Below are 127,000 nucleotides of genomic sequence, written 5' to 3'. Positions count from 1 at the left end.
TTTGGGAATTTATGTACATTTTTTTTATTTTGTTTTTAATAAATGCCGATCGATCACCAAAATCGCCCAAAACCGAAACCGGCCACTGGCCGATTCCGATCTAACTGGGCGGTTAGCAGTTAGATTGCTCGGTTTTTCTAACAATGGTATGGACACTCTGGGCCCAACTAACACTGAAGGACTTTCTAAAGACTGCTCTGAGGCTATTTGTTTGACCTTATCAGAACCCATGGCTTGTGGGGCTTTACAATGCCCCTATTGTTGAAGCCACCACCATCTTGACCAATTAAGCTGTTTTACATAATCTATCTCTAGACCTGCCTTTTTGGAGGAGGACTCATTGTGTGTTGAGGTAAGGCACATGCTTGAAGACTAGTGAATCTCATTGAAGATATTCTCCATCTTAGCCACTCTGCAATGGTTAGCACTTGTTGTGTTATTAGAGACACTAATGATGTAGCAAATAGATTAGGGGAATGTGTAGTATCCTCAATGCCTTGGTGGTATTTAGCACCTCGAATGCCTATGGCATGAATCAGTTTTATGTTGTTCTATCAATTTACAGCACCACTTTTCTTCTGTTTTTGCATCATACTACGCAAACCATTTCCTAAGCCAAATTAGAGAGGGATTTTCAAGTCGATTGGTTTCTTCCAGATCATGGAAATATGTTAGGCATCCTCTCCCCCCACCTGTCACCTCTCTCTCTCTCAATACACGTGGATATTTTTGAAAATGAAAGCTCACTCCAGTATTCTGATTCATTTGTAAGTTTCTCCATTGTAAGTTAAAACTTGGACTTGGGTCTCCTTCACTATCGAAGTATTCATTTGTACGTATACGATATTGGAAATTATTTTCCCTTTGTATAATGGCATTACCTAGATAAGAGGTAGGTGGGAAGGTGCATGACTGTATTGGCCTTTTGGAATATGCAATACAAGAACTTCCTGCCTCCACTAACCTCTAATGCCACTAAAACCACTTGCCACTTCTCTAATGCCAATGGACTATTGTGCCTTTAGTGGCAACCTCTAATGGTTTTACACTAGGTTGTTCTCTGAAGTCCCACCAAACCTTTAAAAATTTATTCAGAATCGTTACCCCACTGCATATTGTGGACAAGAAGCTTGTAGTTGCACACGATAAAGATGAGGTGCTATGTATTAAGGAGGAGATTGGGAATTGCCTGATATACTATTTTCTCAGGCCTATGCCTTGTTGGGCCTTGTGGCCTTTGAAGGCCATGAGAGCATGTAAATATAAAACATTATAGTGATTGTGTACTTCAGTGGAATTGTGCTATGGTTGATTTACCTAGGGTTGGGCGGTTTATGACCCAGGTCATGTCCAAAACCCTTTTTTCTTAGGTATAAGCACCACCGTTGAGGGTTTATAGATGGTCATCTCTTGCTAAGGTCGGAGAGATGCCTAAGGATATTGTTTGTAGGTCTAGAGAGCTTCATAGTCTCCTATAGAGGGATACGTTTATATGTGCATAGAGATATCCTCTTGCATTATAGTGATATGTGCATTTGACTTTTTCTTAATGGGGGTACCTGTAATCCACATACACGAGACTATGTTTTCATTATTTATTGGCTAAATTTGGCGGGCGAATCTTGAGCCTCAGCACAGGTAATGGGTTTCGCTTGGTTGGTTTAAGAAGGCCGTTGTAGATCATGGATTTTGGCATTGGTGGAGTGCTTTGATAGTCACTTTTGACCTATTGATATCGATCCACTTCTAGAGGTATTTTTATGTATTTTTAATTTTTATTTAACCCTAAAAATATTGTTTTCAACCGCATTTATGCTTATGTGATTTTTGGATTTTTTAGAACTTTAAAATTCATTTTCAATGAATAAATGCTCCCTAAAGGTTATTTCTGAATTTTTATTTTCTAAAGATTGGTGGTTTTCAAAATAATGGTCTTATGTGGTGGGACCCACTTGGGGGGGCTAAGGTCCCAGCCCCTACACATGTGGGGTCCACATTGTCCCATTTTTCTCACTAATTTGGGGTATCTTGTGGGTGTCATTTTTATTACAGAAAATATCTTTTTTGGTTAGGTAAAAATATTAATAGATATTTTTTAAGTAAATATTTTGTGATATTTTTATTGGATCTAGATTATTTGGACCATATTTGTTTTGTTTTGAAATTCTTAAATATCCCTTGATGAGATTAAAAAGGAATTTTTTAAATAAATCAAGAGATATATTTTGATTAATTATAATCTACATAGATTAGAAGTGGATATGGGTCAAATCTTATGGGATAAGGTTCCTAAATATCTTCTCTAAATCATAATGGCTGGTCTTAGATATCAATGATTCAGACCCGCAGCTAACAAAGCATGGTCACTGCAAACTCCACATAGAACAAAAGCTTTAACTTGGCTTGCCGTAAGAAATTGAACTTTTTACTATTGGTTACCTGAGAAAGAGGGATATTATCTTAACAGATATATTCTTGTGGTATAAATCAGAGGAAGAATCGAATGCCCTTATCTTTTATTCACTACCCATTCTCTGGCGCTCTTTGGTTTTGGCTTTTGAGAGCTTTTGATTTTCTTTGGATTACACTAGGATTAATCAAACAACTTTATGCTAATGAATTTGAACAGTAGCCCCTTAAACAAAGAGATAAAGCAAGCCTTGACACACAGAGAAGAACTATTTCAATGTATAAACAGAGAGAGGAACCTAAAGCATATTGTTTGACTAAATAAGGTAACAGAGGCAAGCCTTATTGATTCACATACTGGGAGTAGAGAATTGACTATGGAAAGAAAAGGACCTTAGAGAGAGCAATACTAATTTCAAGCATATACTATGGTGGTGGGTTTTTTTTTTGGATATATATTTGCCTTGTTCTCTAGCTTTTGTTTTGTTTTCCTTTACAATTATTTTCCTTTTGGAAAACATACAGTAAAATAACTAGTAGTCGATCACTGGGTCATGGGGCTGGTGGCCCAATTGGAATCACAATGAGCTATTAACTGGAGCGAGGAATTGAATGGTAAAAGGAGTCCAAATGAAGGCCTGCCTTTGAGATATCGAAGTACACGAAGAGCAGCAATGTAATGGGGTTGCCGAGGACTATGCATAAATTGGCTAAGGATATGAATCAGATATAATATATTAGGCTTGTGATAGTGAGATAAATTAACTGTCCCACTAGACATCGATATTGACCAGGATGATGAAGCAGATCGCCATCAGTGGCAGTAAGACGAATGTGTTGGTCCATGGGAAAAGCAACGGATTTTGTACCTGTGAGTCCAGCTTCAACCAAAATATCAAGAACATATTTTCTTTGATTAATAAAGATTCTTCTTTGGGAACGAGCGACTTTTATGCCCACAAAAATTTCAAGACTCCCAAATCCGTGATATGGAATTTGGAGTGAAGAAACTGTTTTAACAGCAAAATGAATCTGTTGTTGTTGCCAGTGACGATAATATCATCAACATAAACCATGAGAACAATGAAAGTCTTTCCAACAATTAAGGTGAATAGTTAATAATTCGCAACAGATTGAATAAAACCAACAGATTGCAAAGTGGAAGAAAATTTGTCAAACCATTGCCGAGAGGTTTGCTTGAGCCTACATAATGATTTGTTTAGTTGATAAACTCGAGTCTCTCCCTTTCAAGCAAACCCTGGTGGAATTTGCAAGTAAACCTCCTCACACAAATCGCCATGCAAGAAAGCATTGTGCACATCGAGCTAATAGAGGAGCCATCCTCTGATAGATGTGAGAGTAAGTACACATTGCATAGTGACCAGCTTTACAACTGGTGCAAATGCCTTATGACAGTCAAGCCCTTCGACATGTGTATATCCTTTGGTTACAAGGCGAGCTTTATACAGTTTAACGGTTCCATCGGCCTTGTATTTGATTTTATATACCTGCTTGCATCCAATGGGTTTCTTGCCTGGAGGCAGAGGCTGCAATGTACAAGTATTGTTTTGTTGTAATGCATCAATTTCAGCTTCCATTGCTGCTTTCAAATGGGGAAATTTAACCGCCTGGGTAAAGGACTTAGGTTCTTCCTGAGAAGATATAGCTTAAACAAAGGCAAAATATGGTGGCGAGAATTTGACATATGAAACAAAATTGAAAAGAGGGTAACGTGTACTTGCCGAAGAGCCTTGTGTCGTAGGTGAAGTTTTCATGACTTTTGGATGGACCATAGAGCAAATGAAATCCTTATACCATGTGGGCATGTTATGAACATGTGTGGGTCGTCTAGGTTCATTTATTGACTGTTCTTGTTGTAGTTGTGGTGCGGGTACATGAGGAGATGTGATAGGAGTAGGATTAGGAACAAATTCAGGTTCGAAGTTAAAAGTACCATTGTCTACTATGGGTAGAGCTAATATTGTAGTTGCTTCAGGTTCTTGTTGTGATATTTCACGAAAGGGGAATCAGTCTTCTACAAAAGATACATCTCTTGATGTGAATATTTTATGGGTTTCAAGATCAAGAACGCGATACCCACATTGTCCAAAAGGATAGCCTATGAAAACACAACGAGATGCTCTGAGGGCAAATTTGTGTCTATCAGATGCATGATTGTGGCCATAACAAAGATAACCAAATACCTGTAAATGAGCATATGATGGTTTGGAATCGAAAAGGACCCGATGAGGGGTTCGACCAAACAATATAGGTGTAGGCAAGATATTTATGAGATATGTAGCAGTGACCACACATTCTCCCTAGAATTGCAACGGTAAGTTGTCTTGGAAACGCAAGGCATGGGCAACTTCCAACAAGTGATGGCGCTTGCGTTCAGCCACCCCATTTTATTGAGGGGTGTCGACACACATCTATTGATGATGGATGCCCTGCGTTCAAAAAACATTATGGATATCTTGAGACAAGAACTCAGTCCCATTGTCAATTCAATGGAATTGAGTTTTTACCATGGCACACATCACAATTATTCAAACAATAATGTAAATTAGCAAAATCAGGAGACCAATGAGAAAGTCGGTGCATAGATCGGTGACTTAACCACTGGTGCCATAGGACTGAGCTTTCTTTTCGAACAATTGACAAGGCTGACGGTGATGAGGGTTGGACATACTGATAAAGTCCATCACGAACGTGCCAATTAGCTTCTTCATAGCAAGGTCTTGAAATACATTGAAGGTTGGGGAACAAATAGCAGTACAATTCATCAATTGTATCAAGTTGCTAAAGGAAAGCAAGACAATATTAAATGATGGAACGCGTAAAACCTTGGATAATCTCAAGCCAGAATTCAGGTAAACAATTCCTTCGTGTGTGATGGGTTGTGTGTGTCCAGTTGGCAATTTCACATGTGACATATTTGATACTGTTGTGGTGTCAAGAAGGGACGATAGTTGAGGCATCATGTGATCTAATGCCCCACTGTCAATAATCCAAGTATCAGGTGGTAATGTACAATGTGCAGGACGAGAAATAGTACCTGCGAGGTTGACAGAGGTGGACGAAGAATCAACTGAAAGTAGGCTCAACAGTTGTTTACATTGTTCGGCAATAAGTCAATGGAAAGGGGAACAAGTTGTTGCGACAATACTAGGCAGTGCGCTAAATGCATTTCCATGGACTTGTGTGGCTCGTGACCTAGCATAAATTCTCGTTCCTCGCTTCTGCATGAATTGTTATGCTTGGTCCAATTGGGTGGGTATATGATGAGTTCAAAACAACGTGCCTTATTGTGGCCAATCACTCTACAATGTTCACATTTTTCTTTGCTTTTTCCTTTGGCTCCTCTTGTATCTCGTGAACCAGAGGGGTGGCCAACTGCAAGAGCTGCCGCATCTGGGGGTGGTGAGCACCATTTTTAAAACCCATCTCTTCACTTCTTAACTAAGAATAAAGTAGCCTCTTCCTCATCTACTTTCTTGGGATCAATGGCATAGGATGCGAGTTCATCCCAATACGTTTTAAGTGTGGAGTAATATTCGACAAATGGATATTGCTCCTGTTGCAATGTAGCTCTGCATCTTTTGAGTTCAAACTTTCGAGGTGCATGGCTTTGAGAAAGCCTTTACTCTAGGTCTAGCGACACGCCCCTTACCATCTCAATGTAAATCATACTGTTCGAAAGAGGTTTTGAAAATGTGCTCACGATCCAAGAATGAACTATGTCATTGCAGTGTTGCCATAGTCTATACTTGGCGAAGCCAATGTCAGGTGCATAGATCATTCCATCAATGAAACCTAATTTATTTTTTCATTTAAGGCTTTCCAAATAGCTCGTCTCCAAGTAAAATAATTATCACCAACTAAATGATTTGTAAACAAACTGATACCTGGATTGTTTGAATGGCATAAATAGAATGGTGAAAAAACTGTGACAATCTCGTTCGATGTATCAATTACGTATTTGTGTCTATTGTTTGCCATTTGAAGGAGCTAAAACTTACTTGTGTACAAAACCAACAATCAAAATCTTGCTCGTGCACCAAGAACTCGCACAGAAACTTGTGCATGAAGGCAGCATTCGAACTTGCACAAACTCATCCACAAACCTACAATCACCGACTGCACACAAAACTTGCACAAACTCATGTAAGATGTGTAAAAAGAAAAGAAACAACAACAAGATACGGAATATTCTAGAGAGAGAAACAAAAAAAGAGGACTCAGTAGATAGAGAAAGAGTTTGCAACCTATCCGTAAGCAAAAAGGCACTGTTGTTGCTAGATGTCAAAGGTGCTAACGATTTCAGCACCTAAAGAGAGAGAGCGAGATAATATCAACGAAAACCAAATAAAGCAACTTGGTAGAAGAAAGCTGGAGAAAGAAAAACAAACTATGTATCAATGGGCATGCAAATTTTGGAAGGCAAGTGTTCATAGTGGATCTTGCTAAGCAAATTTCTATCTTGGGGCAAATCTTACCAAGCAAATTGCTCTGTTGGGGCAAACAAGCAAACAAGAGACCAAGTTGGACGTTTGGAATAGTTAGTCAATGCCCTAGGGAAACTGCTTGCAAATAACGAAGACTCAACTCCATGGCTCGCAACAAGCAAACTACTGCTTCCTTGGCACATGACCACCAGCTTACGGATGGCAACTCTCTCTCTACGACAAGCTCAGATCTGATGCTCAAGAGAAGCGCAACAACCACTCTCTATGAAGCAGCAGCCTCAGAAGCAATTGCAAATTTGATACAATGCAGGGTAAGAATGGCAAGGCAAACTTCTTGATGAGATCGTCCTCTGTTAGGTTAGAACCTCGGTGCTAAGGTCCGAGCCATTCTTAGATAGAGAGGACCGCGAGCCCATATGACAAGGCTCTGATCTCATGTTACGAATTGGAAAATCCTATATTACATTCAATTGAGTATTACAATATGATATATACAACTTGGTCTTAGCCAACTCCAAGATTGTAGGTATCCTAATTTTGGAATGTACAACAAACTATCCAAATCTATAGACAATACAATTTTTTATGTCAATCATAATCTACAACTATATAGAAAATACAACATATAATATCAATCCCAATTCACAGTTCTTGACACTATTATCGATAAAATAAAAGCTTCAAAAATGACAAAAAATAAAGCAAAACAATGAAGAAACATGAGAGGTGGGAGGGGTAAGATAGAGAGAGAGAAAATTGTTGTTTCTTTGTAGGTTGAGAAAAACTTCTAGTCCCACATCAAAAGATTTAGAGAGGTAACATGAGGGGGCTTGCTATAAAATGAATGATAGGTTTCAAACGGGGTGGGACATTTTGGGTCCCAGATCAGGTATGGGGCAGGTCCACTAGTACCTAGACCTATACTCGAGAATCTTTGGGTATCATTTATTAGACATGGAGCCTACCCACTAGTCCAAGGTTTGGACCCATACCCGGTGGGTCCCGGGTCAGGACTGGGTCCATTGCCAGCCCTAGTTTGGAGAAAGTATCAACCTCCATGCTATTCTCCCAATAACAATACTCAAACTCTTTGCTGAAATTTCTCATGATAACTATAATCTTGTCCGAAACTGGGAGTAGCTTATATAGAATTTCTAGCACCCCCTTACATTAACTTGATCACAAACAAGTATAATAATTTTTGGGGGTATTTTGTCTTGATAAAATCACTAAGGCCTTCTTTTCAAGAAATGATATTAAATAAAAAGGCACCAGGGTGCGAAGACATCAATTAAATTAATGAGAAAAACCTTTTGAAAATAAAAAATAAGGAGCATCCAACTTAAATCAATGATTAGATTGCACAATATGATCAAACTTCGGTCAAATTTTTCTAAAACCATTCTAGTATTTCAAATTTCAATCTAAAGTTCCATAAAGCCATCCCCCGAATTTTAGCTCAAACCAACCTCGAATGATAAAGATATGGATATGGCTGGTCAGAAACCCAAACGAAATGTTGTAAAATGATACAATTACAAATAAACCCTATGGAAGTTGCATTATAATGGTCCAATATTTTTATAAAAGGCAGGAACCATGCTGAAAAGCTCAAATATTAAATTTGTAGCCGATCTGATTCGCGTCATCGAGATACGAATATGACCAATTTAAAATTTCAAGCGAGACCGAGACATTTTACAAAGGGGACCCACCAAATATAGATTCCAATTCCCTTCAATTCTTATAGAAGGAAGCATATGTTATGAAAGAGCTTGGTTCGAAATTTGAACTCGATCCAAGGTCAAATTAATGAGATATGACCATGACAACGATATAAAACTCATTGATGGTGCACACTAATCCGCTAGCTTTACAATGAATCCATAAGAATCCAAAGTGGCTTGAAATTTTATGGGAACAAAATATAAATAATAAAACCACATCCCCAGCTAAATCTGGTATCTAGAAGTACCGGTTTAAAGTCTCTTTTCGGTTTGACCACAAATGAACCATCAAACGTTTCCTGAAAGGACCATAGTATGCTATATGGTCCATCTGGCCATGGGAGTTGCAGCCGCCACGAAAAATTTTTGGGCAAATTGACAAGGAAATATCTCACAGATGAGGTGGTCAAATGGGTTCAAATTTCAATATGTTGTTACTTGTTCCACGGGCTTTTAAGTGGTATGCATATCAAGTAGATTTTTTGACTCAATTATGGCCGCTATTTTAAAGGAAAAAGAAGAGGGGTTGAAGTCATTGAAATAGTTGCAGCCCCTATAACCTCCTATTATTCTTAGAACAATATCTCATAATACGAGAAGTATTTTGGATCGAAATTTGGCAGGGAGATTCGTGACTCAACACTGTTCGTATCCATATACAAAAATGATCTTGTTGCTTGAAGGCCAACGGTATAGGAAAGTCTTAAGTTCTATGGTTTCTATGGGTCTCTGATTTCTACAATAATATGTTAATGTCCCTAAAACAAGAATGAAAGAAGGTGACATTGGAGCTAGTGGGCTACCCCGGATTTTTCCTATATATATATATATATATATATATATATATATATATATATATATATATATATATATATATATATATATATATATATATATATATATATATATGTTATGTTAGGGTGCTCATACATTGTACTCTAATCTATAGAATATGTTATAAAGTTATGAATACATTGAGCCCGAATGTCCTTCAAATGGATACAAAGGGACAGACAATATTTTTTCAGACAAATATGGAAAAATTAAACACCGTTATTCCTAAATCAATAAATTGGTCCCAAGTAATACTCCCAAGTAATTGGTCTATCCATAATGAAAACCAACGGTATAGAACCCCTATTAATAATGAGCCGGACCAAATAATTTAATATCCTGATGGAAATATTGAAATTCAATTCAGTTCTAGCCGTTGGGCAATATTGAATTTTTTTGAAGATATAATAAGACCTCCAAAAAGAATGCTTGCACCTTCTAGACATTCTACTTCATCAATACAAGATAAGCCCTTAATACAAGGGCTAACAAGAACAAATAGTAACATACATATACCCGTATACAAACCTTATGATCCTAGTCCATCACGGAGTCAACCAACATTCTCTGACCTTGACTTTAATATCCTGACTCTCCAGAAAGAAAAGAGGCTCAAGTTAGACCTAGAATTATTAAAAAATGATTATCTTTCTGAAACTCAGAATTCCCAAAAGAATTATTAGATGCTCTTCACAAAAGATACAATAAATTTATAAAAAAGAATAAACAAAATATAGGATTCTTTATCTGGTTAAAATCGACTCTTAAAGAAAAAGATATTCCTATTCCTAATTTCCGATTAAATACATTAGAAAATCAATATCAAACCTTCTATACAATAGAAGGAAAATAAATACAGAGTATACATCCTCCGGAAAGAAGCCTTCAAATAAAAGGAGTATTAAAAGATAAACCAGAAACAAAAGCATCGCCTTATAAGTTAGTCCCTAACGAGCATAGCCATAAAATAGAAATGATCCCACACATAATAGAACAAAACAATTATACTAACCTCTTTTTACAATCTATAGGTAAACACACTACTAGAATTGAAAATATAATAGGAAAACCTCCAGGTGAAGATAGTAAAAAGAAAGCAGTATTATTCAAACTCCCACCTGATATAAATGAAGAAAGATTCAGCCTAAAAGGAATAAAAAAAAAGGAAGAAAATAGAGAACTAGTTGATGAACTAGTAAAGAAACTATCCCAGTTAAGTATAAAAGATAGAAAGGGGAAATGAGTAATAGTTGAATCAGAAGCCATGGTGCTTCAAGAAAACTCAGTAGATGGCGAAGGAATAATCAAAATAGAGGAAGCCTTTAAGGAAGGTAACTTAAAGAGAATAGATTATGGAAGAAAATGGAGGCCTATTGCCCAATCAAGGATGTACCATACTAGGTCAACCCCAGTAGATATACAGTTTGAAGAAGATTTAATTTCAAGCACTGTATCCTACTCGGGAAGAACAATTGTCAATTGGAATATTGATGGTATGTCTGACCATCAGATACTTGATACCATGAAGCATATGACTATGTATGCCACTGCTTGTAAAGTAGCAGGAAATGATGACCAAGAAGTAGCAAAAGCTTGTCTGTGGTTTCACTGGATGGTTGAGATGATGGTGGGATTTTCACATGAGTGCAGCTGCTAAACAACAAATATTGAATGCTACAAGACAGTGGACTGTTAAAAATGAGTTCAATCAAGACATACCTCATAGTGAAAGTGATGCAGTTAGTACACTCATCTATACAATAACCCTCCACTTTGTAGGGAGTACTTCTTTACTAGATGCTAGATTAGAAGATCTACTATCTAATCTAAGATGTCCGACATTATCCCATTATAAATGGTATAAAGATGTATTCGTTTCTCGTCTCCTGTCTCGAGAAGACAGCAGTGCAGATCATTGGAAGGAAAAATTTATAGCAAGATTACCCTACCTTTTTGTTGAAAAGGTGAAAAATAGATTGAAGAATAAGAATCGTGGAATAATCCTATATTCCCTTTATACACTAGGAGAACTATCCGCAGAAATCTGTGCAGAAGGTATTGCCCTGTGTACTGATTTAAAGTTAAAAAGACAACTTGATAAGCAAAGAATGATGAGCAAGAAAGAGTTAGGAGATTTTTGTGAACAGTTCAGCCATAATACTGTACCCGCATCAGATAAATCTTGTAAAAATAAGAGTAAAAATAAAAAACATAAATCTACTCAAAAGGGAAATATCAAGGACAAATTTACTAAAAAGTTTGCCCCAATATCCAATTTCAAAAAGGGGGAAAAAAAAATTTCAGTATGCTGCAATTGCGGAAAAGTAGGACATTATAAAAATAAATGTCAAATTAAAAGAAAAATTATTGCCCTACAACTTGGAGAGGAGATTAGAAATCAAATATATGATATACTTCAAATAGATGAAGAAACAAATAGTAGTACATCGAGTTCTAATTCTCAACCTCTCGCTGGAGAAACACATGATGAAGATTTAATACTAAGTAGCTCAGATCCTGATGAACAGATGGAAGATTGTTTCTGTAAAACTCTTAATACTCTTACAGATGAAGAAAATTTAATCATAGAATTAATAGACAAGATAGCTAATCCAAAAGCCAAAAAAGAAACCCTAACACAATATATTCAAATGGCTAAGACAAAAAAGAAGCCAGCTCCTCTGGTTAAGACACAAGAGGATTATAGTCTAGCGGAAACACTTAAAAGGATTAATAGAAAAGATACTGCTCAGAAAGAACCATCCAATGCTGAATTAAAATAAGAAATAAATGAGGTAAAATTTGAAGTTCAGCATCTTAAAAATAGAATAAGAATATTAGAAATGACTGCTGACTTTTCTGAAAATGATACAAATGAAGAATTAGAATTTGATCGTATTTTAAGAAACCATAAAAATCCAGTACCCCCAATATTTGAAACCCCAGAATCATCTAATTCAACGGAGAAGCCTATACAAGAAAATAATTATGTAAGCCTATTAGACAAAGTCATTTCTTAGAAATGGTTTACCTTAATTACAATAATAGTAAATAAAGAATATAGCTTTTAGTCCCTTGCACTAATAGATTCGGGAGCAGATCTTAATTGCATAAATGAAGGATTAGTTCTTACTAAATATTTAAGTAAGACAACTCAAATACTCAATACAGTAGATGGTAATAGATTAATAATCAAATATAAACTATCCAATGCTGCAATATGTAATAATGGTAATTGTTTTGAAATGCCCTTTATTATGGTGAAAGGATTAAGTCAAGTTGTTATACTTGGAACACCTTTCCTAAATCTACTATATCCTTTGAAAATAGATAGCACAGGAATTGAAGCAAATCTAGAAGGTCATAATATAAAATTTGAGTTTATAGACAAACCAAAAATTAGAGAGGTTAATAACATCAAGCAAATCATTAAAAATAAACAAAGATTTTTATGTCATCTTAAAGAGGAAGTAAAATATAAGACAATAAATGAAAAACTTTCTTTGACCGAAAATAGAAAGAATATTGAAAATATCAGAATAAAAATAGAAAAAGAAATTTGCACAGAACTACAAAATGCCTTTTGGAATAGGAAAAGACATATAGTAAGTTTACCTTATGAAGAAGGTTTTAGTGAAAATAAAATACCGACTAAGGCCAGGCCTATCCAGATGAATCCAAGATTGCTTGAAATATGTAAAAAAGAGATTGACGAATTACTCCAGAAAAAGTTAATCAGAAAAAACTCATCCCCTTGGAGTTGTTCAGCCTTTTATGTAGAAAACCTCAGAAAAGGAGCGAGGGGCACCAAGGTTGGTAATAAATTATAAGCCGTTGAACCAGGTACTTAAATGGATTAGATATCCCATACCTAATAAAAAGGATTTACTTGATAGACTTGTAAATGCTTGCATATTCTACACATTTGATTTAAAATCAGGCTACTGGCAAATACAGATTTCTGAAAAGGATAGATATCAAACTGCTTTCAATGTCCCTTTCGGACAATATGAATGGAACGTAATGCCTTTTGGGCTAAAAAACGCTCCTGCAGAATTCTAGAATATAATGAATGATATTTTTAATCCTTATATGAAATTTATGATTGTCTACATTGATGACATTTTGATATTTTCAGAAAGGATAGAACAACACTTTAAACATATTAATGTATTTATAAATGCCATCAAAGCATCAGGTTTGGTAGTTTCAACAAAGAAAATTAATCTTTGCCAAACCAAAATTAGATTCCTAGGTCACAATATTTTCCAATGAAGTATTAACCCAATCGATAGAGTAATAGATTTTGCAAACAAATTTCCTGATATTATCCTAAATAAAACAGAACTTCAAAGATTCCTAGGATGTCTAAACTATAGTTCAGACTTTTATAAAAATCTAGCCATTGATACTAAGCCTTTATTCGAAAGATTAAAAAAGAATCCCCCCAAGTGGACTGATGAGCATACTATGGCAGTAAAAAAAATGAAAAATAAGGCCAAGGAATTACTTTGCCTAAACTGCCTAATTCTACTGCCTTTAAAATAATAGAATGTGATGCCTCTGAAATTGGATTAGGAGGAATTTTGAAACAAAGGATACATGAAAAAGAACAACTAGTCCTCTTTACATCAAAAGCATGGAATCAAACTCAACAAAATTATTCAACGGTTAAGAAATAAATCTTAGCCATTGTTCATTGTGTTACAAAGTTCCAGAGTGATATTCTTAATCAGAAATTTTTAATACGAACTGATTGTAAAGCAGCAAAAGACATTTTAGTCAAAGATGTGAAAAACCTTGTGTCGAAACAAATTTTTGCTAGATGGAAAGCAATCCTTTCATCTTTTGATTTCGATATTGAGCATTTAAAAGGAAATATTAACTTCTTTCCTGATTTCTTAACTCGTGAATTTTTGCAGGGGGGATTGGGATAGGGCCAGCAGAGAAAGACGGATAATAATGCATACTAATACTGATAAAGGAAAAGAGAAAATGGATATTGTCCAATCATCATCTCTAGGTAAACCTATAGTAAATTACCCAGAGACTCCAAACCAACTTATAAAAAGACAAGCTCAAGAACTTATCTCTTCTCCTAGTCCGGTAAAAGTACCTACTTCAGAAAAATCATTATTTATAGAAACTACCTTTTTAACCGATATAATAATGGAAGATGAACACTGGGCTTTAGATCCAGTAATTGTGGCCAATCAATATTTGATCAATAATCTGAATCCCTCAAATGGTAATAAGACAAGGGCATGGTATGAAGCAATTCTCCTAGAGATAGAATCTATTACTTTGGTAAAGAAATACAAATATAGTTGCTTATTCAAAATTCCAGATAAGAAAAATAATATCATATAAAGAATGGGGCTTAGATCCCATAAGAAGTAGAAAATTACAGGCACCAGAATTTAATAACAAGTACTATAGATATTCTGAATATATAGATGTCTGGCATAAGGTTTTTGCCCTCCAAAATAGTAATAATTCACACACCTGGTTCATACAGATGAAATGACAATCGTTAAAAAATTTCCTAATTGGTTTAGGAATTGGTTCCAGATCTGGGAATCCGGAACAGAGATTCTTCCTCCTAAGATACAAACCTCTCAATACAAGTTTGCAGAATTTAACAATAATGACCCCCAAATAGATCACCATCTATATTTTATGGCATTATATCAAATTCTTTGGATTATGAAATGGATTTTTGCAATATCCGATAATCTCACCAATGATTGGGAATACATCCCAAAACTATGAAAGAAAATATACATTAAGTGGTGGGATGTCTATGAGAACAAACTTATTGATCCAGAAAATATTAAATTGAGAAAGGTTCCAAATCAGACACTAGAAGACAACCCGAATAGTTTTGCTGAATATATTAACAAAATGAAGAAGCAAAACCCTAAAGCAACAAAAAAAGAGTTGAAAAATCAGTTGCTTCAGATGTTCGAAGAAGAAGGATAAGCTATGTTAACCTCGTCACAAAATGATGAAGATTATGCTGCGGAAAATGAAGATTGTGAATTAGTGCAACCAGCTATTGATTTTTCTCATTAAAGCCCAGTGGAAGTCTAATAATTATTCAGCCCGAACCAATAATACTAATATTTAGCCCGAAGACCTAACAAGACTAGATTGACTGCCATTAGCGAAAGATGTTCCCCACTTACTGAAGCCACTTGTCAAAAGTATATCTGCCAGCACTATTACCAAATTCCCACTAGCAAATAAGATAAAACCACCGACTACTTTATAAGCCAACGACGGTTACTGTGTACCTTTTACTGTTTGTCCTTTCTTGCCGACGGTTACTGTGTACCTTTTACTGTTTGTCCTTTCCTGCCGACGGTTACTGTGTGCCCTTTACGGTTTGTCCCTTCCTGCCGACACCTTTCGGCTTGGACAAGACAGTGGACTTCCAAGATTTTCACGTCCGCCATCTATAAAAGGAGAAGGAGAAGATCAGTTGAGCAGGTCGAATACCAAGTGTTCTCCCAGTCTTAGCTCTCTCATCTCTCCGAAACTCTCTGTTCTTTCTAAGCTCTCTCATCTCTCCTAAGCTTTCTTAACTCTCTCAGCTCTCCCGGACTCTCTCTGATAGTTTCTCTATTGCCTCCGCAACATTCTTTTCTCTCTCTACAACTGCAACTTCTTGTCTCTGTAACTCTGCTACTTCTCTATTTCTCTGTAACTTCTCTCTAAAAGTCTGTCGAGCTCTCTATAGTTTTACTATTTACTGTATATCGGGTGGTGTACCATTGCCAACCTGATTGAAAAGACTATTTATGTGTGATTGTAATCTAACCACTCTACCAAGCTACTGCCCTGACGAGTGGAAGTTATTTTCAAGTTTTTGCAAGTGCCATATGCGAGTCTTTCTGTTCTTTTAATTTATGCAAGTTCTTATAAATCTGCTAGTACCTCTTTGATATGCAAATAAAGTTTGTACTCAGTGTTAACATTAGAGATATTACTTATACTAGATGGATTGTGCTTGATATTTCTCCTTTCTCTTTATTCATTATGATAGCTGTACTGATTTATCTTGGATATGTTAGGTTTTTCATTTAATAACTGTTCAAAAATAGATCTTCGTTGTTGTTGGTATATATATATATATATATATATATATATATATATATAGGCGAAAATGAACAGTGATTTTGCCTACCCTCATTACTGTCCTCATTTTGTAATATACTTTTAATATTTTTTTTACAAATCCAAATCATATAAAATTTTAGGCATCAATTCTTTTTATCAAGATGCACCTAATAAAAATATTTAAAAAATAATTCAAAAAATAAAAATTGATCAAAACATCTCTGAAAAGTTTCAGAAGTATTTTGGTCAATTTATTTTGTGAATTATTTTTTTGATATTTTTATTAGATCATCTTATTTTAAAAAAATAAAATAAAATATCAAGTGATTTAGATTTGTATAAAAAAAAATTAAAATTAAAATACAAAATACTATTGTAACTATTGAATTGACTCAGATTCAATCACATAGAGATATAGAAAGAGGGGAGAGCAGTAGAAATGTTGAGTCACCTAAAAAAAGTTATACCAAAGGTCCGCCAACCTAACTTACTTCTTTACGACGAAATAAATGGGAACTTTAGGAGGTTGTTTACGTCCATCCGTAAAGTCCTTGAAGCTTATTGAGCTTCCTGATAGGGAGCACCTTTTGGAACACTTTTGTGCTAATTAAACCCAAATCCAAGAAGACAATTATTAACTACATTAACGCCCTGGGACATGGTTGAGCGACATCATTGACGAAGCATTGAATATAAAATACCCAATTTGCTTGAAGAAACAAACTCAAATGTTTATCTGTTGTATTTCAAAATGGTAACCTACATATTTATAAATATGTACAACGAATTACCTAATACCACTTATACAATCTTAAAGTCGTTTACAATAGAGTGGGCCAAAACCATGTCTAAAACCATACTTTATTGAAACCACGATTTTTGACGCGATTTGAAGTTGCGTTTTAATTTGATTGTTTAGAGACTAAGCTCTATATAGAGCTTAGTCTCTAAACAATCAAATTAAAACCTATCTTCAAATAGTATTGGGAAATGTGGTTTCAATACTGGAAATCTTTTGGAAATAGTGCATCATGTGACATATTTTTCGATTGTCAATTTTCAAGATTTTCAAGTTTTTATATATCTGCTTGATTTATACTATTTTTTATGCTTTAAATTTTATAACTAAAAATGAAAATATAATTTAATGCATCACAAAACTTTCCAATATTGAAACTATATTTCTCAATACTATTCGAATGTGGGCTCTAATTTGATTGTTTAAAGCATCGGCTCTATACAAACGACACCCTTTTCAAAGTCATCAATATTTTACTGGGGCGGTTTGTACATAGCCCAAGCTCTAAACAAACAAATTAGAGCCTACCATCAAATAGTGTCGAGAAATGTGCTTTCAATACTGGAAATCTTTATGATTGCCTTAAAATATATTTTCATCTTTATTTATAAAGTTTAAAGCTTCAAAAATAGTGGAGATCACCAGATCTATGAAAACTTGAAAATTTTGAAAATTGATGGTCAAAAAATGCGTTACAAAATACACTATTTCCAAAACTTGAAATCCAATTTTTTCTCATGGTAATGCATCTTGATGTAGAGATGATTAATATGAGGATATTTGAGCATCAAAACAACATTTTTTAGTGAAATTTTTGAGGTAGGCTCGAATTTGATGGTTTAGAGCCTCAGCTCTATAGAAACCTTTGCCATATTTTACAAGTTTTCTCTTATACAAAATACCATAGCTATTGGGTTGTACTTTCTACATTGGATTATGAGCCCAATGGGATAAGTCAATTTTTGCAGTCATTGTTTGTTCTGAATTTGACCAATGTTCCCACCACCATCTCGCTTTTAGGTGCAATGATCTTGTTGCTTGATTTACTACATCATTACTATATAAGGGCATTATATGTCTATGGAATAATTTATGGACCCGGTTTTATACAGCTAAGCTTGGATATGTAAGAATGTAGGCTTCTTACTAAATCTATTTTTGAGATGAATTTTAGGACTTAATTTTTAAAGATATGTAATATCTAACATGGAAATCATGAATATAAAAAAATAAATAAATTTAAAAAACTAAAAATATTAATTCTAGTAAGAAATCATTTGAATTGTTAATTTACCTTGTTTTTAGATGAAATACCTATTTGATGATTTACACTTTTCGAACTACAAATGTAGAAATGTGGTCCAGCCGACATGAAACAATTTCCATAATTTATTGGTTTTTTTTGTTTGGTTGTAAAACGTCAACACTCGGCATAGAAATATCTTGCCAATCACAGTTTTGGGGCTTGGCAGCTAGTCCTCACATTAAGTGTGTTGGTTGCACTCAATACCCACGTCTTCATTTCATTGGTCCATAGCTTCACTTAATCTGCATTTTGGGTCCACTTCATAATTGTGAAATGAACATTTCCATAATTAAATATTTGTGTGTGGGGTGGGGTGGGGTTTAAAGTTTTTTGTAGAGAAATTTACATTGAGACAATATTTGGTCAATTATAAAATAGGATAATGTTTGCCTTAAATTAAGGGCCGCACTCGCTCCCCTCATCCTCATCCTCCCCCTCCCCCTCCCCCTCCCCTCACCTCAGGGCATTTTTTTTTCTTCAAACTTTCTCCTGCCTGGTAATGCCAATATATAAAAAAGTGAGATTTATACGTTGCAAAGCAAAATAACTATATGATGTTTGAGATACAGACAACTATAGGTTATCCTCAAAACTAAGAAACGTTATCTCTCTTTTTACAAAGTAACAGTAAATGTTTAAACGCCATCTTTTTCTCTCTCTACAAATACAAGTCCACCTCATAGAAATAAAGAAACCCTAAATGTTCACTTGGTATCATTGTTCATCCGCTGGTCATGGAAAGAATTATGCAATTCAACCACGGTTTACAGCTTGATTGAATAGGATTTGAACTCCGAATAAACAAAGCTTTTCATGTTCACTGCAGAGAGCGATACTTAAATCCTCGGTCCTTTCACAATGAATCGAACCCATCGATTGAGTTGCAATGCAGCAACTTCGGCAACGTTGAAATTCCTAAATCACCTCGATTTTCCACTTCAAGGATCTGATTTCACCCCCGAATTTCCTAATTCTCTACCTAGGGATTTCACCTACAAAAAATGCCCAATCCAAAAACCACACCAGCAAACACATTCCAATCTCTAAAAAAGTTAAAGCTTCAAACTCAAAGCAAAAAGATAATGCTCCAAAAAAGAAAACCTTAAGCGTGTTGTTTGCAAAGTAAAAACTAAAGGGTGTGGTTTGTATAGATCCTAGGCTCTAAACAATCAAATTGGAGCCTACTTTCAAATAGTATCGAGAAATATGGTTTCACTCCCAAAAATCTTTGTAATAGCTTTAAAATATATTTTTATATTTATTTATAAAGTTTAAAGCTTCAAAAATAGTGTAGATCAACAGATCTATGAAAATTTGAAAATCTTGAAAATTGATGGTCAAAAAATACGTTACAAAATCACTATTTCCAAAACTCGAAATCCAATTTTTTCTCATGTCCAAGCATCTTGATATCGAGATGATCAATTTGAAGATATTTGGGCATCAAAACAACATCTTCTAGTGAAATTTTTGAGGTAGGCTCAATTTTGATTGTTTAGAGCCTCGGCTCTATATAAACTTTTCCCTACAACCAAAATAAATTTCAAAGTTAAATCGCCGGGAAAAACAACAAGAAGAGTGATGACCAAGCTGCAATGTTGTCCTAATTTTGGCCAAAAAATCTCACCCTATGGCCTGAAGTACACCGAACGGTGACTGGAGCCCTTCAAACTTCATCTAAATTTTACCTACATCACCTAGAAGTATCGGTTAAATCAATCGATTCCAGCTTAGCTAAAATGTCTAGAATTTGCCAGAAAATGATTAGGAATCCTGAAAATTCATCAAAAATTTAACCGTTGTCTCTGTTTTATTGACCAGCGGATTTCAAACCCTTCACTCAACCCATTGTGAGAGAAATTTCTCGAAATTTGGCAAAAAAATTGTTGATCATCACACGTTTTTGTTGCCATTTTTGTATCTACAAGATCAGCAACATAGTTGATTGAATGGACCTTCGATTTTGGAGAGAGAGAGAGAGAGAGGGGGGGGGGGACTTTCTAGTTTTGGGGGTAGCAGATAGTTGTCCGGTATTTCAAACACTGGATAGATGTTTTGCTTTGCACGGTATAAACTCCACATGTCTGATGTTCACATTACCGGACATGGGGGTAACTTGGAAAAAAAAACGCCACAAGGAGAGCGATGCCGCTCGTAATTTAGGACAAACATGATCCCATTTTGCAAATTGACAACAACCCCCCCCCCCAACTCCCCCCCTTCCCCAATCTCACACTATGGCCAGAAATACACTGGAAGGTGACTGGAAACCTTCAAACTTCATCTAAATTTTACCTACATCACCTAGAAATATCGGTTAAATCAACCAATTCCAGCTTTATGCTTAGCTAAAATGGCCGGAATTGGCCAAAAAACGATTAGGAATCCTGAAAAGTCATCAAAATTTTGCCCCATTTTCTTTGTTTTATTGACCAGCGGATTTCAAACTCTTCACTCAACCCGTTGTGAGAGAAATTTGTTGAAATTTGGCAGAAAAATTTGTTGATCATCACACTTTTGTGTTGCCATTTTTGTATTTACAAGATCAGCAACATAGTTGATTGAGTGGACCTCCGGTTTTGGAGAGTGAGAGAGAGGGGGCTTCTTAGTTTTGGGGATAGCAGATAACTGTCAAGTATTTCAAACACTGGATAAATATTTTGCTTTGCATGGTATAAACTCCACATGTCTGGTGTTCGCATTATCGAACATGGGGTAACTTGGGAAAAAAAATGCTACAGGGAGAGGGATGCCGAGTTCAGGCAAACCCTCCTAGTGCCTCCATTGCCTAGATCAAGCAAAATCTAGCTTAGGATAGAATCAAGTTGAAAATGGGGTTGGGTTTCTAGGACAAGAAAATTGAAGTCCAAATGAAAAGAAGGGAGATTCCTCACCTTGATTTACAGCTATTCCTCATATTAAGAGCCTTGTTCGCACTCAATACCCACATGTCTTCTATTTGTTGGTCCAAAGCCTCATCTAATCCAAGATCTTGTATAGCATGCTCCCTACTCCCTTAAGCAAAAGAGCTATTTAGGAGAATTTTATCAGTCATTTTGGGATCTACTTTGAGAATTGTTAAATGATTATTTTTTAGAAAAAAAAGAAAATTGATTCTGAGTTTCTAAAGCTTAAATCTGACTGTGCAAAAATTAGATAGTTTCTGTTTAATTTATGTAATATTATTTTCTCAAACAGAGTGCATCTTTATTTGTTCTCTTTTACTTTGGGAGGTTGGTCATAAGGTTAAATGGATTACATAGCCAAAATTTGGGCCCTAAAAGTGCTTCTAGTTTGGGTTTTTATAGGAGTGCACAAAAAAACTGCTCCCAAGGGTGCATAGTCTTCTAACATAATAAAAAATAAGATTGTATATAAGGGCAATGATTTCATGCAACCGTTCTATAGTAATATGATGCAACAGTCTTAAAAAACCATTGTATGGCCATTTGTTTGATCCAAATTTTGAAATACACACTCTAGATTCGTTTTTGGAGGGGACTCATTTTGATCATATCTAGAGTTCAAATTGAACTTTTTTTTTTTTTTTTTGGGATTGATTATTGAGATGAAGAGATTGTGTGTGCAAAATTTGGGGTCATACAAATACCACAAACATGGTTTCTTAGAAGTGTCATTGCATTATACTATGATACAACCGTTGCATTGGATCATTGCTCTGTATTATATAATGGTAACACTTAAGAGAAATCTAATAGTTTGGGTGTGTTGCAAAAGTTGAGAAAATATATTATCAACTTTGAGCTTCGTCAATGGAATAAATACAGCCAACTAATTTCGCATCCAATGGCCAAGAATAATTGTGACTATATTGTATGGTTTCAAAGATAAATGATTATACTTCTTCATAAAAATAGATATGTATATAATCTTTTGACACAATAGGAAGCCAGGGTCACAGATATATTTGGTATATTATTACGATTGGTAGGATTTTAGGTATCCCATGCTAACGTCCCCACTAAAATTCACAAAACCCTTGTTTGGATCTCAAATTTCCTGCGAGTAAATTATGAGAGCCCACATTTAGGTGGTGGTTGTGGTCCCAGTTAGATGGGATAACCAGGCAGAGGTCAGTGGATGGCCTTTATGACGGCTGTAGGCTCAAAGTTCAGCGCCCATATTCAATTCCTAACCAACAGCCAGGCTCCATAACTCCCAAGTCCCAAATGGTTTAAGAACCAGAGGTACTGCTCCACAAAGTAAACAGAATGGCGGAGGAGGAGAGAGGCTTGAGCATCGACCCCTACAAACACCTAAACATCATCCCCAACAAAGATGGCTCGCTCACCCGCGCCACCACCACGCCCGATGTGCCACCCATTTGCAACGCCCAAGGCCGAGGAGAGCCCCGCGATGGCGTCCTGTCCAAGGATGTGCCCCTCAACCCTGCGCAAGCCACCTGGATCCGAATCTTCGCCCCCCATCGACCAGAACAGCATCATGACCTCAAGCTCCCGGTAATAATATACATGCATGGTGGGGGCTTCATCTTATGCAGCGCGGCTACTGCCCCATTCGATGCATTCAACGCCACCATGGCGCGGGAGGTGCCTGCAATTGTCGTGTCAGTCAATTACCGCCTAGCCCCCGAGCACCCACTCCCTGCTGCTTACGACGATGCCCTTGATGCCCTCCGGTTCGTGGCCGCCCAGGCCGATCCCTGGCTCGCGGAATTTGCCGATCTCTCCCGATGCTTTCTGATGGGCAGCAGTGCAGGGGGCAACATGGTGTACCATGTGGCCTTGCGCGCATTGAATGAGGATCTGGGTCAGGCTAAGGTGGTGGGCCTCATAATGAACCAGCCTTACTTCGGAGGTGCCGAGAGGACGGAGTCAGAGCTGCGACTGGCCAATGATCCGATTGTGCCCTTGGCATCAAATGACCTTATGTGGGAGCTGGCGCTGCCCAAGGGAGCCGACCGAGAACACGAGTTCTGCAATCCAATGAAGCCATCATCCGCGGTGGGGCGGCTGCCGAGGTGCATGGTGTGGGGGCACGAGGGCGACCCTCTCAGCGATCGCCAAAAGAGCTTTGCAGAGTTTCTAGAAGGAGAAAGGGTGGTGGTGGTGGCCAGGTTTTTGGAGGGCGGTTCCCACGCCGTGGAGCTGTTCGACCCGAGAAAGGCCCGGTATCTTTTGTCCCAGGTTAAACACTTTGTGGAATCAACCGGTGTGACTGCCAACGCCAATATCTAAAGGGTGCGGTTTGTATAGAGCCTAGGCTCTAAACAATCACAATCAAATCAGAGCCTACCTTCAAATGTTGTTGTTGTTGAGAAATGTGGTTTCAATATTGAAAATATTTGTGATAGCCTTAAAATATATGTTCATCTTTATTTATAGAGTTTAAAGCTTCAAAATAATATATATCGACAGATCTATGAAAACTTGACAAACTTGAAAATTGATGGTCTAAAAATGAGTTACAAAATACACTATTTCCAAAACTTGAAATCCATTTTTTTCTCATGTCCATGCATCTTGATATCGAGATGATCAATTTGAGGATATTTGGGCATCGAAACGACCTCTTCTAATGTAATTGTTTTAGGTAGGCTCAAATTTGATTGTTTAGAGCCCCGGCTCTATATAAACTTTTCCCATATCTAAATATTTTATTCTAAGTATTTATTTTTGGGGTAAACTACCTAAGGAAAAAAAGATTTTTGCTTATTAGGGTCTTGGGGTTTACTGCTTTTCATGTGATGAAAATAAAATTAGAATAGGAAATTTATACAATAAGACTCTTCATTTTTATTTAAAGAGGTCGTTATTATTATTCATTGTTAGATTTATAATTGGGTGGTTGAGGATGTAACAATATTTGGATATAAACTGCAAAACAAAATGATTATAACCTCCTTGTACCAAAAACTAAATGGTCTATTGATTTCATAGTCGAAAGAGCGCTCGCTTTTACCTGGCCAATTGGGATTTGTCACCGCCCGATCTGTTGTAAAGTTCAATGGTTGGGGAGCTACCTGTGAATGGTTTGAAACCCAGATGGTAGCATGATATGTTTTCCCTAGATTTGATGGAATGCTTCCTCCCTTCGCTGATGTTCTTTTCGGTTAAGCATGTGACGGTTAATGAAAATAAAGATCATTTGATGTATTTTGGATTTTGCCTTGGTGAAATCAATTATTCATGTACACTATATTTTGATTTCAGGTGAAACTCTATTTAGGAGTATTTTTAGGATCCCGAATTTTCGATATGTCACCGCTTCAACTGAGCAAACTGAAAAGAAAAATTCATAATTCATGTGCTCTCTGCATGTACCTAAAATTTATAAGGGATTGTATACAATGAGACCATTTATCATTGGAACATGGATTTCTAGCCATCCGATTTGTCATCTAGTAGCATGGGTGTGTCATAAAGTTTGATTATTTTTTTTTTAGTAAAACTTTGAGCTTGGCTAATGCAATTATTGTAGCCACCCAATTTTACATCCAATAGTCAAGATTAATTGTGACCACCTTGTACAAAAGGTAAATCGGGAGAGCGGATTTAGAAGGGAAGATCGGTGAGGTTTTTTTACCAATGTTTGGATAGATGTATATATCTTGTACTCAAAATTGTAATCTTCATTATGATAGTAGATTTTTGTTTGCCAAGGCTGTGGAAATAGCCCTACAGGGTGAAAGATGTAAATCGTGTGCTATTGTGATGTAATTTTAGGTTTTTCTCTTTATTTAATGTACTCAATTTATAGTTTCATCGATCTATTTTGCAATTAGTCAATGGTGTACATGATCTTGGGTGGTACCCCCATATTTGAGATTCCATGTTCTGCAAGCAAGGGGTTCCCAAGAACGCTACAAGGGGACCCATTGAACAGTCAAAGGAAAAAAAAAAAATGGAGATACAAATTTTGGAAAACTGTATCCAAGTGATTTAAAAAACATTTATTTTTATTTTTTATTTAGAGTCTCCTCATATTATGATTTCAAATTAAATCCCAAAATTTCAAATGAAAACATTTCCTCTCAAGTAGCTCTTTTCTTCCAAGAAGTGCATAGAATGTTTCAACCAGAGGACCCTATAAACAATTGTGATTTATTTAAAGAATTATGTTAGGGTGCTCATACAAGAGTAATTTAGAATTGTACTTAATTAAATTTGGATATTTATATACTTTTGTTTTATATATAGATCATTTTTAATAAGGGTATTTTTTGTTATTATGAGGGGAGTGACATCATCCACATAAGACGTTACATCATCCACATGTAGGATTAAATGTCACTAGTATACTCCATATATGGATGATGTCACACCTCTCTTAATGACAAAAAATATCCTTACTAAAATAATGATCCATGTACAAAACAAGTATATATAAGTGTCTAAAATTTGTTGAGTATAAGTTTAAAATGCTATATAGTGAGAGCACCTTAATATACCCTTATTTAAAAAAAGGTGTTGTTTGTAAGAGCCAAGGCTCTAAACAATCAAACTAAAGCACACCTTCAAATAGTATCGAGAAATGTGGTTTCGATATTAGAAATCTTTGTGATAGCCTTAAAATATATTTTCATCTCTAATTATAAAATCTAAAGCCTAAAAAATAGTGCAGATCTATGAAAATCTTGAAAATTGATGGTCAAAAAATGTGTTACAAGATGTACTATTTTCAAAATTTGAAATCCATTTTTTTATCATATCCCTGCAACTTGATGCCAATATATTTCGCAGGACACTAGCAAGAGAGAGAGATAGAGAGAGAGAGAGAGAAAGAGAGAGACAGAGAGAGAGAGAGAGTCCACTAATCTAGAAGCATGTAGGTGAACTTCATAATATGGTTATTGATCACGTAATGCGTCACGCCAATTGATGGGTGTAGGAATGTCTGTGGTTGATGTCATTGAGTGGATGTATCATATGTTTAAATGGATTTATTGTTTGAGGATGTAAACTCAAGCAAATTATTTATAACTACTAAAAGTTTTGTATAATGGTTTTACAAATATTTTGAAACAAGTGGGGAAATGTTAAAAAAAATTTGTTTCTAAAATATTTACAAAAATAAGGGCCCAATTTCTAATTTCTTGTTTTCTTTAACCCCATTTAAAATGTAGTTTAAACGAGCTAATACTTTTAGAAAGGAAAATGAAAGAGTCACGTGAAGAGATGGACAAGTGGTCATTGAGAGGCAACACTTGGTCATTCTCTCTCTACGAGTGTCTCTTGCAATTCTTTTTAAATGGCTATATATGAGAAGAGTTTTGGGGAAGAAAGTTCAACTTACATGAGCTTCTTCTCTCTCTCTCTCTCTAAAACCTATTTATCTATCTTAAGCTTCTTTGTGAGCTGGGTACAAAAGATACGTCTCTTATCCTTGTGAGAGTCCTCCAGTGTCATGTAATAAATTACATCATCTTGTTGCTTCTCACAATAGTTTCTCTCTCTATATTATTTTCTAACTCTTGATTTGCAACAAGCATCTCTTTTATCTCCTACAATATACTCATGCGAAGCACACTCCCAGTGATTTTCTCTCTCTCCATAAAAGTAATAGACCTGGCTCTACAAGTCTCTACAAATTTGTTGAGTTTGTTCCATGATTTATTTATATTTGTATCCAAAACAGTACTTGAAGTTTGGGAGAGTTGTATGAGTAAGGAAAAAATTATAAGGCATTGTTTTTAGTTTGCTAGAGTGATTTATATTTGGTTTTAATGAGTACATGCCTGTTAAAATTACATTAGGGTTGATTGGTCGATGTTTTACAATAATTACAATCAATTTTGGGTTTTTATTCTTTTGCCTTGTGCATCCTTTTTTTAGTCCTAAAGAAATTGTAGCAAATTTTTATGATTGTTTTTTATACAGTGAGAGAGTGTTGCCTGCCATGTGTTTGTTGATTTTTATGGTTAAGTTCAAAATCTAATTTACATGTTGTTGTAGCTTTATTTTAAAAAAAAAACAAAAAAAAATCCATTGTATTTGAGCCAATAGATTATGAGTTAAAATAATATCCCGGTGAAAATTCTCGCATGAAACGTCAAAATATTTCTACAAAAGTTCTTTCATGTCGGATTATTGCTTTGCCATGTTTGTGTCATGGAAAAGTAATAAATTCTATAATTGCTAGGACAACGTGTATACCCCTTATGTTTTTCGTTCTACCCTTCATGATACTGGATCTCGGTGTGCAATTGTGTTCCTCGGATCCTCGTGACCGTATCACAAGTGTAGTCTTTAATATTATCACTGTCCAATCAATAAGCGGACGCCGACGACAGAATTGGACCCATTGAAAAGATATTAAAAGCCGTTTCACTTTCAGGTTGGCCCCACCCTTTATCGATTAATGACCGAAGCAGCCACTACCGAAGATGACGATTCTCATTAGGGCGGACATCGGGCCTGGACGGCCTAAGTTGACCCGAAACGTAATAACAAAAAATACCAGGTTAGCCCAATCTTAACCAATGTTGTCATATTTGTTTGAGAGTTTTTTTCGGTTTGGTGAAAAAAATGAAACAATTATGTGTTTCGTTTAGAAAAAATTCAGACTTAAAAAATAAATAAATAAATAAATTATGTATTTATATATAAAAATATATACAAATAATGAAAATTTTAAAATAAAAATTTTAAAAAAATAAAAATAAATAAAAAAATACTTTTATATATGAATTGTCTATAAATAAACTATTTATCTTTTGTACGTGGAGGTCACAATCACTCGTCCCTTAATTTTCAAAATGGGTGGTTGTAAGAGTCACATTGAATACACACAAAGTCCAAAAAACAAAATCTCGGACTTTGTGACTCACCCCTACTCCCCAAGCCATCCAATTTGAAATTTAATGAATGAGAATGATTGTGACTCTATGTACAAAAGATAAATGCTCCCTTTGTAGACAATTACTTTTTATAGATATTTCTTTACTTAGACTGAAGAGGCCGAATCTTCGGCCGAAGAGGCCTAAAGAATAGACTCGAATATGATTGAAGCGGCCCGAATCTAACCGGCAAGACTTCACTTCGTTCTAGCCCTAAAAGCAAAGCGAATTTGATGTTGATTTTAAGCCGGATCCTGACCACCCTTCATCATCATTGAAAATCTATTGAAAGTTTTGGTAAAATTTTACATTAGTGGTCTGCCTAATACAACCACCTCCTCCACTCATACTTAAAACAGTTTAAATTCCTTTTTTTAGACCAAATTGGCATACCATCGCTAGTGACCATAACTGTATCTAGTGTTCAGGATTCTCCCTAGATGAGAAAAAAGGATTGTCTACAAAGAGACCATTAATCTTTTGTACATAGAGGTCACAATCATTCTTGTCCTTAAAATTTTAAAATGAGTGATTGTAAGAGTGTCATTGAATAGAAATAAAGTTTAAAAAAAAAAAAACCAACTATCCTTCTCTTTTAAATTCCAAATGGGCAGTAATAGTGTTATTGAATAGACATAAAGCTCCCGAACAAAAAATTTCTCAGATTTATATGACTCAACCCAATGCATCCAATTTAATATATATGAGCTAGCGACATCCCTAAAAAAAATATAAAATAAACACGGGAAACAAACGATTCTCCATCCGACAACTCCCTCTCCAACTACCATTATCTCAGTTTCCGCAACTGAGAATTCCATTTAAAAATCATGCTTCTGTGTCGTCTTGAGTCAATCTTTTCTCCTCATCAAACTCAAACCGCCGTTTTCCCCGCCTTCTTTCATGGAAAGCAAAAGTTACAGCCCCGGCTAACTGTTGTTATGAATGCACAGCAGAATAGGCACTTGGACTCAGCCTCGGGCTCAGGCTCAACCCATGGTTTCCCGAACTCGAATGCGATGAGCCCCAATCCAACTCCTCCGGACAAATGAGCTCTTCTTGTGGTGGAATCCACTGAATTCTCACTGGGAAAGAGCAGATGCCATGAACTCACAGGAGAGAGTGCAATTGGAAACGGGGGACCTTCTGTCTCCTTTGAAAGGAAGCATTGGCATGGGTTACTGATGGCGAGCTTTGAGGAAATGGGTCACCTTATGTTTGGTTCCAGAGTCTATGCATGTGCAGAGAAAAGGGGTTTGGCTAGGTTGTTTCTTTACTTTGAAGCTCTTGGAAAGCCCTGGCATAAAAGGTTCCTCACTTTGCAAGGTTTGCCTGCAATTCACCGATTTCTTTTGACTTTCACAGAAATTCTGTGACCGCAGAACTTCATGATGACAACATTTTTTTTCTTAAGAATTTATTATTTTTCATTGCAACTAATCTTTCTAATTGTATCTTTTGAAGCTCAAACCGATGGTTTTAGGTGCTTCAAAATGGGTGCGTTATTAGTATCAGATACTTCAAAATCATATGTGAAATCAATCAAACTAATTTTGTAGCCATATCGGCAGCTGTATCTGTTCATCATAACAGCATATATGTGTCTGTTCCTCTCAGTTTGAGTGCTATGCTTACATTGCTCATGCTATTTTGGTCTCATGATATTTGATCATTTGTTTATTTACAGGCTTGTTACTTGGCATCCTCAGTTGCTTACATTAAGTGTGGAGAAGGATTTAGAACCTACTGTCAATTATCTCCTTGAGCTGGGATTCACAAAGTGCGTGAAATGCTTTCATGCCTCCTTTAAAATTTAAACTATCTGTCATCTGAAAAAAATAAACAAGAGGTGAAGAAATTAGAACATACTGTCAGTTATCTTCTTGAGATGGGATTCACCAAGTGCTTGAAATGCTCGTCACACCTCCTTTTAAATTCAAACTATCTGTTATCTGAAAGAAATAAACATGGAAACAAGAAAACAGTTGTGGAATTCCTCTTCTTCAGTAATTTAATGTTTGTGTGTATATGTTACCAAGTATATGCTTCATATTAAACAATTAGGGACACAAAGCGTAAATAGGACTGGCACCAATGGTGGCATAAAGTCCCAGGACCCTTAATCCTTAAGTCTTCATTATTTGTAGCTATATTTCCTAAACTATTTGCCGGAGTTAGCTTCATCGGTACATAAGGTTTCCAGTTCTGACAAGGAAAACTGGTTAACTCCTTGGGATCAGGTGACGTATAATTCCAAATGATACATCTTATTAGAATGTTGAAAAACACAAGGAATATTATTTTAATGAGTGTTTGGAAACTCAGTGTGGCAACTCTGGACTTGTCCGAGTCGATTCGCCTCGGAGCCCTAGTGAGTATCGTGTTGAAACACGAGACCTGCCCGAGTCTATCATTTTTACCTGATTTTTACGTAGATTCAACTGAATCTTTTCAAGACTTCCAATCGAGTCTTTAATACTTGGGCTTGGGACCTGAATGTGTCCTGACTGACCTGAGTCTTAGTTCTAAAAGCTGATTTTAGATATTGGAGTAATTGGATGGAATGCAAGAAACTGAATTCATTTATCGGCTTGTATTTAAAATTTAGGAAACCAGATAAAGAATGCAAAGGATACTTGCCTGATTATAGTATTCGGTATGTTTATCCTCTTATTTTGAAAAGTGATACAATCTTCTTTCTCCCTTTATTGGTCACTCACATAAATAGTTAGCATGTTAAATCAAATCAACAGTCAAGATTGACAAGTTGTATCAGTTGACTAGATGATCCTGTGACTTGGTGGAAGACTCTGCATATTGTTATGAACTTTTAATAGTGTAAGATGATTCAAGTGAAATGGATGGCGAATGTAGCAGTAGGGGATGTGAAGGTTGTGGTGCTTGTGGACATTGTCAGAGGAAACTCGCATGGGGTGAAGATACGGATCACAAGAGAATATTTATGGGGTTGCGTTGGATTCACATTGGGTGCGTTGGATTCACATTGGGTCTTTTAGCATAGTCATTTTCAAGTTCATGATTTACATCCTTTGCCATAGGAAGATTTTAAACCCAGGCCAATATTTTGGATGATAAATAGGGAAAATTCACATTGACAACATTATGATCATTACAGATCCTTGTATCATACACTCGATTGGATTTTCCATTAATTATGTCACCCGGTTGTTCATTATAAATAACTCTAAATTGATTTTTTCAAATTCATGAGGTACTACTAATCCTCGTGCCACATGATCCTTTCTCTTTCAACATATCTCGTCTTGCTCTGTATCCACCTTCTTCCAGCTGTTTGCAGGTCTGGCATTATACCTTCCCAAAACTTTCTGGAGACTTTTAGCATGATGGTGACCCTCTCTCAGGACTCTGAACGAGCAGTTTTATGCCTTTCTGTTCACAGGCAAAGATTTCGATTCAGAGGTGTCTGGCATGGATACGAAACCCCTAGCATACATCTTTTCACTGTTGTTTGAGATGATATGCGTAGTGTTGGTCTTATTGATGGCTTCTCTATGGAGGTGTTATACATTAGGCTTTCCAGTTGCATTTTTATAACAATCAGAATTCCTTAGTTTTATATGACTTTGGTGTTCATGTTTGTGCTTGGGTGCTTTCTAAAGGTGCTGGACGAAAAAAATAAATTGGTGAATAATAGGTTATTTATCTTTACTGGAGTTGAACTATCTTAGACTAGAGATGAGGTTGCCCGAGTTTGCTCAAGATGACTGATCACCAACTCCTTATTTGGGCTTGCCTTTATTTGCAGCAGTTGTGAAGCAGCCTTTGGAATTAGTTCTAGAGATCTCTAAAGGATATTTGCTAGGATTCGACGGTAATATAATGTTATTGGTGGAAGATCACTCATATCAATTCTCTTTTGCCTAATCTTCCTCTTATTTGATCCCCCTACCATTTGCCATTAATTGTAATTAAATGATTTCTCATGAGATTTGATGCCAAGCAGAAGGGCTTGATTTGGCTTAATGCAATTAGGTTTCTTGGTCTAAAGAATGAAAAAGACGGTTAGAATGTCAATAATCCTACCTGTATAGCTAGGAGCTGGGATTGTTTTGGATCCTAGAAGGGTATTTGACTATAAGCATTATTAATAATCATCAAATCATAAGAAGAAGAAAAGAGAAGAAAAGGAAGAAGTGAAACAAGAGAGAGGAGAAACAAGAGGAGATAGGAAGAGAAAGAGTGGCGTGATAGAGAGAGAGAAAAGAGAGGTGCATGGGGCAGATCTAATTCCTCTTAGGTTAGTTATTAACCATGCACAGCTTAATCTTTTACTTACAATTGATTATGTAATACATATTACAAAAATGCCCTTGTAAGTAATTTAATGAAACCCATTGTCCAAGAGTTTATTAAAAAAACAAAGATACCCTATCCTGCAATGAGCACTAATGATCACAAAAAAAATTAATCTTTAACATTCCCCCACAAGCTGAAGCATAGATATTACCCATGCCCATCGTGGAAGAAATCTACAGTCTGGTAACATCCAGAGTCTTGGTGAAATATCGGCCAATTGATCCTTTGACTTCATGTATGGAGTTGCTATCTGATTACTTGGGACTTTCTCCTGAATAAAGTATGAATCTAAATGTAAACACTCCATTTTAAATCTGGTAAATTCTATGATTTTTAAACCTTTAGGACCACATTATCCTAGTATACCCAATTTAATTACCCCAAAACTACCCAAATCGTATGTCAATTTGAAGTAATCACAATAGCTTTCCAACGGTCTAAGAATCGCTTGAATCGGACCTATAGATAAAAAGATATAACAAATGACAATTTAGTCTTTGTGAGAACCAACTATCGAGCCCCTGGCCGGGCTGTAACCGGCCCGAAAGGTCCAAAAGGGGCTGCTGACACAGTCAACACATATGATGATGCAATAAACGTGTTTTTTTATTAGATAAGGCTAAAACATTAAGATAAATCAAAAAATTCTAAAAATACTCCAAACAATTTAGAAAAAATCACCAATTAAATCTTATAAATACCCTCTCTCCCTAATCCAAAAGAAGAAAAAAAAAAAAGAGACCAAAAAAACCTTAGAAATTCTCGAAATTAAAAAATTACTCAAAAATACTAAAAATAAGAAAAACCTTTAGAAAATTCCTAAAAATTTAGGTAAAATCCCCAAAAATCCAAAAGAATTAAAGAAAATATTAGAATTCATATTCAACCTCTAGAGATAACAAAACCCTTCCTCCAAACCCCGAGAAAGACCGACAGCTTTAAAAAAAGCTCATAATTCATATTCAACCTCTGGAGATTACAAAACCCTTAGAAAACTAAAGAAATTCTCCACCAAATCCTGAGAAAGACCGACAGTTCAATTTGAGCTTTTCTGTTTTACTTTATTTTAATTTATTTCATCATAAATATTTTTATTTCCTACTTCTTCCAAGTTTAAAGTAGTCTTATTTCATCAAGATTAACAAGATGAAAATATATAAAAAAAAAAACAAAAAAAATGATTTGGGCGACATGGCTCTACAAGGGCGACACGACCTGTGTCGCCCAACTGCAAGTGTCCCAAAAAATTTCTGGGACCCCACATGACCATTCCAGGGACTTTTGGCACCCTGTTGACCAGTTTTTTACCTAAAAAAAAATTTTTAAAATATAAAAAAATATTTATCTTCACATAGATTTGTTCTGTTTCTGCCATTTTGATTTTATTTTAGTTTTTTAATTTTGACTGCAATCATATTTTCTTTGCTTTCACCATGTTTAGTTTAACTGTGTTTCATCAAAATTAAAAAGATAAATAAATAAAAATAATACATTAGTGTTTCTTACCCCTCCAAACCTAGACCCACTCTTGGTTCGAGTCAAGACTCGTGCACCATCTAGTCTAGATCTTAGTCTAGGTTCTAGCATAGGTCTAAGCTTACGAGTTCCCTCTAGAGCTAAACTAGGCTTACCCTAGTTCAGGATCTTAACCAAAATCCATCGAGTCTAGTAAGTCTAGGTTCCAAACAAGTCTTAGCCTAGTTCTTAGCTAAGGTTTTTGCCCCTAGTGTCAGGTTAGGTTTGCCCTATGTCACCCAGCCAAAAGTAATCACCATGTCAGTCACTCAAGGCAACCATGATGACTGCTCTACGGCCGACTCTAAGCTTAACCTGCCCAAACCTAGAGACCAGTATGCTGCAATCCCTTGGAGTTATCGACAAACCTCAAGACAATCCATTATCCAACGCCCAAGTCTTCAATTAGAGGCAGAGTCCCAAGTATCCACTCCTAATCCTGAGATCTGTGTAGCTCGAAAAGCCGGCTCTGCCTGAAAAACCTTGAATAGTCAGGGAGTCCAACCAGGCGTTGTCCTACAGGGGATTTTAGGCAACTAAAGTAGAAGTCGAGTGAGGGAAGAAATTCATGCAACATCTAAAGCCAATTCTCGTAACTCGAACCAAGATAACTTTGAGGTTCAGTGACCAAGACTTCTTTCATAACGTAATGGGGAACTTACTACTACAAAGTCACGCCCTTCAGCCTCAAAAATGCAGGGGCAACTTATCAACGGGCAATGACTAGCGTCTTCCACGACTTAATGCACAAGACTATGTTGACGACATTCTGGTCAAGTCGAAGACCAGGCCTGATCATCTCACCAACTTGAGAACCATTTTCGAAAGACTCCAAAAACATCAACTCAAACTCAATCCGCAAAAATGTGCCTATGGGATTGAATCCAGTAAATTATTAGGCTTTATAGTAAGCTAAAGAGGCATTGAGGTGGACCCGTCCAAAATACGAGCCATCACTGAAATGCATGTTAGTGAGAGACAAGACCATGGGGGCAATGTTAGGACAATATGATGACTATGGAAATTAACAAACGATATACTACATCAGCAAGACTATGGTGGACACTGAGACAAGATACACGAATATGGAGAAGCATTGCTTGACGCTTGTGTGGGCCATGTAGAGGTTAAGACATTGTGTTTTATCTCATTCAGTCAAGCTCATCTCAAAAATAGACCCACTCAAGTACCTATTGGAGAGACCAATCCTGAATAGATGTTTGGCGAAGTGGAGAATGTTATGAACGAGTTTGAGATCGAATATGTATCAAATGACAAATCATTGCTGACCACTTAGATGAATACGCACTGCCAGATAACACTCCCATCAACACGGATCTCCCTTATGAGAACCACTTCATAATTGAGGAATAAATTTGGGAGCTATACTTCGATGGTGCAAGGAATGAATACGGGTCAGGTATAGGAGTCATATTATGCTCACCCAAGAAGATTTTAATGTCAACAGCCATCAGATTGAATTTTCAATGTACCAATAATGTTGTTGAATACGAAGCCTTGATAGCCGGGCTCGAGAATGCCATGGGAATGAAAATCCAACAAATACGAGTGATTGGTGACTCCTTACTCATCATAAACCAAGTTCAAGGGATTTGGAAGGTGAAAGAAGAAAAGCTCAAGCCCTATCAAGAAAAGGTGGAAAGGATGATCCCATATTTCAATAAAATCACCTTTCAGCATGTAACTAAGGAAAATAATCGGTTCACCGATGCCCTTGGGACCCTTGCTTCAATTGTTGATATTCCTCTAGAAATCACCACGTTATCATTCTATATTATGAACAAACATGATCCTTCTCCACCAAAGATCGAAGAAGAAATAGAACAAGAAAATGAGAATAATGGGAAAGTGTCTCTCGTGGCTTCAAATGCGCTAGTTAAGACAAAACCATGGTTTCACGATGTTATGTCCTTACTGAAAGATAAATTATACTTTAAAGGAGCCACCAAAAAGGATAAAGAAGCCCTTCGAAGGTTTTCTATGGGATTCTTAGTAAGAGGTGATCTCCTATTCAAAAATTCCTATGATGGCATCATTCTACGGTGTCTTGATCAACCGAAAATCAACCAAAGTAATGATAGAGTTACACAATGAAGGAGGTCATTCTGGCGCAACAGCCTTAGCTCAGAAAATCAGGTGCCAAGCCTATTATTGGACCACCATGGCTAAAGATTGTTGGAAGTTCGTAAAGAGGTGTCTCAAATGTCAGCTTTATGGAGACCTCATCCATGCACCGTCCGTGCCACTCAACTCAACACCGCTTGTATGGCCTTTTGCCATGTGGGGCCTTGATATCATCGGAATGATCTCACCTAAAGCCTCAAATGGCCATCATTTTATATGAACGACTAAATAGTACTTTACCAAATGGGTAGAAGCCGCATCATTTGTCAAAATTGAGGGACAACAGGTAAAAAAAAAAAAAAAAAATATTCTCCAAGAAGGAGCTTCTGATTCAAAAACACTCGAGTACAAACAAATACTTGAAAGTTCCAACAATACGGCATAAGCAGACCCTAAGGACGAAGACTCCTCCTAAACCCTATAGGTTCCCAACATAACCAACTTAGAAAGATGTGGGAGCATGATATGAATGGAAAACCGAAGTGACTTCAACGAATCCTGAAAGAACATCGGGACCTCTCTAAGACGGAAGCTCGGCAAGAATTCATAAAACTCTTCATGGACCCGTGAAACACAAGATGAAGTTCCAAAGGTAAAAAGACAACTTCGAGACTTTTGAGTTCTCACAATCCCACAAGATAATCCTTTCATCACCTTTGGGTAAAATATAATAAAGAAAATGACCACCAAAGGAGCCACAAGTGGCCAAACTATAAGGCCTGTCCCTTTTAAAAACGCTTTTTCAATCTGATTGTTAAAACCCTCTATGTCTCAAACCCTTTTAGAAATGACTTCCTCCATCACTATAAGAGGTTAAACTGTTAGTCGATCTGGCCTCGTTCTCGAAGCCAACTTCCTACGCCTGTTATGAAGGTCTGAAGCTAGCCAGGCACTCCATTATTGTATGAATATAACTACCAACTACCACATATCAGAGATGGGTGAACCTCGCCAATGACAATATTGGCTAGTCTGGGAACGTTTTTCTCTCGACTTGATCCTCTGAGGTGAAATGAGGCAAGCTCATCCCCGTGTGTGCATATGATGTCCCAAAGTCCACTTCAAAAAACGTCAAACTCGTGCGACGTAAAGAGCCGAGACAGGATAAACGTCAAACTCGTGCAACGTAAAAGAGCTGAGACAGAATAAACGTAAAACTCGTGCAACATTAAAGAGCCAAGACAGGTAAAAGAGCCGAGACAGGATAAGCATCAAACTCGTGCAACGTTAAAGAGCCATGACAAAAAAAAAATGTCAAACTCGTGCGACGTTAAAGAGTCGAGACAGGAAAAATGTCAAACTTGTGGGATGTTAAAGAGCTGAGATAGGAAAAACATCAAACTCGTGCGACGTTAAAGAGCCAAGATAGGAAATACGTCAAATTCGTGTAACGTAAAAGAGCCGAGGCAGATATCGTCTACCCCCGTATGATGTGAAAGGTCGGGTGTATTCAGGGTACAACCACTCTGTTTAATGGAAAGACATCAAACTCGTGCGATGTAAAAAAATCGAGACAGGTACCGTCTATTCCCGTATGACATAAAAGGTCGGGTGTATTCAAGATACCACCCTGTTTCAATGGAAAAACATCAAATTCGTGTAACGTAAAAGAGCCAAGGCAGGTACCGTCTATCGTCGTATGACGTGAAAGGTCAGGTGTATCCAGGGCACAACCACCTTGTTCGATGGAAAAACATCAAACTCATGCGGCGTAAAAGAGCCGAGGCAGATACCGTCTATCCTCGTATGACGTGAAAGGTCGAGTGTATCCAGGACACAACTACCCTATCCGATGAAAAAACATCAAACTCGTGCAACGTAAAAGAGCCGAGGTAGGTACCATCTAGCCCCATATGATGCAAAAGGTTAGGTGTATTCAGGGCACAACCGCCTTGTTCGATGGATTACGTCTATCCTCGTATTAACGTAAAAGGGTCGGGTGTATGGTCCATCACTGCATGGCATTAAACTGCTTAGAGGGCTCTATGGTTGTAGCAGTTAAAACTGCTAACCAACCTTGTTTTTCGAAATATCTTTCTCTTTTCAAAATTTTCACTATGTCTTGTGTTTTCCAAAAACTTTAATTTCTTTATTAAAATCGTAACATGTCCTTGCTCCGGGTTCTATTTCAAATCTTCCCCTACTTTAAAAAAAAAGTCTTAAAAAAACGAAGGAGCTTGGACACCCATATATGTTGATTACCGCGTTGCCGCGTTGCTGCTTCGTCTCTCACTTCAGATAAGTCTCTTCTTATATAAAGCCTTTTCTTATAAACAGCTTTAGGAAACCCTAAGGAGATAAAAAAAAATGCCAGGGTTAAAAAATCAAACTACAAAAATCCCTGAAGTTAAGTGGCGTGGCTAGAAAATCCAATTCGATTTTCAAGCTTGTGTAACTCACCAACATCTCATGCCGAAAACCCTAGGAGGAAAAATTCCCTAGGTGGGTGAGCTCAGTGAGCGCAATGACTTGAAGGAGTTAGTATTCCCCCTGACCACGTGACCTCAAGAAGAAATTTAAAATGTCTGTTTTTTCTTTGACGTTCACCTGCCTCTCGAATGACAGGGAACGCCAAAGTGTCTACTTCTTTGCCACTCACTTATCCCTTGAAGGACAGGGAGTGCCAAAGAGGGACAATTGTAGACACCACATTTTAAATCTGGCAAATTCTATGGTTTTCTAAACCCTTAGGACCACATTATCCTAGTACACCCAATTTAATTACCCCAAAACTACCCAAATCCTATCCCAATTTGAAGTAGAGCTCAATAGTTTTCTAACAGTCCAAGAATCGCGGGAATCGAACTTACTGATAAAAAGATATAACAAATGACAATTTAATCCCTTTGAGACCCAACTGTCGAACCGCAGGCGGGGCTGTAACAGGCCTGACAGGCCCAGACGCAGGCTGATGATGCAATCAACACATCTAATGATGCAGTAAACGTGTTTTCTTTAATTATATAAGGCTAAAACTTCAAGATAAATCCAAAACAATTCAAAAAAATTTCAAAAAATTTAAGAAAATCACCAATTAAATATTATAAATAACCCCTCTCCCTAACCTAAAAGGAGAGAATAAAAGAGACCAAGAAAACCTTAGAAATTTTTGAAATTAGGAAAATTACCAAAAAATACCAAAAATAGGAAAAACCCTTATAAAAATCCTAAAAATTTAGGAAAAATCCCAAAAAATTAGAGAAAATATTAGAATTCATATTCAACCTCTGGAGATCAGAAAACCCTTAGAAAACTAAGGAAATTCTCCTTCAAATCTTAAGAAAGATCGACATCTTTAGAAAAATCTCTAGATTAAAAACCCTAGAGAAGATAAAAACCCTAGCCTCCTGAAGTCCTAACCCCCAAGACTGAGAAAACCTAGACCTAAGGCACAAAAACCCTAGATCAAAACTAGAATTAGGGCACAACAACCTTATATCTAACCCTTTACACCAAATATCTGCTGGTCAACATTCGAATCAAAGAGGCAAAGAGGATTGATTCTTATACAGGCAAGCCCTCGAAGGCTTGGGAATCTCGGACCATCCGACTCAGTTTGGTATTATTTTTTCATCTTTCTTTCTTTTTCTTTTTACTGTTTTTCTTCTTTTATTTATTTTTTATCTACTAACTTGTTCTAAAAATTATATTTTAATGTTCTGGATCATGCTGGCTCTGCCACAGATCTGAGAGTAGATCTGCTCGTTTTTCGGGCAAATCTGGCCTCAGATCTGAATTCGATCTGTCACACTTGCTCTACCACTTTATTTACATCTTTTTAATTAGTTTAAGGTGTTACAATTCGAGGGATCTTCATCGGAAGATCTGTCATATTTTCATCATAAACACTACCACAATACATTATTTTCTCTCATGAAAAATTGGATTGCTAGTGATATGTGTATGGCTACCTAATTGTCACATAATATCTGTATCAGCTCAACAAATGAGAATCTCATTTCCTGCATCAAGGTGTTTTAACCACATTAGTTCACATGCAGTGCGAGCCATTGATCTATACTCATCCTTTGCACTAAACCTTGTTTCCACAACCCCTTCTTGTTTTTTCATGTCATCAAATTTCCTTCAACAAATGTTCAATGGCCGGTATTAGATCTTTTATCTTATTGAGACCCTGCCCAGTCAACATCAGAATAGATGTCGATGCTAAAATGGTCATTCCTCCTATAGATGAGTCCTCGACTTGGAGCCCCTTTCAGATATCTCAAAATCCTCCTCACTGCTTCTCAATGTGGTGTATTGGGAGAATGCATAAATTTACTCACCAAACTCATAGCAAAAGCTATATCTGGCTGAGTGATTGTCAAGTTGATAAGTCTACTTACAAGCCTTTTGTATTTACCAGGGTCTCCCAATAAATCTCCATGATCCTTTCATAGTTTAGTACTTGGATCTATAGGTTTATTAACTTGGCTTAGCACCAAACATCCCAATTTCTATCAAAAAACTTGTTTCATATTTCCTTTGAAATTGACAAATACCAAATTGGGACTGAGCTACCTCAATTCTAAGAAATACCTCAGTTGTACCAAATATCTTATCTAAACATACTGTTATAGATAACCCTCCAACTTATTAATTCTTTCTTGATCACTCCCTGTACTGATGATATCATCAACATAAACCACTAACACAATAATTCCAATGTATAGTATCTGGATAAAAGCTAAATGCTCCACATGGCTCTGTTGAAATGCCTATGCTATAACAATTTCACTGTACTTCTTAAACCATACGTGTGGGGACTACTTCAGTCCATAAATTGCTTTCTTCAACTTACATACTTTTTCTAACTCCCTTTGAGCCACAAACCTTGGTGGTTGCTCCATATACATCTCTTCTTGTAAATCACCATGAAGGAAGGCATTCTTAACATCAAGTTACTACAATAGCCACTCTCTTTTTTTTTGGAGAGATATGATCACTTGAACATAGTTAAGCTCATAACTGGAGCAAATGTCTCAAAATAATCAATAAGAAAGGTTTTTGTATATTCCTTTGCCACTAGCCTGGCGTTTAACCTCTCTATAAATCCATATGGCTGATATTTAATTGTACACACCGAACAACATCCAACCAATCTCTTTCTTGCTGGTAGAACATTAAGCTCCCACATGCCATTTGAATGAAGTGCAGCCATTTCCTTATCCATTGCTCTTTCCTGTTTGGTATGTGGAAGAACATTTGAATAGGAGTTAGGTTCAGAAGGCAAAATTCCTATAGGGAGAAGACAAATTCTCAAATGTAACAAAATGAGCAATTGGATATTTAGTACAAGATTGCTAACCTTTACGAAGTGCCATCAAAAGATCAACATTGTCACGCCCATGAGTGGGCTCTAGAACAAGGAGTGGATCAGTAGACAAAGATGAAGATTGATCGGTTGATTAAGCTAGTGGTGACGACACTTCCTTCACTTTCTTTCGCGTATATGTTTTGAGGCGCTGCACCTGTGAAGCATTAATAATAGCATACTTTGGAGGAATAGACACTTAAGATGATGACAAAGAGTTATCTATAAGAATGCCAATAGTAATAGGAATAGGAAAGGAAGAGGAAGAAGAAATGGGCTTTCCATCATTCAAATTCTCTCTTTGAGTGGGATCTTATACCTCATCAGAAAAATATGGGGTATTTTCATAGAAGGTAATGTCAATACAAAAAGGTTTTTCCTCAAACCAGGATGATGGCATCGATAACCTTTTTATGTATGAGAATATCACAAAAGCACACACTTAACAGATCAAGGGTCTAATTTGTCCATACTAGGCCCAGAATATGAACAAAACAAACGCACCCAAACATTCGATGAGGAATTGGTCTATCAAGAAAGAGTAGAGAGTGTGATGATTTTCCATCTAAAACAGATGAAGGCAAGTGATTTATCAAATAACAATCAATACAACATCCCCCTAATAAATTTTTAGCACATGCAATATTAACAATAAAGCATGAGTTATTTCTATTATATGACGAATTTTCCCCTCTGTCACCCCATCCTATTTAGGGTTGTGTGTAGACGATGCTTGATGCAAAATACCATGTGTGGTAGTGGTTTTCCATCTAAAACAGATGAAGGCATGTGATTTATCAAATAACTACCAATCAATACAACATCCCTTAGCACATGCAATATTAACAATAAAGCATGAGTTATTTCTATTATATGACGAATTTTCCTCTCTGTCACCCCATCCTAGTTGTGTGTACACGATGCTTGATGCAAAAGACCATGTGTGGCTGAATATTTTTGAAAAACTTGGGATAAATATTCTCTAGTATTATTTGAATGCAAATTCTTTCCAAATGAGTATGAATTCCTTTATGAAATAACTGAAACATAGTTACTTGAATATCACACCGAAGGTCACTAATCCGATTCGAAACCCTGATTCAGTGATTCTAACAAGGAATCCTCACAGAGATCTCGAATCCAACATTTATAGAATATCGTTTTCAAATATTTATTGATTTTCTATTCCACAATTAGTGAATCTCAATTCTACACTTGTTGAAATTGGTTTCCATATTTATTGAAATTCTACCACTTCCTTTTTCTTTTTACTTTTTCTGAGAGTGATGTTTAGAAGTTTTCAAGACATCAAACTACTAGCTTGCACCTGATCTCAAGTTACAAGGTGCATTAATCCTTTTTGTATAAAATGACCAATAGAAACCAAAGTAGTGACCAATGTTCTCTACTTAATTCTTTAAATTTGCAATGTATTGATCCAATGGAGAGATTGCGACTCCAAGATGTTAGAAATAATGTAATAAAAATAATGTAAATGTACGTGTATAGCATGTCGATCAATGAATGGCATTGAGACATGTATTGTTTCCCTCTTAGTTCCCTCTCGATTCCAAAGATGACATAATATCAATTCTATAAATGAAAGAATCTCAATTTCATATTGGTCGATTCCAACTTGGTTGGAAACTCCATTCCAAAGAATTAGGAATCTAGGTTCCATCTATGTAGGGTTTTATTCCATTTTGGTCAAATCTCGATTCTTAAAACTAGGAATCATGTCCCCAATGATTTCCCTTGTACAGATGTCGATTCCAAAGACATGAATCTTTCAGCTAGTGGTGATTCCTCGATTCCATTTCCTAAATCAATTTGGTTTCGGATTCGCTTCCGGTAAACTATGAGCTGAAAAATCAATGCCTCATATATGTTTTTAATTAAATATATCCACATCATCCGAGAGAAATCATCCACAAAAATTAGAATGTATCTGGACAGACTCTGAACTCTAAAAGGACCCTAAATATCTGAATGAACAATTGCCAAAAGAATACATCTTCATTTACCGACTCTTGGGAGTAAAGGAATCCTACGATGCCTGCCTAACTCACAAGCCTCACATTTTAGGGTGAATACTCACTCTAATGAAGGAACTAACAATTTCAAATTATTGGTTGATGAATTACCAAGCCTACAATGCCATTGAAGAGGAAAAACACTAGAATGAAGAGCAAAACTAACAAAACTATGACCGAGAGAGTAGTTCACCAGACTCACAACCATTACCAAGTCACTGAACACCGAGGGATCGGTTAGTTTACTGATTGACAACAAGCTAGAACAAGTGACAATGAAACTAGTAGGACAGACAATGCCTTTACAAGATGTCTAGACACTAGGTAAAGAATCATCAGCTAATGTAACAGAAGTAGTGGAATCTGATTGAATAAATAAACCCAGGGAGATGGCCTTTGAGACACAAGAAATGCAGAATTGCCTACATTTGCCAGAGTGGCAGTAGAAAAGGAGGCATTAGGAGGTTGTTGGTCACTATTCTTGATTAGCTTATTGTATTCTTCGAGAAAAATTGAGTCACTGGCAAAATTAAGAGCATGATTCATATCATTGGAGCCAATTGGATGCATTTCATCACTCTTAGAAACATACGCCGCTTGATTAGACTAAGTAGGCTTACCAAACTAATCTCAACATTTCTCAGCCATGTGATTGGTCCATCAACAATGGGTGTACTTCCTGGTGCCTTGGCCTCTAGCATGACATCCCCCTGAATCACGGCCACATCCTCTATTTCCAACAACATAGACTCTACCATCACCTTTGCCCATGGAGGAAGTCAAGGCATATCCATCACTAGTATTGGCAGCTGATGGAGGAGTAGATATAGTAACTTGTTGAAGACACGAGTACACGTTGTTGAGAGAAGGAAGTTCACTAATAGCTAAGATCTGCACACGAACAAAATGGTACTCAAAACTTAGACCGGACAAGAATTTTGCAACTCTAAATTCTTCTCTTTGCTTCTTTAGGAGCTCCATTTCATTTGATAGGGGTTAACACATGTTTAACTCTTCCGACATACTTTGAAGAAATCTAGAGTAATCACTAATACTCTTTTAACCTTGCTATTAAAAAAAAAGAAAAATGCTCTCATACAGTTGAGAAATTAGAGAAATATTTTTGTTGGAAGATCACATCTCATGAACAGCCTCCCACACTTCCTTGGTAGTATCCAATAACATAACATTAGCACTCTCATGATGTTCCATATTATTCCATAACAAGTTCATAGTTTGATAGTTTTCCTTGAACCTCTGGTCATACCCATTTCTGACTCTTTAGTCAAAAACTTCATTTTACCCCTTGCACCTAGAAGTATGTTTATAGACTCGGCCCATAAGACGTAATTAGGGCATTTAATTTTACAGCAGTTGCTAGAATTCCTATCATGTCTAGTTGTGGAAATTCTAGGCTTAATTTCTTCAGCCACATGGGCAAGAAAATCATAGGAAAAAAAGGTATGCAAGGATATATCAAGCCGAGAACTATTTAGAAGCCCTATAAAATTAAATTGAGTTGTATAAGATTCAATGAATCACCAAAAAAATGGCAGTTTGTAAGGGAAAGGAATGCACAAACAACAACTTTTCAATCACTTATGGAAAGAATACTTATCATTCAAGCATTGATGTTCAAAGATCTCTATGCTAAAACTCATGGATGAACCCCAACAAGCATTTTATTGCTTCAGCTACACACTTTGAGACATTTCAGCAACCATTCCTCCTTACTTTCCACATCCAAGAGAGGAAACTTCAGTAACACAAACATTTACAACACCTGCAGGGCACCATACTGGCCCTACATTCAGAAAAATGGACAACTCGGTACTACTTTTACAAGATCAGCACCAACGGGGTTAGGCTTCCTGTTTTTTCCCCTTCTTTCACCTCTTTTTTTTTTTTTAGAGGGTTCAAGGAAAGGGAATGATGAAAATATAAGATCTATTCTGATACCATGTTAGGAAACATCAAATAACACGATGAAGACAAGAGAAGAAAAAAGGAAGAAGTGAGACGAGGAGAAAGGAAGAGAGTGGTATGATAGAGAGAGAAAGAAATGGGAGGTGTGTGCTGTCGATCTAATTCCCCTTAGGTTAGATATTAACCACGTACCACTTAATCTCTTATTTATAATAGATGATGTGTGTAGACACCCCATTTTGAATTTAGCTACTTTTTTTATTTTTTTTATTTTAAAAAAAAATTTAATACCTAAAAATACCCAAGAAATGCCTAGTAGACCATCTTACCCAAATTCACCATAGTCTACTTTTTTTTCTGTGGTCCATTGTCCCTCAGACCATGGTCCCAACCTTCTAGAATATCTTAGAGAATCTCCAAGATAATCCTAAAACCCTAGGAAACCATCTTAAAATCTAGAAAGTTATCCTAAACACTAGAAAATAGGAAAACCAATGTAGATAGAAGTTTTTGGAATAAGTAAGAATCAAGAAAATACAAAATTTGGATAAAAAACAAGTAGATCAGCGAAATCTCGGGGCAACTTTATCTTAAAAGACCACATTTTGCGATGTTTAGGCCAAAAGTCTACAAACATCGTGTTTTGTGGCGTTTAGACCTCTTGACCCGATAAGCTCAAATTTTCTGTAAAAATCTATTGTGAATCATTCCCAGTCAACTTAGAATCGATTTTTGAAGCCTATATAATGGTTCTATTCGGGTCATTCAAGGGGAGAGCCATAACTTTAGATCTAGAGACCTGATTCCTAGAGAAAACCTAGAATTAAAAAGCCTAACCCTTGAGATACCAAAACCTTAGTTTTCTAAAACCAAACTCCAGAGAAAAATGCCCTAGCCTAGATCCTCTTAACTTAGTCTAGAGCTTTAATTTTCAAACCCTACATATTTCAAACCCTATATCCTAGAAGCCATGACCTTAGATCTAAGCCACGAAACCCTAGATTGAATTTTAACCTCTCTCAATCATCCATAGCCAATATTTCCAACAGATTTCAGAGTGAAAAGCCAACCAATTTCAAAGAGAAAAGTGAAGGCAAGAAAAGGATGCATAAATACCCTGCGATCCTGATACGGGCAGCACCACCAACTTCAAGCATCCCAGGCCACCTGGCCTGGCAAGTAAACTTTTATGTCCTTCTCTTCTTTAATTTTAGTTATTTTGATTCTTTTTAGGTAGATTTAATTTTGCAGTAGATTTTCTGTATTTTGGCGAAAATATCATACTGGCACTGCTAATGATTTGAAGAGAAATTGGCCTATTGATGTTAATTAGTCTTTAAATCATAATTCGACCATTCCCACTTCTCTATCAAAAATTTAATTAATTAGTTTTCATAGTGATAGATCAGGGGATCTCACATTTGAGATCTCGATTTCACGCTGTAAACAATGTGATACATCATCATCAGAGCATTTTCCTAACTATTTGGGATCGGCTAATAATAGATGATGGGATACATATTACAAAAATGCCCTTATAAGTAATTTTAATGAAACCTAAATTGCTAAAGTTTATAAAAAAGGTATAACTGGATCTTTAACAAGATAAACAGTAGAAGAGATTCAGAGGCATGTATTTGTGTGGTCATTTCTTTAATGAAACACTGCAGATTCAATATGGTTTGGTGAGTCGTGAATTCTGTTTTCGTGCTCCTACATGGTCATAAATCAATGAGCTGAGAAAAAGGGGCTTGACTTAGAATCTTAAACTCTCTTTGTGATGAATGGTGAGATATGAGAAACGGTTGTATAATTGTGACACCTCCTATATTTCCTCTACGAAGTTATGAATGGAAACGAGGGGTAAGAATTAATAATGGTAAATCATGAATCGGCTTTTTTATTGGTTACAAAGTCTTGGTTGTAGGTGACCTTTTCCATGGTGTTTGGTCTTTTGCAGATGCGATCAATGTAAGGATGGGGTATTTTGAGTCTTCTTTTATTCCCTTGCCTTTTTGCTTGATACATTTGGGACGATCTCTAGCGATGCTTTCAGGTTACTTTGGATATGCAATTAGATACTAATGTTTTGTTCAAGTTTGATTGATATCATATCGCCAGAGAGTATTATAGGTGCTTGATATGCCAACTGCGCTAGATGTTGGATTTGTTGATTTTAAGAGATTGGTTGAGCTTGACAAGGGATTCCCATCCCAAATTTTTACATGTTTAGGTTTGAATCCTAGGCTGGTGATCACCTTTTATTCTCGTTCGTTTTTCATAGAGAGCTTGAAATGGAACCCAATTGCTTCTTGTTTCTGGAGATTCCTTAAAAAATGGCAAGTGTTACATTTGGTTCCTTTATTATTTGTTTGCTGCTGATGTTCAATTCCTTTGTCTGTTGTTCATATTTATGTCAAGGTTGTTATGGAGAGTGATTCCCTGCAATCTTTTTGGCAGCTTAGAAAGGAAAGATCTATCCTCTACATGTGTTCAGTGGATGTTTTGCTTAGAAAGGAAACATCTCACTCTAGTAGGGGTGTTAATGTGTAGGGTTGGGTCCAGATTGACCCGGACCCTATTGGAGTTCGACGAGGACCCGTTCCAAATTCATGTGAGGTCCAAGCTATTGGACCCAGAACCAACTTGCCACGTTGGGTATTTGCATGGATAAAAGAAAAATGAATTTTATTACAAATATTTTGTGATGTGTACCAAAATATTATATATAAATATCAAACCGCATCGGTTTTGTTCGGATTGAAAGTTCTAGGAAGGATCCATACCTAGACTTGACCCACTGGATCCAAATATGACTTGACCCATTGGGTCCAAATATTTGTGTCCAAAACTAAACCAAGGACCGGTTGACCTATCAAGTCGACAAGTTGGCCCAGCCCAATCGCCACACCTATACTCCTGAATCTCACTCCAACGCTTTAGGATAGGGATCTTTAAGAGAGTGAGATATTCAAATTTTGGAATACTGTTACCTACTTTTAGGAATCTTGATCCCCATCTTAAAGACCAAGATAAAAACTCAAACAGATGATTCTTTATTTATAGGTGGCTAGCAATGCAATTATATTTTTAATATTGTTGAATTGCTAGCTGGTTATAAATAAAGAGATCCCTGCTTTAAAGATCCCCAAATAATTGGGCTGAATCACCGCCAAGTTTTTGTCAGGTTCATTTGTATGGAACATTCTAGCTTACCAAAAATTTTTGCCATAATGATCTCTCTCTCTGTCTCTCGTAGATAATTTCTCTCTTTAATTTATAGGTGTGTTTTGGCAAAATTGATTGTAGGGGAAAATCAGACTAGAAATCAATTTCTGAGAGTAAAAACATAGATTTCTTTATTTTTTTTAGCTTGAAATGAGAAAAATAATGTTTTTTTTTTACGGAAATACTTTTTTGTTCCAAAATTTCGGATATAAACGCGGATAATGTGCCATCTACGGCACAAAATATTACTGGAAATATAAGTTTCCTACCGTAAGGAGCAGATAATCCGAAAGATGGGAAGTAATCAGACACTTTGCTTCATCACTCTTTTGACTTCGAAGAAAGCAAGGAAATGAGGGCCGAGCTCTTTTGACCTCTGGTTTGAATTTTCTAGATTTCATCCTTTGGGTGAATGTTTTACCTCATTTTGAAAGATATATTTTAAGGCGCGTTCGATATTGGGGAAAGTTCTTGGAACCGAGGTCGACCCTCCAACAGTTGAAAAAAAAAATTGTCGGACTGATAGGGGAAGTTTTAGATGACTTAAAAATTTCAGCTATGAGGATGAATGCAAAAGATAAACAGAAATAAAATAATTTTCACTTTATGCAATTATTAGAAGCTACCGATAACAAATATAGGATCATTTAATTTTTGGTATAAAAAGATCAACAACCATCTGATGTGACGTCCAATAATTAAAAATATATCACAAAGTTTGAGAAATGTTATTTAGATTTCATGTTGAGTTAATGATATTACCACAGTCACTTATTTCACATCTTGCAGTCAATAACGATTTTGGCTCCATTTTTCTAAAATAAATAATCTTATTAAATGCATTTTTGGTTTTTTATTAATGTTGCAGTTTATTGTCAACATATAATGGAAATATTTCCGTGACCCCAAGAATTAGTATCATGGTCCTACTATTCCCTCTATGATTCAAAATTACTCGTGGTAACTCCTTCCTCCCCATATTTTTTAACTTTAATGGCTCATCTTTGCCCTCGACAAAACTCTGAATTCCACTTTATTTTTATTTTTTTTTAATAGTTCAAAAGGATTCAACTTGAAATATAGCATTGCGAACTACGCAAGCCTAAATTCAATTTGTCTGTTTTTCTTTTTATTCTCTCTCTGCCTCTCTGTGGCCCATCTCCCAAATTGGGCAATGTTCTTGCCAATTTGCATTTGTCTCTCACTTGCCCTATCTTCCCCTAAATTGGGTGCAATGTTTTCTCAATTTGCAGGACAATGAAAACAACACACAAAAAAGGGGAAAAGAAAAACAAAAATCATGAAAATTGTGAAGGGGTGAGAAAGAGAGAGGTTGAGGGAAGGTGGGGCTTAAGAGAGAGAGAGAGAATGCGTGTGTGTGAGGGAGGTTTAGAGAGTTGAAGGGTTGGTGGGAATAAAAAGGAATTTTGGAGGAGACTAAGACTAAGACTAAGACTCTGATTGGAGGTATTTTCTCAAAGTATAAAGCTTCACCTTGTGTCGCTCTTCCCTAGTACGGTAATTATTTGAGGACGGATCACTGGGTCTCTATGAACAAAAAAATCTATGGTCAACGAGTGTCATCACCGTCCAGAGGCAGTAACGGAGAGAGATGGCACGCACCACTTGCTAAGATGGGTGGTGACTGTGACACTTTCGTCTCTAGATTTTGCGTAGCCCCGAAACTGAAAACGGTACGTAGCGGGAAAAGGAGCATTGAATTCTGTAATAAATCAGGAAGTCACCAAAAAAAACATAATAATAACTCAGAAAACAGAGGAAGAAACCATGTAGCAATAATTTTAAAAAAAAGTGCGGTATACAGACCCCACCGGGGCTATGTGATATCTACTCGGACATACCCGACCCCTAATGCCAACAAAAACAGTAGATTCCGACCCACCGAGGAGGAAAAAGTAGAGGGAAGGAGTTTTTATTTGAATAAATGTTCACACACCAATCTTACAGTGCACAAATAGCAGGGAAAAGGAGGGGAGCTTCAAAAAATAGTGTCCTCTCGTGTACTTCCCGGCCCCAAAATCAAACCTCTCAATTGCAAAAGCCCGAGATTTTGTTAGGCTTCTCATCACCGATATCTTCGGCGTCATCATCATCACCTTCGTCGGCGGACAAGGGCACCAGCCAGCAGCTGCCATGCAAGTGGCCGTTGACGCACACAAAGTACTCCAGGCAACCATCGCATGCCCCCAGCCTCCGCGCCGCACTCCTCGGCACCATCCCTGCCGCTGTCATGCTCCACACCCCGGCCCGGCAGTAGGGGCACACAGTCCCAGCCTCCAGCCTCACTCTCCGCCTTATCAAGCATGCCAAAGTCCTCGACTTCCCGAACCTCCTGAACACTCCTCTATACACCCCAATCTCATCTTCACAGTGCCCAATGCTATGCTCGCAGGGGTCGCTCACATACAACAGATCCCCCCTGCATTGCCTCAACAGGAAGCTCTTTCCCGACGTCTTCGAGAACCGGGACTGGTGCACAGAGTGGCCCGGGAGGCAAGCCTCAGTTTTAAAGTGACGTGAGGGCCGGAACCCACAGCAGAAGAGGAACAATTTCGCGAGGGCCGGCCACCCGCCATCAATGCGCCCAGACGGTGCCTCCGCAGTGAGGGCCGCCACAATGCGAGGAGCCCGCGCGACGCACAACTCGCGCCACAGCAGCCGCTTCGCAACAGCCTCGAGCTTCTTCGACACACAGGCGGCGTGGCTGAGGGCGTGGGGCTCCCAATTCATCCGCCTGAACACCAGCATTAGCACCCGCTCGTTTAGAAACCCGCGCTCTTCCTCATCCCTCCTCCACCTTTTCTGCTTTTTTAAATCCATTCGATTCCCCTCTCTCTCTCTCTCTTTTTGTTCTTTTTCCTGCTGCTTCACTCGCGACTCCGCTATATAAAACCCTAAACCCTAAACAGGGGAATACACGTGTCGGTTGGAACATTACAGATATATGCTTTAACTGTACCTATGATGGACCGACACGTGGGCACTAGCGTATGACATTTGCGCATGTGTCGGTTAGTGAATCTGGGAGTCGGCGATGCAGACGCGGACACGATTGTCGGATTCGAGTTTGGGTCGATGGTGGTGTGACACGTGGCGGTTCTAGGACATCGGAATCCATCCAGAAAATATCTGCGGGATGACGATGAAACGTGTCGGAAGGACGTTATTTCCGCGTGCCACGTAATCGGTCAATTGATCGATCTGCGACTTAATCCCTTCTATGTTGTTTTGTCTTTGGAGGATGACGGACGGCTGGGATCGTACGGATTTTGTGGTGTTTTGTGTAGTGCGGGACGACATGGTTCGCGTCAGATGGAAATAACAAAGGCGTACGGCCACAACGACGGAGACAGGTGGCAGTGCGTGCATGGAGATTTGGTTTGGGACCACGCCTTACCCACGACGAGGGTCATTGTACTGGCCATGGGTCAAGAGGCAGGGGCGAGCCCGATCCTGTTACCCCGGCCCAAAGAAAGTAGGGCCTAGACTACAAAATTGGGGCGTGAGAACCGAGATACGGCCAGTGTCGGCCAGCTTTGGTCCAGCTGACCCTTTTTTTCTCTTAATTTTTTTTTTTTTTTTTTCTTTATTTGTTTTTCACCTACCCGATCTTAGCATTGGCCATGGGGGGCATCAGGGCCAACCCAGCCAGCTGCCACCCTTGGTCCAAGGATATGCTAACACCCTCTACAAACTTTTCCCTTTCTAAATATAGCCGGAAACGATGGCTGGAACATCTAATTTTGATTATGAATTTGAAGATCCTCTAAATGTGGCGAATCTGAAAGCAACTGAAAATGAATAGTTGAAAGTAATAAATTTGGTATAGAGAAAAATAAAATTATATATATATATACATAAAAGCCGAGGGGTCGAATTAAAAGGGAAGAGGAAATGATCTGCCATCCGTGTGTCCTCTACAGTCAGCAGTTGAGTCAAGTTTCAGACCGTAGAGAATTTATTTCAAATATATAATATATTTACCGGAGCCAGAGTGGGAATGGCACACCTCCAAACTATAGTTACCGGGAGCCAGAGTGGGAAGGGCTCCGGGATCAAGAGCAGGAATGGCTCCGGGTCATGGTTAATTTAAAATATAGAAAGATGCATCTCACTATATTTTAAATTAACTGTGAAAGAAAAAGGAAAAGGGCTCTTGTACAAAAAGAACCACTGCATTCAGTTAAAATTTTCAATTCGTACATTTAATCTTCATCAGCATTAATTAATGGCAGAATGTAAGCCAATGTAATAGAACTCCTACACAACAAAGCTCTATTTTTATGAATGAGGGAACACTAACGTGATTTCACAATGTTTGTGAAGAAACATTTTATTCTGCACTTGCCTTGTCCTCACCCCACAAGACAGTTTCTCAAATGAAAATCCAGAAAGGCACTCGTTTTACCCCGTGATAACACTGCCAATTACAAGACCCCACAGAAATAACAAAAAACCTTTTTAGGGAAATTCACACCCAATTTACTACTGCATAAAACCAAGAGTTTTTGGAGAGTGTAGTACTCTTGGGGCTCCATGTGCACTTCAGGAAGAGGATACCGCCACGGTTAGCCTACCAAATTTCTTAAGATGGCATGGCATGGTCGATTGAGGTAGTCATTCATGCTGCTTTCCATTCCATTACTACTCGGAACTTGGAAGACAGTCAAAGGAACAAAGCATGGCCTTCACTCCACTGTAGATAGCAATGGCCTATTTGAGAAGAAGGCCTTGAGATTTCCCAGGACAATATCTTCAGCAGCTAAAAGTGATTCTGAGGTAAAAATAGCAGAATGGGGAGAGAGCACGACATTGTCCATGAGGAGCAGTTCATGAGGAACATGAGGCTCATTCTCGAATACGTCAAGACCTGCACCCCCAAGCTCTCCTTCAACCAAGCATCTCACCATTTCTTTCTCGTCAATGACAGCACCACGAGCCACATTGATGAGCACCCCATTCTTCCCCAGTGCCAACAGAGCATCCCTGTTCACAATGTGGTGTGTTTTGTCATTGAGAGGGCAAGCCACAATGAGAATGTCACTCACATATGCCAGATGGCAATGTCAGGAAAGTATGTATATGGCGTGGAGGGTTTCTCTGTCCTTGAATGATAAGAGATGGTGCAGCCAAAGGGCTCCAACCTTCTAGCGATGGCTAAGCCTATGCTTCCCAGGCCAACAATCCCCACATGTTTACCACTCAACTGCAACCATTGTTGTCTAGAAAGTTAGTAATGAGAAAACCATGTTTTGCATCAACCATCGTGTACACACAACCTATGAAGCGAACAACCACTAAAAGCTGAGAGATATGATTTCACTCATGAATTTTATGCCACATTGAGTAGCCACTTGATCTGCAGGCAAGGCAAATAAATAGATGGCATCTCACCTGTGAAAGTGCTCTATAACTGGATCTTAATGACGATTATGAGGGCGTATAGAAGCCAAAATACAAAAACTTATACTTGACAATGTATGATAATCTTGACACTGCAACTCAAAATTCTTACAAGTTACAACACAAATGCCATTACAAGCGTCAATTACAACCACATCAATGAAATTACAGTCATCAAACACTTCTTATAGACTCAAACACAAAGAGGATACAACTCAATTTGGATCCCTTATCCAAGAAAACTTAAGACTACACAAAAGAGATCAATGTACAACACTTGTATGAGGTGCTTCTAAAAATCAGTAACATGCAAATTTACAATGCAAAATTATACATCATATGACACCATAAAACTCATCAAATCATGATCTCCATATTACAATAAACAAATGCTCAAGTAAACAACGCTAAATATTCATGGGAAGCCAATCGGAGCTCTTGGGTGTGCATTTCAGGTCTTAGGTTTTAGCTATGTACCATAGTGTGACATGTGATCGCATATCTTAAATTCCGGCCAAATTCAATCTATCAAAGGTGGGAAGCCAAGCATCTACTGATATAAACTTGAAAAAATGACAGGTTTTTTCAAATATCAAACTGATCAAATAAATAGTGGGCACATGGGAAAGAAGGAAAGACTAGATTACAGAACCAGTTTCGCATAAGTATGGTAAGAGGAAATTTTGCCATAGTCTCTCATTATAAAATCACCATTAAGATCCATTTAATATGAGATATAATTGACTGATATTGATGTCAAAATCTCAGAGAAATAACAGTCATAAATCTCCTAATTTCACAAAGAAAATCTCATAAAAACTAGATCAATCAGGCATGGATGAAGCCATCAATTATATGGATGTGAAATCACCATTTAGATCCATCAATTAGTAGTTTTAGTTGACTGATCTTAATGTCAAAATCTTAGAAAAATATTAGTCAAATAAACACCACAAATCACAAAGGAACTCTCATAGAAAGTAGATCAATCAAGTATGGAAGAAGCCATCAACCATATGAATCAATCTTAGGTCAAGGAACTATGAATCAAGAACTTTAGAGATCAAGAAACCTTGCTGTAATTTGGATTTTACAGCAAGAAAGAACTTCAAAATCAATGGAAGAAGGATTAGATCTTATTCAATTGAAGGACCTCTTGGTTGCTAGATCATCCATCGCTTTAATTGAGCTTAAATTGATCTTCAATAGAGCCATCAATGGAGCTTTCTCTCACTAGAATTGATCATTCACTTAAGTTTGATCTCATGGAGGAAGAGAGAGAGCGAAAAATTGGCTTGGGCGGGTCACATTAGGAGATATGGAGAGAGAGAGTGGTGTGCCACTTAGAGAAAGTGAAGATGCAAGTGTGTAGGAAATGAACGAGTGAGGGGGTATTTATAGGCTTCTAGCCACCAAGTGTATAGATGATTCTAGATAAATGAATCGAGGCCTTTCATGTCATCATCTTACAAATAGAAGCTTGAACCTAGCCCATCATTCACCATCGTGCCATCTTGATGTGTGGCATAGATTTAAACACCTTTATCATCCTTTTTAAAAACCATGTTTCACTCCAAATTCCACTTATTCAAAATACCCTTGCTCTTTCCAAATAATTAAACTTAAAACCAAGTTAGACGGCATACCCATAAGGTAATTAGGCTAAATTCCAGCAAAATCAAATTTAAAACTTTCCCTCCATTTTGAAAGAGCTTGAATAGCCAACGAAAAGATGCCACATGTGCAAGTTGGTCAAACACACAATTACCACATGCCCTTAGGGTTTAAATTGAAATATCAAACCCTATGCCCCTTCTAGAATTGCTCCCACATGTGCACGTACCACTTTTTTTTTGCATTTAACATGTGCCTAAAATCATTTTCTAATTTTCAAAATTACACAAAATTCAACATCATAAAAAATCCCCCATTAAAACAAACTACGCAATGACTAAAAGGCCCTATCAATGGGGGGGGTTGGGGGTGGGGATGAAGTCACCCCCACGTCATCTCCATGTGGGGCTGACATGGAGGCCCCCGTGGCCCATGTGGACACCCATTGGTTATTTGGGTGTCTCATGGGGGTCCCGAGGGGATCTGTCCTTGATCGTCATTTTACTAAAACAATTATGGAAAACACATTTTCTTGCCCAGAAAAATACGAAAAAATCTTTAAAAATTCACAAAATTCCTTTTAACCATTTTCCATTAAAATAAATAATTTTAAAACTGTTTAAAAATATTTCCAAGGGTAATTAAGAATTTTGGAGCTGAATTAAGAATTTGAGCACTCCTCCACTCACCTAGACTCGGAATCCAAAGCCACCTTCTTAGTACGACCCAACAAACTCATGATCCAATTACGGGTTCATGATATAGCTTATCAAAGTGAATCCAATGAGTGACCTTGAGTCCCCAAGTACTAGAGGATTTCAGGTGCACCTCCTCTAGGACATGCCCAAACATGGTGCGGGGCCTCCTCTCTCTTGACACATGTGCATACCTCTTATCAATAGATCATAGAAGAGCGGCTTCCCATGTTTTGCCATTGTTTTATGAACATACTATGAGAAGGTTCTATAAGTCAAGGATTCAGACCAATGCCCTCTATTAGCCTTAACATTCCCATATAGAGCTTATTCGGTCATCAAGCTCATATCATAAATCACATAAAACACATCACCTTGACCCATCACATAGTCACGAGGCTCAATAATAATAACCGACTCTGACTAGAGTTAGTCATCAACCCTCTTGGTATTTTCCATGCATACAAATCCTCCTTATGACTCTCTCAGTGTTCCATGACTCTTGGTCCCAGTGCGCCTAGATATTGAAGTCATGTCGCTTTTTTTTACTCCCACTGAAATCAAGAGCCATTGCAATGTCAGAATTTTAAGACCTTGAGATGACATAATCCCAACAGATTAGGGATTCCAGAGAAACACAAAGACAGTTCAAGAGACAACTAAAGACGTAAGAGGTTTTGGCGGCAATGGACCATAGTTGTTAGTAGTGGATGTGGAACCTAGCGAGGAAGTGGGAGCCTGGGATCAGTATATTTATATGGGAGTGCTTGAGGAGCTTCCTATGTGTGTGTGTGTGTGAGTGATAAGAAAAAATAAAAATTCCATATTCACTATTTAGCTTATGAAAAGTAAGAACTCTATAACCTGAAAATCCCTTAAAAAATTTGAGGAAAATGAGATTGTAGGGCCATGATAAGAACCAAACTAGGAACAGCCTGAGTCGCTACAATGAACTGAGCTGAGCGAGACATGGTGATTCACTATAGTAGGAAACACCCAGTTTTGGATAAACCGGGTAATATCTTGGATCAAGAAGATTCAGGACTGAGGGCCACCCCAGTTTCCATGTCAGTTCACCAGCTTTCAACCGCTGATGCAAACTAAGACCATGAAAACAAATAACAAAGATCATGTACAGGTGGTTATTAGCTAGAAATTTATCAAAAAACAAAAAATCAACACAAACTCAAAGACATTGGGTTCAAAATTTCAAAAATTTAAGATGAGATCCCCTTCAAACCAGGATCTCACTTCCACTTTCCACTTTCAGTGGGGTCACAATCCCCTTCCGTAGGGTTTAAGATCCCATTTGGTCAGGTATCAAGATCCCTTAATTTTTTTTTGTTTTTGTTTTTTTCTTTCTTTTTTTTTTTGTTTTTGTTCAAGGATCAAGATCCCTTAATTTTTTTGTTGTTGTTGTTTTTTTTTTTTTTTTTTTTTTTTTTTCCAGGGATCAAGATCCCTTATTTTATTTTATTTTTTCTTTTTTTTGGTGGTTTTGAAAAAAAGGAAAGCCTTCAACCCACTGAAGATAACAATGGCCTAATAGTAAAGGAGTCCATGAGATTGGTGACAACCACATCTTCAGGAGCTGACATTGAATCCGAGGTGAGACAGCTAAATGTGGAGAAAGCACAACATTATCCTTGGAGAACAGCTTCATGGGAACATTTGGCTCATTCTCATATACATCTAGACCAACATCCCCCATGCTTTCCTTACACTAAGCATCTCACCATTTATCTCTCATAATGAGGACCCCATGCACGATGATAATGACTACCCCCTTTCTACCTGAAGCCAACAGAACATCCTCATTAATGATGTGGCATATTCTGTAGGTGAGAAGACAAGCCACAATGAGGATTTCACTCACTGACACAAGATGGCAAAATATCGGAAAATAATGTATAGGGTGTGGAAGATTTCCCTGTCGTCGAGTGCTACGAGATGGTGCAGCCAAATGGCTCCAGCCTTTTGGCTATGGCCAAGCCTATGCTTCCTAAAAGAACAATCCCCACAAGCTTTCCACTCAACTGCAAGCATCATTCTGAAGAGACAGAAAGTAATGCATAATTTCTATGGAAACTATTTTCAAGATGAGTTCATTCACGATCCATGAGCCAAGGGAAAGCTTGAATTATACTGTATCGACATGTAAATATGCAGCATACAGGCTGGGCCATACGAAGAATGCATTCGAATTTTTGCATGAAGAATTTTCTATTCATTTCATTTTGGAAATGAGGCATAAAATTGAAGTATACCACAATGGATCCATAACAAACATAAGCTACTCAACAAATCCCAATCGACTTGAATCAATGGCAGCCCAATATGGTTGGCTCTTAATCGGCCATTTACTAGCTTTAGAAGAGCTGAAACTCTTGAACAGCAATATCTTTATATGAGATCCACACTTGAACAGTCCATTGCAAACTACAATAAGCGATAATTCATGCTAGAGTTCTCTACCGCATTTTCTATCTCAAAAGAAGTTTGAAACAGCTCCAAATTTTATCCTATGGCTTACACAGGTTCCGGTTTCCACAAGTGCCATTAAGGTGTACTAAAACCAGGCAATAGAAAGAGAGAAAAAAGAAAACAGCTATGTATGATAGCTAATGTCTACACAATAATACCACAAAATGCTACAAGGTTGTAAGATGCAAGAAAATAGTGTTAGTTACAAGCCACAGAAAAGTGAATTCTGGTGGCAACTCGACCTTCACCCAGCTCAGAAGGCATCGAGGACCACGACATGCATATCACTGATTTTCTAAACCTCGAGGAAAGAATCATTAATACTCTTAGCTAAGGGCCTGAGGGCTACCAAATAGCAGTCATATACCTGCAGCAGAGAATTACATCAGGACCAATTGACACTCCCAGGAAACATAAGTGAGATACAGAACCATGGTACCCATAAATTAGCTTACCATCAAAAGAGGTCAATAATTGATTGCTTCAGCTAAATATATGAACACATAGCACAAGAAGATGGCATTCATTTGTATATCTAATATCCATGTGGAAATAGGAAGCTCTTCAAGCTCAACATATATTTCCTTCTTGCTAATCTATTATTGACACCGGGAATACCAAGATCTCAAGCTCAACAAATGATTCCTTCTAAGTTTGGGAGCAAGCCATCATACACAAAGCAAACAAAAAGGATATCTCATTCTTAATAAGGCAGCGCATAACTTCGTTCAGGATACAACTGCACTGTTAGGCCCTCTCTAGAATGTTGGGCAGTTACAATAGCCAGCACTTCACTTAACAAGACGCTTTATGATGTCACCCCAACGAGGCAACAACCAAGGAGGATTCCATGGGAAAAAGATGACAATTCTAGATACAAGACAAGAAGTTGGTTGAATGAATATGTATGAGCGAAACTTATAGACTTGAGTACAAATACGTTCAAGATTAAAGGATGAAAAGCAGTACTAGAGTCCAGTGAATTATGTAGATCATCACCAACTTTTGGCTAAAAACCAAAGAAAAATATTCAATCTGTAGCACAGTTACCAGAAGTACAAAATAAAATTGATTCATCAAGCATAGCCGTTCATTAAACAAATTAGGAAATATACAGATAGACTTATACAATGGAGAGCATATAAATAATTGATTAAAACATATGGCCTAATACACACTATGTTACACTAGTTAGGAAATCCTTACGTACAAGCATTACAAAATGCTGTCTTTTATGAAATAGTAAAATTCAGACAAATTAATAGGTCCAACATCTTACTACATGGAAAAGGCATCATACAGAAAGCACGGAATTCAAAATCCCAGAGTAGTAAAAAAACACATTTATATGCCACTATGTGAGTACTTGGTATCATCAATGTGTTGCATATTATTATTGTCATACCTGCAACATCTGTGATCCTTGTAAACGTAATGCAATTTTGGTCAGAAAGGTCTTGCTTTCTACTACCCTCTTATGTTGTACCACATAATAGAGTCAGCTTAGTTCATTCAGTAAGAGTACCTCTCAGACCATAGCAGATATATTCATTGTCTCCAAAGTTTTCAATTTTGCTACAAGCGTACACTATATATTCCCAGGCAGTTTTGGAAAAGATCATTCCTAGTTGAGTCACTCACATGAATCAACTCAGTTTGGCACACGAACAAGCTCTATTATGCCAAAATCCAGTTTAAGCTGAGTTTTTCAGTTCTAAGATTAGATATACAGGAATATATACATAAAAGACAAAATGAGACATACAGGAATATATAAATAAAAGACTTGTACCTTTTGAGTTTCCCTCTTTGTATAAGCCTTATTTTTTAATCTTATTGTTGGCAAAAAGCCTACTTTTTTCAGAATAGAAAAGCTTACAGAGGTTTTCACCAAAAAGCTCATGAAGTTTTTTTTTTGAAATTGAAACCGAGGTCACTTGGTTTTGGCTCCATCTGAGTCGGGAACCAAGTTCAAGTTTTTTAAAAAAATTCAAAGATCCTTAGAGATGGATGCTGCTATCTTTGCAAGCATGGTAACCTTAGGTGCTTATTGTCTTTCCACCAAAACCATTTCTCTCTCCCATAATAGCTCCTACCAAAAATGTCTCCCTTCTCAAACCAAAGGAACGAAGGTAGAAAATGAAAGACGGAGGTCAAGGAGTAGTCCTATATTCATGCACAGAAAAACACAACTGCTCCCTAATTTCAGTACCACTGTTCCACTTAAGGCCAATGATGTCTTACAATACACCAATATGAAGTCAAGAAACTACTTTTCCTTCAGTTACACAGAGCTAACTAGAAAGGGAAGTAGAGGCTCTGAGCTTCATGAAAAAAGTAGAGCTTGATATTCTGTTGGATCTATCCATAAAAGCATCACAGTCATTCAATGAAAAAGGGAAAACTTCCTTTTCTAAAAAAATTGAACTCCTAATCTCAAGAAGCTAGAAATAGACCACACCATGATGGGCCTTTTAACATTTAGCAGTTATCTTCTATAGCCATTCCCTTTGAGGCAACAAAAGAACATCTGTGATGCATTGAAGTTCATATAAAAACAAGAAATAAACTGTGATTAATATAGCTGAACAATGTAATTAACTGCGCTCAAGAGAGCAACATTGGAAGCATTACCTCTCAATCGTCGCAAAATCACATAAGATGAGCTAGATACTATCTTAAGAACAGTTTCATCTCACTTAGCTACAAAATAAGCTTTTGTTACATCTTAGGACACCATATTTCAATATTATGAAGACCATAATGGCCAAGCTGGCAAGAGCTCCGGAAATTGGTATTGGATCCTTTTCCAGTCTATTCAAGGGTTATCCAATAAATACCAATTTTGCCTGTTTTCTCTGCTGCCCCATACTAAAGTATTTCTTATTCCTGGAGACCAAGGAAATATAAGAAAGAGCATGATTAAGGGAACTCGAACAACAGCCCACACCATAGTGAAAACAAGATCTAGATTCCAAAAAATTCTAGAAAGATCAACTTAGACATCTGGTTCATGCCCAACAGATTGTATTGGCCGTAAAAGTTGGCAGATTTTAACTTATTTCATCTTTTTGTGATTTTGGGATGCTGATATTTCTGATGAAATCACTTTGGCCACTTGGACTGCCCCTCACCCTAGTTTGGACTGGACTAGCTCCATAACCAGTTTGATGGTCATTTTTCTCTTGATAGAGTTATTCAGAATGACATGAAGAGCTCCTAACCATTTTAGAGCTTTGTAGTGCTCAAGACCCTCTCTTTAGGATTAGAAAATCACAGAATTTGTTACTAAGGTTTTTATTTTGGCATGGAAACCTGTGGCTTTTATTTTGTTTTTGAATGTTGAAGTGTTGGATGTGAGAGCGCTTAAGGCCTGGGACCATCAAATTAAACCCAGCAATCTCTCAAAAAATACATCCTCTTCAATGGCTGACTCCATGACCTAATCAGGGGTAAGCCCTCAAATACCCACATCCATTGTTAAGCATATGTAGCCTATTAGTAATCCATAATTTACTAATCCATACAACCATACCATAGAATGATTTGGGAAGTTGACATGTGGAAGTCCCAGGTCTGCATTGTATTCGTAGCATTAATGGTTACCTCTTTCTCAACTTTCTCCATCCAACTGCCAGTTCCTTCTTATCATGGACCTTCTGCAGAATTTTCAACATTTTCTTTTCTAATCCTAAATGCTTCCACCATGCCTATGTGTATTTTTATGCTATGCAGTTGTAGATTTGAGATGATTGAATCTCGACTATAATAGTATATCCACAATTCAATCTCAGCTTATCCGAACAATCTACATTTTAACTTCCATCATCATCATAAAAACCATAGAAAGAAATGGAACAATACTTTCATCTGCATGTTAAATCTTCAGAGAAATGGAACCATGACTCCCCTCTATATTTAATTCTATTCAAGAATAATCATTGGGCTTATTTAATTTTCAGCCAAAACCTCCAATTTCTCTAGGAGTACACAAAAAGTAATCAGAGATCCACTCAACAAAAAAGAAAAAAATATCAAAAGATCCATTAGCAACTTGGCAAAGGCCTCATCCAGTATATCATAATCAGTTGAATGCTTCTCTAGATCATCAAGAGTAGAGAATTCTTTCGAGGGTTGATGAAATCAGGAAAGATTTGCTTTCATCAATCTAATGAAAAAACATTATAACACTTCCTCAACCATGGTAGTAGGGCTAAGGACCACATAAAGCATTCTACACCCTCTTCATGGTCCAAGAAAAGGAGGATTGTTTCAAAAGTAATAATTGACATCACCATGAGGGAACAAGACTCCTCTAAATCAATTTTGAATGCCAAGCCTAGGAATGTAATACTTACCCAAAAAAAAAAAAAAAGCCTAGGAATGAAATTCTCTAGAACTCCATTGAACTTAATACAAGAAGCCCACTTGCTTTTGGTTTCCTAAAATCCCTTGTCAATCTAAATATCTGAAGACAAAATATGACTCAATTTGTAAAATGACTGGGCGTAGGTGGTTCGAATAACTGGCCCAGTTGACTTGGGGAAGACATTTTCTTTTCTCATGCAAGAGGCAGCGCCAGATAAAAGTGTCCCTGAATTAAAACTAAAAGACATAATTTCATATGGAAGAATTGAAACTTTAGAAATGTACCCTCTCAAGCCCTCAGATAAAACAGAAGGATAGAGGCTTCAACAATCTAGTCTGCTGCATAAATGGAGAAATACTTCCTGGAAATGTGGTCGTAACTAAACAGCCATTTCTGATCTTTCTCTCCATCTAGCAAGGGCTAGTTCGCAGGGTGAATCAACCATCTTACAATAAGAAGGTAGCTCAATTAGTGACTAAGACATATGGAGCAAAGTAAGGTCCAAAGTACCTACAATCTGAATAGAGAGATCTTATTTGCTAACACATTGATTAGTAGGAAATCAAAATATATATTATCCAAAGCAATGTTTTCCAACTCTGCCCAGGCCCATACTCAGCACTGGCCCAAGCCGAGTAACTCAGCCAAGTCCAAGTGGACTTGACTGAGTCCTGTACGAGGCCATAAAATGCTAAATATTCTAAAACCAAATGTGAAGAAATTGTCAATAATAATTAAAAAATCAGAAAAAAATAAAATAAGTAAAAACAACAATTGAAAGCCTATAAAAGTCCAAAAAGTATATAAACGACAGATTATTGAAAATTTTGCTTTATACATTGAAATATTTCAAAAAAACCAAAACAAAAGAAAAAAAAATGGAGCATGTAACAAGAAAAGTTCCCAAATCATCATAAAAACCATTTAAATCACATAAAAATACATTTCTAAATTATTCATTGAAGACTTTTAAAAAACACTTGTGAGTTTTGTTATAAATTTTAAAAAAGGTGAGTTGGTCCTTGGAACTCGCCTCGGCCGAGTCCAAGTGGACTTTGCCAAATCCTTGAAAGGGAGACCATGTCCACTACAGCTAAACATTTAACCTATGAGTAAACTAAAAAACCAAATTGAACTTTAACCAGAACACAGTTTCTGTTGGGATCGGTTTAAGGTGGCTACCAATATGGATTAACACAATCAGATTTGGATCAAGATCTCTCTTTAAACCTTACTTGAAGATATCATTAAACACTTTGAATGCATATAATTCAATCACATAAGAAGCATAAGCAAATATCTATAATAAGAGCTCCTCAAATCATCAATACAAATCCCCCAATCTGTTATCCTCTATTTCATGCTCTATCCAAGTCTTGAATCATACCAAAATGAGAAAATAAAAATATGGAACGAACTCACCAATATGCTTCAACTAGGGCTTGTAGAGAACAAGTAAATTGACACCTATAGAGCATCATAAAAATGCCAAACATTGCTGGAAAATCTGAATCATGAAGGGATTAGTAGCAATGTAGCGAGAGAAAGTAATAGAGAGGTGATGGAGCAAGATGGCTTCACAATAGATGATTAGGGTGCCCCTTGCAGGCTATGGATGCACCCTTGTACTCAAGGCACTTCTAAATGCTTAGTGAGAGAGAGAGAGGGAACAAGGATGTTGAGAGAGAACGAGAGGTGCAACACACCAAAGTCCCCAAACCCTACATCAATGTATATAAAACTATTTGCTTCAATGGTTGGAAAGAAAAAAAGCGGAGGAGCTTTAGAAAGTGTGGAATAAAAGGCCACCTATTCAAAGAATAGGTCTCGTTCAAGCGACCTGACTTTCCCAAATGCCCACCACGCAGGACCCCATAAATAGGAACGATCTTTGTTTTGTGCCCCTCTCTAGATAAGAACCAGAATAGGTGTGCCATCACCTACAGCCCTTTCCTCTGTCGGGCATTTCCACGAAATTCAAATGGGCAGCATCTTCGTATGCTTGACATTAAGTGAAAATGGGGTATTTTTGTCATAAAAAAAAAAATACTTATATTATCTCAAAACTGCCCTTAAGTGCATCGAGAAACCACATTCAACATTCCCCCACTGTTTTCGATATGGTTTTAGCTTAATAAAACATCTAGTCATTGAAGCAAGAAGGTTTATCGTGATCACTTGAGTTGTACATCCTTAAGTGATCGATCTACCCATCCACACATACAATCCACTCACTCAATGGCATCAACCACGTACTTTCCCACGCTTATCATAATCATGACATATTGCGTGATCATCAACCACTACATGCATATGCTTCTAGATCTACATAATCTCTCCACCAGGTATCCAGAAACAAATAGCAGTGGATACCCTCTATTATTATGCCATACATGCAGCCATCACATGTGGTGTCATTTCATCGATGCAATGAGTCACCACAAAATCTCACAAAGAGATGCATCTCACTAAGATATTCTCGACTGCCCAGATAACTACCAGCACATCTCTTCCCTCTAATTAGGGATAGTGACGAAATGTGTGCAAATGCACACTAGCGGACGGTGGTTTGTGGCGACATCCCTCCAAGGGATTTTCATCATATAATTAACCATTAAAGGTCAAATGACCTAAGCTTTCCACCCTCGGAGGCTCAAACATCTGCCACAAAGGCATCCATTCCACAAAGGCAGGTAATATCACAAAAGCCATAATCATCACAATGGCACAGAGGCTACTCAAAAAATCTCATAGTCATAAAGACTTATCAACTGGCTGACAAATGCTCTAACATGCCACCAAGCCATCAATTATATGATCTATCAATTCGTGTAAGTCTCCTTGCAGCCACACTCCTTTCAAATAGGTCAATATTAATACCCTTTGTTAATAGATCAGGAACCATCAATTGTGTAGGAAGATAGTTAACTTCTACATCCTTATTTGCCACAAATTCTCTTATGGAGTGATATTTCTTCTTAATATGCTTTAACTTGCCATCATACATTGGGTATTTTAAAATAGTTATTGCCGCTTGATTATCACAATATATCATTGTAGGCCTATGCCCATTGGCTAGTGGCATTTCACTAAGAAATTGCCTTCAGAATATTGCATCTCTTAAAGCATGATACAATGCAACGTACTCTGCTTCCATAGTAGAGTGTGAGGCACATTTTTGCTTCTTACTATCCCATGAAACACATGTCCCACCAAAAATAAATAACCATCAAGATGTTGATCTAAATTAGCATCGCTATATCCCTCAAGGATTAGGCCATAATCATGTGTCACTTTTAAATATCTAAATATTCTCTTAACTAATTTCCAATGCTCAATACCAGGATTGATCATGTATCTATTAGCAACCCCCACTGCATAAGCTATATTGGGTCTAACACAATTCATCAAATAATTAAGTGACCCTACAGCCTGTGCATAAGGGCAATCCTGCATGATTTCTTTCCCTTTATTAGTCGTAGGACACATTTCCTTTGTTAATTTACAATTTTTGTCAATTGGGGTAGCTATGGGTTTAGAATTCTCCATTGTAAATTTCTTTAGTACTATAAGAGTATATTGCCCTTGGTCAAGATATAATAATATTTTATTTATGTTTCTAGTAACTTCAATTCCGAGACTATAGTCAACATAGCCCATATCTTTCATCTCAAACTTAGAGGACAACCACATCTTACATTCCTCAATGGCTTTTCCATCATTTCCCGTTATGATTATATCATCTACATACAAGACTACAATTAAAAGAATACCCCCACTGTCTTTAGAGTATACACAATAATCTGTAGTGATATTCTTAAATCCATACTCTCTAAGTGTATGTGAGAATATCAAATACTATTGTCTTGAGGATTGCTTTAAACCATATAATGATTTAATTAATTTGCATACTTTATTTTCTTGACCTTCACATTCAAAGCCTTCAGGTTGAGACATGTAAATTTCTTATTCTAATTCAGCATTTAAAAAGGCAATTTTACCATCCATTTGATGAAAATCAAAATCATAATGATTAGCTATAGCTAATATTATTCTAATGGAAGATTTCCTGGCTATAGATGAAAAATATTATTTTAATGACTAGCTATGGCTAATGGAAGATTTCCTGGCTAATGGAAGATAACCTTGTTTTATATATGTTAACACTTCCATTAGAATTAAGCTTATTTGAATATACCCACTTACAACCCATTGCCTTTCTATTTGTAGGTCATTCTGCTCATACCCATGTTTAATTATTTATTAAAGACTCATATTCAGTCCTCATAGCTTCCATCTCACTCATTGCTTCAGGCGAACTAATAGCTTCCTTAAAATTATATGGTACTTCATTAACTTCATTATATTATATATAATTATCTAAATAACTAGGTCTTTTAATCTCCCTTGTTTTCCTTCTCGGCTCAAATAATTTAGTAGCATCAATTTGAGAAGAGCTTCCTACATTAATTATGTTAGGATTTTAAGGTTTTTCTTCCCCACTTTGTTCTAAAATTCAAGCTTATTTTACTTTTGATGTTTCAACATTTTCAAAGAAGTAAGGATATCTACCCTTAACAATTTCTTTATATTCTTCATTATAAAATCTATATCCCTCAAAGTCACTTGAGTATCCCACACAAAAGCAATTTATAGTTTTGGGTCCTAGCTTATCCCTCTTCTCACAAGGAATATGAACATGTGCCATAGAACCCCATACCTTGATATGGTCTAGATTGAGGTTCCCACCAAACCATAGCTCACAGGGTGTTACAGTCGTTGATTTGGAAAGCACTCTATTTAATATATATATTGCCGCCACGATAGCTTCTCCCAAAATCGATATTCTAAACTGGTTTCTTGAATCATACAATTGACTATATCAATTAAAGTTTTAATTTTTCTCTCGGCTATTCCATTTTGTTGAAGGGTGTAAGGTAAAGAGGTTTTCCTAACTATTCTATTTTTATTACAAAACTCACTAAATTCTTTGGATCTATATTCTCCTCCTCTACCACTTCTAAGAATCTTGATTCTTGTATTTAATTGGCGTTCAACTTCTAATTTGTACCTTTTAAATTTGCCTAGTGCTTCATCTTTATGAGAAATTAAATAATTATAAGAGTATCTAGAATAATCATCTATAAAAATAATGAAATACTCACTTCCACCTATACTTTTGTGCTTTAATTTTTTACATATATCAGTATGAACAATTTCAAGTAAATTTTGAGCTCTTTTACCTTTAGGAAATAGTTTTCTATGCATTTTTCCTTAAGCAAGTTTCACACCTGAAATTTTCCTTTTTTAGATCAAGGATAACATTTTGTTTCATTAATCTTCTTAATTTTTCATAACTAATATGATCAAGCCTTCTATGCCAAATATTAAAACACTCATCATAAGTAAATGGCTTTTTCATTTTATTATCAAGATCAAGTTTGTACATGTTACCAACCATTGTGGCCTTTACAACAAAAGCATCATTTTTCTTAATAATCATCTTTCCATCCCTTACATAAATTTCACCCCCACCCCTATTAATCCTAGATAGAGAGATTAAATTCTTTATCATGTTGGGGGAATACAAAACATCATTAATGGTCAAATTGCCACCGAATGGGAGTGGAAGCTTAATTGTCCCTTCTCCGAGAATATTAATACTAAACGAGTTGTCCATAAAAAGTTTTCCAGCACCATCACTCTTTTCTTTGAACTCCACCATATTGTTCATAGTTTTAGTGATGTGCCTAGTAGCTCCAGAGTTCACCCACCATTCATCAGGGGAGCTCACCATCAATGGCTCCTCAACCACAAAGGAGAAGTCCTTGGAGCCACTATTTTGTCCAACATTCTTTATCTTGGATTCCTTACAAAATTTAGCAATATGACTAAATTTGTTACAATTACAGAATTTCTTAAACGTGTAGGAGTTTTGAAGATGGAAAGGCTTCTTAGCATTCTTATTAGGAACTTTGTTATCATTTTTCTTGGCCATTGCTAAGTAGGCTTGGTATTAGCTCTTTCATATTTTCTTTAACTCTATCATTCTCTTCTATCCTCAAATGTCCTCTAAGGTCATCCAATTTGTATTAGTATGGCACAAGTTCTTTTTCAAAGCTTTTCAAGAATTTGGAAGGTTTTCAATAATTTTCATAATTTGTTGGTGCTCACTTATGGGCTCACCATAACAGGCAAATTGATTAACAATAATATTCATATCATCAAAATAATCTAGCACCGATTGATCATCTTTCATCTTATAGATATTATATATTTCATAAAGCTTACATTTAGCAACATAATTATCATCGGTGTGCCTCTTTTCAATGGTAATCCACAAGTCCTTAGCATTAGCATACTTTACAAATACATTGTGCAACCTATCACTTAAACAATTTAGAATAGCACCTCTACATGAAATATCATCATTTTTCCACTTCAAATATTTTTCCCTCTCTTTAAGAGTTGAGTCATCATCTGGTTCACTAGGTTTCTCTTCATTACTCCCATTTAACAATTCCGTATTATGAAGCAAGAAAAATAATTTGCCTTTCCATATAGAAAAATTAGATCCATCAAGCTTCTCAATTTTTACCAATTCTGAAAGTACGCTTCTTGTAATAGCCGTCCAACTGTAGCTCTGATACCAAATGTTAGGATCGGTTTACGGTAGCTATTAATATGGATTAATGCAAACTTAGATTTGGATCAAGATCTCTCTTTAAATTGTACTTGAAGATATTATCAAACAATTTGCATACATATAATCCAATTACATAAGAAGCCCAAGCAAATATCCATAATAAGAGCTCCTCAAATCATCAATACAAATCCCCCAAATTGTTATCCTCTATTTCATGCTTTATCCTAGTCATGAATCAAGATGAAGAAATAAAAAAATGGAACGAACTCACCAATATGCTCCAACTAGGGCTTATAAAGAGAACAAGTAAATCCACAACTTCAGATGATTAGTGTGTCCCTTATAAACAAGGTGCAACACACCAAACTCCCCAAACCCTACCTCAATGTACATAAATCTATTTGCTTCAACTGTTGGAAAGAAAAAGAGTGGAGGAGCTTTAAAAAAAAGTGGAATAAAAAGGGATCAAATGAAAATGGGGTATTTTGATCATTAGGAAAAATAAAAATTACATAATTTTATTTATTTCAAAACTGCCCCTAAGGGCATGAAGAAAACCAAGCTCAACAGTTTCAGCTCCCAAGTGCAAATTGAACAAAGGAGTGAATACCCTCCCTCCTTTTTTCCGAATTTAAATGAGAGAGAAAGAGAGACCTTGGTACCAAACGGACTGTGTGACTCCGAGCAAAAGTGCCCTTGCCTCACGTTGCGATCAGAGGCAGCAATGCGGTGGAGGACAGCAAGCAGGAGGCCAATGGCATAGTCAGCAACTTCCTCTGCAAAAACAGCACCGAGGTTGCCCACAGCCACGCCGCGTCGCCGACACACGCTCATATCGATGTGATCCACCCATCATGCTGGTTGTCACCACCAATTTCAACCCAGGGAGGGCGTCAATCAAGGCGGATTCCACAGGCCCACTACGACCCCCTGCACAGCACCGCGCTCACCAAGTGGGCGTGTGAGACCAGGAAGCTGTGCAGGGGTTGTCCCGAATCCCAGGGCTTGAGCAGGTCGAAGTGGAGCTGTAGGGCCTTTTCAAGTGAGGGCATGATGGGGTCTTTCAAGAGCACAACGGGCCGCTTGTGTTGCTCCGCCATGGCTTCCTTTTGTTTTTCCTGCTCACAAGAAGCCTCGTCTTCCATCTCCTCCTCCTTTTCCTCAGGAAGAAGATGGTGGTGGTGGCAGGGGACTCAACAGACATGCAGACTTCAAACCCATTTGTTTGTAGATATGGTTCATCTGAACGCTGCATTTTTTAATGTACTCTCTGTAAAAACTTTTGGCTTCTGCGAATATCCAGTTTCCTCGTTAAGCGAAAAACACAGCGACTTCCGTTGAAATTCACTGATCAGTTGGTTAAAGCTGGCCCGTCGTGATAAAACTTCCAGGACCACCTGCGGGTTGGCGGGGTACCCAAGGCGCATTCGATGGGTGGTTTTACACGTGGAATGAAAGCCTCAGTTTCGGAAACACGAGTGAATAGCTTCGTTGGGGATGTAAAAACCTCCCAAATGACGAAGTTTGCTTGTAACCGCCCCAATTGAATCCATGCGCTTTCATTGTGTGGCACTTCTACCCCGTTGAAGATCAGTCAGTTATCAAGCTCACTAGATATATACCAAAGTAGCCCTGGACACATAAGAGAGTCGCACATGCACAAGTTGGCTAAGAATAACGTTTAATATTCCTCTTACACAAGAATGCTCATAAGGCCCAAGGATTTCATCCTTCTAACGTGTTACAAATGAGGCACATCCAACAACTAGAAACCTTCTAGCCTGTACAAAGTTTTAGAGCATTCTACACAACCCTTCCATTATAATACTTCCAGAAATCCACTAGAACCCTCATTAGTTTGCTACACTATTCTAAAACCTTCCAGGCCCAACTGATAAGAAACATGAGTCTATGTACATATTGTACAAAGACTTATACAGGCAATGTTTAGCCTCCTTATATGGATAGTGCTTAACCTTCTTTTGGGTTGTGACATACCTCTCTTAACCGGGAAATTATTTTGAGTGGCCAAACTTCTTGTGAGAGGGGTGTTCACCCATCTCAAAACATCTGGATTTATACCAAGCATTGGGCCAAGTCAGGTCCGGCCTGGGCCACTATTAGGTTGGTCTAGTGAAACCTAGCCGAGATCGGGACTAAGCACTCTGGCCTAAGCCTGGCCCTTGTGCCCCATTTTGTGACTCAGGTCCTGAGTTTTTTTTTGAGGTCAAGCTATTTGGCTTACTACCAGCCCTAATTAAGCTTGGGATCGCAATAGGCTGGGCCGACTCTAGTCATAGACCAAGCCTCGGCTCACAATAGGTCGGGCCGACTCTATTCCTAGCCCAACCCTGGTCTTTATAGAGTTGGCCCAAACTCAGCTCATCTCGAACCAAGCCAAAGAAGCCCTAGCCTAAGCCTGGCCCTCCCCCTGTTGGGCCCTATTGCAACCCCGGCCCCAACCTAGCCTTTTAGGTCACATTTTACATTTTGTGGCTAAGGCCCTAGGACCAGGCCTGCCCTGTCCCCAGCCCTATTTTATTCCTTCCTTGTATGATTGCCATCTCCATTTGTGATTGTGGCAAGGCTGGGCATGCGTCAATCTAGATGCAGATTAGGTGAGGCATCTCACGGTTCAGTTGCAATGAAAATTAGTTTCCGTCACATATAATAACAGTTATTTGTGCCGCCCAAGAATAAAACAACATGAGAGAAATGTAAATGAAACGTTCAAAAAAAAAAAAAAAAAACGGAAAAATTACGTACATATTTGTTATAGTTTGCGTTATTAAAAAACTACCGAATAGTTTCCGTTATTATCTATATATCTATTTTTTTTCATGTCATAACGAAAATTTTTAAAAAAGACAATTTTACCTTTTTTCGGTTGTTGAACAATCGAATTCTATGGATTTTTATCAGCAACCAAAATCAGGCCAATTTCGGTTTTTGAAAAACCAAAATTCAAAATTTTTGGTTGTTTTCTTCAAGAACCTAAATCTTTTTTATAGGTACTCCTATTCTTGGGTTGTTGAACAACCGAATTCAATGGATTTTCGGTTGTTCAACAACTGAAATCCTCTATACCATTCTTTAACCACGCAACAACCAAAATCCTCTATACCCTTCTTTAAGCACGTTGTATCCGTCTTTCCCTTTAAACTCTTCCCGATTTTATCGACATAGATTAGTCATCTTTAACCAGCTTTGCCTAAATTTTCCCTTTAAACTCTTCCCTATATTTATCGACGTAGATTACTTATTGTAGAGAGAAACGATAAACATAGGGAAGAGTTTAAACCCTAACATATATAGAGAAAATGAATAAACATAGGAGAGAGAATGGATAAAAGTTTAAACCCACCCAGGTATAGAAAGAGAATGGATAAACATAGGGGAGAGTTTAAAGGATAGGGAAAAGTTTAAACCCATCCAATGTTTATCCATTCTCTCCCTATACCTTACATTTGGTGAGTTTAAACTCTTCCCTACCTTTTAAACTCTCCCCTATGTTTATCTAAACTCTCCCTTATGTTTATCCATTATCACTCTATAGCTTACATTAGGTGGGTTTAAACTCTTCCCTATAGAGTTTAAAGAGAAAAGACGGGTAAAGCGTGGGTGAAGAACGGCATAGAGGATTTGGATTATTGAACAACCGAAAATCCATTGAATTCAATCGTGCAACAACAAAAAAAAAGGTATACCTATAAAAAAAAATTTGGTTCAAAAAAAATATTTTGAATAACCGAAAATTTAAAAATTTCGGTTATTCAACAACGAAAAATTTTGAATTTTTGGTTTTTGAAATACCTAAATTGGCCTGATTTCGGTTGTTGAACAATCGAAAATCCATTGAAGTCGGTTGTTCAACAACCGAAAAAGGGTAAATTTGCTTTTTTTTTTTTCAAATTTTCATTATGAAATGAAAAAAACGGACAGATAGGTAATAACCGAAATTATTCAATAGTTTTGTAATAACACAAACTATAACGGATACGTACGTAATTTTCTCAAAAAAAAAAATTGTAAATGACTGTTAGCCCTTTATTCTGATACATTTATTAGAACAAGACAGCTAGGTAGGTTATTTAAAAAATCATGACATGCACATGTATGTTTTTCAAATGGGTTATCCCTGATTTCCAAGCCTCTATAATTAGGATGCAGTTTTTATAAGGCCTAGGCTTTATAAAAACAAAGTAAAGACTCACCTTGAATCCTCATCTTTAGAGTATTTTGGGCAGTTTCCAACTTTGACTGTGAAATTTGAAGGTTAACAATCGGAACAAATCTTATGGATATGTGAATACTCATCTTTAGGATGAAATGGACGATCTATACATTGTGTTATAATATATACTATTTTTAGAGCTTGAAATCCTAGTTTTTTTCAAACAACTATAGTGGTCAATGATGAGATGATCAATTTGAAGGTTTTTCAATGTCAGAATTGCAATATTCGCTGAGTTTCGAGATGAGGCGTTACTTATTTTGATAGCGCAGCAGCCTATCAAAACACTTTCCTTATACTTATAAGTTGTACTATTGGATAATGCGGCTTCTTTCAACTTTGTATAAAATGCTTCACAAATTTGTTAAGAAATTAATAACTGGAAATGATATATGGTCATCCAATTTTTCCAAATATTGTACTCACTTGCAATACATCTTTGAGCATATGAGAAACTTTACATAAATATCTTAGAAATAAAGAGAAGTTTGAGTTCCAATGGTAGCAGATTATTTGTGGGAGTAATATGTTCATACTTTTTTTTTTTTTCTCTTGTATATAACTTATGTTGTATTTTGCTTTTTTATTTTTTATTTTTCCTTTTAATATTAAATTATGTCTTGGTGTCATATTTTCATATTTTTTGTTTCCCTTTGTATATAACTTGTGATGTTTTGTTATTTTTTAATTTTTCTAGTATTAAATTGCAACCTAGTGAAAATGGAACTCTAGAAGTCATGTTGTGAGCCCCTGAAAATATAACATTTTTCTAAAAAAAGGGCAACAAACTAAGGCTACAAGTCAGCCACCAGCCCAAGAAAAATTTAGGCCTATCTCGGACCGCAGGTCCTTTTTTCCTAGTCAAAAGACCCATGTTGTGAAGAGCCCCACCCAGCCCACGGAATTTGGGAGGACATCCATATTTAGACAATCATGTCTTTTAATATGATATATCTTAATTTGAAATATTTTTTAAACTTCTATGTTGAGTTTTGTCTTTTCTTATTTATTTTCCAAAGATGATTAAACGAAAATCTTTGCTCTTCAATTCATCGTTGTTTTCATGTTATGGTCTTCTTTGTTATGTGTTACATTGTGAGAGATTTATTTCTATGAGAATTATTGAAAAATGATGCTTGAGTTTTTTATTATAAAAATTAGCTGCAAATAGGCTGGATTTAGATTATGTTGAAAGTATTTGCTCTCCATGTTTTCAATAGTTCCATTTGAGTTGTTATTAGCAAGAACTTGTAATTGTAGGGTTATGGGAAGCCCTTGTTTGTGGAATAAAGAATCTTAAATATCAGGATCCCACCCAATATCGTATATCTAATTAGCTAAATGCGAAATAAATGAATACAAATTATAAATCGAGTGTAAGAAATAAAGCAAACATACAAAGCATATAATAATGACACACTATTTACATGGTTCACCTTATAAGACTGCATCCACGACCTTGACAAGTAGAAGTCCCTTATCATATTCAAGATTACAGTTTTAGGTCACAAAAGATATATATCTCTCCAAAAATTGATGAAAACTCTTACTAATCTTCTTTGCTAAACCTGATCTCTTGACCGAGCAACATTGTTGATCAATACCTTCTTTCTTACCGCAATACCGCTACCAGAAAGATAACCGAGATAATCTTTCTAGAAGTGGATACCTTACCAACCCAAAATTTTCATGGGAAAATCGCCTCTCTCTATTAGGCCATGTCTCTCTCTTAGAGACCCGTCTCCTGTTCAGTCAATGAGGTGGAGCTATGGGCTCTTCACTTCAAGATTGCTCTTCACTTCAGAATTATAAGATTGAGTGTAGTGCATGTTAGAGTAGTGATTGTAGGAGATTCTTCTAATGACATCCAATTATGCAAATCTCCATAAACAGTTCATTGGCAATGGACCCAGATCATGGATGAAATTATCTACAAGCTCCTAAACCAAGCAGTAAGTTTCACCCACATCAATAAGGAATGGAATTACGAGGCATATACCTTGCTCTCTCTCTCTCTCTCGTTTCTTGTTCCTCCCGTCTCTCCCTCTCCTCTCTCTCTCATTTTCTTTTTTCGTTCTTCCCCTCTCTCCTCGTTTTCTTTCTCATTCCTCTCCTCTCTCCCTATCTCCATTGTCTTCTTTTCTCTTGTTTCTTTTCTTATTTGCCTTTTTACCTTTCTCTACTTGGTACATTCATTCATTCAATGAAAACTCGTTAACATTTAAAAAAAAGAAAAGAAATTTTTTTAGTTGTTTGTATTGCACAAGTCTAACTCGGCTATGTACCTCACAGTTATGACGTTGTCTATCTATTCTTATCCCAAGAATGTTTTGTTTCGTCCCAAATGACACATACGTCACGGTTTTGTTTATTGATTCGACACCGGTGACTTGTATATTTCCTTTTCCCTTATTCTAAAAACAGTAATACTTAATTAAAAGTTTGTGATATTTCTGCCCAGGGGTATTCTTGAGACCCCCTGTTTGGGATGTATTCTTTTCAACCAATTCAAAAAAGAAGACATGTATGCTTGAAAACTAACATCCTAAATTTGAACTGAGACTCCTTAATTTTCAGGCAGCTAGATCTAAGTATCAAATGACTGAAAATATAATTTTTTTGTTTCAAAATAATTATCTTGTGATTCTCAAGTGGACCCTAAATTCAAATTCCAAAGTCTTTCTTAATTAGCTTTTTCACCCACGTCTAGGTGGCCAGTATGCTTCTGTGGGAGAATAGTATAACCACTGCTTTTACTTGAATTTTGGGGGATACATCCTCTTGAACCTATCGACTCCAAAAAAGAAGAAGAATAAATTAAAAAAAAAAAACTCTTTTGATATGAAAAAAATAATGTCCTAAAATTGTAATTAGATTCTCCAATTTTCAGCCATCAAGATCTGAGTATTAATGAACTAAAATTTCAATTTATTTATGAAAACAATTTCCTGGTGATTCTTGAGCAGCATTGTTATTCGATTTTCTCTCTCAAGAAAAACTCTAATCGTATTTTGAGGACCCAAAATTTTGCAAGAATACCCTCTTCAACCAATTGGCGAATTCTCCCCCCCCCCCCCCCTCCCCTCCTTCTCAAAAAACGAAAAAAAAAGAAAGGAAAAAGGAAAAAATAAAATACTTTCTCTATGAGCCCTAAAAATGGTATGTCCTAAAGTTGAACATAGACTATCAAATTTTCGAACAACCAAATGCAAATATTAAAGAACTCAAAATCTTGTTTTTTTTTTTTAATATGATCAACTAGTGATTCTTGAGTGGGCCCCAAAATTTCATATTAAAAAAAATCTTCCTTTTCATCCAAGGAACTAAGCGGACAATATACTCCCTGAGAGCATTGTATCTTTTAAATTTAGGAAAAGTATACAATGAGACTATTTATCTTTGGTATAAGATGGTCACAATTAATCTTGATTATCGTATGTGACATTGGGTGGTTGCATTTAGTCAATTGACCAAGCTCAAAGTTCAAAAGAAATTCTCTCGAACTTTATGACACATCCAAGCTATCAAATTTCACATCATATGGTTATAAGTAATTGTGACCTCCTTGTACAAAAGATAAATGGTCTCATTGTATGCAATCCCTTATATATATATATATATATATCATTTTAATTGCATGGATGTTCCCATGGCGCTTCCAATTCACCACTCATGCTACACTCTAGGAAGCAATCAGGCAAAAACATTAGCTTTGAGATGTCATCCATATAGATCAATACATGTATTTCAAAATTTTCAGTACCTTTATTTCACTGGTTTTGAAATGTTATGATGAATGGACAGTGCCACTTTATCAATATTTATCACGCCCTGTTTTTTAATGGAAGGAATCGAAAGTTTACATTTTGTTTGGATCTAAAGCATGATACAAACTTTATCCAACAAATACAAGTCCTCTGTAGTCTAATTTCACTTCATCTTATTCTTGTTTTCACTTCAGTTCTTCTTACTACATTTTCTTCATAATAGTAGCTATCATCATCAGTAATTGTAGAATTGCTAAGCTCCATTATTTTTATCTCCTTCTTCATCTTCTCCCCACCACCCTTCAATGTATCAACTATTTCAATCATTGTAGGCCTTAGTTCTGGAGTGCTTTCTATGCATCTCATGGCTACCTCAATAGCAACCTTTAACTGAGCCCTGTCAAAACTGCTCCTTAACCTCGGATCGATAATTTGATGGAGATCTCCTTTCTCATAGAATGGAGTTGCCCATTGGCCAATATCCCTTTTAATACCACCGGGCAACTTCTCGATCGGCTTGCGCCCACTGATTATCTCTAACAGTAGGATCCCGAAGCTATAAACGTCACAACTCTCTGAGACTTTCCCCAACATTGCATATTCAGGTGCCAGATAGCCTAATGTGCCCTTCACCCTTGTAGTTAGATGGCTTACACCTTCTGGAATCAACTTTGCAAAACCGAAATCTGCAACTTTTGGTTGAAAATCAGAATCTAACAACACATTGCTTGCCTTAATGTCTCTGTGTATTATGTGGGGGTTCGCCTCATGGTGCAAGTACCTGAATACAAAGTTTCAAAAGGCAGCTTGTGAGAATCAACAACAGATTTAGTTGGTTTTACTTGATAAATTATACAAATTTGCTGTAGTTATAGCGTCCACAACATTACGATGACGAACACATATGCGAATTTTAGTTTTGAATTGTTGGGCAAACCAAGATTTGGTCAAGGCTGAATCCTTTCTAGAGATCCAAACTTAATCGATCTACAATAGGGCATATCGACATCAATAACATTGATGACTGAGTTGTGTATGAATGAAATATGATCAGTGACATACGCTAGTCCTTCTGCAGATCCAATTGCGATGTTCATCCTACGAGGCCAATCCAACAATGCCTCTGCACCTTTGGGGCCATGGAGATGAGTGATCAAGCTATGATTAGGCATGTAATCATAGACTATAAGCCTTTCTTCTCCACCTGCATAAAACCCTAGTAGACCCAACAAATTCTTATGTCGAACCCTCCCTAGTATCTCTACTTCCACAGCAAATTCCATTTCAGCTTTTGCTGTCATAGATTTGAGACGTTTTACCGCTATCTGCATAATCCAATCTCGTGTAAGTTCTAACAATTGATAGCTAACATGTAGGAATTGAAATATTGAATAACAAAGAAGTTTCTTGAAGATTAATCGTGATTACCTCTGATCCATCACTAGTTCGACCCCAATAGACGCTCCCAAAGCCTCCCTCTCCAAGCTTGTTATCATTATGGAAGTTGTTTGTCGCCTGAAGGAGCTGTTTAAGTGTGAAAAACTCCCATGGATAATCTTTGTTCATTTCTGATCTGAAAGGAGCAACAAAACCCTCACAAGCGTGAATCTTCTCTCTCACTCTCTACCATATCTCTATGTATGTGTGTGCACATGCATAATATGTATGTTGAAGCATGATTTATCCATGAAAGCTCATTTAAGGAGTCATATTTGCCTTTCTGATGTTTTATTGGAAATACAACGCAGGCATCTTGAGAGGATTTCCATGTGTTAACAGAGAAAGCAAATCTCTTATATCTGATGCTACAGATGTTAGCTTTGGAGTCCTGTGAAGTTTTTCTTTCACGATAGATGGCTTTCTGCACAATGAAAGATAATAAAAAAAAAAAAAAAATGTGAGCTCTTCACTAAAAAAGTAAAAAATTTAAGAGATTTAAGTACATATTTTAAAACTTTTAGGTAAAATATGCAATGCTCAACTTATATGTGAAAATTACAAAGAAGGTCAGTCAAACATCTTTTTTTTTTTCAAAATTACCCCTCATTCAACCAGATTTTTTATATTTTTAATTCTTTTTAAATTTGTTTTGTTAGTAGTGCAATGCCTTAGAGTATGGGGCACTTTCCTACTAAATGAAAAACTAAAAAAAGAAATTAAAATTCGGGTTGACCGAGGAGCAATTTTGAAAAAATAAAAAAAAGTTGATTGACTGATCTTCCTTGTAATTTCTGCCTATAAACAGAGCATTTATATTTTACCTAAAATTTTAAGGTCTGTATATAAATCACTTTAAATTGTTATATTTAAAATTTTTGCAATGCAATCAGTTGCCTGTTCAAGTAGTAAGTACTATTCATAATACTTTAATGTTACAATGACTTTAAGCTCTTACTGATGCCGAGCTAAAATATAAGAAACTAATTTAAGAATCGTGAATTTTTTTGCACAACTTAAGCAATGTACCTCTTAACATTGCTTAAGTAGTTTTAATGTTGAAAAACTCTTTGATTGATCATCTCGACATCGAGATGTATGACTACAAAAAATAAAAAGATTTTAAGTCTCAGAAATAATACGCTTTACAACATATTATCTACACCGTCCGTTTTCAAGATTTTCATATGTTAATAGATCTACTTGATTTTAACCATTTTTTAAATTTAAAATTTTCTAATTATATATACAAATAGATTTTGAGATAATCCTAAGAACATTTTACATCAAAATTATATACATGATAACATTTGAAGGTACACCTTACCTCTATACCTACGAATGCATCTGTATGCTTGCACCTATAATAGAATGGAAAAGTAGTTCATGCATTGGGGGATGCATTCCTACATTTTTGTCCCCTAAGGCATAAGCCATCCATCCAAAGATGGATGTAAGTGACAGTCCTTCAGAAAAAAAAAAAAAAAAAAAAAAAAAAAATCAAAGGCTCAAGTATTTCCTTCCAAAAAATACCATTTTATTTATTTTGTTTTTGTGTATTAGTAAATAATCTTTATGTTAGGAATTATACATTCTTTGAGAATCGGCTGTCAAATTTTATTTTAAAAATAAATTATTGTCGCATTTCTACACTTAAGTCTAGGGACTCATAGAAACTACGTCCTGATATAATTTTTTACATACCCCAATAGTTATAGGATGTGGTTTGTATAAAAATAAAGTAGGGTGCACGTTCAAATAGTGTGTCGAATTATGTTGTTTTGATAACATAAATCTTTATGATGGCCTAAGAATTTACTTTTATTTCTAATTATAAAATTAAAAATTTAAAAAAATAGTGCGATCAAACTGATCCATGAGCACTTAAAAATCTAATATATTGATAGTCTAGATAATACATTACAAGATGCACTATTTCTAATACTTGAAATTTATTTTTTTCATGTTCATCGAGATGATCGAATTGAGGGATTTCCAGCATCAAAACAATATTTTCTTATGAATTTTTGACGTGCGCCTTAATTTGATTGATTAGGGTCTCACCTTTAAGTAAACTTTTTCCTTTAAATTTTGGGAAAGGTATATAGAGAGACCATTAACCATTTATTTTTAGGATAATGAGGTTATAATCACGATTTCAAATTGAGTAGTTGTAAGAGTGTCATTGACTAGACTCAAAGTTAAAAATATATTCTTGAACTTCATAACACATCTAAGCCATTCAATTTCACATATAACAGCTATAAATAATTGTAACATCCACAAAACTAAATTGTCTCGTAGCATACAAATCCCTTACTTTTCGATGTACACAATTTCAATTAATGCAATTGTCCCATCCTTACAGCATTCTCTCTCTACATAAGTTTTTGTTTTTTTTTTTTTTTTTGTAGTTCAGCAATAGTATTTGAACATACGGATTGTCCTTTTATAATCATCAACGCCCGATTCATAAAATTTACGCCTTGGACTCAAGAATATGAGAGTTCTAGAGAGAGAGAGAAACTGAGAGTTCTAGAGAAAGAGAGAGGTGAGACAAGTGCCAGGCAAAGCAATTCAGTAAGCTTGAAACATAATTGTTCATCACTTAGTGCATCTGATAATGAAACACAGGCAAAGAAAACTAGAAGGGCGCGGTTTGTATGGAGCCGAGGCTCTAAATAATCAAAGTAAAGCGAACCTTCAAATAATAACGAGAAATGTAGTTTCAATACTGGAAATCTCTGTGATAGCCTTAAAATATATTTTTATATTTAATTATAAAATTTAAAGCTTAAAAAATAGTGTACATCAAGCAGATCTATGAAAACTTAAAAATTGACTGTCCAAAAATACATTATAAGATAAACTATTTTCAAAACTTGAAGTCTATTTTTTTTTTTCATGTCCATGCATCTTGATGTCGAGATGATCAATTTAAGGATATATGGGCATCAAAACAACCTCTTCTAGTGAAATTTTTGAAGTTGACTCTAATTTCATGTTTAGAGACTAACTCTATATAAATTTTTTTCCAAAATAGAAAATAAAACGAGAAGCAAAGAAAAATAGAATCACTGACCTCAAAACCAAGAGGGCTTAAAACTTGTGCTCTTTTCGGCACTCATCTTCTCTCCATAGGTTGATGTCTCATCTTCTCTCCGGAGGTTGATGTCTGGTCTTAGAGGAGGAGGGAAGTCTTAGGAGATGATAATGGGAAAGAGAGAGATCCATGGAAGTTAATCACAATTAAGCATTTATTTTTATTATTATCAAGTGGGTCTTACACCTGAGATATCAAATAGTTTTTAGTGAAACATGAGGAATCGGAGTTTTCAAAGCAAGGTGAGAAGAGAAATGGGTTTGAGCAAGTCAAGACAGAGAAAGACAAGAAGAAAGGGACAAGGAAAGGGGGCTAAGGTCCGAACACACTACCAACTCCTAAGCTGCCAATACTCTTTCCTGGGCTTTCTCGCTGGCTCCCTAGTGCCTTGTCCTTTTTCACTTTGGTGGCAATGGGCCGGGTGACCCTGTCCTGGCTTTGAAAAACTAGGGCCTGGGCCACCAGGCCAAGACAGGCCAGATTCTTCTCTCTCATTTTTGCATTGTTTTTTAGTTTTACCTAATCAGGCTGGCCGTGATAAGGCCAAGGCCAGGCTTGGGCAGGCCCTCAGGGGAATAGGGCTGGGTTAGGGCTAGGATTGGCCTGGCCCATTGGCAGCTAGTCTATGTGCTTTCATTTTTTAGAATTTCTCACCACTCCCCCCCAAATTTTAAGAAAATACAAGAAAGAAACCATTTTCACTGCTGTGTATATTAAACTTTAAAGGGAGAGGAGATGACCCTCTAAAATCTCAGGTATTGATGGCAGTGTCGTTAGACTGTAAATCGCAAGGCTTTTCAAGAACTATTGAGAACACTTTAGTTTCTCTTTATGTGCCTCTCCATGACCATAAAACCCTAATTTATAGAGGAGTGGGAGGAAGTCATTCTCCAACATTCCGCTTTCTTTTTTGGAATCTTTGAGAAGGGGCCTCAATACCTGAAAGATGGGTAATTATATACTATCCGTTGAAAAAAGTATTTTCTCTCACTAAAAAGCTTTTTAAAGATAAACACCACATAGTATTTTTAGGAAAAATATTGATTAGATTAAAAGATAAAAATATAGTACATGTGAGGCCTCATGGCATGATCTTGCATTAGAAATCTAGATTATGATATAGGGTATTTATGATTAGAAAAAGTAATTCAATAGCTACCGAAGTTACAAAGTGGTCATAATTACTCTTGGTCTCTTGGCTACTAAATCGGAAATCCGGCAAATTCATTGCGCTCGTGCTGTTAATTTAGTTCAAAAGTTGAAAAAAGTTTTTTGAATTTTATGACACACCGTAAGCTAACAATTAAACATGATTATGACCTCCTTACAACAAAATAATCGTATAGTATGCAGTCTCTTATGATTATCCCTAGATATTTTTACTAGAAAATCTTAGTCCACTTTTCTTTTTTTGGGGTATTAGCTTGCCAAAAAGCCTAGGCCACTATTCATCTTCATTTTCTAACTCCTACTTTTCTTTGCTCTTGGATGTCTCTCTCAGCTCTCAAACCGCCGTTTCTCGCTTTAAAATCTAACAAGGATAAAAGGATTTTCTCTCTCTTTGATATGAACGTACTCTTCCCATGGAGAATGGTATATATTTATTCGATTGGTTTTTTTTTAACTCAAAATTCTGGATATAATTCAAAATCCTTAAATGAGTATGTAAACAAATAAATTTGGATGGTGAGCTCGTAAACGTTTAGATCTGATAGTCCAAAAATTGGATGGTCGCTGTTCAATTTTAAGACATTCTTTTCAGGACCAAATAAAGTATGTATCAAATTCTTTTTATTTTTTTAATTTTTTTGAGGTTGGTCACTTGATTGAGGTTAAATTTCAAAATTCGGATAGACACACAGCAAATGGCTCATATTCAATCCGAGCTTATCTAAAATCTAGTATGAATGGGCTCTTTTTATTTAAATTTTGTATTAATCTTTGTGAGCTGAAATTCATGGGAGAGATGAGCTCAACCAAGTGAAAAAGAAAAATTGTACAAAAATCATACAAACAAGTATAATGATGAAAATGCTCTAGGTTCTAGTTCGTCTACCCCAAATATTGGCATTGACTGGCCCACCCCCACACAATGCGTGTGCATGCACATTTATATTTGTGTGTGTATATATATGTGTTTATATGTATATATATTTTTTTGGTATAAAAGTTATTTTTATAGCTAGCCTCATTATCAGGTAAGTGTTCATTAAAATTATTTTAAAAAGTACAATGAAAATAAGTGTCAAGCAATTTTGTTAATACAAATTCCATTAGTGAAACTTCAATTGCATCCTTATTATAATGACAAAAGTACCTTTTGTATTTCATTAATAATTATAACTAGACACTTAAACAATGATCAATGTAGGAAAGGGGCCGGGTCATGGTGGTAGCACCCCTATACCTAGTTATCACATTATGGCTTTCAATCCTACTGACACCACCCGCTGATACCTTCAATCCCATTACACCTAGTTATCACATTATAGCTTTCAATCCCACTGACACCACCCGTTGATACCTTCAAAAAGCGAACTCCTAATCCATTTGGAAAAAAAAAAACCAATGTAATCATAAAAAATAACTTTTTAATAAAAAGTAGTTAACATATATATGTCCATCATTTACAAGTCATTATTACATTAACTTTTGTATTTTGAAGAGTTGTTAACTTTAATTAATGATAGATAGGTCCTTGTAGTTTTTATTTTGAATGTTAATTTGGGACCGTAGGGAAAGAAACTCTAGGCATCATGTTCAATCTAGGGGTGGCCATGGGTGGAGGGAACCCGGCTTGGCCTAGCCCTAAAACTCTATGGCTTGGGCCACAAAATGTGGTGCAAGGGCAGGGCCTAGACCATGACAAGAAAGGCCCGGCCCGGCAGGTCCTGTCTTAGCCCAACTCTTCCTTTAGTTCTTTAACTTTTTTTTCTTTGCTCGGCCTAAATAGGGCTAAGGCTGGCCCTTAAGGAAACAAGGCCGCGATAGGGCTAGGACTGGCCCTGGCCGGGCCGTTGCCGGCCCTAGTTGAACCCCCTTCTTTTCCCTTTGTTTGATTTTAAAATCATTAACAAAAACAACCCCATTGCCACTATCTGCTTCATGTTCCTCTCAATAAAACGTGCCACAATTGATAACCATCACCAAAAAGTTAGAAAAGAATCACGAGTAAATATGCTGCTCATCAACATGAACGATATCCATTATTTAGGTCATAGCTGGTGCCTATTGTCTCAGCCACGTATGAAGACAAGTCCATGGAATAATTTGAGAGAAAGCCAAAAGGCCATTATCAATGCTTCACCATGTAACAATATTATATTAGAGAAATGCATACTATTAAAAAAAAGACCGGATCACTTTGCAACGTATAAAGTATTAGAGTTGACCCTAGCTTTTAGGCTTAGGGTGCGGTTTCTATTAGGTTGCAACCTTAAACAATCCAATTAAGGTGCATCTCCAAATTTTATCATAACATATAATTTTATTGTAAAAAATTCTTAGGATTATCTTAAAACTATTTTCATATCTAATTAGAAAATTTTAAATCTAAAAAATGGTTAAAATCAAGTAGATCTATAAATATATGAAAATCTTGAAAATGGACGGTCTAGATAATGTGTTGCAAGATGCACTATTTTTTGGATTCAAAATTTTTTTCATATTCATACATCTCGATGTCGAGATGATTATTTAGAGGGTTTTTCAAAATTAAAACAACATTTTCAATAGATTTTTGAGGTACATATGTGATTCTACATTTTAAGGTTACAACCTTATATAAACTTTTCCCTTAGGCATTTGACACTACTAGTATTTTTGAGAAAGGGAAATGATTATTCTTCAAGTCGTTGTGCCTTAAGTCTAAGCATTTATTTATGAGAATATATAGCGAGCTCCAGCTCTTGTCCAATATAGTATTTATTCCTTTTGGACAAAGACCTAGAGGATATTTTTTTTATTTGAAAATTTCTTGATTTGAAATTCTGGGATGCATTTTACAATTATTGGATGAGTATACCTAATACTTAGATTAGGCCATCTAAAAATTGGATGAAAGGACAGTCAAAAATCATATAATTTTTATTTTTATTTTAAGAATTGTTACTAGATTGAGGTTATACCTAAATTTGGATTCCTAAACATACGCCTGAGTAGGATCTTACCTAGAGATTGAATGTACAATATACTACTAGGAAAATATGATCGGTTGGCTTTATTGATTGGAAAAATTTCATATTGGCACCCAATTTCCATTTTAGTGGCCCCACCCAATTTTTTCTTTGAGGTGGCATTATCGAAATTGTGACTTTTTATATTGATTTGGTTTTTTTTAAAAACAAAAATTTTGCATGTACCTCTCACAAGTACACTTTCTAGACAACTCCTCAACCAAACTTCTTTTCGATAAAAATACCCTTTAGTCAAAAAGTCACATTTCTCAACGTGATTTACCTACGGTCCGACACTCTAACCAAAGGGTCCGGCACATCCGTTTCTCGGTCTAGTAGTTGTGGCTTGATTTGTCTTCACGCGGCCAGCACTTTTCACACTCGATTGGGCACTTTGGCTTATGTCTCTTTTGCGGGTTCGGCAATCTCATGATGGGCTCCAGCAAGTGAAGAGCAGTCTGGCAAATGGTTCCCTCGGTCAAACACTATTTTAAAGGGTATTTTTGCTCAAAACATTATAACTTTTTGTTTTGTTTTGGAGCGTATTTACTATATCATTGTACCCTCCCTCCTCTCTTGTCTCACTTTTTTTCACCTCGAAATGGATATTAATAATTTTACTTATACGAAATGAGGATTCTCTCTTCCTCCTTATACCTCTCGCCCAACCCAAATCATCTCGCTTCCTCTCTCTCTCTCATCGTGAGCAACGCACCATCACCGTCCTCTTTTGTGGATATGCTCTCTCATCGAGAAAGTCTTTATTTGGTACAAGTAAAATTGTTAATACTAAATTTTGGATGAAAAATATGAGAAAAGAGGACGGAGGGTATGATGATATATTTAGTCAAAATTTAATGCCTTCTGAATAAAAGAAAATGGGGAGCGGCTATCATGATATTGAAATAAAAATTGGGGTTCTATACAAATTTTTATTTTATTTTATTTGTGTTGAAGGGATGTATTTAACACACTCATGCGGAATATTATCCGTTTACACTCTTAAGAAAAAGTACTAGTTTGGAAACTTCTTTCGACCTAAAATTTGTAATGATTTTAGGATCACTAGATGAATATTTTAAAAAGATGAAACTTAGATTTAGAATCCTTAAAAACTTAGATTTCATTGCCTAAAAATTGGACACTTTTTGTTCAATTTTGAGACATTATTTTATCAAGAACATATAGAGTGCCTACGAAATTTTCCTCCTCCTTTAGGGTGCGTTTGTTTTTCTGAAAGATATCTTTTGGAAAGTTGAATATTTTGTGCCGGAAGGTTTAAATAAATTCTAGATACTGTGTTTGATAACACATACACACACACACATTTATATATATATAAGAAAATGCTGAGATTAGACCACTAGCTCATATGAACATATGAGCCCAATGGGCCATATTGAATCTGGGCCTATCTGACGTGCACGACTTTATTTTGTATTTGAATTTTAATTTTTTTTTTTACGAATCCAAATAACTTGAAATTTTAGGCATCTATTCTTCTCATCAAGGCGCACCTAATAAAAAATATTTTAAAAATAATTCATAAAAATACATTGATCAAAATACCCTCGAAACGTTTTAAGGATATTTTGGTTAATTTATTTCTAGTAAATTATTTTTTTGATATTTTTATTAGATTCTCCTATTTTTTAATAATACAAGCCTAAAATTTTAAATTATTTGGATTCATAAAAAAAAATAAATTAAAATACGAAATGAAATCGTGACCGTCAGATCGGCTCGGATTCAATCTGGACCATTGAGCTCATATGAACACATATGTTCACATGAGCTAGTGGGCTAATCTCAGCCTTTTCCACACACACACACACACACATATATATATATATATATATATATATATATATATATATATATATATATATATATATATATATATATATATATATATATATATATATATATATATATATATATATATAGAAAAAGCTTGGGTGAGCCCACTAGCTCACAGGAAAAAATGAGCCTAACGATCTGACGATCACGGATATCCAGTAGTGTTTGAATTTTAATTTTTTTTTCTACAAATCCAAATAAATTTAAATTTTAGACCTGTGTTCTTCTAATCAAGCCGCACCTAACAAAATTATAAAAAAAAAATTTGTAGAAAACATTTGGCCAAAACCTTTCAGGGGTATTTTGGACAATTTATTTCATGTAAAATATTTTTTTTATATATTTTTTGAAGATTCACCTATTTTTTATGTATATACACTCCAAATTTTAAGTGATTTTTACTTGTATAAAAAATATTAAAATTCAAATACTACCAGACATCCGTGATTGTCAAATCAGCCCATATACAATCTGGGCTATTAGGCTCATTTTTTCTTGTGAGCTAGTGAGCTCACACCCTAGCATCTTTATATATATATATATATATATATATATATATATATATATATTTATAGGAAAAAACTAAAAGACACTTAATGAATAATAATATAGTCATCGGGTGGTTTAAAATAAATATCACTATTTAAATTTCAATTTTTTTTAGAAATCAGATAACGAAATTTTATATATGTGTGTACTTAAAAATATGGTGCACAATATAAAAATGTAAAAATTTGTATTAGTTATAGATATGAAATATTTTGATTTAAAATAAGATTTGGTTTCCTATCTAATAGGAGATCTAGATAATGTTTAAATTTGATTGCATTTTAATTTTAAAAAAGAGTTGGACCTGGATCAAAATCTAAGGGGAGAAAGTTCCTATCTTTCTACCCAAAAGCATGATTTCTGATGAGTGAGATGTATGACTCTGATTAAATATCTCTCACCCCATAGATTTCTTATTTATCCTAAATGTCTACTTGAAAATTGGATAACGCATGCTTAAATTGAAATTCTATTCAAAATAAAAAATAGATCATATTTCTATTTAAACAAGATTTTAGCCTTTTCTCTCATTAGAAGAGATTTCTCTTTCAAACCCTAGATATTGTTTTCTCTCTAAGGCCCAATTTTTTTTCTCCATGATATCTCTCTCTCCACCCTAAATTTTCTCTCTCCAAAAGAAGCTAAAAGTCACGTACCTCCTCTCTTTACCCATAAGGAGGTACGCCACTCTCTCCTCTATATTTGTGTTAAAGAAAAATATAGATGGTGCTACAATGAAATCCTAGAGTAATGGTCTATTGTATTTTGAAGAAAACAAGGGAGAAACCTAGCTTTTAGAGAGATCAACTCACAGATTCGACCCAATTTTGTTCCTAAATAATTTCTATAAACCCTAGTTAATTTTTGAGCTGTCTAAAACCCTATAACAAAGAAGTATTACCTACAATGCTATCCTATCTCATAATTTTTAATAACACTTTAAGGAGTAAAAAGACACTATCAATAAGTGAATCAGGTTTGGGGTGTACCAATACCTAGTAGGATAACTCCAGATATCTTCCAGTAAGTCTTTCCAATAGTTTTAATTAATTTTTAGTATTATTTTTTATTTTCTATGAATTTTCAAGAATTTATTTTGTGCTAAAAATTATAGTGGAAGTTTATTTTAAGTTCTTGGACTGTTTCTATTTTTCTTAGTGTAGACACCTCGATCCCAATCAAAGAAGCTTTGGAAGACCAAAGTACCCTGGGCAAACCCCTTAATACTTGAACCACTCACACCTGTCTTGACCCATCTGACCTCCATGTGCCCCACATTGCTCAGCTGAGCCCAAAGCTCTAAAGAAGAAAAGCAAGATAGGGCAAATCGGAACCCATGAGTACCTAGTTGAAGGCATTTCAAAAGTAAAAGGTCCCGACGCCATTGCTAGTGGCGTCGACGCAACTCTCAAAGGTGGCATCAGGAAGATAATGAACCTACACTCTCTCTTTGTCATCTAAGATTTTGAAGCTGATAAAAGACCAGGAACCCCTTAGGGCTCTTTGAACCAAGTAATTGTCAGGAAAGTTGTTTCTTATGTTTTGGGGGTCCATTTCAATGTCACAAACCTTTTTTCTCCTACACCAAAAGTCTCTTTTGTATTTTTATGAAAGAAAAGAGGGAGAAAATGAAAGAAAAGAGGGAGAAAGTAAAAGAAAAATGATTCTTTTTGTCTTTTTTTATTTGATTGGATCAGAAAGAAACTTTGGAATTGCTGAATGAAAAATTCAAAAGCAACTGAACCATCATAGTATTTTTTACTCCTTCGAGAAAAAAGGTGGTAAGACACAAAAGCGACACGAATAGACAGAGAAGGGCCCGATGACGACACCCCTTGGACCTGTGTTAGGCCCCCTGACAGTCAAAATGAGAACAAGTTAGATGTACGACCCTGTATTGCATGCTAGTACAGATTAACGTGTGTCGGTGGGTATTGACATATCAGTACGGAAGGGCGTGCCAACCTTAGATTAGTCAAGAAAACGTCAAATTAGTTGACGATTGTACGATGGAGTCCAAATGGTTAACTAACACCATCACAGCTCAGAACGGCGCCAAAGGAAGTCAGAATGCAACATACTCTGATTGGTCCAATAATTTTACGAAATAACGCCTGGAAGATAGCATGTGGCCGATTTTGTTGTGAAGTGGCCCCAACTGGCGCTAACGCCATTGCCAGTGGCAGCAAGATTTTGCCACTCAATCCACAAAGTTGTACCCATGCGAGATCACGTGATTTTGCAACAATTAATTCTATTGACCGTAATTAATGCTAATTAGTGTGAGTTTGATGTCATTGCTAGTGGCGCCAAAGTGACAAAATTTGAAGGGCCAATGTGAACCAAAAATGATCCAATGGTGATTTTAAGATTGTTTTTCCTGTAAATAAGGCACTTGACATTGAGTTTCAGGAGCAAAACTTTCATATTAAGTGCCTAAGCTTTGTCCAAGGGCCGGGATTTTTACAAAAGCACAAAAGCTCTGTCAAACCAAACCTAGACTGAGCCCGAACCCTATCTAATCCTTAAAACCCGCACTCTTACACTACTAAAGCTACACTTTAACTTGAAGGTGGTCCAGATAATTTGACCTCCCAGGCCCTCTTCCACCTATATGCACTTTCCCGTTTAAACCCGAAGGAACGGGATTGACCGTGCAATAATCTACTCTTATTGGCGCTGGCTCTGGCTCTGGCTCTGGGCGTCGGGCCTAGGGGCTCAGTCTCTAGTATCATTTCTTTCTCCTTTTATCTTCTTTTATTGTCATTTATTAATCTCATTTAATCTTGTTTCCCATGTTTTTTTTTGCTATTAATGAGCATTGTGTAATTCTTTCGTTGTATATGTATTAGCCTCTTTAGTTTATTTATTGCTTTATTCTATTCTTTTTCTATTTCTAAAAAAAAAAATATTCATTAAACCTCATCATCTTTTCATTAAACAACTTCAAAACCTCTCTTGAACTCCAAGGTTAAGGCGTACGAGAAGCCAGCTTTGCTGATGGTCCGAGCGGGATACGACGTTGTGGTCCGATTCTTGCCTGGAACATAATTTGACTTGGCCCTTTCTCTATTAACTTTTCGGCATGTTTTCACCCGAAATCAAGGTGGGGACCAAGTTCCCTACCCTCATTTTTTAGTATAAACACTTGACAGTAAAAATAAATATCCTAAATCAGATTGACATGACTAAACCCTTATGAAAGTAAACCAGCTAACTATTCCTAAGGGCTCGAACATCTTGATAAAGATAAGAATAAGAAAAGAATTATATGGTTCGGTGTATTTGCCTACATCCAAGAGAATGGAGATTGATTGTTATTATCACATAACTCCTTGTTTCCCTTACATTATATACATTACAACTTCAACATAGAGATAAAAGTAAAAAATAGAAGGTGATAGAGGTGATAGAGAGAAACTCCAGATTTTGAGGTAACCGATATATACAACTTGTCAACAAGGTTACAGTCAACTATTCCGATACTCCCCATCAAGTTGGTGCGCAAAGATTGAAAGCACCTAACTTATTAAGAATTTCTTTAAATTTCTCCTTCCCGATAGGTTTTGTAAAAATGTATGCAAGTTGGTTTCCACTGTTGATGTAAGGAGTTTGAATGATCTTGTCTTGAATACAGTCAGCCTCAATATGCATAATTCATTCATGGAACACAGGGTTTGATGCTATGTTAATAGCGGCTTGCTTATTACAAGGGAGCTTAATTGGAGTGGAGTTTTTGAAACCAAGATTCTGAAGAAGCGCCTTGAGCCAGATTAGTTCACACACTGCAGAACCCATAGCTCGGTATTCAGCTTCAGCATTAGATCTAGCTACAACGCTTTATTTTTTACTCTTCCAAGTGACTAAATTTCCTCCAATAAAAGTACAAAATCCTATAGTGGATTTCCTATAAGAAGGATCTCCTGCCCAATCAGCATCACAATATCCCATAATATTAGTATGGCCATTTTTCTTCATTAGAATTCCATTTCCTCGAGAACTTTTAAGATACTTTAATATCCTTTTGACAACTTCCATGTGTGTGGTGCAAGGTCCATGCATGAACCGACTAACTAGACTCACAACATGAGTGATGTCTGGTCTAGTGATAGTTAGATAAATTAATTTTTCCACAAGTCGTTGATATCTTGAAATATCTTTGATTGGTTCTCCATCATCAAGAGTTAATTTTTTATTTATTTCAACTGGTGTTTCAATAGGACGAGCGCTTAATTTACCAATTTCTTTTAGCAAATCCAAAGTATATTTTCTTTGAGACATGAAAGTGCCCTTTTTTAGTATGCAACTTCAATACCCAAAAAATACTTTTCTCGAGATCTTTTAGATAAAAAACATGATGAAAAGTTGGGAAAACTTGATCCTTAGTTTGCAAAAGATAAACCCAAGTAGTTCTTGAGATCATCATTAAAAGTTAAAAAATAATGGTGTCCTCGATATGAGGGGATAGGTGCAGGTCCCCATACATCAAAATGAATCAGATTAAAAGAAGTCGAGGAAATCCTACTTGAACTCTTAAAAGGAAAACGAGTATGTTTAGCAAACTGACAGGTATCACAATTTTCATACTCCAAATGCAAATGAGGAAAGAGAACTCTTTGTACTCCATCTGAAGGATGACCAAAACGTCAATGTCACCACTGGCTCTTTGTTACCTTCTTATTATTAGAAACCAACGCTTTTGAATGGATATCCAATATATAAAGACCTTGTTCTAACCGACCCTCACCAATCATCCTCCCTGTGGCCTGGTCGTGAATTGGTAGGAGAGAAAATAACATTGCAATTAAGATTTTGTGTAATTTTATTAACAAAAAGGAGGTTTGATGAGAAATCAGGTCAGTACAGAACATCAGTACTAGGATGATTGTGAGAAACTATTGTTTTTCCACTTCCTTAACAGAAACCATGGACCCATTAGCAATAGTAACATGAGTCTTTTTTTGAGCGGTATGATATTGAGTTAGAACTTGTTTAGATCCTGTCGTATGGTCAGTGGCATCAGAATCAATAATCCAAGAAGATAAAGAATGATAAAGTAAAAAAGAGTTACGTAGCTCACTACTGAAACTTTGGGAATTAGATGCAACATAAGCCTTACCAAAATTTTGAAGGAGTTGAGCCAATTTATCAAGGGTTTGTTGAGTATTGTTCTCAGCCTGATTGGGCATCTTTCTTTTTGTTTGGAATTGTATTTTTTTTTTTGGATGCAATTTCCAACAATTTTCTATTGCATGCTCTTTCTTTTAGCAGTCAGTACAGTAAGGTTGATTTCCATTCTTCCCTTTGCTATGAGAAAAAGTATTCTTAGATGGTAAGGCTTTTCTAGGCCCTTCAATACTTTCAGATTTCAAGATAGAGTGATCAAATACATCAATTTTATTTTTAGCATCATCTGACATTACAACACATCGTGTCTCTTATCTAGAAAGAATGGAACAAACAGTGCTAAAATCTGGCATGGTAGGTGTTGAGAGTACCTAACTCTGACATTTTCATACTTAGGACCCAAAGCCGAAAGCAAGGCAAATGTCATTTCTTGGTCCTTACGAGTTTCAAAAGTGTTTATATTAGTTGTAGCAGGCAGATAATAATCAAGTTCATCATACAAGCCACTCACAGTCCCAATTAATTCTCAAACAGATTGTTCTCCCTTTTTTAAATGCATAATATATTGTTTAATTTGATATATCTTGGAAGCATTATTTAAGTTGCCATATAATTCTCTGACTTTATTCCAAATGGCATTAGTAATAAAAAGAAACTGAAGCCCTTTGGCTAATTTTCTTTCTATTTAATTCAACAACCAAAACCTTACGAGGTCATTGTTTGTTTGCCATTCCTCATAACTAGAGTCATTTTTGTTTGGAGCCTTCTTTTTTGACCTAGTTAGGTAAGGCAACTTTCTTTTTCCACTAATAAACATTTTTGCAAAATTGGACCAAAAAAGATAAGTGCTCTCACCCTTAAAAAGTTCTGAAGTAATTTTCAAATTTGGGTTGGATTCATTTGAGTTTGAATTTTCAGCCATGAAGAAAATAAGTGTAGCCCAAAGAAAATTACTGACCTTGGAAAATGCACACAAGTAGCTGAAGAATTAATCCACAACACTGAAATACCCAAAAACAAAAATGCAAACGTTGTCACTCTCACGATCAATATGCAAGCCCACGGATATCACGGTAAAGGAAAGCACAATGAAATAGGGGAAGCCGCAGCAGAGGGGCTGCCCCAAAGAGAGAGAGTGAGGGAAAGCTTGAAGCTTCATCAATGGCGATTGAAGCACTACAGGATGTTGAGTCCCACCAATGCTTTGGACGAAAGAAATAGCAGTGGCGATGACCTACTGTAAAAGAGGCCGATGTCTCATCAAGATCAATGACTGTCCTATCGAACTTATGAGCTCCGACATCCTTCGTTATAAGGCTTATGAACCTATCTTAGTTCTTGGTCGCCATCGGTTTGCAGGCGTCAACATGAGGATTAGGGTCAATGGAGGAGGTCAAACCTCTCGAATCTATGCCATTAGGTAGAGCATTGCTAAGGCTCTGGTTGCTTTCTACCAGAAATACGTTAATGAGCAATAGAAGAAGGAGATCAAAGGCTCTGCCTGCTTTCTACCAGAAATACGTTGACGAGCAATCGAAGAAGGAGATCAAAGATCTGTTGGTGAGGTATGATTCTGTGAGCCTAAGAAATTTGGAGGTCGTGGTGCTCGTGCTCATTTTCAGAAGTCATATCGTTACAGCGAGAAAGAAAGGAGAAATATTGGTGTTTGGGGTTTAGGGTTTGAGTTCTACAACCCTAGAGACCGGAAAAATTTTCCGCTCTGATACCATGTTGATAAAGATAAAAACAAAGAAAAAATTATGCGGTTCGGCATAGTTGCCTACATTCACGAGAAGGGAGATTGCTTGTTATTATCATATAACTCCTTGTTTCTCTTACATTATATATATTACAACTTCAACGTAGAGAGAAGAGTAAAAATAGAAGGTGATAGAGGTGATAGAGAGAAATCCCAGATTTTGAGGTAACCGATATATACAAATTGTCAACACGGTTACATTAAACTATTCCAACAGAACATCACATTGCCCATTGGGCCTTGAGCTCTTACTTGATCGCAAATTAGTGACCATTATAGAGAATACTCTCCCTTTGGCCTACAAGGTGAGAGATAAACTAAGTGGTGCCACTAGCACTACAACCAAGTCCATAAGTATCGATCAGTGTCTATGGCTTCATAATGCAATCATGATCTCATCGATATGGGTCAAATTACGGTAAATGAGACTGAATAAAAGTCCGTCCAATTGCAAAACTAAAAACTCAAGATCTCTAATGATCCTCTCCCAAAGCATGACCCTGCTCCAAAAGCAACAAATGGTACCCATGACCCATTGCCATTATAGATTCTGAGACTGTTGAGCAACAAAATCACACAATCCTTAATATATCCTACAATGAAGATATCCAACCAAACCTCACTCACCATATTACAAGTGAAGATCAACTTTAAGGTTGGCATGACCTCAATAGTTCAGAAATCTCAATGATGTAGAACTCTTTACCGACTTCCATCTCCATTCAAAGCAAGGAACCTGATATCCATCCCTCACTAGCAGCAATCATCCTTAATAGCGTGGCTCCCCTTACCATCTCTGGTGGCTCTGTGAACCCTCCAATGGCCGCAATCACATCACCCATGCAATTCCCTCCTCTTGGTCTCTCTGACAGTTTTGTAAACTCGCTCACAAAACAGGGGCAAACCTACAAATCAACAATACTTTCTACCCTTGAAGGAAGGATGTCGTAGTCTACCTCGAAACAAACCATTGTTTTGCAACCCACACAAGAGGTTCAACAGTGTTCCTCTAAAATACAACTTGAGCACTTACAGTGGATTCAACTTCCATGTCTGTTCTTGAGCTGAAATCTAGCTCACCAATTCATAGGGAGCAAATAGAAAATGTTATATGCGTGATGCACGTCAGAGTCCCTTCTGACTTGATCTTTTTGGAAAGACAGGTTAAAGGACCTCGAAGACCATGAGGAATACCATGAAGTTCCTTACCACTCTTCATAAGCGCTTGTGTTGTGCCCTAATATTAGGGGTGGCAACGGACCCGACTAGACGTGGACCCGACAGGTATACCCGACCTTGGGTCCGGGTATGGCGTCCAAAATTTGGACTTGAATACTACTTGGGATTGGGTCCAGCTGGACCTGACCCGTACCCATACTAAGAACATTTTACATCAAAATTATATATTATGTTAAAATTTGAAGGTGCACCTTAGTTGGAGGGTTTAAGGTTGCAACCTTAGGGAAACCACACTCTTTTATAAATACATAACTTTGAATGCTGAGAAAATTTCATCTCTAACTTTACTTATTTCCAAACATACGAGTACAAAAGTGGGACTTTAGTAAGGTACATGTGTTTGCTTGCAAACGAAGGAAGCAAAGGTGAACCTCGCAATATACAGTTGCATGTTTTCCGTTCTGGACCGTCCAACAAAAGTTTCACGCACGTTTAATTAATCAAACGATTGTAAACTCCCTCGGTAGCATAGACTAAATAGTAGGCAAAAGAGTGAAAAAAAAAGGCACCAGGCGCATGGTGAAAGGCTGAAAGCAATTCTATCATGAAAAGAATTATCCTGTTACAAAGGGAAAGATGTGAAAAGTATGGATTGGGGATTGTTCTTTAATCTCCTTCCTTGATCCCAATTTTTACCATTTTTAAACCTTTATCTCACTTGTTTGCAGTGCTCTCCATTACTGCTCCCATCTCTTTCTCTCTCTAAGCACCACCAGAGAGCGACAGGGGCGGATGCCATGGCTGAGGAGCAAGTGGGCGTGGTAGGTCAAGGCAGGCCCTTAGGTGAGGGCATTCCTTCTCCTTCTCACGGCGAGTTCCTTCTGCAATTGCTCCAGAAACGCCATGACAGCTCCAACAACCAGAGCTCTTCGTCTTCTTCTTCACAAGACCCACAACACCCTTTTGGATATGGCCAGTTAGATGACCCTGCAGTGGCTGCCCTTGGCCCTAGCCTTCCCCTCCCGCACCACTCCTTTCATTTGAGGCCCCAGATTCACCATTCTGGGGCGGGGCAGAACTGGTCTTTGGAGAGCCCGTGGGCTGTGTCTTTCCCCGGGCAGCGGCAGGGGGCTGGTCCTCCCTTGCAGGATGGCCTGTTGAGAGTGCCTCTGCCCCATAGCAGTTCTTTGCGGGGTGATTTTGGCCCTGTGAAGATGGAGAAAGAGGGGACTTTTGGCTGGGATTCTGCGGGTCTCAGGATGGAGGGCGGTTTGCCTTTGCAGTTTGGTTCCATAGGGTGTGAATTGCAGCTCCAAGGGAATGCTGGTGTGAGGGTACAGGAGGTGAATTCTGAGAGACGTAAAGAGCCATTGTTACAATCTCTTGTCCACGGAATCAGCAATGTTAACATTCATGGGCACGTGGGGAGAGATGATGGCGCACGCGGCATGAGTGGAGCAAACAGTGGGAGTCAGCATCAGAGAAGGGGGAATTACAGTGGTTCTAATGCTGCTGCTGATGGTAGCGCTAAGGAATGTAGCAGGCCACCAGGTTTTTCTAGAAGACCTGGAAACAACGGGAAGGAGCACGGACGACGGGTTGTAGTGAATGAGAAGCGGGATGGAGATAACGGAGAAGCTTCAGACGATCCCAACTTTCACAAACAGCTTCATGCAAGGGATCAAATTGTTTCAGGAAGCACTGGTTTGTCATATAGGGGTGTTCAACAGGGAGGTGTCCTGAGGCATCGAGTGGACAGAATGGACCACTCTGATCATTATTGTCAGCAAAACGGTGATAGCTTTTCCCCCACATTGCCACTTTCTGTTCAGCTTGACCATCCTGGCCCTCCAGTGGGAAGCAACGTGCAATCTGTCCAAGGGTCGAATATCGATCAATCTCTCAACAACCTACCTGGCTCGTTTCCAGGAGAAAGGCCAAGGGGACAGCGGAGTAGCAATGGTGTTGTTAATGGAGCAGCTTTTAGTGAACCCAATCATAGAAGAGAAGGGCACAGAGGCAATGATAAGTTGGTAGAGGGATTGAATGGCATGGTGGTACCTCGAGATGGCGTCCTTACAAACAATGCAGGTGATGATCCAGGTGGTTCTGGTGGTAAGGTAAACCCTATTCTCTTTCATGTCTTTACTTTATGCAAAAAATTGGATTCAATTGTCAAATTTGTATATCCTATCGGAAATAGGATTGACTATGTATTCGAGCCATAGCACATGGTTTCATAAAATCCGTACCATTTTCCCGATCTAAATCGAGCATGTTTTACATGAAGATGTTCTATTCGATACCGGTAGGAGAAGAACCTGACTCGGTAATGTTAAAAAAAAGAAGAGAGGAAGCAAAACCCATTCAAGATAGAAATCCACCATCTAAAAAAATGTATCACGAAGGAAGCGGGCGCCCTTTTCCATATTTTAGGGGCAGGAGCACCTTATTTTCTTTTTAATTTACCAACCATTATCAATTTTAGGGATTCCGTGTACAAATACGACTGATTCTTAACTTCATATGCATCTAATCATATATATGTTCCAATAAGGAAGGAGGACTTTCAATGCGAGATATAAAAACATATCTATGCAAAGTTCGTAGCTGTAAAACTACAGTGTATTTCTGAAATCAAACCTGAGTTTATTTTGGTGGATGATGTTCGGATGGGATGCTTGTTTGTAATATATTTGACGTGCATATGGACTTCTATTTAGAAACATTTGTTGCAATTGACTTGTGTGGTTGATTGAGGCTACTGTTCTGTAGATAAATTTGGAGGTATGAATTCCCAATCTTTGATGTAGTTGAGATATGACTTGATGTCCATTAGTCAGAATTTGGGATTGATCTTATCTTATGAGAATGTGCTTCACAATTCATAAGAAGAAAAAGTTCCTGTTAAATGTATTCCAACAAGGCTCAATGTCGCATGTTGGATGTGGATTGGACTTGAAACAAATGATCCCCGGGTTTGAACCCTATAAGAAAATTCTATTGTTTCTCCAATGTCGGTATCAAATTGGACCCGTGTTCTTCTATTTTCAAATTGATTTGTGACCTGGTCGGTTGTCTTCTTACCACAAAGGAAAATTTGTTTGCAGATGCTTGAGATGGCTTATGTTTTTTTTTTTGAGGTTGGTGTGGTGGACGTTGAAGGGAATCATTTAAGGGTGCTAGTTTTGCTTAACTATACGTGGTAGAATGCTTAAAACCTGGGGAGCTAATTGTAGGATTGTGGATAGGGCTTAGGGCTAAAATGGTTCCTCTTCTTGTGTTGAGCTTTTTATCTAGAAAGGAGTAAGTAATTGTTGGAAGAGGTTTCCGATGGCACTATCAAAGTAGAAATCATTGAGCATGGTGGTGGTGTCTTTCTTGCACATCTTCCTATTACCAAATGCTTTGGTAGTGGCAAAAACATCGGAAGAATATACTGAACGATGCGGTTGGATAGGATAATTGAAGAATAGTTTTTTCTAGGATATGCAAATGTTTTCAGGGTTGGGGGAGTCAGGAAGTTTAAATGAAGGATGCGTATAATGAAATGTTATGGGTTTGGAGTGGTCACCCCACATGTTTGTTAGAAGTTTGGCTTCCAGAAGATAGGCTGCCCTTCATTGGTGGCATTCCTGTTACGAAGATGGTGCTTCTTAAGCAATTACTCTTCTACTACTACTATTACTACTACTGTTACTACTATAACTAGTTTACTACTACCACCGCTATTATTACCATTACTATTATTGTTATTTTGGTTAGGTTGGTGGTGGGATTTGAATCTGGGTATGGTGCTTCAATTGTCAATAAGATATCTGATGAAGCCTGATGCTCATTCCTGGAAATATGGTGATGTTCTTTGTAATTTTTCTTTTGGGTAGGTCAGCTTGGTTTGAGAGAGATTTGTATCCATGACCTCTCACTGGTGTCTGACTACTGAGCCATAGGCTTGGTTGACTCTTGGGCAATCCTCAACTTACCTATGTTGTTCAATATTTGCTACATCTATGCTTCCATTGCTATCATATTGGGAGGTACTGCAGAAGAGGCCTCAAGTAGGATGGATGTAAAGGTGCTGCAAATAACTGGTGGGCAATTAATGGCATTTGATCGGGTAATTCTTTTTAATTAAGTCTTTGGGCCTAGTGAAGGAGGATTTTAATTTTTCTTGTGGGTAGGTCAGCTTGGTTTGAGAGAGATTTGTATCCATGACCTCTCACTGGTGTCTGACTACTGAGCCATAGGCTTGGTTGACTCTTGGGCAATCCTCAACTTACCTATGTTGTTCAATATTTGCTACATCTATGCTTTCATTGCTATCATATTGGGAGGCACTGCAGAAGAGGCCTCGAGTAGGATGGATGTAAAGGTGCTGCAAATAACTGGTGGGCAATTAATGGCATTTGATCGGGTAATTCTTTTTAATTAAGTCTTTGGGCCTAGTGAAGGAGGATTTTAATTGTGGAGGTTTTCTCCAAAGGAAACTTTAATTTGTAGGAGAAAATTTTCCTGCTTGGAGGTGCAAAAGCATGGATTTGAGGAACAACGCCAGAAGGAATGACCTTCAAAATCAAAAGCTCTCTTAGGTGACAATATGAAGAGTTTGAGGACAGAATTTCATGGGCACTATTTTGGAAGAATGTTGATGATTGGATGTCTATCATTACAACAACTTAAATTAGTTGAACACGATTATAGACAACTTCTGTACAATACTTGAGACCTACCCAGAGCCGGCATGAAGCTAGGACTTAGTGGTTCCTGAAATGGGAGCCTGACAGGCCTTAAGGGTTTTCTATTATTTTCTCTGGCATCTGGATTTTAGAGGTGATTCTTTTAATGTGAACATATGGGCTTGGAAGATAGTTTTTCCCCGAAGTGACTTACCACTATACTATGGAAGAGATTCTTGTGTTAGGGGTGGGGGTCTTTCTTTCTTTCTCCCATGTGCTCAGAGAAGGGAATCGAGTGGGAGGTGAGAAGGAATCTCTGTCTATTGGAAATACTCTTTTTTCTCTCTTGAAATTCGATTGTAGGCTACGCCCCTGGTTGTATCATAATTGGTCATGTTTCAATTCTTTCTTTTTTCTAGAGAGAAATATAAAATTTTTCGTTTGGCTTTAGGGAATAACTTAGCAATTTGGTGCTATCACTTTTTTGGGTAATCCTTGTAGTTAGTAGTATTTAATGAATAAATTAAAAATATAATAGGAAAGGGGCTGGGGTCGTGGTGGTAGCATCTCCACACCCAGTTACCACATCGTGGTGTCCATTCCTACTGTTGACACCCCCAATTAACACCTCAAAATGTAACTCCCCAATCTATTGAAAAAATGGGTAGGGGCCTGTCTTCCCCACTGAATTACCCCAAAAAATAAAGAAAATAAAAATATTACAGTAGTATTTATTGAATAAATTAAAAATATTACAGTAGGAGGTAAAGTTGTTAAAACTAAGTTTTGTTAGAATCCCAACGCCCAATCACCAGTTGAATTCAGGCTACCTAAGTTATTTTCCATAGACTGTGTTACCTTATGAGCCTGATTAGTCTTTGTTTTTTTTTTTGAGTAATGAGCGTGAGTACTCTTTTAACATTGAATTTCATAGTCAAACTAGAAATATGGAAAAGTTCCATAATGCTGTTTGCTTTCTCGAACCCACTAAAAGAGTCCTCTTTAGTAGAAAGGGGAGCCTCACCAAAATCTTTTGAGCCAATGAGAAAAATCTTGTTTGACTATGCTGGTATCTCTGCCCAATGGTTGTGAAGACACATCACATCTAAGATGCCCTGATAATAATACTCGGACGGACATGAAGATTTGGGATCTGACTACATTTCTCAAAATACTGGACATGGATATGCATTCATGTATGGCAAAACAATAAGCATCTATTTGAGCTAGTATATGACATAAATATATACAACAAACACATTGATGCATATATACCTTATCACATTGCATGATTGCATTTTATGCATCCATTTTGTCGGCGTATATGCCTTGTCACATTGCATTTTATGCATACATTTTGTCATGTGAATTTTATATAAATTTCAAGAAAATATATAGTTATTTTATATTCACAAGTATCCTAGGAGTATTCGGCATCTGCATTGTTTATTACGGCACTGTTATATTAAACATATGCAAGTATTATTGCATGATACTTCATGTTCCATAAAAAACAAAGAAAAAAGAATCTTTGAAATTGAATCAGAGCATTCATCTAAATTTAGCTGCCAGATCCTTGATAATGGGGGCTGGCATTCTTCTAGTGTTCTTATTTTCATTTGAATTCATGGGAGTAGATTCAATAATAAAGACAACAACATGTCATTTTTTTGGAAAAGATATATATTGCCACTATTTCTAACTTTATTGTGCAAACAGCCTTGCTGTATTAATGAGCAAGAAAAACTAGTGTTTAAAAATTCGGTGAGCTGACTTATACCTGGCCTGAGCCACTTGGAATTGGCACCTTGTTGGTTCTGGATTACAGACTTGGATGATTTGATTTTGGTCCAAATCTTGATCTTCGTTGCTGTATGAGTCTAACCTGAGTTTGCCCAAATCCTTAAGCTTCCTGTGAATATTCTTAAAAAAATAGGGTTTATTTAGTATGAGACTCAACAAACCTACCCAGGATTCTCCCAAGTCACTCTAAGTGGGCCCTGCTCTGTCTTTCATTTTTTTTTTGAATGTTGACTGTTAGTAGTGTGTTAGCAATTTTTTGTAGCCATTAGTAGTTTTCGAAAGGGGTGAGCATTGGTCGCAATGGAAACCAAACAACCCTTAGCTCCATCTCCTTCTCTCTAATGAGACCGATTATGGATGGTGACTCTCAGAATATTGTGAAAGAGGTAGAGCTGTCAATTGGGTTTGGTGATTCCAGAGGTCCAAGGTGGATCTTGGTATACCTTATGACCCCTCTGGGTTAATCCTTTCTTGATCTTGTACTGGCTTGGGTATTGGACCTGGTGGGTCAGGTCCATGTGTGGTGGATCTGGACTTGGTTGCATCCAGGTCCACCTCAGACATAAACTGTCTGTCAGTCGAACTGACTCTTTTACAAACCTAAATTGTGGCACACTCTCTGTGATGATGTCACAAACAGTGGTTCTGCTATGACCAACAACGCCATTGTCAACATCAATAAGATATTCAAGGATGGTATTGGCTCAGGAGACATGTTCCACAGTGCTGTTCAGGTTTTTTCTGAGCCCTTTTTTCTTGGTTTTTCTCTTGGTAGTTCGTGGTTATCTTAAGAAGGGTGAGGACCGTAAACTTTCTCTTAGCCTGTCCGGGGTAAAGGAGGTGGGTTGCGTTAGGTCAGCAGCCAATGTAAAACTTTGCCACATCTTATCATGAATCCTGAGCCTATGAATAGAGGAACATAATTCATATAGCTGACCCAACTAGTTAGGACAAAGGCTTGGATGATGATGAATCTCTCTCTCTCTCTCTCTCTCTCTCTCTCTCTCGTGCTTATGTATGCGCAAATTATGGGTTCTTTGTCCTTTTGTTCTTTCCTGGAACTCTTGCAACTAATTTCTTTGGCATGTCTGGGATTCCATGTTAAACAAATCTATGTTTCTTCTACTTTTCTGTCTCACTCTCTTTTAATGATTCTCACATTGAAGATGAGATCTTTGGCTTTGAGATGGTTCTTCATTTAGTTGTTCATTGCTGGAGATTTTTAGTTTTCACTTTTCAACATGCAGTTTATACTTTATAACTTTTGTAGCTTTTTACTAGAAGGGAGAGACCCAAGCTTGGAGAAATAACTGCACTCCTGAGTCCTGACATATCTTATTTACACTTCGACACTTCACTTTATTTTCCATATGAAATTGCTCTTAAATGAACCTTATATTCTTTATTTTTTAATGGTTTTCTGTAATATGATCTCTGTGCATTGTTTTAACATTACATCTTTATTGTCTGTCTTGTTGTAATATGATCTCTGTGCATTGTTTTAACATTACTCCAATTGGGACCTTGGACTTTGAATTTAGGGTACTTTTTTTTTTATTAATTTGTTGTTAGCTGTATTTTCCTTCTCTTGAATACTACTTGATGCTTTTGATGGCTCTGTTATTGGAATTACTGGATGATGAGTAGACATGCGAATTTAATATTTGAAGGGATCATTTGCTATTACTTGTTTATGTGCTTGTTATATGTCTGAAAGATGACAATGTTACTAAAGTTTGGGAGATTTTTACACTGAGCTGTTTAGCATTCATATATTCAGAACTCTTTCATATTTATGTGTTTGTATTTAAAATTAATGAGCAGGACCTTATTAGAGAATTTTCTGGGCGGGACTTCAAAACTGATTCCTGGCAAGGACCGAGACCCCATTACCACCGTATGAAAAATTATAAAATGGAGTTTGAATACCGCACGGACTTGTACAAACATACCTCCCATTTTCTTGCTATTTATGAATCTCTAATACCGGCTGAAGAAGAAAAGGCAAAGCAGAGACAACTGCTGGCCTCCATGGAGAAGTTGGTCAACAAAGAGTGGCCTGATGCTCGGTTATTGTTGTACGGATCCTGTGCCAATTCATTTGGTGTTTGTAAGAGTGATATAGATGTTTGCCTGTCCATTAAGGAGAACTGCCTGAGCAAGTCTGATATTTTGTTGAGGTTGGCGGATATCTTACAGTCTGATAATCTGCAAAATGTCCAGGTGAGTTTCGGTTTATACTAAGTTGCTTACTGAAACAAGTATTAAATATCATTCTTCTTTTCTAAAGTTGCACCTTTCTCTTAACTCTTAGTGGAATATGATTGTCCTTCACTGTACTGGGCTATTGTGAAGTTACTTTCAGCTTCAGTGCTTCCATTTTGGAGTTCTTTAGTTTAAATGTACACTCCCACCTGCAGCATTATTTATTCCATTGTTGTACAGGTGATTTGACCGAATTTTTCACCTGCTGCAAACAATTTATACCACTACCATGAAAAGGGACTGTAATAAATTGTAGGTTGAGCATTGTCATTTAAATATGTACCCAGAAGAGAGAATTGTTGTCCAAAGGAAAAGTTCACAATAAGACCATGTACTTTTGGTATAAGGTCACAATCACTGTTGACTAATAGATCTGAAATTGGCGGGTTCGGGGTGTGCCATTAATTGGGGCACAGAGTCCAAAATAAATTTCTTGAACTTTGTAACACACCTCAAGCCATCAAGTTTTACATCTAATGGCTCGGAGTGGCTGTGACCGCCTTGTACCAAATATGGATGGTCTTGTAGTACACCATCACTTGTCCAAATGTCAGTTCACAAAAATATGAGTAACTGTCTAAATGATATTGAGAAATTAATTGAATTTATCTTGCGGTATAGAAACACCGTACATGTATTGAACTTTTCTTTGGAGGAGATGGACGCTTGCATGTATTACTGGGACTAGCTGTTAATTAGGTGTATAAAACTTCTCAAATACTGAGGCCCATGGATCTTAAAATAAGTTGATAAACAAATGGTATTAACAAATGATGAGTCAGTTCTTGATGGGTCCCTGCATTCTGTAGAGTGGTTATGATGCAGTTATTTCGTTTTGATTTGTTTGGGTGTTTATTCATAATTTTTTTTCTTTTATTACTAATGAAACTGTCCTGGGGCTGTCACTTGGTGTGACAGTAAAAAGCTCGGGTAACCAGTGCAAGAGTGCAGGTTCGAGTCCTGCGAGCGGCCACTTTGTGCATAAAAAGCCAAAGGTTAGGACCGTTGCCAGCTCACCCTCCTGGGACCTTGCGTAGGCGGGACCAGCACTGGGATACGGCCCTTTTACTAATGTAATTGTTCTGTTTATTTGTTTCATAACAGAACATTTCATTAATTCTCAATCATCACATACAAGGGGGAGTAGCATACCCACTATCACACAATGTGTTTACCAATTGGTGCCTTCCCCCTTGCTTCTCAAACCTTCTTTGTATGCCATTTCTAGGAATCGTGCGACGTGGTAGTTATAAAGTCAACCGAATTGTTAAACTATATGAAGCTGCCCCTGACAAGATAGGAGTCCCCTACTTTCATAATCAAATCACCCGTGCTTTTTAAAAGAAAATTGTTTGGTATCAAAACCATTACAATATAAAGACCATCCTAGAGACTCGTATTATCATCCAATACTCTGACATTCCCTCTCTAACATCCATATCCATTATTCCATTCAGCAGCATAGTTAGTCATTGAAGCCCATGTTCAAAATATCTGAAAATGGTTCTTGACTAACTTTCAAATTTCTATTAATAAATTTGGAAATGATCTACAAAAAACAGAAACCATAATTATTTTTTTTAATATTTTTATACTTGTACTTAATTTTATATTTTTACTGAACTTTCATGCGTCGAAAAACTATTTAAGGTAAATAGTAGAACTTTTGTTTACTATGATTTAGTAAAAATTTGAAATGAAATAAGGGAAAGGTTTCTATACTTTCCTAAATCAAGTGAGCCACTAACCGTTTGATCTAGATCCGACGCTTCAGAGTATTTTATTTTTAGTTTTTTTTTTTATAAATTGTATGAATATGAAATTTGGGACATGCCATCTTCTCAATGGGGTACATCTAAAAAAAATATTAAAAAGAATTTTTTGATAAAATAAAATGGCCAAAATACCCTTTAAAACTTTTAGGGGTATTTTGGTCTTTTTATTTTATTGAAAATATTTTTTTTTATATTTTTCTGAGTGCGAGTTTAAGAGATGAGTGAACGCTCAAAATTTGGTGATAAAATATTTTGTAGAAAAAAAATTAAAAATAAAATAGTGTAGAGACGTGACGTTGTGATTGGGGCCATCTCAACTGCCCATTTAGAATGGACGGTTGGATAGGGGGAAGTATATAAGTTTTATGCAGTAGGAGAGTATAGAAAGCTTACCCATGAAATAATGGATTTATAATTTTATGTTCTTAAATTCATAAGTTTAGATTGTTTTCAATTAAATTTTTGACTAATTGCTCTATTTGAAAGAAGATTTAAAATTTTTTAAAATTATTGTTTCATTTCATTAAATTTCATCTTTAAAATTTGTTTATGAGAAATTTCTGGATTTTAAAAATAAATTATTAAGTGCTTATAAAATAGGTTCTACTCTTCAAAAGTAGTTTATGACAAATTTTTTAGTTATACTTATCTAAGTGCTTGAAAATTATGCCAAATTTTTAACCGTTATCTCTGTTTTGTTCCCTCATAAATTATGCTCACTTTTTAAGAAAAATAGCAAATTTGAAACTATAGTTTCTTTCTTTTTACTATTACTAAAAAACTTTATATGTTTGAATAATTTTATTGTAAGAAATTTTCGATTTTTGAATAATTTTAATTAAATTTCCAGTTACTATGAAAAATAGTCATCATTATCGTCAAACCTTTTCCCAAGTAATTGGGGACGGCTACATGATTCCTGGACTGCCATTTTACTCTATTAAGGGCCATTCCCTCAGTGAGGCCATAAGTTTTTATATTTTTTCTCACTACTTCCAACCATGTCCTTTTGAGCCTACCCTTTACTCTTTTGAGCCTTCCACTTGAACTAACTTGCACCTCTTAAGAAGTGTCGTACTGGGCTTGTGGCGCATATGGCCAAGCCACCTAAGTCTACTCTCTCATCTTATTGCCTATTGGTGCCACACCTAAATTTTTCCGAATATATATTTTTGGAATTCCATCCCTTTTTGCCACTCATCCATCTCAACATCCTCATTTCCAATCACTCTCTCCCAGAGCTTCATAGTGTAGCTCGTAAGTTTGATCCCTCAATAGTTCGCACAAACTACGAAAAATAATAACACTTAAATTGTGGCTTCCCATGGTTTGAAATTATATTTATGACTAATTTCTCTATTTTTAAGATCTTAAAAATTTTAATAACACGATTTCATTATAAAATTAGTGTTTGAAGAATTTTTAGATTTTCTACAATGAGTTATTAAATTTTTATGACTTTTTACAAAATTAAGAATACATATCACGTGTACAAAATTACGAATACTTAAAATATATTTTTTATGAATTTTTACAAAATTAAAATACATATCACATGTACATGTAAGTTTAATTCTGTTCTATTAGCTGCTTTCCCTATTATATATGTATGTTGAAGTTGGCAAAGAACTATTGTTTATATCTTTTTGTAAAGTAATTCGCATATAATTCTAACTTTCCAAAAAAAAAATTCCGTATAATTCTGTTACTGATTATGTTAATGATATTTATTATATTTTTTATTTTTATCTTTGATGTTAAGATCAATATTTTTTATTAGTGCCTTTTGAAATATTGGTTGGTTTGTCTTATGAATCTTTATCCCTCTTTCCACGGGTGCTAATGCATGAATTCCTAATGTAGAGTGATCATTATACAATGTATACCATTTGCATTGGTGCATCTGTGGGTATTTTTCTCCGAGATGTTTATTTGCTCAAGTTGCAATTTGGTGCAGGCTCTTACTCATGCTCGTGTCCCAATTGTAAAGCTGATGGACCCAGGGACTGGAATCTCATGTGATATCTGCATAAATAATGTCTTAGCGGTTGTTAATACAAAACTACTTCATGATTATGCGCAAATAGATGTCAGATTGCGACAATTGGCTTTTATTGTGAAACATTGGGCAAAGTCTCGGCAAGTTAATGAAACTTATCGAGGCACGCTTTCTAGTTATGCGTGAGTAAACGTAACCATCTGATGCACTTCTTGCATGAAGTTAATAATCATATGGAAGCATTTTAACCGAGATTACCTGTTCGGTGTGTTGCTTACTCTTACTTGCCCTTGATTTTCAGATATGTGCTTATGTGCATTCACTTCTTACAACAGCGTAGACCTCCCATTCTTCCTTGCTTGCAGGTCTGTAAATCATTTTCTTCCTTTCATTTTAGACTCTGTGGAATAATTAATTGAATAGAAATTCCAGATAAGTAGTTTGTGCTAATAATTCCATTGTAGTCATGCTATTATCATTAGAATGTCAAAAAGGTGACTGCATTTAGTTTTTTAAATGGTTTGAAAACAAGGAATCCTGTCTCTTTTGGCAGGTCCAAACCTATATTTTCTAGGTTTTGGTGCTGTTATATTCGTGAAGTTTACAATAGTTATGCTTTATGGTTCCTGTTGATATCCTGTGTAGCTTGCAGTAAATGTGTTTGCAATTTCACCTCCTTTACTTTATCTGGGCTCTTGGTCATTCCCCTTGTATATGTTCTCACATTTCATAAGCATTTTGTCGCCATATTTGAACTCAGAATTGATAAAAATGTGAATGATTTATTTTACATGTTTGTCATATTGTCCATGATCATCTTCATTTAAATTCGTTGTTACTAAGGTTTAGTGAAGGTTTCAACTATGCTGAGGCCATTGTTCAAAATTTGGCTTCCTAGGCGGCTGGGAAGAAAAAACGAATAAAGGCCTAGGCGGTGCTCTATACCTTGGTGCCTGCCTAGTGCCAACACCCCTTTTTTTTTTTTTTTAAAAAAAAAATGTAAATCCTAATTTGGAAAAGTAAAAAAATAGTTAAGGCCTATGAAAATAGCTAAGGCCCTTCTCTTTTGTTCATGGGTCCATGTGCTCTGCCTCTACGTACAAGAAGAAGAAAAAGAAGCTGGTCTCCAAGTATTCGATGCAAGGCCTCTCTCTCTAACACACATGCCCAAACACAGATGGACGTATGCTCTCCTCACATATAACAAGAAGAAAAAGAGGAAGATGACCTCCAAATGGCCCTCCTCTCTCTCTCATTGACTCATTCTCTCTCTACGTATAAGTAGAAAAAGGACATGTCCTCCAAATGTTCAATGTGGGACCTCTCTTACACACACATGGGGTCATGGACCCATGTGGCCTCACTCTCTCTCTACATATTAAATAATGGAAAAAGAAAGTGACCTTTAAGTGTTTGATGCAGACATACACACCATGTCTGTGGTATTTGTATGATCTCAAATTTTGCACACACACTCTCTTCATCTCAATAATCAATCTCCCAAAAAATAAAAGTTCAATTTGAACCCTAGATATGGTTAAAATGAGTCCCTCAAAAAACGAATCTAGACCATTCACTTTGTGCATTTCAAGATCATAGCCTTTATAAACTCAAAATCATTTTTTTCTTTTTTAACATTGTTCATCTCATGATAATAAAGCCATCCAAAAAAATTGGAAATGAAAAAATCCTTCTAATGCTTAGATCTAAGCATCTCACCAAAATGAACGGCTTATATTAATTGGGTTAAAAAATTACTTTCTTAGGTTGTGTTTTCAATTTTTTCGTTTTTTGTGATTGTTCATTAGAATGAAAAGAGTGTATATTTCAAAATTTGGATCAAACAAATGGTCATAAGATTGTTTTTTAAGGTTGTTGCACCATATTATTATACAACGGTTGCATGAAATCATTGCTGATATATATATATATATATATATATATATATAAGAGGATAAACTACAATTCACAACTCCTCAAAATACAAAGTTTATCATTGGAATGGGTTATTAAGGGTGGATTTCCCCAATATGCAGTTTTTTTTTTTAAATTACCTTTTGTGATATCTTGCTCATCAAGTAAGGGTATATGTATGAATATCACTAAAAGAAAAGGGGTACTTTTGTCATCTTCATAAGGGGTAAAATTGAAATTTTTACTAAAAGACGAGAATTTTACAAATAAAGTTCCAACATACTAACTTTTAAAATACCATTGTACTTGTATAAAAATTGTAAATTTACCCTTGATGATTAAGTTACCTATGAAAATAAATTTTTTTTAAAAAACTAATACCCATCGTAAACCATTTTAACATTAACCTTGTATTTCAAGGGGTTGTTAACTCTAGACAATCCTAATATATATAGGGTGGTAACTAGTATTAGCTCAAGGGTTGATGCAATAGTATATGCCCAACGACCTAGATTGAATTTGGACCCGATTGGACGATCACGATGGTATTTCGTTTCTGAATTTTAAAATTTGCTACAAGTTCATATCACTTGATATTTGGAACATCCACTCTTCTCATTAAGCAGTATATATATATATATATATATATATATATATATATATATATATATATATATATATATATATAAAGAGTAGACGCTTCAAATTTGAATTGATTTAGATTAATAGAAGAAAATTAAAATTCAAAGATGAAATATGATTGTGGTCGGCTCATATATATATATTTATATATATATATATATATACATATACCTTCCCGCCAAGAGATACCTTAGGGCGCCCACGTGTCTGTGTCCTTGACTAGGTGGCCACATCTTCCTTTTTGAACATTGCCCGAGACCACAATCGTAAGTGATGAATTCATTTTCTAAATGTGATTGACTATAAACTAAAATTTTGTTGCATAAGTGGCAAAAAGTGGGATCCACATCCAGAAGACATATTGATTTCATCTCTAAACAAGTGTTTTGTCAATCTCCTCCATTGGTGGTTCCCTTTATTGTTGACCTTAAGCTCTTGATCATAAAAAATGAAAGGGAATGCAAGATCGACCTAATCCCTAAGACCGCTATCCTTCCCTATGACTCTGATATTCATACCAGATTTTAATATGTATAAGAAAAACACATTAATGTGTCAGCAAATTATATAGTATCAAAGACCTAAATATAATGTGAATATTTAGATAGGTATCTACAAAATATATTTTGATATAGGCATATATTATATAAGTTTATATGTATAAAAAACACATTGAATACAAACAATTTGATATGTCAACAAAATATATCGTATCAGAGGCCTAAAACTAATGTAAATATTTAAACAGATATCTACAAAATGTATTTGATATAGGTATATATAATATGAATACTGTGCTATCACAATAAAGTTACTTAAGTTGTTTTTATGCTGTTTACTTTATATCAAAGTCTATATTCTTTTGTGTCTCAATATGTTGGATAGGATCATCATCATCATCACAAAGCCTTTTCCGAACTATTTGGGGTGTGCTATATGAATCTTGTTATTCCATTTTGCTCTATTAAGGGCCATATCATCAGTAAGACTATAAGTTCCCATATCCTTTCTCACTACTTCCAACCATGTCCTTTTGGACATACCCATTGCCCTTTTGGAGCCTTCCACTTGAACCAACTCGCACCTCCTAACAGGTACTGTATTGGGTCTACACTATGCATGGCTAGCCCACGTAAGTATACTTTCTCTTATATTATCGCCTATGGAAGCTACACCAAGTTCTCTCGAATGTATTCATTTCTAATTCAATCATTTTTTGTCTTGCAACATCCTCATATCAACAACACTTATCCTATGGGTATGTTGTTTCTTGATGGCCCAATATTCGCCCCATAAAACAAAGTTGGTCTCACAGTTGTCCTATAGAACTTACCCTTTAGTTTCATTAGTATGCGGGGATTACATAGAACTCCAGTTGCACATCTCCACGTTGTCCATCTTGCTCTTATTTTATGAGTGAGGTCTTCCTTAATCTCTTCATTTTTCTGGATTATTGACCCAAGATATCGAAAGTGCGCTTGTTTATGTCTTTCTTGGCCATCAATCTTAACTACTTCGTCGTCTCTACTCTTATTATTACTAAACTTGCATTCCATATACTCTGTTTTAGTCCTGCTAATTTTAAACCTTTAAATTCTTGGGCAGCCGTCCAAAGTTTATACTTCGCATTGATGCTGCTTAATATGTTGGATAGGGTACTCATCCATATTTGGATCTTGGATTTTAGGATTTCTTGAGTTCCATCCTTAGTGTCCTGTATTTGCATATTATCATCTTAATTAATGAGAATAGTCTGCAGACTAAGATTAATGGCATCAGACCTATTTAACATTTTGATGAGCTGCAAGGTGATTGGTCCATTGTTAGTGGCACAATCTTGTAAATTCTGGCAGAGTCAATGAATGCAGTGCAGGGGGCTTTGAATTTTCTGTCAGTTTATTGTCATTGCTTTGTTTTCAATCCAAGTTGTGTGATGGAGATGAATGGTGATGATGTTGGAATTTTGTGTCCCTACATTTCTTTGTGGGGGACTCCATAAAACAAGCTGTCTAGGTGAGGGTGGGCCTTGAGAACTTAAATGACTTGTCTACAGGCAATTTGAATGTAGATACAGTATGGACAAGTCACCCAGCAAAGATTGCACATGACTGCTTTGTAGGTGGATGCCACCTAATTTATGCATTGAGAGAGCTTGCTAATGCCTTTGTGGAAAACAAAATACATATGCATAGTCGGATGAAAGACCAGAAAACTCAATCCTACGTCGGCTTGAATCCTCTTTATATTTGCATGGTTCCAAATTATTTTATGATAACAATAGTATCCTCATCTTCTCTATAAATGACAGGAATAACATATGAATCCTTGTTCTTTTTTCTTTTTGGAAAGTTCAAACTTTTTTTGTTTTTTGAAAGTATAGATATGGATTCTGGAAAATTATTGACGGCAGTTTCATAATAATATGTACTAAGCCGTGTGGATTAAGCCTATTTACATAGGCATATTTCCTATTGCATGCTGTGGTGTGACCATAGTTTCATATGGTGCATGGGTCATACTTGCATGCTAGACTAGATTCTCTTACATGTATACGTGTCACTTTTGTAATTATTTGTCTCAAAATAGCATCTTTGATAAATATGCATTTACATGCATGTACAGGTTTCAGTTTGCATGTTCGATGCACATGTGTATTACTTATGTGCCTGCATATCCGGATGCTAGTGCCACACAATACCTGTATATTGGACTTGTTTAAGAGATATGAACAACTAATTATCTGTCAACAGTGACTAGCGACGCCCATTTGTGTTGAGAGTGTATTCTAATCCAACAGTAGAGTATCTTTGTTGTTGGCTTCCGTAATTCACATTCACTTGTTTGATTCCCACGGGTTTTAACTTTAAACCCATTAATAGTGTCCGCTCTCCTTGCGTCTACTTTTTTGAATATCAACCTGAGATCTTTCCTTGAGAATTATATCAAGTTTGTAGCATTTGAGGTCCATTTCTCATTGTAATAGCTGTTGATATCCGTTAGAATTTACCTACCTGACCAGCACAATTTAACTTTTCTTTCGTTTTTATGTAGTAATAGTTGTAAAGAAATTGGTAAGTCACTCTCTTCTCTCTTGACGCACAAAAGAGCTACACATCATTTTACTAAATGAATATCACACAACAGGCCAGGAACTGGATTAGATAATAGGTGACAGTTCTGGATTTTTTTTTTTTTGGGTAGTATTAGTGGTAATCCTGGTAGTGTAACAGGTCATAGTATGAGGTTGTCAAAAACAGTCTCCATGATGGAAAATCCATCGCTTAGCAACATGTTTGTTGTTCTTTTTTCTATTTTGCTCATTACTCCGCTATATATGAGTTGTTGAGGAGAGATATAAATGATCCAAGTGTGGGAGTAGGGACAAAAATATAGAGTGTATTCTAGGTTTCAGCTCATGATTTTATCCAGAGTCATTATAGAATTTCGTATGTCTCATGTGAGACAAAAATTTATTTGAGGAATGTAGGACTTAATTAGGTTCTCAGAGCAGCATATCACTTGAATGAGATTATTATTTGTAGTTTGTCAGGGTTCCGGAAACATTGAATTAGATTCCATGATCACCACCTTGACATTGGCTCATCCAAGCACACTCCTATTATCTTGCAGCTCATCCTTACCATAATAGGATCACTTTTCCCTTGTCCTGGGTTAGATTTTTCTTCCAAAATTGTTAGAGGATGTAAGCTTCTTCTGGGCCTTTCAATCTTAGGTTCACTAGCTTCATCTTTACCATTCAGGGCATGGTCCAGAGTATGTTTCATCATATGCAGAAGGGAGGGTAGCACTGTGGCCAATAATGATGCGGCATGGCGCGGACAAAAGCTCCTAAATGTTCGTCCCCTTCCTACAAGCATGACCTCATTTCCTTAAAGTGGCTGATCTAGTTCTTTCATCATCATTTTCCATATTGGCCAATTACTTTGATTTAGTTTTTCAAATTCCATTTTCCTCTCCATTTTCTAAAAAATATAGCAAATAAGTACAATCGCAAAAACCCTTTCACCCAATTCAAAAGAATCACACCTAAGCTTTGATACCAGTTGTTGGGGCTCGATTGTGGTAAAAATCATCAAGGGTGTCACATCTACCGCTATTGTGCATTCAAAATAGCATAGACCATCAATGGAAATAATATGACATCAAAAGAATAACATGAAATGTAAAAATACGGCAACATGCAACTTACAAAGCACAAAGATTTAACGTGTTCAGTCACAAATCGTGACCTACGTCCACGGGAGAATGGTGTGAGGCTTTACTACTTGTGTGAAGGAGATTACAAGATAAAATGAGCCCTAAAGCTCCAATTTACAGCAGCTTTAGTTCTTTGAAACAGGACCCAAAACAAGGCTCCCAAGATCTTACAAATGGACACTTTCTCTCTCTAAAACAGGGCGAGCAACAAGATCCCAAAAACTCAAGTATAGACCCAAACTTCCCACGTTCTCTCTCTATAAAGAAGGACACAACAGAACCCTCACTCTCTCTTTTCTTCACTTTTCTCTTCTTTTTTATTTGATCTTTTAATTTTCTTACTTCTAATTTCCTATTTCTAAGTTTCTATTCTATTTTGTTTCTAATCTATTTTAGATTTCTATCTTACCAGTCTATCATTTTATATACGTCATTTTATATTCTAATAGAATTAACAATACAGTTAAATATTTCTATCTATTAAATATTTCAGAAAATAAAAAATATTCTATTATGCTAAATTCTATTTCAAGAACTTTTATTTGAAAAAAATACGTTCAAATGAAAATAAAAATAAGTAAAATAAGAAATAAATAAAATTAATTATACTATGTAAATTTTATTTTACAAATTAAATAATAAGAACTTACTAGTAATAATAATAATAATTACTCATAATAGGTCCAATTTTTCTAATACCCGACGGCTTCGGAAGTTGCGTTACTAGTATTAGAAACAATGAATAATAGGGTTGTTCAGCATTGTCACTATCAAATAGACCCTTAATAATCGAGATGGCTGAAAACTTGTTGGATTTCCAACATGTGGGCAATTATTGAAAACAAAAAACAAAGGGATGTGGGATGAGGCATGGCGCGGACAAAAGCCCCTAAATGATCGTCTCAATATTGCTTGCACGTCCTTGTATTTTGCGAAAGTTGTTCATGAGATGAGCATCAGTGGTTTCATAATTTAGTTTGAGGAGCTTCTGTTGCTCCAGTTTGGTCATGCAAGCTTGTTTCGCTATTATCCATGTTTACAAAACTATGCCATACTTAAAATATTATAACGTGATTTCATATGTCATCCTTCATAGCTTGTGTATGCATTGTTTAATAACAGAATGATTGTAATCTTCCTGGGTTTATAAGTTAATCATGAAATCTTCTCTTTAATTCATTGATCTCCAAGGTTAAATTATTTTGTTTTTATTTGATACTTTGTTCACCTCACCACCTAAAACAAGGACCATCTGAAAATTGGTAAATGCTTTTTAGTGTTGCATTTTTCCATTTTCTTTATGTTACAAATTTGGATTGCCCCACCTGTATATAATTTGAGATTGCTTACTTCATGAGATTGTGTATGTTATTTCAAATTTCTTCCTTAATGAAGGATGGAAGTGGTCAGTGTCTATGAATATTGTGTAGAAAGATTTAGGGCCTAAATCTTTCTCTCTTTCTTACGCTTTATATGAAAACTCTTCGTGGCCTTTGCTGGAGGCAACTCATTTGATGTATAAGTGTCCCATGGCAGGAAATGGTGCCAACTTATGTAGAAACTATAGAGGACATTAAATGTGCTTTCTATGACAAGGTGGAGAATCTTAAGTATTATGGTGCAGCGAATAAAGAAACAGTCAGTCAGTTAATATGTGCTTTCTTTGATTATTGGGCATATCATCATGATTATGCAAATTCTGTCATATCTGTTCGCACTGGAAGTATAATCAGGTAAGGTGCCCTTTAAGTGTCATCACTTTTACTTGGATGCCTCAAGAGAGTAGGATATTGCAATGATGGATTTGACCTTGAAATTTTTTGACTTTCTTCCACATTGGTGCTCTGTTTGTAAAGCTAATATATGTTTCACTGAAACTTAAATGCTTGTATCAATCTACTTTCTCTTTAATATTCTGCCATGTGATGGTATGCAAGTTCTGCATGTCATAGTTGTTTACACTGTTTTAAAAGGTGCAAGGTGATGCCTAGGCTTCTAGGGGTTGCCTAGGCGGGTGCCTCATGATTGAGGTGCCCCAAAAACAGTGGGGGCAAGTTGGGTGTGTGTGCATGCCTGTGGTTTGGACTCTGGGGGAAGTCAATGCTTTTGGTGGGTTGTGCATACATACGTGAGTTTGAAACTTGAATTAGTGAACCTTTAGAAGATTGAAACTTGCCTAAACTTGCAATATTTAGCAACACTTCAGTCATACAATATTGTAACCATGGATTATGGAATAAGGACTCTAGGCTGCATATGTCTAATTACCTTCTCCTCCATTACCATCAGAGTCCTTATGCTCTTCCTTGAGACCTAGTGGGCTACACAGGGGCTTGACGAGTTTCTAGCAGCATCCTGAACTTGGCCCAACTCAAACTCTTTGTAGTGAACAACTGTTTGTCTTTGGCCTTGACCAACCACTCACAAAATGATCCATATCTCTCACAGTAGTGAGGTCGATATGAAAATGCTCTTGATAGTGCTATCAGCCTCTGACTATACCATACTTAGTTGTTGGATACAGGAGCGGGAGATCGTTGCTTGCTCGGAGTTCCCTTTGGGTGCCATGAGGGCGCCTATATAATAAATACGTTAAACTAAAGAAATTAAAAGAAAGAGTTCTATCACAATTTTTTGGAAATAGCTAGATGAATGTGTGTGAAATATCTTTAATTATACTTGCAATGAATTCACTCCAGTGATATTTGAGAGTAGTAACTGGTATTGATTCACTTGAGTTTTCTCATATATAAGTCCTTCATAATGACATACTAATGATATTTATTTGATCTTTTTTGAAATTTGATAGTTGTTTTATCTTAAATCATAAATAAATGGCAAGTGATACTATTTTGGCGTAACTTATATAAGTCCTGCCCTTTTCTTCACATATTCTCCGTCATCAATTTTAAAAACATAACCTAAAGCAACAGCTAGATTGAGCAATTATTTGAAATATAAAGAGAGGATGAGATATAGAGAGAGGGAAGCGAGAGATCATTTGTTCAAACTGACAGGTCAAAACATTTGTAGCAAATGCTACATTACATGCAATTTTGGAAGCATTGAATTTAAAATTCCCTTTGTGAGTTATGCGAATTTAAAGATCTTTTCTCTTTTGAAGAATTTACTGAACATAGATTTGAATTGTTATTGCATTTTTTTTATTGATAGCAGTTTCTTGTTTTTGATGCATATGCAATTATTACTTTCTTTTCTAATTGATATGCATTTATTGCTTCTTTTCTTTCAAAAGAATATGGATTTGTATTCTTTTTAACTGATTCCTATTGGCTTGGGACCATGCTTCCCATAATGGGATCATATCTAGACTATTATCACGATGTGGGTGTGCCCTCAGAGCTGGATCATCACCCCTTGTTGGAGATTCCAGTAACTAAAGATTATATCGAACACGAACAAGATCGTTAAATTTCTTTTGCTTAAGTTTGTTTATGTTTTTTGTATTAGACCTGTTTGATGAAGCATGAATGCATGCTTCAGAATGGAAAGGAATTCTAGTTGCTCTAATACGTCATACGAGGATGATAGGAATAGCACAATGAATAAAAATGTTACCAACTTGCTAAAGATGCCCTTGCAACCAGATGAGCTACATGTCAAATTCAATATGTGAAAGGCCTTCCTCTGTAAGTGCTTTGCTTTTCCCCATGTGTAGCCCACAATGGAACTACATTACATGGCAATGACATTTATTAAAGACTGATTTATTGAAAATATATACTCAAGGAGTATTAAACTGGTATTCTAGTAGCATACTACATTTCTATCACTAAATTACTAATATATAAATCATTTCTCCAATCGCAGATTCGCATTGGAAAGGTAAGTAGAAAAATTACTTGGATGGATTTTAGTGCTCTTACCTTATTGCTGTATCTTTCCCAAGTGACTCCATTGAGAGTGTATACATTTTCAACTCTAATGTTATGAGACCTAGGCCAAGACTGATCCCCAGGGCCAGACGGTTTCTCTGTGGCCCCTTTCAAAACTTTTTGGAGTACCTTCAGAAATGTTTTTATGTACTTTTTCAAAGAATTCTTGCAGCGATATCATCCATAAAGCTATGAATGCCTCATTCCTCACGCTAATTCCCTAGATTGAAGGAGCTGAAGGGCTTAAGCACTTTCGTCCCATTAGTCTAATTAATTTCAGCTACTGGATCCTCTCTAAAGTGTTAGCATCTGCCTTAAAGAAGCCCTACCCCATGTAATTTCCGTCTCTCAGAGTGCTTTCATCAAAGAGTGGCATATCCCCGATGGGGTCCTGGTGTTCCCATGAATGTGTCCACTCTAGACACCTGGCCAAGCAGCCAGGTATCATCTTCAAAATTGATTGGGAAAAGGCATTCGACCATGTCGATTGATTGGGCCATCCTGGATGAGAGTTTTTAATCACAACCCCACTTTTCCATCCTAATGAATGGCTCACCCAAAGATTTTTTCCAGGCCTCTAGGGGCCTTCGGCAGGGGGACCCTCTCTCCCCCTTTCTCTTTGCTAGTTCTGCTGTGGTCTTCAGCCAATCAATTTCCCGCATGTATCAGTCTGGCCCTCTCCCTGGGTTCAAGAGTAGCCCCAGGGGACCAGTCATATCCCACTTGCTATATGCAGACAACCCGCTCATCTTCCTCGGAGCGGCACCGCTGGAACTTGAATCTCTCCTAATTTTTCTCAAATGCTTCGAATTCGCAATGGGATTTAAAGACAATATGGCAAAATAAAAAATGGTTGGCGTGGCTTTGAGCTTGCAAGAGACTCGATCTCTGGCTTCTGGATGGGACTGCCAAGTTGAGGACCTTCCCACCAGTAATCTTGGGATGCCCTTGGGACTCGGGAAATCTAAAAAGAGACAACGGTCCTACATTATTGACAAAGTGGACCATCAGCTGGCTGGATGGAAAGGTCGCTATCTTTCTTTCGCGTGCAGAATAACCCTCATCAAGGCAACTTTATCCAATACCCCCATTTACCTTGTGTCATTTTTTCATATGCCAGTAGCGGTATTTTCTCGCCTAGAACAGTAAATGAGGAAATTATTGTGGGCAGGTGACTCTAATACCAAGCAGTATCATCTCATCTCTTGGGTGAAAGTGTGCCAGCCCAACAGTTAGGAGGCCTTGGCATTCGACACTTAAGAAAACAAATTCTCTCTGGCCCTAAACAAACACTCCTTGGTTGTGGCAGAAATGCCCCTATCGGGCCTCCTTAGAGTTTGGAACCCCTCTTTCAGGCTCCCTCGGACCCTGAAACTTTAGACTTCCTAAACCTATCGGCCTTTCTTCACTTGACCTTCGTGGCCACTTCTAAGTCGGACGAAATCTTTGGACCCCCTCCCCCTCGGGCTGTTTTTCCGTACCCCCCTAGTAGAAACTTCTTATGCCGCCCACCTTTCCCCTTTTTTCTAACTCCTCGTTGCCCAAGTATGGTCATCCATCGCTCCCCCTAAAGTCCAAGTTTTTGTTTGGATTGCCCTCTCTGATAAGGCTTTGACAATTGACCACCTTCAACGTAGAGGACTTGAAAGGTGGATTATGTGACAGGGTAAATCAATAACAATTAAAAATTTTCTACTCTTTTATACGTATTGCCACCCACTTATAAGTGTCCAAAATACAATTTTGACTTAATGAAATAGCCAAGACCTCTCACTTGCATGCCATTAAAAGAAAATTACATTCATCATGTAGAATTGAGAATTACATAAGAATGCAAAAGAAGCAACAGAAGCACGGAATCATGAAACAACTCGTACCTTGCCTCAGGTTACTACCAAGGATTTTGTACACCTCAAACCGGGTCTCCTCCACCAATGGCGCACAAGATCTCGATTCAAGAACACGTCTCACAATTAGAGAAGCCTAGGCAAAAACCCTTAGAGAGCATCATATGGGATTTTCTTGACCAAGGCTTAATACATGAGTATGAGGCAAGAACCTAGGCCGGCTTGTGTGGCTTGGGCGCGCCACCCCTTAGGGTTAACCTTCCTAAACCCTAATTTTTAATGAGAGAAAGAAAGAGAGAGAAGGCTAGAGTGGGGCGTGCCCCCTTTGGTTGCTTGGAGAGAGAGAGATAGAGATGAGAAGTAGAAGATGAGAAGTAGAACCCCCATAGCTAATATCTATAGACAAGAGGCTAGGGTTTTACCATCATTATGAAGTTTAATCTTGACCTTTGATCTTGGAGACCTATGGGGTGAAGAGATCTCAACCATTCATTCTTCAGATTAACCATCATGCTTAAAGGAATGATGTAGAACCTTATCCCTCAGTTTCCATAACTATATTTCCAATCAAATATTTTGTGTAGAGAAAGTATTTAATACATACTATTTGATATCTTACACTTTCCGATCTAGTTTCAATTCAAATCTCCTACACCTTAACTTTCCAAAATTTTAAAACAATGTATGCCTTACAAGGCACTTGGAACAATAAGAAAAGCTTGCATGGGGTTGGGCGCACCACCCATTTGGGCCCACGCCCCATACATTAGTGGGCCCAAGGAACCCCATTGGGCCCCCACTATATTAATATTAATTTTTAGATATTAAAATGAATTTTACAAAACCTCCAAATGTTTTATTTTTCTCTCTGATTAAAATAAATCTAGAAAATTGATTTTTTCTCATATAAAAATTATTTTTCAATAAAATAAAATACCCTGAGAGGTCTAAAGGTTCATTTTAATTATCTATAAAATAATTAAGACTTATTTAAACATATTAAAGAAGATTTGATGGGAATTAAATCTATAGAGTTAGGATTACACCAAGTATACCGAGGACTCATCAGAAACAAGATCATCGACTTCATTTGGGCACTCATCAAAGATTGTTGGTGAGTCCCAATCTATGACTTGCTGATTTTTGGAACAACTTGATGAAATAAAGTTTTTCGTTGGGTTCTCTTCAGCATCATGAACCAAATTATCTTCACATGGAGCGAGATTACCTCTCCCTTGCTTGTGAGGTGGATTAACATCGGCTGAACCTGGCCTATCAGTGGAATTGGATTCATATCTGCTGTTGTTGTGACTGAATGAATGTTAATCAGAACAGTTTGGATAGTTCTTGTGTACCAGTTTCTTGAAACATGTTTAGGTCCTACGTTTTTGACTTATCTGATTTCCAAACAAATAACATCAACTCTGAATCCAAACCCTTATATCAACTGTAGGCTAAACCTAACTTAAACTTAAGAAATCTTAATTAATTTCACTTGAACTCCTAATTAAGTAATTAAAATTAAAATGGGCTCCTATTTAAATTTGGACACGGTTTCTATGCGGCCAGCCCGCATATTGTAGACATGTGGGCTTGGCAATAAATATATTTTTTAAATATAATTTGATCCTAATTTTTAGAGAATATATAATATTTAATATGGAGATCATGAATATGAAAATTTTCTTTTTTGGAAAACTAGAAATAATAATTACATTAAAAAAACATTTGGACCGTTAGTTACAATTGTTTTTAGATGGGCTACCTATTTGCATCCATCTTTAAAATGGATGTTTTATACCTTTGGACTGCATATTGTAGAAATGTGGTCCAGCTTGCATGAAACAATTTTCCTTTAAAATTTGACAAAAAATGACACTTATACCTCCTACATAAATAAAGATGATTTTTACTCTTAATTACTATTCCAAACTAACCCAAAAATCCATAAACAACTTAAAATACCCCAAAAATAAACCCCGAAAATTCTCAAAATAGGATCCTGAAATTTAATAGAAAAAAATCTAAAAATGTGAGGCATCTTGTCTTGATCACTCAGTGAAGTGTTGGCTGCCCATATTTATGTTTGTCCAAGTCGTGCTTTGTACTTTTTCCTTTATATTTCTAAACAATTGGAACTTAATGTCTGATAAATTCCCCTAGTCCTTTATATTTGTTGCTGAAGTCCTCTTGCTAACCTTACCAAAACATTAATGAAAGCTTGTTCAATGGGGATTTGTGGATTGGGGTTGTAAAATTTTGAGGGAAGGGTGTGATAGACGACAAATAGTGCATTGTCATCTGTTTGATATCATGTTGTTCTTCATCTTTTCAATAGCAAAGGAATATGTAACTTGTGATTTCTTTTGTTGTATATGATCCCTCAGTTGTGTTACATACTTAGGTTTCTTATTTATGCTGCTTCCCTAGTTTGTTTAGAAGTTGAAAATTTTGAAAATTGTATGAAGATTATGACGGACTATACTAATGGAGCGAGTATTCGTTGTGGATAATGCAGCAAACGTGTGAAGGAGTGGACAAGAAGGATTGGGAAGGATCGCCACTTGATTTGTATCGAGGATCCCTTTGATATCTCCCATGATCTGGGTCGCATTGTAGATAGACACAGCATAAACGTCCTTAGGGATGAGTTCCGACGAGCAGCAGACATACTGCGCTATGATCCTAATCCTAGTGTCACACTCTTTGAGCCATACTTGCGTGAGCAGCCAGAAAAACCCCCATAGTTAACTTAGAATGGATTTTCATGTATATTAATGGGTCCTTGTACAATTCTCCCCTGCCTTGCCTCGTTTTATTGTTGTTTATAGCTCAGGTTAATGCCCTTTCATGGAAAGAAAAATGATGGTTTGCGTCAGTTGGTTTGACCTTTCTTCCTTATCCAGGTATTTTTTTCTATGTTTATATTCTCTGTTGCCACTTGCTTTGTTCATGTGAGGAGGATGGCTGCACGAGTGCACCATCATTTTGGAGTCAAAGTTCAATGATGGAATCCCATGCTTGCATTTTCTTTCCCCAAATCTTCTGAATCATGAATACTTGAATTATAGAGCATCTGCGTTTTGGCCTCGGATTCAATTAATGAATGATGGCATATGTTTGCACCAATGTTCGCAAAATCACCCTATCTAACCGTTAAATGCCTGGTTAGATCGGAACCGGCCACGGTTCCGGTTTTGGCCGGTTAAGGTGATCAAGCGGTATTTTAAATTTTTTTTTTTAAAAAAAATGTATATAAATTCTCAAAAATAAGGAATTTGATTTGTAATGTATTTTTAAATATTCTTTACTTTATGGTAAAGCTTAATAATTGTTTTGGTCATTAATACTCACTTTTATATTTTTCTATCTTTTTAGAAAACTTTAAAAATAGCCCTTGGAAAATATAAAATGGGTTAAAATCCAATTTTTTCATTAATTTTCAATGTCATTTGAATGTGTTTTGTTTTAATCATTTTTTATCTGATTTTCATATTTTAGTAGATTTTTTTTGTATTTTTTTTTTTTTTTTTCCAACATTTTTTTGACCGCTCGAGATTTTTCCGGTTAGAGCAATTGAATCGGCCGGTTTACCTATTAGATCGGTTAAACCGCTTTCAAACCCATGTTTGGTTAACCGTTCCGGTTCGATTTTACGAACACTAGTTTGCCCACGTCATTTGTGTACACATGGGATCTTAGTGCATTAAAGGCAAAATTACCAATGAACATTAACTATATGGTTATTGTGCAGGACCTGTTGTATTTGAGTTATTATTGTCAAAAATACAACTATTAGTACCATTATGGCATAGGTTGGAGGCATGTTTGATTGGCGGAAGATGCGGCTTCTAAAGCCACATCTTACATTAGCTTGGCGGAAGATTCGGCTTCTAAAGCTGGAAAATAACGAGCAAATAATTGTGATTTGACTGTTTGAATGGGGGCATGATTTGCATTTTTTTAAGCAGATCTTGCATAATTTTTTTATTTTTATCGAAGTTATCCAAATTTGGCAATAATTAGCTCATAAATAAATAGTAGAATGAATATCACCATTTTTCTTTTTGGGTGAATGATTATCTCCATTTACTTGGAAGTCAATTCAACCTTTGGAAAAATCTCACCAAAATTGCGAGAGTTTTGTACAAGGTGTCAGCCTTATTGAAGCAAGGTGTACCTTAAAATCACGTTGAAAATATAGTTTCGGTGCCACAAAGCCTTGATATAAAAATTTATTATTTATCTATTGTGAAATTCAAAGTTTTAAAAATAGTGATGATCAAATAGATCTATAATACTTGAAAATGGACGATCCAGATAATATATTACAAGATGAGCTATTTTTAGTACTAGAAATCCCCTTTTTTTCATGTTTATGAATCTCTAGATCGAGATGTCCAATTAAAGGGTTTGTTAGCATGGGAACAACCTTCTCCATTGAGTTTTTTAAGTACACTTATATAATATAAGATTCACACCATATATAAACTTTTTTCAAGTATAGAGTTTAGAACTTCAAAGATAACAAGGCAAAAGGACTGCCAAATCTAATGCA

The 127,000-nt window shown here is 36.5% G+C and overlaps 5 protein-coding genes, 2 long non-coding RNA genes and 1 pseudogene across 11 annotated transcripts; 4 read left to right on the top strand and 4 right to left on the bottom strand.

Annotated features, from left to right (window-relative positions):
* Window positions 1-22,891: 22,891 nt before the first annotated feature.
* LOC18424497 (putative carboxylesterase 8) lies at window positions 22,892-24,009 on the top strand. The gene has a single exon (XM_011630713.3). It carries the CDS (start codon window positions 22,899-22,901, stop codon window positions 23,883-23,885), a length of 987 nt encoding a protein of 328 aa, XP_011629015.1. The 5' UTR covers window positions 22,892-22,898; the 3' UTR covers window positions 23,886-24,009.
* Window positions 24,010-29,439: 5,430 nt separating this feature from the next.
* On the top strand, window positions 29,440-30,524 carry LOC148780418 (uncharacterized). The gene is made up of 2 exons (XR_016041737.1): window positions 29,440-29,812; window positions 30,174-30,524. It is a non-coding gene; the product is annotated as an uncharacterized LOC148780418 (long non-coding RNA).
* Window positions 30,525-41,191: 10,667 nt separating this feature from the next.
* Window positions 41,192-44,799, bottom strand: LOC148780417 (uncharacterized). The gene is made up of 3 exons (XR_016041736.1): window positions 44,452-44,799; window positions 41,793-41,949; window positions 41,192-41,666 (listed from the first exon to the last, which is right to left on the bottom strand). It is a non-coding gene; the product is annotated as an uncharacterized LOC148780417 (long non-coding RNA).
* A 5,962-nt stretch (window positions 44,800-50,761) lies between these two features.
* On the bottom strand, window positions 50,762-51,867 carry EDL3 (EID1-like 3). The gene has a single exon (XM_006829082.4). It carries the CDS (start codon window positions 51,824-51,826, stop codon window positions 51,035-51,037), a length of 792 nt encoding a protein of 263 aa, XP_006829145.1. The 5' UTR covers window positions 51,827-51,867; the 3' UTR covers window positions 50,762-51,034.
* A 1,298-nt stretch (window positions 51,868-53,165) lies between these two features.
* Window positions 53,166-71,829, bottom strand: LOC18424495 (glyoxylate/hydroxypyruvate reductase HPR3). The gene is given in 5 exon segments (XM_011630806.3): window positions 53,166-54,068; window positions 54,071-54,212; window positions 70,872-71,069; window positions 71,071-71,151; window positions 71,153-71,829. Coding segments are annotated over 5 exon segments (1,005 nt in total). The 5' UTR covers window positions 71,363-71,829; the 3' UTR covers window positions 53,166-53,694.
* Window positions 71,830-78,244: 6,415 nt separating this feature from the next.
* LOC18424493 (PTI1-like tyrosine-protein kinase At3g15890) lies at window positions 78,245-83,046 on the bottom strand. 2 transcript variants are annotated; one of them, XM_088848473.1, is made up of 5 exons: window positions 82,738-83,046; window positions 79,935-80,079; window positions 79,647-79,791; window positions 79,281-79,543; window positions 78,245-78,999 (listed from the first exon to the last, which is right to left on the bottom strand). In XM_088848473.1, the coding sequence occupies exons 2-5, from the start codon at window positions 79,985-79,987 to the stop codon at window positions 78,387-78,389; spliced, it is 1,074 nt and encodes a 357-aa protein (XP_088704599.1). In that variant the 5' UTR covers window positions 79,988-80,079; window positions 82,738-83,046; the 3' UTR covers window positions 78,245-78,386. The 2 variants fall into 2 exon arrangements, with proteins under 2 accessions (XP_088704599.1, XP_006829142.1); XM_006829079.3 differs by lacking the exon at window positions 79,935-80,079.
* A 12,584-nt stretch (window positions 83,047-95,630) lies between these two features.
* Window positions 95,631-96,193, top strand: LOC105421842 (small ribosomal subunit protein uS9-like; annotated as a pseudogene).
* Window positions 96,194-98,149: 1,956 nt separating this feature from the next.
* LOC18424491 (Nucleotidyltransferase family protein) lies at window positions 98,150-125,483 on the top strand. 4 transcript variants are annotated; one of them, XM_006829077.4, is made up of 6 exons: window positions 98,150-99,527; window positions 105,711-106,109; window positions 109,884-110,107; window positions 110,227-110,290; window positions 118,236-118,432; window positions 124,961-125,483. In XM_006829077.4, the coding sequence occupies exons 1-6, from the start codon at window positions 98,205-98,207 to the stop codon at window positions 125,187-125,189; spliced, it is 2,436 nt and encodes an 811-aa protein (XP_006829140.1). In that variant the 5' UTR covers window positions 98,150-98,204; the 3' UTR covers window positions 125,190-125,483. The 4 variants fall into 4 exon arrangements, 3 of the variants coding, with proteins under 3 accessions (XP_006829140.1, XP_088704610.1, XP_088704612.1); XR_016041735.1 differs by lacking the exon at window positions 109,884-110,107; XM_088848484.1 differs by lacking the exon at window positions 118,236-118,432.
* The last annotated feature ends 1,517 nt before the right edge of the window (window positions 125,484-127,000 follow it).

This window comes from Amborella trichopoda, chromosome 9 (genome assembly GCF_054954075.1).
Source record: "Amborella trichopoda isolate Santa Cruz 75 chromosome 9, AtrichopodaSantaCruz75HAP2 v2.0, whole genome shotgun sequence".
NCBI classification, from domain to species: Eukaryota; Viridiplantae; Streptophyta; class Magnoliopsida; order Amborellales; family Amborellaceae; genus Amborella; species Amborella trichopoda.
Note: the sequence above shows the minus strand (reverse complement) of the source record. Positions and strands in the feature narration are given on the sequence as shown.

Coding starts and splice junctions, on each gene's coding strand:
- LOC18424491 (XM_006829077.4), top strand. CDS start 98,205: ATGGCTGAGGAGCAAGTGGGCGTGGTAGGTCAAGGCAGGCCCTTAGGT. Junction 106,110..109,883: donor ATAATCTGCAAAATGTCCAG/GTGAGTTTCGGT, acceptor AATTTGGTGCAG/GCTCTTACTCATGCTCGTGT. Junction 110,291..118,235: donor CCATTCTTCCTTGCTTGCAG/GTCTGTAAATCA, acceptor GTCCCATGGCAG/GAAATGGTGCCAACTTATGT.
- EDL3 (XM_006829082.4), bottom strand. CDS start 51,826: ATGGATTTAAAAAAGCAGAAAAGGTGGAGGAGGGATGAGGAAGAGCGC.
- LOC18424493 (XM_088848473.1), bottom strand. CDS start 79,987: ATGGAAATCCTCTCAAGATGCCTGCGTTGTATTTCCAATAAAACATCA. Junction 79,792..79,934: donor TCCAATAAAACATCAGAAAG/GCAAATATGACT, acceptor TGCTCCTTTCAG/ATCAGAAATGAACAAAGATT. Junction 79,544..79,646: donor GAACTAGTGATGGATCAGAG/GTAATCACGATT, acceptor TGGATTATGCAG/ATAGCGGTAAAACGTCTCAA.
- LOC18424497 (XM_011630713.3), top strand. CDS start 22,899: ATGGCGGAGGAGGAGAGAGGCTTGAGCATCGACCCCTACAAACACCTA.